Source organism: Wolffia australiana, chromosome 4, assembly GCF_029677425.1.
Source record: "Wolffia australiana isolate 7733 chromosome 4, ASM2967742v1".
Taxonomy (NCBI): domain Eukaryota; kingdom Viridiplantae; phylum Streptophyta; class Magnoliopsida; order Alismatales; family Araceae; genus Wolffia; species Wolffia australiana.
In genome coordinates, this window is record NC_135838.1 from 5,093,499 (window position 1) to 5,199,340 (window position 105,842).

At 41.5% G+C, this 105,842-nt stretch overlaps 5 protein-coding genes, 1 long non-coding RNA gene and 1 pseudogene across 8 annotated transcripts; 1 reads left to right on the forward strand and 6 right to left on the reverse strand.

Moving 5' to 3' along the window:
* Window positions 1–10,721: 10,721 nt before the first annotated feature.
* LOC144701685 (uncharacterized) lies at window positions 10,722–13,322 on the reverse strand. 2 transcript variants are annotated; one of them, XR_013581080.1, is made up of 2 exons: window positions 11,399–13,322; window positions 10,722–11,315 (listed from the first exon to the last, which is right to left on the reverse strand). It is a non-coding gene; the product is annotated as an uncharacterized LOC144701685 (long non-coding RNA). The 2 variants fall into 2 exon arrangements; XR_013581079.1 differs by having other exon boundaries at window positions 10,722–11,319.
* Window positions 13,323–15,958: 2,636 nt separating this feature from the next.
* Window positions 15,959–30,894, reverse strand: LOC144701684 (DNA (cytosine-5)-methyltransferase CMT3-like). 2 transcript variants are annotated; one of them, XM_078573421.1, is made up of 21 exons: window positions 30,480–30,894; window positions 30,371–30,393; window positions 30,191–30,281; window positions 29,701–29,808; window positions 29,511–29,630; window positions 29,330–29,429; window positions 29,015–29,226; window positions 19,514–19,579; window positions 18,475–18,741; window positions 18,328–18,386; window positions 18,173–18,260; window positions 17,774–18,103; window positions 17,617–17,685; window positions 17,457–17,543; window positions 17,289–17,376; window positions 17,039–17,115; window positions 16,858–16,962; window positions 16,726–16,769; window positions 16,583–16,652; window positions 16,389–16,492; window positions 15,959–16,298 (listed from the first exon to the last, which is right to left on the reverse strand). In XM_078573421.1, exons 1-21 carry the CDS (start codon window positions 30,816–30,818, stop codon window positions 16,151–16,153), a joined length of 2,595 nt encoding a protein of 864 aa, XP_078429547.1. In that variant the 5' UTR covers window positions 30,819–30,894; the 3' UTR covers window positions 15,959–16,150. The 2 variants fall into 2 exon arrangements, with proteins under 2 accessions (XP_078429547.1, XP_078429548.1); XM_078573422.1 differs by having other exon boundaries at window positions 18,194–18,260; window positions 30,480–30,893.
* An 18,143-nt stretch (window positions 30,895–49,037) lies between these two features.
* Window positions 49,038–49,728, forward strand: LOC144701687 (uncharacterized). Its single transcript, XM_078573425.1, has one exon. The coding sequence runs from the start codon at window positions 49,052–49,054 to the stop codon at window positions 49,664–49,666; it is 615 nt and encodes a 204-aa protein (XP_078429551.1). The 5' UTR covers window positions 49,038–49,051; the 3' UTR covers window positions 49,667–49,728.
* Window positions 49,729–49,900: 172 nt separating this feature from the next.
* Window positions 49,901–72,471, reverse strand: LOC144701686 (putative sugar phosphate/phosphate translocator At3g17430). The gene is made up of 10 exons (XM_078573424.1): window positions 72,324–72,471; window positions 57,196–57,347; window positions 52,560–52,667; window positions 52,040–52,071; window positions 51,899–51,949; window positions 51,745–51,806; window positions 51,392–51,653; window positions 50,350–50,615; window positions 50,180–50,277; window positions 49,901–50,117 (listed from the first exon to the last, which is right to left on the reverse strand). Exons 2-10 carry the CDS (start codon window positions 57,280–57,282, stop codon window positions 50,007–50,009), a joined length of 1,077 nt encoding a protein of 358 aa, XP_078429550.1. The 5' UTR covers window positions 57,283–57,347; window positions 72,324–72,471; the 3' UTR covers window positions 49,901–50,006.
* LOC144702064 (putative mitochondrial protein AtMg00860 pseudogene) lies at window positions 63,458–64,031 on the reverse strand (annotated as a pseudogene).
* LOC144702065 (uncharacterized) lies at window positions 64,098–65,934 on the reverse strand. Its single transcript, XM_078573935.1, has 3 exons — window positions 65,616–65,934; window positions 64,948–65,558; window positions 64,098–64,883 (listed from the first exon to the last, which is right to left on the reverse strand). Exons 1-3 carry the CDS (start codon window positions 65,932–65,934, stop codon window positions 64,098–64,100), a joined length of 1,716 nt encoding a protein of 571 aa, XP_078430061.1.
* Window positions 72,472–92,085: 19,614 nt separating the features above from the next.
* On the reverse strand, window positions 92,086–100,003 carry WOL (CHASE domain containing histidine kinase protein). Its single transcript, XM_078573426.1, has 11 exons — window positions 99,174–100,003; window positions 98,802–99,105; window positions 98,212–98,445; window positions 97,946–98,115; window positions 97,080–97,298; window positions 96,326–96,512; window positions 96,190–96,241; window positions 95,279–95,499; window positions 95,086–95,184; window positions 93,457–94,457; window positions 92,086–92,544 (listed from the first exon to the last, which is right to left on the reverse strand). Exons 2-11 carry the CDS (start codon window positions 99,087–99,089, stop codon window positions 92,277–92,279), a joined length of 2,739 nt encoding a protein of 912 aa, XP_078429552.1. The 5' UTR covers window positions 99,090–99,105; window positions 99,174–100,003; the 3' UTR covers window positions 92,086–92,276.
* Between the last annotated feature and the right edge of the window lie 5,839 nt (window positions 100,004–105,842).

Here is a 105,842-nt window from a genome sequence, read left to right on the forward strand (position 1 = left end):
GGGTTGCCACAACGGATGCGGGCGGCAACGGCGGCCGCTAGCGGCTGTCGTGGCGCCTATTATGCGGGCGGCTGCGCTGGCCCCTTGTGCTGTTGTGTCCGCGGCCATGGGCACGGCTGCGGCCGTGGACACGGTTGCGGCAACCGTAAGCGCTACTGAGCGGTCGTGGGTTGCTGCAGCGGATGCGGGCACAGTGGCGCACGGTTGAGGCTGCCGGCGGTGCTGGTGGCCTCCGGAGGCGTTGGGCGGCCGGGAGAGGTTGTGGCCAGAGCTCTAGTGAAGGCGTCAGTGGCGGTGGTGAACGCTAGGGTTTTCTCTCTCCTAAATTTGTAGTGGCATTTTTTTAAACATAAAAAAACTAAAAAACACTATAAAACAGGAAAATCCCTAAAAAATATCATTTTATTATCTTTCTTCTCTCCTCTTCCTATGGGCGGGTCCCACCTTTTATTGGGGCGAATATGGGCCTCCCCCTTAGAAATAAAGGGGGAGAAGGCCCAAATGAAAGTAATTAGGCCCCAATATCAGGAGAGAGAGGCACACAAACACAACCACACATGCGCTAACACACTCGCAAACGTGTAGGTCCATACGGCGGTCAAAACACATGCGAATAAACAAAAAGAAACACATACGCGGCCGACATACAAGTTCTACTAAACAAAGAAAATATAAGAAAAGATAACGTCAAACCTTTGTGGCCCGTTGACGAGGCCCGGTACTCTAAAGGGCTGGTTCTCGCGCATGAGCCCTCACTCAACGAACTGGTTCGATGGTGCCTGCGAAGCTGGTTGGTCCCGCATCACCCCCTTATGGATATCCCTAGGGCCAATTAATTCCCACTTTATTAGGGAAGAGTGGGCCCTAGGAGAACTCAGCCCATGCGTTATCGATTTAGTTGTTCTTGTGTTTTTGCTTGGTCTCACGAGGAAAAGATAAAGGAAAAGAAGAGGTGAGGAAAGAGAAGAACAAGGAGAAGAGGATTGGGAGAAGAGAAGGGGAGGCGAATCCCTTGGCATACGAAAACACCCACACATCGGCTGTTCTAGCTGCCTGGTTCTCTCCATTCACTCTCTCCCTTCCTTTTTTTCTTGCACTGGATTGATCGACCAAAGGGACTGGTGGATCTTTGTTCTCATCCCCCATATGGGCATTAGCCCCTTACCGCCAGCGAATGGGGAAACACCAATCAATGGTTCTCCCTGTGAGGCATACCGAATTGGCGGAACATTACGGGTTTCTCACAACTCGAACGCACCGCGCCGCCCACCAACTGAAAGACACGTATCCTGGTGAGAGCGCCGCTGATCTAGAAACCTGTGTGGTCAATGACACGACTGACGACGCCTTTCTTCTGTTGTGCCCACCATCAAGGGTGATCCTTGGCCATTGTGCTACGGCCCGAGTCATCAAAAGAGTGTCCTAGTGGCCTAAATTCAGAAGGCTCGCTGACGTCCAATGACCCACCTCAATGTCTTGGCACCCTCGTTGTCAAGGCCTGGATCTGTGTCGTGAGCGCATGTTGGATTCCATCGTACATGGAGGTCATTGGTTATCCGACGATTGGGGTGACCCCGCCGACAACAAGGATGCCCTCCGGCATTATTGGCGGCCGTGTTGCCTGCAACTCGCAAGTGATTATCGGTCAGACGACATCCAACTTCACTATCTAGGTATCCGAGCATCGTCTCTGTACCAACCGGATGACGTCCTAGACGACGTCTGGCATCACTATCGCGCCACTGGATAGATTTACTTCTCTTCCATTCGTAGCAGGGATTTGGGGCTCAATCATGGAGTATACTGGAACCAATGAAATGAGATCTGCAAGGATGTGCTTGGTACTTACCCTGATTAGTACAATTTACCTAGAGGATAATGGGTGTCCATCACCTATGGTGGCAATGTTTATTGTTTTTGTGTCATTGTCATGGTCATTGTCAGTTTCAAAATCTGAGCTGACAATGATAAGAGTAGACTCCTAGGTTTACTTTGCCAGTCTCAGCTAGAGAAGTCATACACTCTTGCGTAATATGCGTCGAGGTTGAGCTTTCGCTTCCTCTAGTGATTTCATGCCGCCATCAACATTAGGTGAGACCTGAAGACTGACTGTAGCATAATCCATGCTACTTGCTTTTACATAATTGACGTTCATGTATGAAAGAAACAATGTTCCAAATAATGATCAATGATAACATGCATTTTAAGTACCTTATATGATCATATTTACCTATTTATCTGCATTTAATTACTTATATTTGCATGTTATCAATCTTAAAATGATTAAATCTGTTCTTAGAATGATTTGTTGATTTTACTGCATTTGTATGGATTTTCTAACAATATATTCTAAAAGAATACTATTTTTGAGATAGAAAATGATTTTTCTAGAATTTTTTGACATTTTATTTGGAAAGATATGATTTTTTTGAGTCAAAAATATATATATATACGTATTTTTTGGGCTTTTATTTTATTTAATATGAATTTTTAAATGTTTTTGGTTTTTTTTTGGCGCCGGGTGACGTGGCACACTCACAGCCACTCGTTTAAAAGAAAGAAAAAGAAGAAAGAAGAAGGTGACGTGGCGCGCTGTCGCGCCGCCACGTCTCCCTCCGAAAACAAAACGTGTTTTGCTTCTTTTTTCTTCTTCTTTGCTTTGTTTTCTTTGACTTTTCTTCAGGTACACGTGGACTTCGAAAAGCGCACGCGCAGAAGACGAAAAGCATGGAATGCGGAGCGCTTTGACTTCTCAACGGGCACGGAAAACGACGCCGATGACGAGGAGAGAGAAAATATCAATGGCTAGGATTTCTTCAAATTGAAACGGCCATAACTTTTGATCTACAACTCCAATTTAGCTGAAATTTTCAGCGTTGCTTCGTCTCCCCCTCCTCTTTCTATCCATACCCTCAGATCTATAAATAGAGGCCTGGATCATTGTAAAAATCATCTTGGACTTTATTCCTACTTGTGTAGGCTGATTGAAAGATAGTGAGTTTTGAGATCCATCAAGAGTGTTCTTGGTGTCCAGAGTGTGTGGGAAGAAGCGTTGGAGAAGAGGAGGGGCTTACCGGCACTCGTAAATCGCCGTGATCCTGGCGGAACATAAGGATCTAAGGTAAGTGTCCTCGCCTTACGTTGTCTCTTTCCCTTCACTATAGTTAACATAATTAGAATTTATCATCATACTTGCACTCTCATTTCACTCGTGTTTCTCGTCTCTCCATCCGTGCCATCATACCCAACCATTATCCTCATTTATACTTTCGTTCATCTTCGTGTCCGTCACAATCATTTACTCTTTATTTTAGTTGAAATAACATATACATTTAGTACTTCTTAATCAATATCACTAGCTCATATCCTTGAATCGTGCTTTTGTCAATCTTCTCATAAGAACATCATGAGTTAAGAAAGTAATTCCTTAATCTTCGTTCCCTGTGGAGACGATCCGTACTCATCCCTAACTAAATATTTTTAAGTACGGTTAAATATATTTATTGAATAATCTCAATCACCAACGACAAATTTTAACCCTAAAAGTGAGATTATCAATCAACATCTGTTAAATGAAAATTTATATCTTAAAAAGAAAATACCCAAATGTCATGTATACCAAATGTTATCAAGAGTTTGCCATAAAATGGGTACTGTTTTCAAGCGCCATATCAGCCTTCTAGGGAGATCATGATAAAATATTTCTCTACTTGATGTCCCTTTCGTATTTGACAACTAACCCTTGTCGTACCTGCTAACACAATGAAAATAAAGTAATCAATGTGTGAAATATTGTATTATAAAGAAATTTAAAAAATGGATGTTAAAAATTAGTTTTACCGAGATATTTTGGTCTATCATCCTTCTTGTGGAGTTTTGTCATCATAGTCTCCTTCCGCCAATTCGAGCTCTTCAATGTCGAGCAAAAACTCAGCCATTATGCTTATGGATATTGTTTCCTCAAGCAACATTTTTATGTCATCATTATGGATATGTACTAAGCCGAAAGACTTGAATGTTTGTATCAACAGATTCCACCACCAGTAGCAAGAATATTTCGAAAGGTGCACTAGAAAGTTAGGGGATATCTTGCATCCTTTGCCTTGCCACCATAACAGAGAATCATTCAACATATGAGTCATTTGTAGGTAAATATGTAACTCATCTTTGAATGTTGGTTGGCACAATCTTGACATGGGAACACAAGTACAAACCTTGACTTGATAGACGATGCATACCTTTCATCCATCTGGCCATCCTCGTAATCACCCATGCATTGATTTTAGGACTAAAAACTACATGCAACATTTTATGTGTGGAGTTGCATCTAGTCTTCACATCCAACACCAACTTTCTACTATTCGATGTCTTTATTTTTGCACACCAATAGAAGTAGCTACTTTGTGTATCATCTGATGAACAAATTGCGGCACCTATTTGACATACCCTTGTAACTAAGCCTAGTGGCGTAGATGACCATGCCTTATCATCCGATGCGGCACCACCACTGCAAGAGGAGATCACCCATTCCATGACACATCGCCATCCCCAACCTTGGACCCATGATCGAAATTTTATTTATTAATAGATTTGATTTCTAGTTTTTTTGGAATTTCTAGTTATTTTGTCTTTCCTCCAAAGGCCTATAAATAGGCCATTACTGTAATGGATCATTGGTATTTTTGGAATTGAACTTTTCTTATGAGAATTACTCTGGTTTCTTCACAAAATTTCAAATAATTGAATTTCAAATATATTTTAAAATAATTATTTTAGGTGTTTTTATGCATTTTTTAGTATTTATAAATTGGAAAATTAATGAAATAAATGAAAACTAGTCAAAACTATTTCAAAGAAATGAAATACAAATTCCTTTTGTTTAGATAAGTTCTAATAAGTAAATTTCATTTTTGCATAATTTTTAGGGAAGTAAATAATATTTAACATTGAAGAAAACCTTTGAGCGCAATTTGTCAGCGGCGGAGCTCCACTGGGCGAGTAGTAATCTGAAAAGACTATAACTTTTGCTACAACATGAGGAATTTTTTAGTGTTGTTTGATGCATTGAAAAGCTTACAGTCTAGGATATCATATGTAATGTTTACTTATAAAAAATGGTGATAAAATTCTAATCTAACAATCAGGAGATCACACAAATCTTGTTGTCACTTCCCCCAAGTGTCAAGTTGTGATTATTCTCCAAGAATCTTGATCACCCTTATACTCTCTCTCCCACAATCTTGTAGTAAAATAATGGAACAAATAAAACAGATGCTCTAGGCCTGCAACAACAAGTTGGGAGCAGAAATTCAAGATGAGATGCAAAGATGGCAGAGAATAGAAAAAATAGAAGTATCCTAACTCTCCCAGCCATTGGATTTACTTCCACGGGTTTGGAGAGCTAGGGTTTCTTGATTTCCAGCCTCGACCCAAGTGCCCTCCTTATATTTGAAAATAGACCTTTCAAATTGAGATTGTGAGTTAGTTCCACAATTATTGCCTTTAGTTGACTCGGTCTTTAAGGAGGTTTGAATGGGCTTCTAGAGTGGGCTTCTTGTATATTGGGCCTATTCTTATAAACTATTTGATTTCTACTTTACTCCCCTTTGTATCTCAAATTCACCATGGTATTTACCTAAGTCCTGTTTATCTCATAAAACTCCATAACTATGTGAGAAATCTACTTGAGACTAAAGAGTCAAGTGGGGTTAGTCTTAAAAATCAATAAAATATACAAAAATACAGCTTAGGAAAATGAATCATAAATTTCTCATTTTATCCTTAAATGGTGAATAATATTAGCGAAAATCTAAAAATATGTGGTAAAAAATAAGTATAAAAGCATGATTTTATTGATCTAATTTTACTTTATCAGATACTATTGTTCACTATATTATGGTCTTATCGTAATTCACTCAGTATCTAAGTATTTCATTAAGAAGAATATGGCAGTGGCAAAGATTCAAGCCAACCATGCCCAAAGCTCACATCATAATGTGCCTATTTTTTAATCAATGGAGTTAATATCAGTCATCCTATATTCTTAAGTGGGATCAGAAAGTGAGATTTACATACAAAATATACTCACCTTTATTTCATTTTTCAGGCCACCTGACAAACCAATCAGAGGTAAGACACTAACAATGCAATTAAGACACGATGCCAAAGAGAGAAAAAATATGAAGATTCGTGCTAGCACAAAAGAGAAGAGAACAAGAAGCACATAAAGGTTAGGGGGCAGCGATCAGCAATCAATCCCCTATTCTTCATATTAAGGCAGAAATACTAGATTCTTAAGTTGATTTGGATGAAATTTATGACTTCTTCATTCACATATATTTGAATTTGATTTGATTCAAAGTTTGAAATTTGATGTCATAGTATTTTACTAGATCAGCATCTTTGAGGCATTTCATCAAACATGGATCAGGCATCTAGGAATTTTCCCAAGTTATCCTATTTTCCTCTCAATTTTATCTTTAAAATAATACTAAAAATACTTTTAAAATATTTATGTCTATGTTAGCTGTATGATATAATTATAATCTAAATTAACCACAGTGCCCTATATTCCCTATTATCTTTTATTATTATCTCATCACTTTTTTATTTATTCACCTCTTCTAAAATTTAATGAAATCTATTCACTCGCCGTCCCATTAATCGTAAACTCTTATTATTGATAAATATTTTAATTCATTAATATGAATATAATAAAATAACTTATTTCCCCTTTTATGATAATTCTTATACACATTTCTCTCCATTATCCCTCTCTTATTAATATCAATATTCCTTTACATACTTTCCATCTCTAATATCTATAAAAAATTATTAATATCATTAGTTTTTTATATAAGTATGAGCCTCCTCACCTAAATAAACCCTGTTATCGCTCCATCATCATCATTACGCTATCCTAATTGCATTTGAAGAAGAGAGAAGAGGGGAGAAACACCTAACAGTTTTGGTATGGGTGACATACTTAAATCCATGAATGTAGTTTTGTGACTCTAAAGGTAACATGTTGTCTATATGATGGAATTTGCATAAATAATTCTTGCTATGTGATCACTAAATTCTATTTCATGCATCAAATTCCACATTAGGTAATTTTCTTATTTCTAATGAATTTGGAATGATTATTATGTTGAATATGACCTGATGAGTAAATTGTTGATAAAGTAAAAAGAAATAATATAAAAAATATATAAATAAATAAATAAAAAAGTTGTGGCTACAGCTGCAGCCACAGCCCGAGCACTAAGGGCTCCACAGCTGCAAGCCGCAAGTGCAGCCATAGCTGTAATAGACTACACGGGGACCCTAAGGTATGCGCACATGCACGTGTGAGGGTCCCTTGATTGTTTTCTTTTTAATTCAAATCTAAAAGAGTTTCAAATTTTATATACTTTTGAGAGATTCTAAATCTTTCCGTATGGGATTAACAAATTAGAATTTTCAGAAAGGATCAGGCTGGGCCAGGGGTAGAAATAATGAAGGTGTTGGCACACCCACGGACTGCTGTAATACTAATTCATAGAGGAAGCCAATACTGGGCTCAACTTTGACCCAGCCAGATTCCTGAGTCATAATGGGTTTTTCTTATAACAAACGATTTTATCCTGACCGGCAATCTTCTCTAAGAAGATTGAATGGTCAGATTAAATTGACCTCTTTTTAATAGATTTATTTTTACCGGCGCCAAATTAATGGCTGACGTAGGCCAATGAAGAGATGCCATCTAGAGGAGATGTTGACCGTGCGTGGACTACTGAGATATAAGAGGGATCACGGCTATGATTTAAGTGTAGCTGTTGAACCCTCTAGGATGTGGATCGAAAAGTAAAGGAAGGAAACGGTCTACTTCAACCTCTCACCATCATCGTTGTCCCCGGAAATCTCATTCCGGCGACAAGAAGGCAAATCTCCGCCAAATTTCCATCGTAAAAGAGGGAGGACTGTCCCATATCAATCAAAAAGGTTCTGGGATCGACTCTCACCTATTAAACAGGCATTAGCCAACACGAAAAAGGGGTGGAGTCACTAGTGTTAAAATCAAATTTTAGAACCAATTGGGGAGTAAAAGATCCCTCAAATTATTCTGATTCTTCTTGCAACTCTTAGTTAAGAAAAGTGACATTTTTTCAACCTGAAAGGAGAAGACAATAAGCTGAGAATCGAGGACAGAAGATGGAAACTTACGTAAAAGAATTCTCGGCCAGAAGAGGATCATAAGCTGTCGGCGACCCCAGATGAAAGAGTGTTCTGTTTAGTTGTCAAATTTCAGACATTAATAGTTCAAAATCTATAAGTTTTAAACCCATTTAGAAGCTTCATACACAATACAACAACCCAATATTTTACAATTTAAGTAAAATATTTCTTGTAAGCATTTACTCAAATGGCAAAACCTTACTTATTCATAAAGAATTTTAATCAAATTTTCTTTATAGTTCTAATCCAATTAATTTTTAAAAATACCTTTAAACTCTATTGATTTTCTAGATATAAAATACATAAAAATCCTCTGTGTTTCTTATAGAAGCATCATATAACTATTTTCATTCTTTCAGGCATTTCATCAAATCCATCATGTTCACAGTCTTTTAGAAAAGTTTACTCTGAATTTTCTACTATAAATCAATTTCTAAAATTTAAATAAAAATTACCTAAACTCTCTAAATATACTATCATAATACAAATTTTGTACTACAACTAAAATCAGTAGGGGAAATTCTCTTCATAAAAACATTTATAAACGCCCTCTCTCCCATAGAAATTTCTACAAACCCGTAGTGGTATTATTTCATTTTCCTCAATTAATGCTCTGTATTATTTGTTTCTCACTGATCTTCATTTTCCTAGAGACCTCTTCATATTCTTTTACATTCTCCTATCTTGGATTGAAATATCAATAATCATTAAAATTCTTATTAGATTTACTATTCTAGAATCCCTTGTCCCTGACTTCCAATCCTCAGTTAATTCTAAATCTAAGAGTCAATCCCTGTGGAGATAACCTTACTCGTGCTATACAGCTTTGAGTAAGATTCAAAATTCATAAATATTATTTGATAGAAGTGAAAGCAATAACAATGACATTAATACACCTATTTTCACTTTACCAATGGGTGAGTTTTATTCAAGACCTTACCTTTATTATACTGAGTGGGAATTATTTATCAAAACCCCTAAACTTAACATATATCTTTTGACATCCAAAAGATCATTTGTGTATGACACCCTAGGCCCATTTATTAATTTAATTAAAGACTTGAGTGGTATTATTACCATTATTGGTCTTCCAAATTAATTATATATATCATCATATTGATTAATTAATCACATATCAATTTAACCCAAAAGATAGGTTGAGTTTCTAGCTCATGCAAATGATGCTTTGGCATAAAGAATCCCAAATAAACAAGATCAATACTTTTTTAAAGATACAAGGAGGTATTGACAAATCTCATACAAGTTTTTTTATTTTATTTGAGCCTTGTCCCTTTCTTAGGCTTGCCATTATTTAGCATGCTCGTTTCAAGCGTGAGTCTATTTTGGATGAGTACATATTAGTCATGCTAAACCAAAAAAAACTCATGTTATAACTTTTTCTCTAATTAATAAATAATTATATGCAAGGAAGCAATGGAAGGTGGTCACGAGGAAATGTGATTACCTGTTGAAAAAGAAATAATGTTATAGAATAAATGGCAATTTAAGAAAAATAGTGCATTTGAGACAAGTTAATAAAGAAATATGGTGTAATAATAATTCTTAATGTATGACACTTGAAGATGAAAGATAATTTAAATTATAATCTAGGGTTTATCTAAGTTTTTTTAAAAGTAATTTTAAAACCATAAATAATATTATGAAAATACTTTTCTTACCCATCATAACCATGTTGGACAAGACACCTTTTAAGAAATACATCTTTGCCTTAGTTTTCAAGACAAAGATGTATTTCTTAAAAGGTATATTCTACATGATGACAAAAACTATAGTGTAGCAGATTTTTTGTGTTATGTGGCAGATTTGTTACATGTTACCAACATAAATCTTCAATACTTTATACTGATGCACTACTCCAACCTTTCATACTAAAAATAAAATGCTAGGACAAAACAATGGATAATATCAAAGGGTACTCAAAATATCAGTTTATGGCTCGATTATGCTCATTTTTTACAGCATCAGAAAATACAGCTATTGCATAGAAGTACAAGACCCATTTGTCCTCAGCCAATTATAGAGACATTTTCAAAAGAAATATTTGAACTTCATGGTATTCAGAAGTGTATTGTATCAGATGAAGCCTCTTTATTATCCATTTTTGGAAGGAGTATCATTGCCTTAAAGGCACCAAACTGAAGATGAGCACTTCCTACCATCTAGAGGCAAATTTTGCAGTCTGATGTCAAAATTTGAAGACGTTTAACATCTGGAAACCCCAAGTTATGAAGTAGATACATTTGGCTTGATATTACTATATACATCCTATCATAACTCCATCGTCTCCATTTAAAGTTTTACACATCGTAGAAGCTCTATCTCTTACCGATATAGCTCCTCCCCCGCTCCCAAGAGACTAGATTGTGTGGAATGAACTCCTTAAAACACAATTAGAGAAAACCAGACGAAAATTTATTGTCCTACTCAACCCTTCTCCAAGCTTTTCACATGTCTACCTTTAAAATTGCAATCAGAGATCCATCTATGTTTTAACCTGTACCATTATTTTGAACAGAATAATTCAATGATCAGAGGCCTTGGTCAAGTAGATCAAAACCGCTTGAAAAACCTATCAAATCTCTCATACATCAGCATTTTCGTTCTTCCCTTATTTTTTGCCAAGGGAACACTAATGTTGTCCCCCACTAATTTCTTTAAGTTTCTTGTCTCAGTAGGATATACAAAGGCAATCTGTGTCTTCTTGATGTCAGACATTGTTGGGGACGTCGTCCGGTCGGCACTGAATATGATGGTTCGGTGCAGATAAAGGATGATGGTATCGAACGTCAACGGTGTCGTCATCCGATGGATATCCTTAACAGGTCGTTGTAACTACGATGCGCGAATGAATGTCATACGTGTCGTATGTGCAGACTCTGACTCAAGGAAGGCGCTGAGCTCCAAGCTTGGACGGAGTTGTCGGGTGACGGCGACAGTGGCCTCTTGAACCTCGTCGGAGCGACGAAGGCGTCTACGGCCGAACAGACTCAGTCCGTAGGGCTCGCACGTAACGGACGTACTCGTCTGTAGCGGTAAGATACTCAAATGTCGTAGTTCTCTCAATTCTTCTCTCTCACCTACCTAGCCCGAGCGCAGTGGAGTCAAGACGAAAATATACTACAAAAGGTAAATAAACGAGCGACGGGAGAGGACGGGGTACCTCGTCAGCGTGGCTCGCAGTGTAGGATTTCGTCGACATCGGCGGCGGTCGAAGCGGGGGTGGCAGAGAGTCGCCGGAGAGATCACGGCGGCGCGACGAGCAGCTCTATGAGGAGGAGGCGAGCAGTGGGGCAGCACGACGAGCACTCACGGAGGCAATGACAGGGTTTGGTAATGACGCTCCTTGGGTCTGAGCGTCACCGTGAAATTGGCACTGGGAAGTGGCGCTTCCTGTCCGGATTAGTCTTCACTGTGCAACGTTCGCTCAGCTAATGCAGTGTCACCAGGAAGGCGATGTTGGGGATGAAAACAATGTGCGGCTTCCACGTCTGTTCTTGCGGAGGTCGACCTGCGGCAGTCGAGGCGTCTGAGTCGTGGTCGTTCGCGGGATCGGGGTGGCTAATTGATCCACCGAGGAATGCAGAGACAAGGAGGATAAGGGAATCAGTGATTCACCGTTCAATTCGCCCCCAATTAATTCTTCTTCCATCGTTGGTCGCATGAATTTGGCCTGCAATGGTCAATGCGTCCGAGTCGTGGATGATCGCCGGTTTTTGGCGGCGATTTGTTCCACCAAGGGATGCAGAGGAAGGATGAAGGAGCGGGGAATCTTCCCCTCCTGTCCTCAGTTCAATGTGCTCCCGATCAGTTCTTCTTCCACCGGTAGTCGCAGAAATCGTCTTGCGACGGTCGTTGCATCTGATGTCGCAGTCGATCATCGGATCAGGGCGGTAAATTGAACCGCCGGTGAACGCAGAGGAAGGAAGGAGAGGAGAGAAGTCGAGGATTCACCCGATCTCTGATCGATTCTTCTTCCGGTCTTTGATCACTGTTGTTTCCAACAATTTCTTCTTCCGCCGGTCGCGACGTCCAATTCCGTGGATGATCGTGAGGTTCTCGGCTGCAAATTTAAACACAAGGAAGAGGGAGAGGAATGTACTCGATGGTCCACCCCAACTTCCTGGTCAAATTATCCTCCCGATCCACAGCTTCGCCCTCCCTCTCCTCCCCTCTAGTTCTTTCTCTCAAAGAGGGGGGAGACTAGACTAGAACAGAACGCAACAAATCAACTTCTATTCTTCCTGCTCTGAAACTGTGGCTTCAACGGGGACGGGGACGGAACTGCAACAATTCCAAAATCCAGATCTAAACAAGACGTGGGCCTACCTGGCCATATATAGGGTCATGATGGGTCCAACAAGGATAGAATAGGGTCCATTAAGGGGCCCTTATATCATGGGCCCCATTACACATGAAGGGAAATTTAGAGATTAAAAAGAGAAAGGGGATAGGACTAGAAGACCCCTTCCCACGACGATGAAAACACGGATACGGGACGTGTCGCAGTGCGACGAAAACAGGACGACGAATGCGTAAAACACAAAACACGACAAACAAATGACGAAAATGAAGATACGATACTCGAGCATCTTCACCCGGCTTTCGATGAGAGTGGCCGGTAGCACAGACGGCGTCGTCGATGATCCTTGATGGTGTGCGCCATCACTTCTTTTAGTAAATGCTCATATGTCTGATCAAAATTGGCTATTCTATAATGTCTATTTAAAAGATCTCCCCCTAAGCCGAGCAAACATTCAAATATCTGTCCAACATTCATTCATGAGGGTACTCCTAAAGGGTGAAGACCATATCAACAGGAGTTCCATCTTGTGAATAGGGCATGTCTTGCCTAGGCAAAATTTAGAAATAATACCCTCATTTCCATGTCTTCCTGCTACTTTATCACCCACTTTCATTTCACGATTCTGTGAAATATATACACGAATCATTTCAAGGTTATTACTGGAACCCTCTTTTTTCTGGATCCATCTCATATCAATTACTCGACACCTTCTGCCTATAGGTAGTTTTGGAGAAGTCTACTTTGCAGTGGAAACCTGAATACCAAGTATGGCTCGTAATAATCTATCCTCTGGTGCATAAGACGATTCATTCACTATCTGAGGCGTTAATTTACCTACCAATCATGAAAGGAAAGGGTTCCTTATTTGTACAAATGGTACTTCGAATTTGGAACGAGCATAAAGAAATAATTTTCTTTGTCCTTTTTCATAATAAAAAACCAGGGCTGATCTGGTACTTTTCCTGCCTTTCTGGATGACATTTAATTTCTGAACAAATTATTTTGAATAAAATTCAATTCAATTTGAATTGGAGTTTGATTTCATCGAGATTTCATAGTGTTGTCTCTTTGAGACATTCTGTCAAATACCTATCAGGCACCTATGAGTTTATTTGATCTAATTCCAATTTTATCTTATAAAAACATCTTGAATAATACTCATTAAATATCTATTCTTTTATAAATCCTATTTTTATCACTATAAGCCACTCATAAATATACAATAATATAAATAGTTATCTCTTAATGACTCATATCCTCCTATTACTGTCCCCCCCCTATATCTAATTAATTAAACCCCTTAAAAAACTAAAGAAACTATATTCATTCCCTATCCCTATTAAGCTTTAGATCATATATACATGTCTTTCTCTACCTCATTAATATATATAATTCAATTATATCTCCCCCTATCTACCCTAGTTTTATCCCCTTTCTTATTCTTCTATTCATCTTAAATCTTACTAAATAAAAGTCCCTATTCATGACCTAGCTAAATAATCATGTAGATATTCCAGTAAACTCAGTAACTATTTTCTTTTATAAGATCCAGACTTTCTAAATTCAAGGCCAAGCTTTGAAACTATTCCTGCCTTTCGGTTGCATCAGAAAGAATTCTTAGATTCCAGCCTTCATGAAAAGCAGAAAGTCCAGGATGGAAGAATTGATAACTTCTAACAGACCTCCATCTCAACTGGAGGAAGAAAGACGGGACGATGAGGCTGATGAGGGCATGCACACAGAGGCTGCCAAAATACTTATAACAAGTGTGCAGGAAATTATAAATACTGGAAGATCTAAGGTCCAGACTTCCTAGAGAAGGTGGCTGTGAGTGGCTGAATACTGGGAAGTGGTAGAGGCTCCACAGACCAGGAGGGGGAGTCCTGACTTCTCCATGCTCAAGTAGTTCTTCATCCATCTCTACCCTCTACATTTAATTTGTTTTCCCCTCTCCATCTGGGTTCTGTTACTATTTTTCTTTCTTTTTTTGAAATTTGGAATTGTGATCACATGCCCATGCTGTGGTCACCAACAAGGACTTCCCAGGTGGTCACCAATAAGTTCTCTTATTGGGAGAGAATCATGAATATAATTTCTTTTAAGAAAAGCAAAAGAATATGGTTTCCTTGACAAATGTGTAACCACACCTTTGGTGGGGGAAGGCCAAACAAGTAGCATAAATGAAGTACAATCCCTCGTCTCCTCGTCCCGATGTCTCTGTTCCTCGGATCCTCCACAACCCCTTCTCTTGAGATTATTTCTACTTCGCCGCGTCCCTAGGCAGCTCGATAAATGGCTGGTCCCTTCCTCATTTGGTGTTATCTAGTTTTCCCTTATTGGAATGTAGTAAAATTCATGTCACTATCATTTACTGATTTATTTTTCAAGAGCAGGATTCCAATATTCCAAACACAAATGAGGGTTTCTACAGTACATGTTGCTCAAAAACCCCCAAATCTGAAATTGAGTTTAATAAAACACATATCCTAATGCAGATAACATATCCATAGAACCCTCGGTCATAGGATCCAAGAAAAGGTAGAAATGAGCCAATACCTTTTAGACAGCATTTATTGCATTGCACTTGACTGGGTAAAACATATAGAAAAGACAGGTAGTTTATATTATTTTTTGTTATATTAATACAAGTTACCCCAACTCAGTAAAACATTTCCTTGGTGATGAACATTGGTATCAGTCCGTGGACCAAAGATCAAGGAGGCTCCACAGAGGTTGGTGCCAAGCAAACCATAAATCATGTGAGCTAAAACTCACTAAGGTTTTGGAGAAGGAATCTACAAATGACTATGATAAGAACCTTGATCTAGGTATCAGGAGGGAAGTAGTGACCGAGGCAACCGGAACCTGAATGATCATAGAGGAGATCGAACTGATGAGGCAGGGATCGACCAGGGAGGAGCAGCCTGACGACGCAGTGAAGGGTTGATGGTCGCCGGGACGGGGATTGTCGGAGACTAGAAGAGAACCAAACGGCAAGGGTTGGGATCGGAGTGGAGGGGAGCCAGTTGAAGATCCGGTGAGACGATCATGGGGACAGGGGATCATTGGACGATCAAGGGGACAGAGCCAAGAGGCTGATCTCCCCTTAAGTCTTACCTGCCCTCCTCAAGGGAGGGCTACAAATTTTTATTGGAAAAGGGAAGCAGTAAACCCTAAACATTCAGTTGACTAAAGTGCCCCTAATGGGCTAAAATGCCTAAGATACCCTTGGGGGGTAGAGGATTGTATCCAGCAATAGATCTTAGCAGCTCAACCTTTAAAATCCCAGCAACAAAGTTCCAGCAGAGCAAGGCTTTCTCATTTAACATTGGCAAATGTGATAAAGACTAAGAGATAGGCATGATGCAGCAGCAAGAATTGAACACAAGAACGTTTCAAACTAAATTAAACCATGGATGACAAAGGGAAGAATGAATGTAATATCAATGATTGAATGACAAGGAAAATGACAATGATGTCATCATCGTCATAATCTTTGATGTCCCTACAATGGAAAATGTGTTCTCTATAAGACATTCAAGTACGCATCCAAAATTTGAAATAAGAGGCTTTGGGGTTAATTAATCACCGTTAGATTCGTTCTCAATCTCAGACAGCGTCCAGCCGTTGGAACTTGCCTGGGAGTTGTAGAAGGCTCTCTTTGTCTCCGCAGTCGATGCCAAGAAACGCCAGGCCAAGCGCATAGCCCAGAGCCCGTGCAACGGGGACCGCTACAGCATTCCCAACTTGGGTATACCTGGTAAATACAAAATTTTGGCCTGCTCGTATCCCTAATTTCTTTTTTTTGCATTAATTTATATTCTGGTGCTAATAAGAGAAAGAATACCTCTCTTTGACAGGCCCGCAGAGCTTGTAGTGGTCTGGGAAACCTTGAAGCCTTGCGTTTTCTCTTATGGTTAGAACCCGATTCTGCTCAGGGTGTAAAATTGCCTGAAATGAAGCGCCAAAGAATAATAATCCTCTTGAGATAAGTTATATATCAGCTAGAAATAAGTAAATAGTTAAAATCTTTCGTTGGACCTGGTTATGGGGCTCAGCCCGTGTGACGACCGTGGGAACCGTCTCATCCCACCAAAGCCGACCAAAGGGCCTGACGACGGTGATGGTTAAAATGATTTTTTTTTTTAAAAGGATAAAATAAATAAAGATATAATATTGCCCACCTGCAGGATTTCCCTCCGACGAAGTTCATTGCATAGTCTGGCACCTGCGTGAAAGATCAAACAAAACAAAATCCCCGAAAGATCAGAGCCGTACATCTCTGATTTCACGATGGACAGCGTAGTTTAAAATACCAGCGGTTTCCCTGAGGGAAGATAAACCCTTGCCACGTCATGGTCCCATTCTACAGAATTGTCTTCGCGGACTCGCACGCCCGGCAGGTTTCTAAAATTTGCCCCCTGATTTTACGGCAAATATTAACTTATCAAACGAGAAGAGAAGAAATTGATGGAAAAACGGGGGTTGGGAATCGACCTTTTTCTTGGGGATCATCCGCACTCTCTCATAATCATCTTCGTTTAATTTAAGCGGCCGGTGATCATAGACTTTACCTGCGGTCCCCGGAACGGTCGAGTAAATTTTTTGGAGTTAAATAAATCTCGATAATTTGGAGTAAAACATTTGGAGTAAATTATCTGGAGTAAATTATTTGGAGTTAAATCTCGATAACTTGGAGTAAATTTTTTGGAGTTATATCTCGATAATTTATTTATTCATCGCTAACCTGGCATTGCGGCTCGTATGAGCTTTTGAAAAACGGTTCTTGGGGGCCGCTTGTATGGCATTTCGTCCCTTTCTTCATCATTTTCCACCTGGCAAATAAATAATATTATCGCTCATACGAACTGTTTTTCTTCTCGTTAAAAAAAATGATTTTACAGTAATATTTCACCGGAGGAAGGTCGGCGATGGCGTCTTTGAGCACTAGTGCATCCTCGAGATGACACGGTTGGCTTTCATCATACGCCACTACGCAGCTCTGCAGATTATTACGAGTAAATATTTTTATTTGGTACGTTTAGGAACAAGCTTTGACTTTATGTTCTAAATACCTCAAACTCGGTGGGTACGCTTCCCCGGACGATGACGTTATGTGTGGGGAGAGGAAACCGAGGGAGGGACTGCATTAGAAAAATAAATATGGAATGAGTACTTTTATCTGTTAGCTTTTTTTTTGAAAAATTAAATAAAGAAATAAATTAATCTGACCTCGCTAGGGAGCGCACCCCAAAGGAAAGCCCTCATTCTGAACTGGGGCAATCCGTAGCAACCAGCCGCCATCATTCCAAGCCGAGCTTGGTAATTCATGGAAACTAGCCTCGCCATTGCATATCTTCCTAAATAACCCCCCGCAAATTTAAGGATATCGACTACATTTTCCATTAATACGAATCTTGGCTTTAAATGCTCCACAATATCCATAAATATCTGCATTTGCAGGTTTTTGGGGTCGTCCAGAGGCGCGCTGAAATTCCTAAATCGATTAAACCCGCTGATTCCCTGGCAGGGGGGCCCCCCGCAGATAACATCCACATGCCCCTAATAATACCAGCGGACTTAGGAAAATTATTTTTTCTTGATCATTATAAAAGAGATTTTAAAATATACCTTTGGAAGATCAGAACGTACCGGGAGAGGTAGAATCTTGGACTTATATCCGCGGTTAACAAAATCTTTAATTCGGTCAGGGCAGTTCCTGAGAAGCGGTTTCGGGTCATGAGATAATGAAAAAAACGGACAGTTTAATTTTTTATATTACGTACCTTAGACTTTCTATTGGTTCCCATGTATCTTCGCTGGGAGTGTATCCCTTCCAGCGGACCTAGTGTATCCATTGGGGGAAAAAAGAATTTAAAAATATTACATTAGTTTGTAACATAATAGAGAATTTTGTTTGAACGAAATTTTACCTTGAACTTTAGGCCAAATTTTCCTGTATTTCCAGGGTCGCCGTAACATATTCCCACAATAGAAACTACTTCATATTCATCAGGCGAGACGGAAGAATCTTCCTCAGTAGCATCATCATCATCATCATCATCAGTGTCCTGATCTTCAACAGAAGAATCTCTATCTTCGAGTGAGGAATTATCGCCGCCTATTACAGAGTACTTCTGACATAGTTTTTCCCACTCCCTCAGAAGGGCCAAGAAATCTTCGGCCTTCTCATTCCGCACCTGACACAGGCAGATTTAAATACTTCAACTGATTTTGGCATTATGAAAAATAAGAAGAAACTCCTAGACACAACTGTCTGAAGAACCCCCCCCACAAACATGACGAAATTGTCAAGGGTCGAATATCAAGATGAAAAATCCTAGATTTATCTAAATTCTTCCGTTATCCGTCTATCACGATTAAAGCTGGGAAGATCGGGTGTTCCTAGTATATCACTGATGAATCACTCAGGATGATAAGAGAATTTTATATTACTAATAACAAGAGGGAAATCCCAGAGCTGTGACAAACAACATCCAAAATAGCTGACGATGAAGAAATTGTCTAAGCCGCCCCTGGATGACGCCATTGTCTTCCAACCTTGATTAATGTTTAACGGTTACATTATGGACATGCAAATATATGGTTGATATACCTTTTGACAAGCTATGAAGGGGCACTGAAACTGTTTAGTGTTTGAAACAGTCCAATTTAAACTAATAACAATGGCCCGTTTAGGGGCAGTTGAGGGATATCACTCAAGTAGATTGAGTTTATGGGTCACAGAAAAATGTCCCCACTTGAAGATGTGGGATATCTAAAGCTTTATTTGAGAAGTGAGAATTTTCCCTATCTAAGAAAGGTTGTCAAATTAGTTTTATTAATTTACCATTCCTCACACAATCCAGATCTTCTCTATCTTCTGCATAATATTGCCTCTAGAGAAATATTGAAATATTGAAGAATTGTATTAATTTCAAAAGAAAATTGTAAAATGATAAATGAAAGTACCTCAACATTGGGATGATTTCGCTTCACACTTTCACATGCATATTCATTGAAGTCAACAGCCCATCTCTGAAGAAGAAACAAGCATGATATTTGAGAGTTCTTGAGCGAGAAGTTTGAACAATAACAAAGAACGTATCTTTTTCAGTTATGCGAACTCCCAATCATACACAATGTTTCCCTCTTTTAGAGAGGGTGACGATCGACCGTTGGAGGGATATGACCGTTGGAATTGAAGACAAGAAGAAAGAACAATTCTTAATTCCCAAACAAAGAGATTACAAGGGTTTTATAGGGAGCCCTAATGGGCTAATAATAGAAAGGGCCCTTAATGGGCTAATAATAGAAAGGAGCTAATAATAGAAAGAAGAAAAGAAAAAGGAAAGGAGACAATAATGTCAACACTCCCCCTTAAGCTGGAGCGTGGATGTTTTCCACACCCAGCTTGGAACAGAGCTCCTCAAACCGAGGGGCATGAAGCCCTTTGGTGAAGATGTCTGCAAGCTGTTCAGCTGACGGAACATATGGCGTGTAGAAATTTCCCGACTCAAGCTTCTCTTTAATGAAATGTCGATCGATCTCAATATGTTTTGTACGATCATGCTGGACGGGATCATGAGCAATGCTGATAGCCGATTTGTTGTCACAGAACAGCTGAACAGGGGAAGAAACCGGACACCTTAGTTCACGAAGCAGTTGGGTAATCCAAAGTGCTTCACAAAGACCATACGCAAGGGCACGGAACTCTGCTTCAGCACTTGATCGAGAGACCACTTTCTGTTTCTTACTCCTCCAAGTAATAAGATTGCCTCCCAAGAAGGTGCAGTACCCAGAGGTCGACCGATGATCAACCACAGATCCTGCTTAATCGGCATCAGTGTAGACTTCTAGACGCAGACCACTGTGACGACGAAACATTAATCCACGGCCAATGGTGCCCTTCAAGAAACGGAGGAGGCGATGGGCAGCATGAAGATGACTCATTCGAGGGTTCTGCATAAACTGACTTAGAACACCCACTGTATATGCAATGTCGGGACGGGTGTGGGTGAGATAGAGCAGTTTGCCCACAAGTCTTCGATATTGTCCGGGCTCAGCCGGATCTTCATTCTCATCCGCACCAAGTCGATGACTCACATCAATCGGTGTCAAAATAGGCTTGGAGTCTTCCTTTCCCAGCTCGCAAAGAAGATCCACTGTATATTTCCGCTGACAGATGAAAATCCCACTCGAAGAATAAGCCACCTCAATACCAAGAAAATATCGTAATGGGCCAAGATGACGTATGGCAAAGTCCGACGACAGATACATAGCCAGCTGAGTAATGGACTCCGTATCATCACCCGTGATGATAATGTGATCCACGTACACGAGAAGAATAGCCACTCCCCCGGACGTGGAATGACGGTAGAAAAGCGTGTGATCTCCATTACACTGACAGTATCCCCGGTTCTTCATGGTCATGGTGAAACGGCCAAACCAAGCACGAGGAAATTGCTTCAAACCGTACAGCGCTTTCTTCAGGCGACAAACAACTGAACTCAGAGTAGACGGCACTAAGGAGGCATATCCAGGAGGTAAGGCCATATAGATCTCCTCAGTCAAATCACCATGAAGAAAAGCATTCTTGACATCATATTGCTGCAATATCCAGCCCCGATCGGCGGCAAGAGCCAAGAGAATCCGGACAGTGTTCATCTTGGCCACAGGGGCAAATGTTTCCTGATAATCAATGCCATACTGTTGGGTGAACCCTTGCGCCACAACACGTGCCTTGTGCCCTTCAATAGAGCCGTCGGAATTGTGCTTTACAGCATAAACCCAACGACTGCCAACCAAGTGCTTGCCCGGCGGTAGTGGAACCAGATCCCATGTGTCATTTAGGGCAAGTGCTCGTAGCTCCTCCTCCATTGCCCGACGCCAATGAGGAAGAGAGAGGGCTACGTCCACCGTCTTTGGAAGGGAGATAGTGTCAAGGGAGGTGAGAAGAGCGTGGTAGGATGGGGAAAGACGATGAGATGAGATGGATGCGGCTAATGGATACAATGGAGAAGGATGAGGGCAAGACACAAGTGCTAATGAAGGATTTTCAAGAGTGGATGAGGAGGATGAGGGAACTTCAAGGGTAGGAGGAACACGAGGCTTGCGACGAGCAAGAGTGATACCATAGCGTTTTTCTGGCGGGCAATGGCATATAGGTAAAGGGGCACAACATAGTGGGATAGAGGGATCCGATGGGGACTCTGCAGGAGGGTTCGATGAAGCAGAGGATGGATCTTTAGTAAGGACAGGTGGATTTGGGATTGGTGCAGGCAGAGGATCAGAGGACAAGGTGTTCATGGGAATATCAGATGGAGGCTCTTCGAGAGGAACAGGCAAGGAAGGACTTGGGACAGGTGACGAGGGAGATGAGTTAGGAAGAATAAGAAATTTAAGGGGATCTGATTGAGGTGGTAAAGAAGGAGAAGGTGGAGAAGAAGAGGGGTAATACAGAGTAAATTCGTCAAAGGTAGCATCCTTGGTGACAATAAATCGACGAGAGGGTGGATGATAACATCGATAACCCTTTTGAGTAGAAGCATAGCCGACGAAGACACATTGGATGGCCCGAGGATCAAGCTTGTCACGACCAAGATGGTGGTTAGGAGCAAAGCAAACGCACCCAAAGACACGAGGGGTAAGATTGGTTCGGAGAGAAATGTTGGGGAAGGAATGCTGGAGACAATCAATGGGAGTAGAGTAGTTAAGTACGCGAGACGGAAGACGGTTGAGAAGATGAATGGCAATTAGGACAGCTTCAGCCCAAAAATACTTTGGCACATGCATGTGAAATAAGAGGCTCCGAGCCATTTAAAAAATGTGACGAAATTTTTGTTCTGCGACTCCATTTTGCTGGGGGGTGTAAGGACATGTGGTTTCATGGATGATGCCTTTTTCTTGGAAGAAAGTACTTAACGTGGAATTGACATAGTCTCGAGCATTGTTGGAGCGGAAGCAACGAATAGAAGTGCAGAATTGAGTTTGAATGAGAGAGTAGAACTGAGGAATAACAAGGGAGATCTCTAATTTATTTTTCAAGAGATAGGCCCACGTGAAACGAGTAGCGTCATCAATGAATATACATAACCACCGAGCACCGGACGTGCTATGAACAGGGAAGGGTCCCCACACGTCGGTGTGAACGAGAGCAAAACGAGTCGTCAAATGGGAAGAAGAAATAGGATATGTAGTACGATGATGTTTAGCAAATTCGACAAGCATCACAAACAAAGCGGTCCACAGAGTGGCCTTGGAAAAATTTTGGAAATAAACGATAAAGAGTAGCAAAGGATGGATGGCCGAGGCGTCGATGGAGAAGCCACAAACGCTCATGAGACGCCGAAAGGGGAACTGCAGCGGCAGCAACAGCGAGGGGAGACAAGGGAGATCGAACAAGATAGAGACCCTCATGCTCCTCAGCAATGGAAATCGTCCTCCCTGACACCTTATCACGATAAAAACAGGTATTAGGAGTGAATGTAAGATCTTGGTTCAGATCACGAACAAGGCGGGATAAAGAAAGAAGATGATGAGCAAGCCGTGGAACATGAAGGACTTTAGTGAGGTTCATCGAAGGAGAGAGAGACACGACCAATCCCAACCACAGTGAGAAGATCACCGGAAGCTATTTTAACTTTGGAGGAGCCGGAAACGGGTTCATAGGTCACAAAAGCTCTAGGATTGGGTGTCATGTGGGCAGTGGCACCAGAGTCAAGAAGCCAAGTGGATGATGGTGACGACGGAGATGGTGAAGGAGGAGAAGGAATGGTGGACATACCCGCGTTAGCTAGAGAGCACGAGCCCACGACTGGAGGGTCAAGCAATCGCCGAAGACGTTCCACTTCTTCAGGTGTAAAGCCGGGAAGAGAAGCACTCGCCGAAGACGCTCCACTAGGAAGAAGACCATAGGACAGAGGCACTTGACCAGGCATTGGTACTTGGTTGACAGAAGGTGCAACCGTAGCGAGATTGCTCTGTTGTGTTCGCTTCCGTTGAAGCTTAAAGCATGTCTCCTTGGAGTGACCCCGCTTTTTGCAGTAATTGCAGAAAAGGGAAGGATCACCTTTGGAGGATTCCTCAGTCCAAGTAGATGGACCACGAGACGAAGCTCCTGCTCCAGTCGATGTGGTCGTCATCGAGGAGCGCGTGGAGGAAGACGAATGTGCTACAAGTGCAGAAGCCGGGGTCTGGGACTGCTGAAAGCGAGATTCTTCAATTCTCGCGATGCGAAGCGCATCCTTGAAGGAAAGCTCTTTCTCCCGGTGTATAAGCTGAGCCCGTACCGCTTCATATTCCGGGTTAAGTACTATAAGGAACTAAAAAACCCGAAGTTGAAGAGTGTACTTGCGATCCACCGAGTGAGGGTCCGGAGGCATGTAGTGATCAATCTCATTCCACAGAGAAATGAGTTATGTGTTGTACTCCATGATCGTCCTGTCTCCTTGACGCAGATTGGCGGCCCGATGCACTAGCTCATAAAGTGTGGCAATATTATTTTTCTTGGAGTGGCTGTCAAGGGCCGCTTCCCACACGGCCCGGGCAGACTCAAGAGACAGAAATTCACCCTTGATACTCGGTGAAATACTATCCAAAAGCCATCGATGGACCACCCCTTCAATGTCTATCCAGTCATAGTACTTGGAGTCTGTCTTGGAAGGCCCTTCTTCAAGTAAATGACGCATCAGTCGTTCCTTGAGAGTAATCTGGACATATTGCTGCCACTGAAGAAGGTTAAAGCCGGTGAACATCCCATCTGGAGGCATCCGAGGCAGAGAAAACGGTCTAGGTGAAGCCGACCAATTCCCCGACTCAAGAGGTGCCTCCGAAGCATTTGACGTTTTACCCACACTGGGTGGCGTCGATGCTGGCGTCGATGCTGGCGTCACACCGGAAACCGATACAGGCTCCGTCATCTTGATCACAGAATGAAGTGTCGCACGAGGAGCACACGGCTGCAGGAACGCCCGCGGCTATTGGCTGCGTGCGCGGCTGAAGAGTCGAGAGGAGCGCGCGCGACCGAGAGGAGAGCGCGCGGTTGAGAGGAAGCGTCGCTGCCGAGAGAAGCACAACCGAGGAGGGAGCGCGGTGCGGGAAGCCGGAAATGTGGCCGGAAAGAAGCTGCACCGCCAGGAGCAGGTAGCCAACCGGAAGGAGAAGGAGCTCAAGATCGTGGCGAATGTAGAAACGCCAGAGATCGGAGCTACGGTCGAGCCCAGGAACCCGGATCAGGGTTAAGGTTAGGGCTCTGATACCATGAAGACAAGAAGAAAGAACAATTCTTAATTCCCAAACAAAGAGATTACAAGGGTTTTATAGGGAGCCCTAATGGGCTAATAATAGAAAGGGCCCTTAATGGGCTAATAATAGAAAGGAGCTAATAATAGAAAGAAGAAAAGAAAAAGGAAAGGAGACAATAATGTCAACAGGAATCAACGGTCATATTTCACCATGAGCGGGCCCATTTATAGAACATGGGCCCGTTAATACAAGAGTACATGACTATTGGGCCGTATGATCTAACACCCCCCCTCAAGTTGGGTATAGATGTTGATCATGCCCAACTTGGACACCAATGCTTGGAACTGTGGACCCGGAAGCCCTTTGGTGAGAATATCCGCAATCTGCTCCAGAGAAGGAATGTAGTGAGGTATAATGAACCCCTCGTCGATGCTTTGTTTGATGTAGTGCCGAGCCACTCTTGCATGCTTCGTTCTTTCGTGTTGAACTGGGTTTTTTGCCATAGCAATTGCTGATTTGCTATCGGAGTACAGAGTCATTCCTCTCTCTGGAAAAACTTTCAAATCCTGCAAGATACCCTTAAGCCACATGCCTTCACATACTCCCTTCTTCAGTGCTCGGAGTTCGGCTTCTGCGCTGGATAAAGAGACCTCCTTTTGTTTCTTACTACGCCACGTGACAAGATTCCCTCCTAGGAAACTGCAATAACCAGATGTAGACCGGCTGTCCTCAAATGATCCTGCATAGTCAGAATCCGTGTAGAGAACTACACTTGGCTCGCTTCCTCTGTTAAATAGTAGGCCAAGTCCAATTGACCCCTTCAGGTAGGCTAGGATGCGATCTGCTGCACGTTGATGTGATTCTCGGGGATCATTCATGAATTGACTGAGAGAGTTGACTGCAAAAGCAATATCCGGCCGAGTATGGTTGAGATAAAGTAGCTTACCAATAAGACGTTGAAATGAAGTTTTGTTTACTGGTGTGTCTTTCTCGCTTTGTTCGGCTTTTAACGTAACATTACCATCCACTGGTGTAGCTGCTGGTCGACAATCCAGCTTCCCTGTTTCCTTTAACAAATCAAGGATATACTTATGCTGAGAAAGTACGATCCCTGCCCGAGAGTAGGCCACTTCAATTCCTAGGAAATATGTCATTAGACCGAGTGCCTTTATGTCAAAGGATAGTGAAAGATGTTTCTCCAAATTCTGAATTTCAGTGTAGTCATCTCCAGTAATGATGATATTGTCAACATACACAATTAAAATTGCAATTTTCCCATCCTTGCCATATTTTATATACACTGTATGGTCGCCCTCACTTTGGAAGAATCCCACTGCCAACATTACTGCTGAAAATCTTCCAAACCATGCTCTCGGCGATTGTTTTAGTCCATATAAGGACTTTTTAAGATGACACACATCCCCTGAATTTTGGCTCAAACAATATCCGAGAGGAGGTGCCATATACACTTCTTCTTTCAATTCTCCATGTAAGAAGGCATTCTTCACATCATATTGATGGAGCTTCCAATAGAATATTGCTGCAAGTGCTATTAAGACCCGAACCGTGTTTGGTTTTGCAACTGGAGCAAAGGATTCGTTGTAGTCAATGCCATAAGATTGAGTATATCCTTGTGCCACCAAACGAGCTTTGTGTCTGGCCACTGATCTGTCTGAGTGATATTTTAAAGTGAATACCCATCAACTTCCTACTAGTTTCTTCCCGAGTGGGAGTGGGCCCATCTCCCAAGTACCATTTCGCTTCAGTGCTGCCATTTCTTCTTCCATAGCTATCTTCCATTCTGCAGATGACATTGCTTCAGTTACATTCTTCAGAATAGATACGGTCATCAGGGCTTGAATTACTTGAGTATACTCTGGAGAGAGCCGGGAGTACGATAAATAATTTCTGACTGGATAGAGTTTCGTCTTCGTGCAGTTTCGAACTCCCTTACTTATGGCAATGGACCAACCAGCATTTCCGGAGTCTTCTTCTTCTGCCGGCAGTCTTGTTGTAATTGAGTCGTCACGTAGTCTATAAGGCTCCTCCTCCTCCTCAAGGGGACTTGGAAAAGTACTTATAGCCACGTCCTGATCATAAGTTTCTGATGCTGAGGAGAGGTGTCGCTGCATACTACCATTTACTTGCTCTGAAGATTCTAGATACGCTTCTGACCGTTCCGAATGAACATGAAACATTTGGGCTTCGTCAAACTTTACGTCTGCGGTAATGAAGATCTTCCTGGAACTTGGATGATAACATTTATAACCTTTCTGGGTTGACGAATATCCCAGAAACACACATCTCAGGGCTCGATGGTCCAACTTTCCTGCATGATGAGCTTGAACATATACAACACAGCCAAACACCTTGGCTGGGAGGTTAGTTCTTAAAGATAAATGTGAAAATTCAGCAGATAAAAGATCAATAGGAGCATGATAATTTAATGTCTTTGAGGCCGTCCTATTTATAAGATGAGTAGCTGTTGCGACTGCTTCAGCATCCTTAGAGTGGTCTTCTGATGCTGAGTTGACGATGTGGCTGCATTATGCATGTTGGGCCTTGGTTCCCCTTTCTTGGCCAAGTGTGCTACTGAGACGGGGGTAGACGCCTCACCATCCTTAGAGTGAAGTTTCTTCCTCCGCTCTGCCCCTTGCAATTCAGAGATGGCTTCTGCTACAGTAGGGAACCTCTCTCTGTGCAGCAATTGACTTCTAAGATTCTCATATTCTGAGTTCAACCCCATCAAAAAGGTGAGGGTTCTGAATTTGGTTTCTCTGAGATAGGATGGAGAATTCTTGTCGCCTGTGGGCCAGAGAAGGTCAAGTTCCCTCCATATAGCTTTTAATTTTGCAGAATAAGAAGAAATTGATAGATTTCCCTGCTTCAATGCTTTTTCTTGTTCACGAAGATCATAGACACGATAATCACTGTGTGTTTCTGCGCATGACCTCTGAATTTCTTGCCATAAGTCTCGTACACAGTCGATGAGTAGATAGTCGTCTGCCTGATCCGGTTCCATATTTTTGATCATCCAGTTTGTGATTAAGGCTTCTTCAGATTCCCAAATTACCCTTTCGAGTTTGGGAGCGTCTTCCGAAGGAGCATCTTCGGTTAGGTGATTCCCCAGGTAGATAGCTTTAAGAGATCTCTGGACTAGCGTTATCCATATCTGTCCATTAATGCCATTATATTTGATATCCAAATCTGGTAAGAACAATCTTGGCTGAGCAGGTGTCTCAGCTGTTTTAACGACAGTTGAGGAGGTGACCTCGGATTCCTTCTCAGCTATCCTGGACTTTCCCATCTAGAGATAAATAGTCGGAGCACAAAAATAGACAAAGCTTGAGTTTTGCCGTATGAAGCTTCAAGAGCAGAAACAGGAGCAAGTCTTCACTGGAGAAGGACTTCCCCTAAAATAAGCACAAAGGCTGAAAGGGTAATTCCGCCGTATGAGACTTCAAGAGGAAATCGAGCTTCCCCCAGGGCGTAGCTTCAAGAGTAAGGGTAATTCCTCTCTTCGTCTTCACAGGGCGTGGCTTCACCAAGTCAGACTGAATAGATACTGCCGGAGGCGGGAGCTCGTGAAATCGTGAAATCACGAGGCCGCACTGTCTTCTGAGATCGCCGGGCTCGCCGAGTCCGCCAAGGACGGCTGAGCTCGCCGGGTTCGCCGGTAGAGAAAAAATAGGGGTAGTTGATGCCGAAATCGCCGAGTAAGGAGTCACGGCCGAACTCGCAAGGATGAAATCGAGCTTGTCGCCGCCGCCATACTCGCAAGGACGAAATAGAGCATCGAGGAAGAAATCGCCGCCGTACTCGCAAGAGCTTCTCGCCGAGGTCGCCGAAGCCGAGAAAAATAGAATTTATACGAAGAAGAAAGTTGTCACCTTTTGGTGTGCCCACGATCGTCGCTCTGATACCATGAGAGTTCTTGAGCGAGAAGTTTGAACAATAACAAAGAACGTATCTTTTTCAGTTACGCGAACTCCCAATCATACACACTGTTTCCCTCTTTTAGAGAGGGTGACGATCGACCATTGGAGGGATATGACCGTTGGAATCAGCGGTCATATTTCACCATGAGCGGGCCCATTTATAGAACATGGGCCCGTTAATACAAGAGTACATGACTATTGGGCCGTATGATCTAACAATATTAATTCAAACAAAATAATTACGACAGTAAATGAAAAAAGTACTAACAATAAAGAAGTTTATCCTTACAGATTCAACGCGCAAGCCGGCCAATTCTGCTCCAAGACATAATCCCGTAGACATAGCTCCGCAGCCTGAGTATAAGTCAAGAAGAGATGCGGCAGCTTTTTTACTAGTATCACAAGGGGAGCACGGCGCCCATTTGTGATTTCTACTGTTGACAGAATTTTCTTCAGAGGAAAGAGTGGATGATGAGCCATCACTGGAACTTGTCGCTGCCGCTGGTTGCCATTTAAGTGGAACGTAAAAATTGAAAACGGTAATTAAATTTCTACAACTTCAGATTGTGGAAAATAGAAAATATTCTAGGATATCCTTTCTTACAGGCAGGAACATTTGCAAATGTAGCATAAGAAGGATCGTATTTCATGTCGTAGTAATAACCAGACGAAGGGATATTTCGCTTCTTGGTCTTCTGATCAACCTAGAGATTTTCATTTGGGACGATTATAAGGTAATGAACACATTTCTGAAAATTATTTTAAAAGCAGGGGCCGTCACTTACATTGGGTGCAACCTGAACGACTTTCGCTTTTGAAACAATGCAGCCCAAAAGATTATCATTTTTCTTATCGGACAAGAACATGCGTCTCTCGTGAAGGACATCGCCATGTTCCTTCAAAATCTTTTATCGTGGAAGGTTATCTTCAGATCCAACAAAAGCAATTGATGAAACATAAATAGAACCGCCTTACAGTGTCCGTAGCTCGGAAAAACCATTGGCAAGTAAAATAGAGTTCATTATCTTTCGACTCAAACAATTCTACAATGCGCCCAATGTAATGTGGCACTCCCTCTCCAGCCTGAGAACGCCCAAAAAAGCCATTAGTAGAGATCATCAAACAAAATTAACAGGATGACATAATTTGCTCTTGGAGACCACGCCACAAGTTAGGATTATTTTTGTTTATCCAAAGTTTATGAACGTTAAGATCATCCCAAAAATATGTTATCAAGAGAATTAAGATTTCAGTTGGATAATTGGGAATGAGACTAAAGGGTTGGAATCATGATTTGTTAAATGCACCTATAATTTCTACGAAGGATAGTAAGTTTTATGTGAACAGATGCCAAAAGAGTGCGTGGAGAGAATGAACACTGAACAAAGCCAAGAAAAATCAAGCTAAAATCTTATTTTTTTAGTTTTTTACGTAAATGCGGCAGAATTATCATAATGTAACGCACCTTCATATAAACATCGTCATATAATTCGTATGTGCAGCGATCGACTATTGCCTTGCGGTAGTGGCATTTCGCCTTAGCCTCTCCGACATCCCTAACCGCAGATCCATTCTCCATCAGATTTCATTCAAAGCGTAAAGAAAAGTGAAATTCAGGGAAGAAAATCGTACTACTGACGCTGACCTGTCGGCCAAGGGTGCATCTTCCTGTATGTCACGCATAGCACGAATCAAGGAACGGATTCCAAACAAAAAGCTTTCGGGATGGAGAAAGGTTAGGGTACAGCATTCACCTGATATCGATGGGGCCATCTCTCTCTCGCCTCTTTCCGACCAAATGGGGGGCCGACGAACCGAAGTAAATCGCGTTCTTCCCTGGTACCCATTCTCGCCTGCTGCGCTCTCTCTCTTCCTCTACCGGCTGGCTCCTCCTCCGCCTCATTCTCGACTTCAAAAACCTCCACCTCCCTCGATCTTTTCCTCAACGATGACAACCTCGCCACGGAGCACGCAGAAGCTTCGGATCTTCTTTCGCCGTCTCCTACAACCTTCGTCGCCGAGGATCTCACCTTTGATGCTGAAGATCTAGTCTCCGGCCTGCGCTTAGCCGCGGAAGAAGCTTCGGACGCCATGGCGATCTCGGAGCAAGATCGTCACTCCGAACTCTGCCACTCCAAACTCTGAAATCTCTGCTTTTGCAGAAATACCTCCTGCTCCTGGTTCTTCGAAAGGGGTATTTATTGAGAGATGGCGGGTCATTTGAAATTCCTTGTTTTTGGCGGGAAACTAAGACTATGGTCTCTTCCTTGGGATGACGGATGACGGAAATTGGTGCCGGATGACGGGTAATTTGTAATAGATGACGGGTAATTGGGAATGGCTGATGGATAATTCATAATGGCTGACGGATGGTAAAGGCAAACGGATAATAGGGAATGGATGACGAGTAATTAGGAATGGCCGACGGATAATTGGTAAAGGCTGATGGATAATTGGTAATGGATGATGGATAGTTGGTAATGTATGACACATAATTGATAATGGTAGACAGGTAATCCGTAATGGCTGACGGATAATTGGTAATGGCTGATAAGTAATTGGTAATGGTTGATGGATAATTGGTAATGGATGATGGATAATTGGTCATGGATGAAAGATAATTGGTAATGGCTGATGAATCATTGGTAATGAATGACCGCTAATGGAATACGGATGCCGAATGGGAGATGGCGGTGATAACATGCATTTTTAGTATTCTATATGATCTTATTTACATGTTTATTTTCATTAAATTACTTATTATTGCATGTTATCAAACTTAAAATGATTAAATATTTTCTTAAAATGATTTTCTGAATTTTTTGCATTTTTATGCATGTTTGGAGATTTTTTCTAACAATAGATTCTAAAAGAATATAATTTTTGAGATGGAATATGATTTTTTGGAATTTTTTGACATTAAATTTGGAAATGTATGATTTTTATAAGTCAAAATATATATTTATTTATATTTTTTGGGCTTGTATTTTTTTTAAAACAAATTTTAGAATATTTTCTAGCGTTTATTTTATGTCGTGCCGCCACGTGTCGCAATTCGATTCGTGGAAAGAAGAGAAATCATAGCTATCACTGATGATTGGCAACAGCCAATCATTACCTTAGTTAATGACTGGTGTCAGCCAATCATTTAGCCAGGCAATCATGGCTTCACGATCCGCGAAGCCATGATTGCATTTATGACTAACACATAGATTTTCAAATTTTTCTGACGCAGGTCGACGTGGACCAATCAAAAAATAGGATTAGTTTTTTTTTGCAATAAATGCCACGTGGACTGAGGCAGAAAAGACAAAAATCCTCTTTACTATTCTTCTTCTCTTTCCTTCGAATGGTCAACGAAGGCGCTTGGCTACATGGCCACACGACACGGCGCCATGTGTACACATGGCACGCGCGTGTGCATCTGGCACATAGTTGTCCACCTTTGATTAGATTAAAAAAAGATATGTGCTGTCATGGCAGGCGTTGACGCGACACTACGCCAGCTGAGAAGAACATTAAAATATATATTCTTTTTTAAATAGTCTATTCAATCTCTCTTTTGTCTTTTTTTGCCTTTTACAAGTACATGTGGCAAGGAAGATGAGAAGTCTGAGCACAGAAGATGAGAAGTCCAAGTGCCGAAGACAAGGAGACACAAATTTTGAACCATGTGACTGTTTAATCAAAAAACAGAAAATGAGGAAGCGGATGACAATGAGAGAGAAAAAATCAAGGGCTAGGATTGCGCCTATTTCAAACAACCATATCTTATTATCTACAACTCCGATTGAGTTGAAATTTTCAGCACTGCTTTGTCTTTCCCTCCTCTGATCCATAAATAGAGTCCTAGATCACTGTGAAATTCATCTTGAACTTGCTTCCTACTTGTGTGGGCTGATTGAAAGATAACGAGTTTTGAGATCCATCAAGTGTGTTCTTGGTGTCTTGGGTGCGCAGAAAGAAGCACTAGAAAAGAGGGGGATCTTACTAGCATTTGTAAATCACCGTGATCCTACCAAAATGTTAGGATCTAAGGTAAGTGTCCTTACTTTACATTCTTTCTCTCCAGACATCATCGTTATCATAATCATAGTTTGTTATCATCTTTTCATTTATCATTTCACTTACTTACATCGCCATTATCTCATCTCTATCTTTACCATTATACCATTTGTGCATTCGATCACTGTCGTATGCTTCACATCCTCTACCTTATTCTCATACGCCTTCACGTAATTCTACTTATATTTTATCGATATCACTATCTCGCCTATTCTATTCTAGTATTTATCTCTTCTCGTAACGATAACCACAATAGTGAGAAAACTAATTCCTTTATCATCTTTCCCTGTGGAGACAATCTGCACTTATCAGTAACTTAATATTCTTAAGTAAGTATGGTTAAATATATTTTTATTGAATAATCTCAGTTATCAACGACGAAGTAAAACCCCTACACTCTAGATTATCAGGCGACTGGAAGATATGGGACTGAATGCCCATCAGTTCAGTCATCCATTCGGAGGATTTGTTGTCGTCTTGGTCGTCATTTGTCCATATTTTGTCATTGTCTATGTTCAGTCATTTGTATATGACAAAGGGCAGAATTAGGGAAGGGTAAAAATGTTTTATTAGTTTGATAACATGAAAATCTTTGCATAGGAACACGAACAAAGAAAAATAATGACAATAGTGTTCACAAATCAGAATAACAGCTCAGGGGAACTATAAGACGAAAATTTTCACTTGTCCTCGACCATTTTAATTTTAATTATTATTCTTCTGATCTTCTAGGATAGGTACTTAGGGTTTTCTATAGAATTGAGTTTAATTTGTAGGACTTTCACCAGGAGCTATTTCTAGGATTTATGTGGAGGAAATGGTATTTTGAGTAATATTTTTCTCTACATGGTTATAATGGATTATTTAAAAGGAAGAAAAGAAGGTTATTGTGAAACTATGTTAATTTCAACACCAATGTAGGTAACTAAAGTTTTGCATACACTGCTGTTATCACAATAAAATCATGATTTTATCACAATAGACTCATCCCAATTCTGTGTTAGTAGTCAAGGAGGAGAAGCAATCAGTCGTTGATGTCTATATCTAGTAAGGTTTATAACGTTGACATTAAAAATAATTTTAAAAATAATTAATGCTCAATCCAATAAGATTTGTATCATAAACATAAAAATGATTTAAATATAATGATATCCAATAAAGTTTATAACATCAACGTTAGAATTATCTAAAAATAGATATTTATAACTATCTAAAATATGAAAAATAGAATTACCAAAAGTAATTGATAGCCGCTATCAACAAACTTAGATTTTTCATAGATAAAAAAGTGTTCCATACATTCTTCATATTGACCAAATAGTGGTCCATTTGTGAAGGTCATAAACGAATCAAACACTAAGAAATTTTTTTTGGCTTTTTGTTCATCCAATGATGAATACTGAACTTCTCATCCCCAAACAGAATGGATGAGAAAATCAGAATGATGGTCGTAGCGTGTACCACCTGTAGGAAAAAATGGAGGTCTGATATTAAACTTGGAACGATTCTATCAATCTTTTATTCTGATCGCATTTAAGGATTTTCGTGTTGATGGGTTGAATCCATCGTGTCATCTATTTATTAATTAATTTAAATAGTTGTTTTACCTAGTTTACTGAATTTGATAAAGTTAACATTGAATTCATTTATGGAAAAAAATGAAGAAAATGATATTTAGTTGAGTTAAAATATGCTTGAATTTTTCTTAAACAACTAAATGCGTGGGAGAAATAAGTTTAGAGTCTCCTAGGAACTTGTTTGAAGGAGGGCTAGATTAAGAGAGAGTTTAGATGGATGGAGACCTAAATTGACACATCCTTTTGACGAGGATACAAACTGAGAGATACATCAAATGAGATAAAAAAAAGAAAAGGAAAAAATAGAATGTTTGTTTATGATAGATTGAAATGTGTACATGGAGAGAGAGAGAGAATACTCTATCAATAAAGAGAGATAGATGGATTTCCAGATACGTCTTGAGGTGTAGAGATTCAGTTTGGAACATGTATTTGGAACTTTATTTTGTAAAAGAAATGTCAATCAATAAAACACCTACTAGAGAAGCAGATATGGATTTTATGTCATGTTTAAAATTAAAAAATGTTTATTTCAAACTTTTGTCTAAATTTCATTATCTTTTAATAATGAGGAGAATTCATATCGTCAGGAAAAATTTCTATTTTTTCAGTTAGTCCTTGCAAGGCTGATATATGTATCCTGTGATTGGCCGATAGACCATACAATATTATATGTTATGCAGTGTCTACTGTTTAAAAATATCATATTTCAGATCATGCTTTCAATAAGACAAATCATAGAATTTATGTTTAAGAGAAACTCATTATCTCTGGATATTAGGAAGAGTTGCAATGTCTAGGAGCTAAGAATGCATATGCACATGAGTGGTGTTCCCTTTTCTAAATACAAAAAATCATCAAAGTTAACTATGAATCGGGTTGATTAAAATAATACAAATGGTTTTGTTATGGAAAGTAGTATTATTTCCTAAAAACCACTTGAATAATAAAAATGATGATGAGTAATTTGAAGTGATTGACTACTTCAAGCTTATCTGTGAGACCCAACTTATGATTACTATCTATTTCTAAAGTATATTTGTTTTCTTCAAAAACTCAATTAATCGGTTTCTTCTTGAATGAAAAATAAATAGTTTGATTACAAATTGATATTACAAACATGATTTATTCATTTTATGGTAGATGTTGTAGTTCTAAAGGTTTCTTAAATATTTTCAAAATATTATCCAACATGTTTTTTAAGGCCACAAAACTAGGGATAGAGATAAATGGAAGTAAAATATTTATTAAAAAATACGTGAAATCATATTTTTGTTTGTTCAAGTTGGAAACCTCTTGATATGATTGAAGGCAATCAAAAGTTGAACCTTTTGAATGGTCTTCTTTATTTAAAAAAGGGATCTCAAAAAAAAGTGATGAATCCTTGGCACAAGAACAATGTAGGAACGTGACTTGAATCCACAAGCCTTGCTCTACTTGGAGCAGCCAAGTCTCGAATTCACAAAACTAGCATCTCCAATCCTTGAGTCCACAAGGGGGTTGTGCTCGAGTCCACGAGCACTGTAACAATATCTAAAATGAGAATACTTAAAAGGGAGAAACATGTTTCTCAACAAACATATACTTCAATAATCCCCCTTCAAAATTACGGTATAAGGATTCAGGGTTTTGCATTATGATCTTGTCCTTCAAAAGATAACATAAAATTGGGAAAAACAACATTGACAAGACATGCGCAGCTGAGACAGGTCCTTGTGTCATCGGGATATTTATGCTCGCCCCACGCCTTTAAATTCTTAAAAATACTTAATCTCTACACATATAAAACCCCCTCTATGGCATCCATGCTACGTCTGGATCAATCTCCGAGCACAGCCCCTAGGTTGGTTGTACCGGAACTGTGTTTTCGCCATTAAAAAAAAAACATTAGGAAGATGAAGCACATGATCATAAGCTTGATACGCCTGAACATAGATTTTTGCAGTTTCTAGGGCTTCTAGAATCTATCAAAAGATATTGTGTGGCTCACAAAGATTATCACAAGACAAAATACAAGATCTTCACCTCTAAAGATGTGTAGCAGAAATATTACGCAGGAAGAAGAATAATATTTTATAGGATTCTATCAAAGAAAATGTGTTAGAGGATCTTATGGATTTGTAGGCACTATTTGGACAAATCTTGTGAGCCTCTAGAAGAAATAGGGATGGGAAATTCCCTGTATGGCGTCGAACAAACACTGTTCGGGTTTTTCATGAACGAACACGAATGCTACGCTTTTTAGAAACAATAAAAAAATTATGATCAGAGAGATAAAGAGAGAGAGAGAGAGAGAGAGAGAGAGAGAGAGAGAGAGTGGAGCATGGGAGAGGGGATAGAGCAAGAGAGAGAGAGAGAGAAAGGGTGGGCAGGGAAGAGGGGAGCGAAGAGAGAGATATAGATTGATAGATAGATAGAGAGATAGATAGATTGATAGATAGAGAGATAAAGAGAGAGATAGAGGGCACGGGAGAAAGGGTTTCAGGGAGAGGGAGGGAGACACGAGAGAGTGAGTGAGAGAGAGGAGGGAGGGAGGGAGCGGAGAGGTGGGGAACGAGAGGGGAGGGGCACAAGAGGCGAGAGAGGACGGTGGAGAGAGAGAGAGAGATCACTGTTCTTGATGGGGGACCATCGGGACGATGCCAGGACGGGAAGAGTCCAACCACACCGGGATGCTCGCACCAACGCTCGCCACCCTGCGTTCAAGTATCCCGCATAAGTAGCATTTCATTTCGCGCCTAATTTTGGTTTTATTTTCGTTTTATTGAACTTACGGACCGGGACGTTGTGTTTAGGCCTTGTACACATTATTTTTCAATTCTTAGTTGTAACTGTGACTAGAGGATGGACCATGTCTCACGACGGTTCCTCCTCTAGAGACGTCACTTGGCACCTATCCTCCCTATATAAGGGGATAGCATGCCCCAAGTGAAGAAGGCGTTTTGAAGATTGAAAATTGTGTTCTTCTTTTCTACCTTAGTGCTTAGAGAGAATTAGATAGGAGTTAGATAGTCGTGGGAACGTGGTTTCCCTTGCCCCTCCTCACATCGAGACTACTCCGTGAGCCGTCGCCAACAACGACCTCATTGAGATTACTCGTTGAGACCTTGTTGAGGCCGCTTCGACGCTGCCGGGATGACCTGCGCCTGTTCTGATAGATTTCTTGAAGATTCAAGCTTTGTAGTTTCGGGGAGTCATCATCGTCATCGTCTCCTCATTGAGATCACTCCGAGGACGCGTCGACGTCACCTCCCATCATCAGCAACTCAGTCGCTTGGAGCCGCCCGTTCTTGCCGACAAGAAGATCCAAGAATCAAGATTGGCCTACCCATTCTTGGCGATCTTGCGGCCATCAGCCCTGCCGGATAACCAGGGGACACCCAACCTCTCTCCACCCTCGCTCACATCCGCACGCGCGCACCCACACCCCACGCTGCCCGTGCTGGAGCCGGCGTCCCGTGCCGTCCTGCGCCCGCACCGGCCTCCAGCTTGGCCCCGCGCTCGCGGTCACGCTTCTGCACACCCCTGCACGCAGGTAGCCCTCGCCTTTGCCTGCGGCCGCGAGTCCTGGTCCCTTCCCAAGTGCCCTCGCGCGCGTACCGGCATCAGCGTCGCCGACCTTCACGCCAGCAGTCCACCCACGCGCTACCGCGCGCCAGCAGACCTCGCCCCGCCCCAGCCGCACGCCTACGACCCTCCTTTTGCGCGCTCGCCCTTGCGCGCCTACACCGGTGCCGTCCTGCCTCCGCGCCTACGGCCAGCCTTTGCGCTACCACGTGCCATGGTCAACCTTTGACGCGTGCCTCATCGCGCCCGTGACCCTGATCCCTCGTGTGCTGCGTCGTCGTCACCAAATTCAATCGATCCTGATTTCCTGCCAACGGACTCGCATTGCTCAGGTATCTTCTCACTTCCCTCCCCATTACATTTTAGTATTATTACTCAATGCAGTGCAGTCTTCCCCTATCAGTTCCTCTGTCTAGGACGAAGACGATAATTGAAATAGGTTAGCCACTTGTCGTGAGTTAGGGATTCATTGAGGTAGAAGACTACTCGTTGGTTTTTAGAATTGGAACAACCGAGGGCCATCAAACGCCCCTTACGCCGTAGTCACCTTAATTAGTCTTGAGGGTCACTGGGAGTCTGACCTGATTACTCTCTCTCTTAGTGGAATTCATTGATCGTTCACTCGAGTTAAATGATGTCGTATATTGCTCATTCAGAGTTTCTCTCTATTTACACGACATCTAAATAGACCTTAAACAATTCACCATTTTGTATTGTGTTGTAATACGAACCGTCAATCCTGGTGCAGTCGTATTACATCAGTTCTCCCTCTCTCTGTCTAATAGAGTAAAAAATAACTATTTATATTGCAAATAACATTACCTTGGGAATGCCACCTGTTTGTGAACAATTCACAAACATGTTTGTGTCCAATTTTGACCGTTCGTGTTCATGTTCCTTCGTGTTCATTTGCATGTTGGCGAATGAACAAAAATATTTTCCCCATCCCTAAGAAGTTTCAATATTTTAGGAACCACTTGCTATTGAACCTCAAAAAATGGACTTCTGGTTTACATCACAAACTCAACTGCATTTTGAAACACATTATAACATACATCACATTTTTATTTGATATGAATTTGCAAAACATTCCCATTCATTTCAAGTAATTCGATGTCACATATGCATACTAATGACATGGCACATTACTTATTGAATACACCATTCGTCACTACAAAAGACAATCAAGCCTGGATTTTTTTATTTCCATATATTTTCCCTTGATGCATGATTCCTAATTCAAGCTCTTCCACAACCTTTGACGAAATAAAGTAATAACTTGTAGCTTTATTAATAAAGAGTTCATGTAACATTCATGAAAGATGATTCATGAAGTATAATAAAATGAATAAAAATGGAATGCTAAAATTAATATAAAAAATACTGATAAACGATGAATGCAAGTTCGGCCCAAGAGTATGTTGTTGATATTTGAGTCAATCAATAAAATTTATAAGACCTTCACTTGTAAACGAAAATCGACCTGCTAGTGATGGTGAAGGGTTGTCTCTATAGGGAATGGATATTTGGAATTTAATCCATTTTTAAATATTAATTAGGGGATGATTAAAAATATGATGAGATGAGAAAATGTTGAAGTTAAATATACATAATCATTAATTAATATACATAATTAAAAGAGGGAATAATGAATAATGATGATGAGTAGATGGATACTATGTTAATATGATATGGACAAGATTAATATATGTGAGATGAGTGTTGATAAGAATAAATTGATCTGAGTGTACGGAGACTCACACAACCTTAACCAATAAACAATGTAGAACCATGACTTGAAGGCACAAGCCCTGGTCTATCTGAACCTACCAATTATTCAGTACATAGAACTGGCCAGCCTCTTCAATACTTAAGTCCCTTTTGGGTTTTTGGTTTCTTGAATATGCATTGGAGAACTCTCTGACAAGGAGAATGATATAACTCTAATTATTAGTAAATATCAATATATCTATATGTTTATTTATATTAAATTGATTATTCATGTGTGTTTTTTATTCAAAAATGACTACTTTTATTTTCTAGTGATATTCTGATTTTTTATAGTTTTGGTCTTTTTCTTAAAAAATTCACATCTTCTTAAAAAATAATCTATCGAGTATGAAATATAGTTTTTATAATTTTATGGCCTGACACTAATGGATATATTATTTTTCAAAGTCAAACTATATATCTTATATTTTTCTAAAGTATATTACATATTTTAGCAATTAATAAATGGTTTTGTGCCTTATCTTTCTTCCTTGGCACATCTTGCCATTCAATTTGATCTCATGATGACAAAACACCACTTTTAAAAAATGATTATTGCACTTAATAATTTTTAAAATACTTCATTATGGAATTACTTTTGGGTTGATGTTGACCAATAAAAAATGGAAAAATTATGATTGTAGGCAATGCGATTGTACAAAACCAAAATGTAATGAATGCCTTAAAAAATTAAAAAATAGTTGTGTGCTTGGATTGCGTGATTTCAGTGGTGGATAATTGCAAGTCACATCACATGGTGCAACCAAACTGCATCGCTACATTATGCCATTACTACTTCAATAATTCATTTGCAGAATTTTTGCGACGACAATGACATGTGGCCATGCAATGTTGGACTAAATTTAATTAATTGAGACGTAGTGTGCAGATTGATGGAAACATATTTAGTTGGAAAGCCAATCACACATTCCATTGTCATTCCATGTTCATTAATAGAACATATTTCTTATAGTGCATGTGTCGTTCATATGATAAGTATTGTCATTCCCATGGCCATTTGTGTGGAGACTTTAAAGATAAATAGTGGGTCCTCTTTAGTGGAAAGAGTTCCCTGAATTGATCCGTACAAATCCCTAACGGTAATATACTAAACTGTCGATCATGTTGGTTCATGTCACGATTGTGTAAGTGCTCTTTATACCAGAGACACTTAAGATGTCTTGTGGACTGACAATTGTACTTTGACTAAGACCTATGAGTCCCTAATCATGAGATTGTAAACAGTCTTATTTTGTGTGCGTCAAGAAGTTCACGAAGATGATTGGGCGATTTAGATGGGATTCTCCACCCTTGGAAAAAGATGTGACAAATCTTATGTTCATCGGAGAAGGGAGAAGGGAAAGGCCCTTGAACAATTCTAGCTTGGGTGAATTTCATTTGTATGTCATTTGAAGAACTCATCCCTTTTGTTTAAAGATTATGCAATGAAGTCCTTTGCCAAGGTAGTAAAATATCAGAGAAGAGTTCTCCGATGATTTTTGAATGCATTAGTACTGACTCAGATGAACGGTTAGGGTTTGACAGGTGACCATACCATAAGTCATCCTAGGAGTGTCAAGATGATGAGGGACTATACGTGCACGATAACTGTTGGTGAACAGGTTCCACAAGTGAGTTGATATACACTGCTTTGTATCTTCTAGCGCACGAGATGCAGCTTGGCACACCACGTGTTAGAGACTCAACCTATCGATTGGGTTAAATCTATCAGACATTAATTAATCTATACAATGATGTGGGTAATTAATTTGGAAGGCCGCTTGAGTCGTTAACTAGACTGATACATGAACCTAGAGGGTCAGACACAAATGGTCTTTTGGACATCGGAAGATATACTAAATTTTTTGGGGTTTTCTAAAAAATACCCACTAAGTAAAAATAGGAGAAAGCCCTGAACAAAATTTACTTATGCAAGAATTTTTCGTAGGTCTTTCCCTTCTTCTCTCTTCTCCCCATGGCTCCTCTCTATTCCTAATGGGATCGGGACAACGTAACAACATTAACAGGGGTTGAATGTAGCTCATCAATGTGAAGGAGATTCAATGTGCTGAGGACCGTGTGGATACTTCTAGAGGCTGCACACATAAGCAGCTCCACGTGACTCGTTCGAGAATCAAAGAAATCATGGATGCGATTTGTGGTGAGGTGATTCATTTCATCATTTTGTCATTGCCATTATGATTCGTTAAATTCTTCCACTATGGATCGTTTTGGGTTGTTCATCTAAATCAAGGCATGTAGAAACTAACACATATAAGCGTCACCATGTCACATATTCATTAATTTTTTAATTGTAGTCCTTATGTATCTTTTTATGTAGGGCCACATGGTATTTTTGTTGGTTCTAGAGGCCTAGATCTGGATGAACAAATCAAAACGATTCTCAACAGAAGTCTTGAACGAATCGAACGTTATCAACAAAACAATTGAAACAAAGTACCTTTGCATGGATCGCATCAATGATTACTTGGATCTCGGAGTGAGATGAGTCAAGCTGCTCATGTGTACAGCCTCTAGACGTATCCACGCAATCCTTAGCACGTCAAATCTCCTCCTCCTTGACGAGCCCCATTCTATCTACACCATCGTCGTTACACCACTCTGATCGCATCGGGCATGGAGAGGGGTGTGGAGAGAATGGAGAAGAAGGGGAAGGCCCCTGAATAATTCTAACCTGGTTAAATTTCGTTCAGGGCCTTCCCCTATTTATACAAAATGGATATTTTTCATAGTTAACGACTCCAGCTGCCCAATAACCTTTATTGGTCTTCCAAATTAATCAACTATATCATCATATTGATTAATTAATGTCGGATCAGTTTAACCCAATCGATAGGTCGAGTCTCCAACACGTGGGGTGCCAAGTTACACCTCGTGTTCTAGAAGATACAAAGGAGTGTGTATCGACTCACTTATGGAACCTGTTCATCATCAGTTACCATGTATGTATAGTTCCTTATCCACTTGACGGTCCTTGGATGACTTAGGGTGTGATCAAATGTCAAACCCTAATCAGTCATCCGAGTTAGTACTAATGCATTCATAAATCATTGAAGAACTCTTCTCCAATATTTGTCTGCCTTGGCTAGGGACTTCATCGCATCATCTTCCTTGAGCTATCACATCCTATATTGAGAGTGGACGATCCCATCTTGACCACTCAATCGTCTTCGTGAACTTCTTGATGTACCCGAACTAAGACCATTTAGAATCCCATGATTAGAGACTCGTTGGCCATAGTCAAAGTACAACTGTCCGCCCACAAGATGTCTTTGATGTATCATGTCTAAGGACCACTTTCAGAACCATGATGTGAATCAACCTGATTGAAAGTTTGGTATAATACCATTTAGGGATTCATACGGATCAATTCAGTGAACTCTTTTCACTAAAGAGCACCCACTATCTATCCTTAGTGTCTCCACACTAATGGCTACGGGACTGACCATACTCATCATATGAGTGGGGCTAAATAGAGCTATTCTATCAGATACTTTGATGTCCTTCTCGCGTATCCTTTAAATAGAAATATTTAAAACATATGCTTAAAGACTAGTAATCTCCGTATTACGATATCATCATAATTCACTAAGTCTGATCATGTATTCATTATAAGCATCACATGTGCACTATAATGAATATGTTCTATTAATGAACATGGAACGAGATGTGGAATGTGTGATTGGCTTGCCGGCCACATATATTTCCATCAATTTTCTGATTTCTAGATCTTGATATAATGGATAAAATTGGAGCCAATCATTGTTTTGAATATTGGAGAATTAATGATACAAACCCAAGAGGTGATGCGTTGGTGATGAGGAGAAAGAAGATTTTGGATCAAATCAATGCCCAATACGGATCCAACTTCAAATCCAGATATCTACAAGATGAGACACCGATAATTTAAAAAAAAACATATTAAAACTTGCTTCCTAAATTTATGGCATGATTGAAAGAGAGTGAGTTTAATGATCCATCAAATGTTCATCTTAGTGTCGTGGGTGATTTATGAAATGGAACATAGAAGTGAAGGAACACACCAGAAAACATAAATTTCCATGGTCCTAGTGGAATATAAGGACCTAGGGTAAGTCTTCTTGCCATATATTGCTTCATCTTTGACGCCATTTTAGAGTAGATCCATCTCATTATACCATCTCATCATGCCTTGTTAATTTCATCACATATACTCCCTTCCAATCACCGGCTTGCATCATCATCTTGTGCAATCCCACTTGCATAAACATTTATATCCTCACTCATCTCTCTATCTGCCTCCTTATCTCATCATCCTCACTTCATCATGCCCTCTCTCTTTCTCATTATCGCCCTCTCTCTTTCTCATTCTCTCCCTCTCCTCTCACTATCTCCTATCCATTATCCTTTTTATGAATCATGCTAGATATCTCTCTACCTCATATTGTATAAATACCCTTCCTCATATTTTAATCACCATTTAAATACTATATATAAACTTACTAATCACCATTCACTGTGGAGAAAATCCTTCCTCATCACTAACAAGTCGGATTGTTGTTGAGTAAATATTTTTATAAATTTATTGCTTAAACTCAAAAGCCAACAACAGAAATTAATTACACACATGATTTTGATAAATTAGGGATCAAAATCGAAGGGGATAAACATGTTTATCAATAAAAATAATATTTTAATAATGCACATTAAGGTTACAATGGGGGCAGTATATATGCCACTAAAGATCTATGGTCATCCATAATGATAATACCTTTGAAAATACAAAAATGAACATTGAGACTTCAATAGTGTCGTGAAATGTTACAAGGGGGGACTGACATGAGCCACCAAAAACTCTTAGGTTGTCCATAATGATAGTACCCTTAAAAGGGAACTTAAAACATTAAAAAAATTCTCGTATGATAAGATTTTCAAGCCCTAATTTCTCATTCTAGTTACTATTAATGTGTAAAAAATCATTGGAGAATAAATTCTCCTAGATTTCCACTACACTATCTAGGGAATCAATTGTTTCTCCTTCCTGGAGTGAATCTCATCTATATTGATGATGGATGATCCTACATTGACCGTCTAATTACCCTTGTGAACTTATTTTTGTATCTAAGATAATATCTTTTCTATGTTTCATATATTAGGCTTACTTAACCAACTTGATTCAGATTTAAATTTTATACAGCTCAGGAATTGGTATTGATCAACTCATTGAACTCTCTCCCTAAAGAGTGCATGACATCCATCCCTCTACACGAATTGACACAAGATCATCCATGTTCCTCATAAATATTATTTGATAGAGTTATTATATATGGATATTTTTAATGTCCATCTGGAGGTTCCTTTGAATAAAAAAAATTAGAATATAAATTTTAAAACCATGATTTTAAATTTAAGATATCATCACAATTCATTTTAAATGCCTCTCTTACGCATCTCATATATCTTGAACGCCACATAATATATATCAAGGACGCCCAAGAAGAGAGGGAGAAGGAGGCACCCAAAGAAAATAAGCATGGATGTATTTAATTTGGGGCTTTATGTCTTCCAATATTTTACTAAAAGTTTTCATCAATATATTATTTTGACATACAACAAATCTTACTTGTGTGACCCTTGATTACCATGTATAATATATTTAACAATTCCATAGTCCTAATAACTCTTTATTTGTTAACTTCGTCATCTCATTGAATGGATAATATAAAATTATTTGATTGTAGACTTATTTAATCTAATTGATATGTCAAGTCACCAACATGTTATGCGCTAATCTATATAATATGTGTGACAACTCCTTATTATGAAATCTCTCATCCACTGCAGTGTGGTCAACTGTTAACCCTAATAAATCATCATAATTGATACTTCGACATATGGAAAATCATATAAAAACCTTTATGATGTTATTACAACGTTGGTCAAGGGTTTCATCATATTGTCTCTCTTGAGTTGTCTCCTCATATTGAGGGTAGACAATCTCATCTTGACCACCCAATCATCTTTACATACGTATTGCTGATGGATACAATGTGCCCATCAAGCCAATAACACTTCCATTATATAAGTTCTTATTAATTATTATATTGAAGCCCCTGAATATGTGCAACGACTTATTGAATTACTATGAGATCACAATGCATCGATCATAAGTCTCTAAACATGTATTTTAAATATTTTTATTTGATGGATACTCAAGATATATACCAATATTAATGGCATACAAACTTGGACAACCCTCCGTCTTCATTTCTTCTCATTCCACTCATTCCACTCATTCCACTAGTGAGACTTGATGGTGATAAGGCTTACTGGATCTCCAAGAAGATTTGGAGAAGAAGAAGAGATCCATCATCACATCAATGGTGTGGACACATATGGAGGTCAAACATATTAACGACTTGCAGAAACTCTTCAATAGAGTTTTCTGCAATCAATCAAAGCCTGAAAAACCCAGCAGTAACTACGTAAGAGCTAATGGTGTTCAAAATCCTATGATTAAAGACTCTTCGGTTGTAGTGAAAAATAACCTTCTACCCACGTAACTTCTTGAGTGTCTCAAGTTCAAGAACAGCTTATACATTCATGATATGAATAAATTTTGTTAACATTTTGGTATAGAACCATCCAAAATTTATGTGGATCAATACAAAAAACTTTTCCTCCAAATAACACCATCTATCCTTAGTGCCTCCACACAAATGGTTTGAAGATCAACCATCCTTATCATATGAGCATGAGTAAATAGTGTTATCTGATAGTCTTTTTAGATACCTCATCATACAATGTATATGGTAAGAGTTCAACGGAACATCATTTAGGGTAATCATGATTTACTATCATTGCACATGTCTGTATTTCATCACATGCATAATTTGTATCAATGGATATGATTTATATTAATAAAATTTGAACATAATGTCGGATGTATGATAAGCTATATAATTCCATCGTTTGGATTTAAAAGTGATTTTAAATAGTTTTATCCAATCTAAACATAGTTACTTCCAACCATAAGGTAGAACTTAAAGCTAAATCCAAAGCTTATTATCATAACACTTGACATAACCTCAATGCAGGAACATGTGTAAAACTTAGGTCTTGAATCCTCAAAGCCTACATATTCGGGAAGAAGTTGTGTCCCAAGTCTACATAACCACCACTACAGCCCTTAAATCTATAAGGTTGGATAATAGGGAGGTGTGTCTCAATCAACAATCACCATTGTATAATAAGCAAGTAGGGCGTGGTGCCTTGTATAGGGTGCAATAATTCAAGAAGATATGGTGCTTTGTGAAAGAAAATAACCTGCTTTATTAACTTTCTTATGGTGAAGATACCAAATCAAGAAACACATAATGTTGAAATGTTTATAAACTAAGCATGAAACAGAATAACGAGTAATTATTACCAAAGCTGTATATTTGCTAGCTTTTCTTCATGCCTATTGGGCCAATCACAGTAAAGACCAATAGGCCTAAAAAAGCTTTAGAGGCTTCCGGGCTACATCAATCAACATCTCTAAAACTATATAATATGGTGTATATAAGGAGCCGACCTGCATTATTTTCTTTTGTGAAAGAAACCAACCTGCAATATTAACCTTCTTCTGGTAGACATACCAAATCAAGAAACACATAATGTTGAGCGGTTTATAATTTAAGCATGAAGCACAATAATATGGGTAATTATTAACAAAGCTGTATTATTTGCTAGCGTTTCTGTATGCCTATCGGGCCAATCAAAGTAAAGCCGAATAGGCCTCAACATCTATAAAACTATATAATATAGTGTAGATAAGGAACCAACCAGCAGTATTTTTTTTGCGAAAGAAACCAACCTGGAATATTAACCTTCTTCTGGTGAACATACCAAATCCAGAAACACATAATGTTGAAGGGTCTATAAATTAAGCATGACGCACAATAACATGGGTAGTTATTACTAAAGCTATATTATTTGCTAGCTCTTATTTGTGCCTACTGGGCCATTCACACTAAAGCCCAATAGGACTCTAAATCAACATATCTAAAACTATATAATATAATGTATACAAGCAATTCAGGAACCAACCTGCAATATTAACCTTCTTCTGATGAACATACTAAATAAAGAAATGCAGAATGTTTCAAGGGTTCATAAACTAAGGGTGAAGTACAACAACATGAGTAATTATTTCTAAAGCTGTACTCTTTGCTAGCTTTTATTCATACCTATTGGGCGACAGGACTTAAAATTAGCACATCTAAAACTATATATTTATAGTTCCGGATCGTCTGGGATGTGGACAAAGGACGGGATGGGACGAAGGTCGTCCCGTCCGACTTCTAGAATCAGTGCAGGGACGCGGATGGGACGTATCTTTTGTCCAGGACCTCCAGACGGGACGGTTTTTCATCAGAGTGGACGAAAACGGTTTTTTCATCCCGTCCATTCGTCTCGGGATAAATTTCCGTCCCGCTTGGGTCCAACCTTGCGGACGAAAACCGGGAGGGAAATTCAGGAATATATATAATATAAGGTATATAGGCAAATGCAGGAACCAACCTGCAACATTAACCTTCCTCTGATGAACATATCAAATAAAGAAACGAACAATGTTGAAGGGTTTTTTTTTATATGACAAGAATGAAGCACAGTTCCATGAGAAAACTCGAGATGTACTACCATTTAACTAGATTTTATTAATTAATGTTTTTTTCTCTTGTAAGTATGTAGTAGGGAACAGCACGTCCGGGACGTGACGCCCCGGATGTGACAGGACAGATGACGATCCGTGATGGACGGTTCGTGACGAAAGTTTCGTCACGCCATGATCCCATCACACGTCCGAGGATTTCAGAAAAATCCGTCACGTTTGCGTCACGGTCATGATTTGTGGCATCCTTGTCACGTCCTCCTCACCGGATGGCGTCACAGTCACATGTGACAGGAAAAACAACCGTGCGGAGGAGAGAGAATCGGAGGGGCATATCTCCAATTATCTTTGGACGGCATCCTTTTGTGCGCGCGAATTACTGCAGGGACCTTTCTGCAAAATGCCAAAAAATCGAGCAAGCGACATCACGTGGCGAAATCTCTGCCGTTGAAAAGCTTAAATCTAATGATGTTTAAGCCTTTCTGGTCATTTTTAAAAATCCGTCACGGCCGTCCCGTCGCGTCACTCGTCCGAGGCCTCCGTCACCGTCACACCCAATTCGGCATCCGTCATCCGTCACTGGCCCCTAATTTCGTCACCGTCACTATCACGTCATCCCGATGACGGTTGCCGTTCCCCTATATAAGAATGCGAGGGGGAAGATCACCTTCAGATCGATCGAGTTCTGGCGATGGCGTCGCTGGTGGCGATGGCGACGTCGATCACGGGGAGCCGCTACGCGGACGGGCTCGTGGTGGTAGGGATCTCGCTTTGCACGGCGATTCTCTGCGAGATCATCTCCTGGATCTTGATCTACCGCACGTCCTCGTACAAGAGCCTCCGATCCTCCATCGACAAGGCCTCGAAGAAGCTGGAGACGATGAAGACCTCGACCTCCTCTGCCGCCGGAACTGCGTCGATCGCCGCCAAGAAAACCTCCAAGAACAAGAAGATGGATCGCGTTGAATCCAGCCTCAAGGAGTCCACTCGAGATCTGTCCCTCTTCAAGTTCAAATCCGGTGCGGTTGTTGCTGTCGTTCTCTTTGTGATTTTCGGGCTCCTCAATTCGCTTTTCGATGGCAAGCCGGTGGCGAAGCTTCCGTTCGCGCCGGTGTCTCTAGTCTACAAGATGAGCCACCGGGGGCTCCCTGGCAACGATCCGACGGATTGCTCCATGGCCTTCTTGTACCTGCTCTGCTCCATCAGCATCAGGACGAATCTGCAGAAATTCCTAGGGTTTGCTCCGCCGAGGGGAGCCGCCGGTGCCGGTCTGTTCCCCATGCCCGATCCTTCTAAGACTAGCTGATGATGGCTTGAACCAATTGAAGATCTTCCATCAATTCTAGGGTTTTGCTCTATTTTCTTCAACATCGTTTTCAGGAGTTTTTTTGCTTAATTTCTTCGTCATTTTGCTGTTCTATGTGAGTCAACGTCGTTTTTTATTCAAACGATGAACTGCTAAAGAATCAAAATTTATCATTTCGAGTTTCTTCCTCTTTGGCCATTACAAGATCAAGCTTGCGGGATGACGTCTGACTCATTTCTTTGGATGACTAATTTCTTTGCACAAACCAAGTTCATAAAGTCTTTGCCGTATAAGAAAAGAAGGAAATACATGCCTGAATGAGAAATACACTTGGGCCATGTTATGGAAATACACTTCGGCCACTGTGCAGGACCCGATCTGTGGAAATAAGAGGGGCCTCTTCATCTTCAGCTCTGAACAAGTCCGAAGACCTCTTATCAAGCTTCCAGTCCTGAAACAGCAAATCAGAGTCTTCGCATTGAAAACAGAAATGCTAAACTTTCAGAGGGTTACCTTGCTAGCCTTTTCGACAAGATTCTCATCCAGAGTTTGAGGTGGAGTCCGGACATTTTTCATCTTCAAGTAATTGTATAAGACGACGCCAGACAGAGCTGCAAGTAGAAGAAGGTTTGTGAAGATTGCGGAAGAGGTTTAGGGTTTTGGGTTTAGGGTTTTTCGGGTACCGATGGCATAGCCGATGATGTTGAGCCCAGTGATGGCGGATTCTGGAAATAGGACTGTGGAGAGGGCGATGAGAATCCAGTCCTTGAGAACTCCGGCAACACGAATGGTGACGGCCCCGGTTCTTCCAATCACCAGAAATATGGAGAAGTTCAACGCCAGTGCACAAAGCGCGTTGGAGAAGAATGTCCAGAACTTGAACTGAAACTGGGAGAATTCCATTGCAGGCTTCTCCAATACATACCATGGAGCAAACAGGAAAAGAAAACTGCACACAGAAAGAGACAGAGCATGTGGGTTGGGGTCAGCATATTGAGGCGGCTCCTTCGATTAGCACTAAAGGGAATTGATGTTATAGAAGTCAGTCGGGCGTTACTGTTTTTTTTTGTTTCTTGCAGATGGGATTGTTTCTGCCCATGAGGGAGATTAAGACACATACCATGGAACAGACATGAAAATTTACACAGCATGTGGGTTGGAGTCAGTATATTGAAACCACTCCTTCGACTATCACCGAATGAAACGGAAAGCTACAAGAGATGAGATGGGCATCATCATTTCCAAACATATATATTTTTTCTATAGGTAGAATAAGTTGCAAAGAGCTTGTTTTTCCTGATTTACTTGTTGTTTTTGTGGATGGGAACTCAAACAGAGTAGCTTTATCTGGTTTGAGCATGCTTTACTTCGGCACATTATCATTTTCCAATATACCTGGCTGCATCCTTATGAGATTGTCTTCATTGGGAGGACAGCATCAATGGATGGATGGCATCACTCACTAAATGGAAGTTTTTGTTTCATGCTGGTTTAGAAGGTTGTGAATGATTGGGGCGTTATTCACAAATTGGAGGGTTTTGTTTCTGGCGGGTTTAAAATAAGTGTTTTGGAGGGGGGGACGAGTTTGGTCCTTGGTCTGATTCTCATTTAGATTTGATATAGTATTGGATTAATCACTGATCTCAGGTGATCTTCCTTATCCATTTACTGAGATGGAAAAATGAAAAGCAAAACAAGATCATGAAACAGAGAGGCAAGTATTACCTGCAAGGGGCTATGTAGTACAAGCTGGTCACTGGGTTCAGGCTCAGGCCCTTCTTCTGGAGGAGGACTTGGGTCAGGACAAGTCTAAGAGCTTCCGCGAAAATCCCCGAGACCTGGAAAAGCGTTCCGATCACATTGAAGTGGATCTCGCCGTAGGACGAGACCACCACTCCGACGCTGATGAGCAGCATGTTCAGGAAAATATCACACCTTAGCCTGTCTGTGCCCCACAACACTGCAACTAGGAATGTGGCCACCGGCACTGCTCAAACACAGACTATAGTTGTGATCCAAACATTTTTTACATACTAGATGAGTGTGGTGGAAATCGCGGGTGTTCTAGGAGAACATACTCAGGGCTTTGAGCATCTGGATGAAGGCGACCGAGATATGCAAGTACGCCGTGTTCCCAAACCTACCAAGTAGAAATGCCATACAATTCATGAAATGTGATGATTCAGGGTTTAAAGATTTAAGCCATGGGTGATAATTGCCAGAACTTCTTACCAAAGGCTGGATGCAAAGAATGCACTAATCGGGATCACGCAAGTCGCGTATCTGCAAGTTAAGAAGGGTCAGTTCAGAGGGGAGCGGTCTCATCAACTGGAGAAGAAGAAGAGGAAAGTTGCTTGTGGCGTCATTTCTCACATCTGAAGAGTCATATTCACTGGTGGCACCACCTGTCAGTGCAAAGAACATCAATAAATCTCAGTGCAAAATCTTTTATTAACAATCATCTTCATACATTGGTTGGGGTTAACCCTCGTGGATAACGAACCAATTTTTTTGCGATGAAGTTTCATAGTTCATCCATGCAGAGGTAATCATGCTTGTTAAATACTGAATTTTGAACTTTGAAAAATTATGAATTATCTTCCGTGAAAAGCATTTAATCCCTATTTACTATCATAGTATCGAGATTGGAAGAGGAATGGAAAAGAGTTGACCGGACAGGGACAAACTCATTAAAAAGGGCAACATAAACGATATTATTTCCCCCTATAAAATTTCGACCTAAGCTTCCAAACAATTTAAGCATCATTTATACTGATGTTCACTATCTACTATGCTGCGACTTTTCAACTTTAGATTTTGTCAGTTATTTGAAAATAATGAAAGATATGCGAAAGGGAAGAAGCAAAGTTTTTTCATGTGAGGAAGGCCATACCTTGAACACTCGAACCAAAAGGAAAGCCACTAGACCGGAAAATCCCATGTGGATCATGGTAAGCGTGATTGGAAGTGGAAAATTAAAATAATTTGGCGATAGCACCCACTGCAAAATGCCCATTTAGATCATAGTGTCAGTTATTTGATAACTGCAAAATGCCCAGTTAAGTGGAAATTATTTGATGATGAGACACCCCCAAGGGTACCCAGAGCCGCATTCTAAAAAATTATTGAGCAAAACTGAAGACTAAGGTCGAAAATTAGTAAAGATAAGTTTAAAAAACTGAAGTTAACAACTAAAGCAGAGGGATACTATCAACAGAATAGTCTCCTGAATTGTAAACTTCTGATGCATAATTAACCAGCCAAGTCGGGTTTAACAGATGGGCCATCTAGAAGTGATACAGAGGTTGCATACTGGAAGAATAATTAAGTAATGCTAAATATTCTATTTGTTTAGTGATGCAAAGCATGAAAAAGAATGAACAGTGTCTTTAAAAAAAGATTAAGAGCAGACAATTTCTTCAAAAATCATGAATCAAGGTAAGATCGGCCTCTTGGCTCACTGTCTTGATCCTCTCCGACTCCCCCTTGCCCGCTCAACCGGCCCGCGATACTCCACCCCCATGATTGCCTCACCCGATCTTCAGTCAACTCAACCCCTACCCCTTGTCGATCGGTTCACTGCAACGATCCTCGTCCCTGTGATCATCAACCCGTCACTGCTTCTTCAGGTGGCTCGTTTCGGGTCAATCGCTGCCTCACCCTTTGAACTCCCCTCTGGCCATTCCTCTATCCCCCTAGGGATTGGAAGTTCGTCGTCTGGGGCCGAACGAACAGCCAAAAATTTCCGTTCACGTTCGTGTTCAGTTTGTTCACAACCAAGTTCAAACGAACGTGATATGATACCAGACTGTTGTTACACCAAACGTCAGAGTCCCATACCGTGTCAATATCCTTCTACCAGTCCAAAGAAGATCAGACCTCCAACCGTATAAATACAACCGGGCAGGAATTGATCTCACTGTAAGCCCCTCACTCTCTCTCCTCTCTACTTCTCTCTCTCTCCTTCATTCCCTCTTTCTAGCATTCTCCAATTCTGACCTCGTCTCTTGTGGATGATGTGCCCCAGGGACATCAGCGGTGACTCTCTGTCATTCCTTCATCCACCTCTATCACTGTTTGAGCAATTCTTGAAGACTCTCATTCAATCAACATCCACAATTACATTACAGTTGATCATTGACAACAGGAACATTTCAAGAAACGTATCAGAATGCCATCCATCCACGTGCTGCATTGGATTAGGGAGTGGAGGGTTTGTTGATGGCGGCAAATTTGGCAGTGGCGGCAGCGGGCTCTGCGGCTGCGCTGGCAGAAGTTTTGGCGGTGGAGGCAGTGGGCTTGGCAGTTGTGGCAGCGCTGGTAATGGATTTAGAGGTGGTTGTACCGGCGCCAAAATGAATTTACCATAAGTGTCATGATTGAACTCAATTCCAAATCAAATCAAGAATGTCCAAGAATGCTTTGATGAATCCGTTTTCAGGGAGAGATGAAAAGAAAAGAAAGGAAATGGACTGCCCTTGACAGATGAGTTCCCCTCCGGCCACGGATGGATCCTCTGCTGCTCCGGCCTCTGGTGCTCTGCCACTTCTTCCCAATTTCCGGTTAGACTTCCAAGAAAAAATGTTCATCTTCCCCCTGTTGTTCTTCCTTTTAAAGTGGTTCACACGTGTGAACACTTGAACGTATGTTCTCGTTGGGTTTCCTCTTATTAAAATGCCGAAAATATGTTGTTATGAAGAATGCATCATGATTACATTGATATAGTGGTCAGGTATATTCATGATCCAGTTGTTTTTTTTTAAGGGAGGCAGTAAGACTGGGTGAAGACTGCGGGATTCAATGTATGGCATTGATTAAAGTGGCATTTAATTGAAGATGAGATACCACGGTCCGGTTGGATACAGCATGAAGTTCCCTGAAATGCCTCCCATTCCTGATTAAGGTCCGAATCTCGGGAATTGGAGACCCATCATGGTAGTACATCTGGGTCAGCCGTTAGTAAATATATGTCTTTGTTCAAAATGACCTTCAAATTTATCATACTGTGTTTACTGTAGAACCATTCCAAGGATTACAGCTACTGGACTCCCAAAATAATCTCCATGTTACTCAGCAAAATGGAAATTAAATCCTGAATGATCTGGAGACCTTGCAGATATATGAGAACGCCAAACAAAGGACCCCAGATTGTTGAGGAACGCCATTTGCCAAAGTACATGAGCTGGCGGCCTTGAAAGACCTGAATTGATAAGACAGAAATGAAGTTCGAATGGACAAAATTGTGGGTGGCACCCCCATCGACAAGGATACGGACTGGCTGACATTTTACACTGTCCCATTTTTTGACTAGCACATAGAGAGAAGAGCACTGAGAAAAAGGAAAAGAGATTTGAATTCTCATCAGTCTTTGTATAATCTTCAATGTCGTCATGTATTTGAGGATCTTGATCACCATTGAACACCATAATGAGATTTAAATCCCTCCTGCAGTAATGTCACGGGGTAAACAATCATCGTAATAAAAGCAAAGACCCTTCGATTTACACTTTTGGAGTCCAACTTCTGACAGTTTGATATTTTGATGTTTATTGTGCCAATCTTGCAGTGGAAGTGGGGGTGTCTGAACAGGTTGTGCCAGTAGCGGTTGGGCACCCCTCTGAGGTGGTGGTGGGCAACTTGTGGAAGGAACGCCAGAATATGGATGATAAGGGTGCACTGGTCAGCTGATATCCTCACTGGTATCGGCCGATCAGGGTATCAATATAATAACCAAATGCCCTTCCTGAGAGTCAATGCCCGGAATCCGCACAGGAGAGAATTAGATGCACGGAAAATGAGCAGTGATAGTCAATGGATGAATATAGATGGAAGATCGATACAAATGAACAGTGGAAACAGCTCCCTCTCCCCTTCTGGTTGCGGAAGACTCCCGCACTCCAGCCTCAGCTTCTGCTGCCAATTTTGGAAATTCTTGGCCCCTCTTGCCTATCTGGTCTTTTATTTATAGTCAAGTTGCACATGCGACTTGACTTAACGCGGTCGCTTGGAGGCGTGTCGACAATACATCCTTGAGAAGAACGTATCATCAGCCCGAGGAATTGTTTGGTGGCTGTAGATATGGGTATGATGGAGGACTTTGGCACACTTACCATAAGATGTCAAGATCAATTTCGACTAGGATAGACAGATCCATAATTTATTTGAGACCCAGAGGACAATATCGGCAAAACTCTGTTCCGATCTCAGGCTTTAAATCGCATAGGTAAGCATTCTCTTTAATATCCACAGTTAATTTCGGTAGCTGAGCAAATATATGCCCAAATTTGGCTTTGTTTTCATGAAGATCCTACTGTTGAACTTCAAATTGTTCGTAATACAGCCTGATAGAGGAAATTCAATATCGGCTGGCAAACTGTCATTTAAAATCTTCCCAAGTTAGAAATCCAACTTCCTTGTAGGTATGTACTGTTAAAGACAACTGTTTTCTAATGTTATGCCTTCACTTGTATAATGGGCCCATTACGCCTTTCTCTCTTTTCCCTACTGAATATAACCCTAATGAATCAAGAGAGATGAGGTTAAGCTTCTTTCCCGTTGAGTCCATCTTCTCCAGAATACACGCTTCTTCATGTATAAACCCAAGTATGGGTAGAGTCGTCAAAATTTAGAGATGCAAGGTGTAATTTTTCTTGATCAGCCATAGGATGTAGGCAGAAATCAATCCCTATAATACTGGGTATGCTTTCCTCCCTGTGTTCGTCAGCCATCTGTCCTATTTGGAGTTTGACACGGCCCTAGAGTGAAACACCAAAAGGTCTATTCTCTTATTGCCTTCACCTGAGATATATGCTGCCTTACACAGAGCGGGCCAGGGCCCGTGTAGTTAAAGTGGGTCTTGGCCTGTCTAGAGGCAAACATCTAAAATTGGAAATTGTAGGCCACTTATAACCAAAGAAAAGCATAAAAACTAAAAGGAAACAATGCAAACTAACAAAACTTCGTGCTTCTTCCTTCTCAAGTATGTTGGGAGGGGAGTTATATCAGGTCCCAAATGACTTTCATAAAATTTTAAACAACCATAGTCCAAACTAAGCAATGATATAAAAGCAAAATCAATGACTGAAAATTACTTCAAGAGAGAAACTTATGCAGAATCATTTGCTAATCTTGTACAAGAACAATGATTTTCTAAGGTTAGAGGGCTAAGTTATTTCACTCATATGAAAGAACATTTTTCTACTTGTACGAAAGGATTATTCTGTACCAAAATGGAGGTTTTGGTTGCCTATTTCAGCAAAACTCTCAAATGTTAACATTTACGCCATAAACGTCTAAAATTCAAGCATAGAAGATGAAACTTGCGCACAAAAACTAAATTTCACGAATGGCCCTACTTCTAAATGATGAGATTAGTGGCCTTCTCAATGAAACAAGCTCTTTCAGTAAATATAAAAAATAAAGCATATATAAATCAAACATCTGTGCTACCTGAGGTCATTATGAAGAAAACCATTGTGGATTTTATAAAAAATTTAAAAATCAAGAGGGTTAGTACCAGATCATTTTACCTTGTTATATAAAATGACTCCAGAAGAGAGCACCACATAAACCAGGAGATACAAGTAAGTCAGCATGTGCTGATTGTTGACCTTCATGTCTATATAGTCAGTCTCTCCCAATGCTGCTGCCTTCCAATTGACAGTACAGTCACTAGCTGCAGCTGTAAACCACGTAACGTATAATAATAAAGATATTTTTTTGTACCAAGAATAAGTAAAGGTATGACAGACCTTCAAATAGGCAACAAAAAGGCGAAAGAAGCAGAACAGAATTTTATATGGTGGCGTGAACTTCATGGTAGACATTTTATACCATTATTGTTTTTCTTTCAAAAAAACTTATTGTTGTTCATTGGAAATATAAAGCCAGAATTAGTGAACAATTTTTCGGTCCAAGGGTAACATTACGTGGAAAAAGTAAATCCATCTGAATTACTCCAGCTCAAGATATACTTAGAAATTGAGAAAATTTCTACCGTTGCATAACAAAAAACTGCAAGCTAGCCGTGGGTATGAACAAATATTATAATGGTAAGAAAGCCAACGGTCTTTGTAGCCATATAACTCAGCGAGATTGAGCGTGGGTGGCCCATTTTGCCCCGTAAATAAAATAAAAAGAAAGTCTGGGTGGAAAAACTTCAAGCCAACTATTAAATTTATAAGCATAAAAAGAACTAAGATTCATCCTTGTATGGTTAGCGACCGCCTATTGGTTTCATTGCTAAAGTCATTAAGTTGACTTTGTTAAACCTACTGAGTTGGTAATCACTGGATTGGTTTTTTTTCATTTCACAATATGTGAAGAAAGTGATATACAGCTAATATAAGAGGATGAAAGCGAGATGTGGAACTACAAGGCAGGGGTGAATGCAGGTCAGAATTGGGATCAAGCAAAGGCTAACCCTAACGGCATAGACAAGTACAAAAGGTCGTCACATGAGGCAACACTTGATGACTGAGCAATAAAAGGGCCGAGACAGGCCCATTAAGAAAGGGGGGTAGAAAAGCACATTAAGGAATAAGGGGGTCCAGAAGGAGGATATAAGAGAACAGTGTGAAAGGATCAGGGGGCGTTCGGACAGTGATTTGAGAATTGGGAAGGTTGTTGGTTTCTCTCAGGATGGGGCTGCATCCAGCCAGGACTTGAGAAGGGGGACTGGTGTTCTGGAATTCAGGATCTCCACCAGAGTGCAAGGTCATCGAGGAGGTGATACAATCCTCATCCTATCTAGGGTTAGTCTCATCTTGTTAGCACAAGGGCATTTTAGTCATTTAGCAGTTATGCATTTTGTTCAATGTACGGGCATAATAAGCCCAAAAATATTGTAAAAATGTGTCGGGTCTAAAATAAAGACCCATTTTGTAATATCGGGTCCATACGGCCCATTACCCGATTTGTTATTACAAATCGGGTAAGTGATAATGGCTAGTTAAAAAATACCCGTTATAACTAGCAGTTAGTCGTTACTAACGGCTAGTTATTACCCTATAAAAAGGGTTGCGATTTGTACTGTTTTTTAAATCTGAATATATTTTTCTATTTTTCTCTTCTCTCTCTCTCTCTCTCTCTCTGAGCTTTAGAAGAATCGTCATGGTATCAGAGCAGGCTTTGTGATCGCCTGTGATTGTTGGAAACTGAAGCTCAAAGCCCGCTGCTAGGGAGAAGTTCATCCCATGGGAGGATCTTCTTCTAGATTGTCGGAGCTAAAGTCCACATTATAAGAAGTTTTTTTCGCTGGTTTTATGGCAGACGAAGCCGCAAAGATTTCTTCTCAGGTGGTGTCATCAGGCCATCAGATTCTGTTCGCCAATAGATGGCTCACTCAATTTCCAGTGATTGCCAAATGCAATATATTCAACGGAAACAATCTCCTGTTATGGGAGAGGAATATCCAGGCAGTCTTGAAGCCCAGGAAACTCACTCATCATCTCACAGAAGATCGCCCGTGTGAGACTCATCCAAGTTATCCAAAATGGATAACAGAGGAGGAGTTTATTTTTGCAAGGATGCTAGATTCTATAGCATCCGAGCAGTTAACCAGTCTCTCTTCTTATGGAACAGGAAAGTCATTGTGGGAAGCAATCCATCGAAGCCATTCTAAAAGGAATGACAAGACAAAGATCATTGAGCTTATTGTAAAAGCCTACACTCTCAAGCAAGGAGATATGGATGTCCTAACGTACTCAAACAAGCTGAGGGATATCCATAATGAGTTGGATTACTGCAGACCACCATCTACAGACCCAGTTGCCAGAGCCCATGAAGCAACAAATCGACTGTGCCAGTTTTTACAAGGGCTCAGACCTGAGTTCGAGATAATCAGGAGTCAATTATACAACAGGGAGGAAGCGCCCACGTTTGACCAGGCAGTGTCCAAGGTCATGCAAGAAGAGAGTCGTCTGAATGCAACTCGTGGAGTCATTGAGAATACAGCCTATGTTACAAGAAACCAGCATTCTGCTGGCACTACTGTTACCGAAAAAGTCAACCGAGATGAATTGGTGTGCAACTACTGCAAGAAAAAGGGCCATATCAAAGATAAATGCTGGAAGCTCCATGGAAAGCCTCCACACATTGCCAGAGCCCACCTAGCCCAACAAGGAGCAACCAATTCAGATAATCTTCCTTCAGCCCAGGACCTCCATAAGATGATCCAGGAATTCCAGACTTTGAAGTCAATCATCTCTGGTGGTGCTGTCATTGGATCAACATCCATGGCTAATACTGGTAAAGGGGAAATACTTACTCATATTACTTTGTTTACTAGGAATCCAGAAAAGCCTGGATCCTAGACTCAGGAGCAACAGACCATATGTCATCATGAAGAGAAATCTTTATAACATATGAGAAGATTGCTCCTGGCAAACATGTTCAAACTGCTGATGGCACACTACTTCCAGTAGTTGGCATTGGTAGTCTGAACATCCAACCCATTGGTGAAATAACTAATGTGTTACATGTCCCAAAATTATTTGTAAGCCTAGTTTCTCTACAACAGCTTGCAAAGATGAGGGAGTATAATATACTATTTGATAATTTGGATGCCTATTTATGTCATAAGGACCTCGGGTGGAAGATTGGACTAGCTAAAGTTCAACAAGGACTCTACTATCTACCTTGTACGTTGCCTAGCACCCTGATAATCGATGAAACCAAGGTGGCAGCAATATCATCTCAAGCCTCTATTACGGAGATCCATCAAAGAATGGGTGATCCTTCATTTCATCTTCTGAAACACATGTACTGTTAGTGAGAGACTAGCTACTATGGGCTAATGGGCCCTATTCTATAAGCCCATTAGCCCATCTATCCTTCTCTCTCTTAGGGTATACATACCCACCTATGTACTCAGTTGTGTGTATGTCATTATCTTCCTCTTCCCTTCCACAACATGTACCCATACCTGTTTAAGGATATTTTGGTGGAACATATTATTTGTGAAGCTTGTCAATTAGGAAAATTCAAAAGGGTTTCCTATCCACCAAGTAACACCAGAATGACCAGACCATTCCAAAACATCCATTGTGATGTATGGGGACCATCCCCTCAACTAGACATACTAGGACAACGATATTTCCTAGTATGTACAGATGATTACAGTTGATACAGTTGGGTATTCTTACTCAAAAATAAGACTGAAGTTACTAAGAACTTGAAAAGACTGTGCAATCTTATCAGAACACAATTTGGTGACCCAGTCCAAGGATTTAGAACTGACAATGCCAAGGATTTCCTTAACAATGAGCTTATGGAATTCTTCAGATCTAAGGGAATAAGACATGAAACCTCATGTCCTTATACACCACAACAAAATGGTCTTGCTGAAAGAAAATTAGGGGATATTGTTGACAAGGGGAGAACTCTCCTCATACATGGAAACGTCCCTGCAAACCTATGGGGATTTGCAGTAATGACAGCCACTCATCCTTTAAATAGACTACCATCTAGAGTTTTAGCATTCAAAAGCCCTTTAGAATTGCTAGAAACACACTACCTAACTGTGAAATTGAAAACTGGTTTACCTGTCAAAATATTTGGATGTGTTGGATATGTATACAACCATACATGTAAACAAAATAAATGGTCTACAAAAGGCCTGAAGTGTGGCTTTGTTGGATATTCTGTTACTCAAAAGGGATACTGATACGTCCCTGCTCGGGCGTATCGTGTAACCCTTGTACTTCCGACCAAACAACGATACGAGTTGCAATATTCAACATCACAGAGTTCAACTGAGAGGAGGGGTAGAGAGGAGGTGGGAGTTCCCGGGGTGGAGAGAGGGATAGAGACGGGAACGGCTGGAGGGGGCTGTCGGCTCCGCGGCAAGGAGGGCGCGTCGACCTACAACCACGAGAGGGAGGGAGTGAGGAAACCCGGTGAGGGAGGTAAGGGAAGAGGAGGGCTGCTTACTTCTGATTGCCTACCTCCCCCCGTCCTTGGGGAGGTGCTTAAGTAGGCTCGGGGGCAGTGTGGGTCTGTTCGAGCGTGACGGGCTTGGTCTTCCCCATCCGTCTCGCGTAGACCCGTCGTCGGATCATATCAATACTCCCCCCTATTTTGAGCAGCTTGTCCTCAAGCTGGAAGGATGGAAAACAATCCCTGATGTCGGAAGCCAGCTCCCACGTCGCTTCTGACGACGGAAGTTCTGCCCAGTGAGTGAGGACCTGGCAGCCTTCCGGGGACGGGCGAAAAGCTGTGATCTTGGAGGGAGTGACGTGCCACGTGAGATCTTCCGTGAGGAGAGGCGGAAGCGGTTGAGGAGCCACGGTGCTGGGTGTGGTGCGCTTGAGTTGGGAGACATGGAAGACGGGGTGAATGCGTGCCGTGTCCGGAAGGGCGAGGCGATAGGCCACCGGTCCCACACGCTGGAGAATGGAGTAGGGCCCGAAGTAGCATGGGGCAAGCTTCTCGAAGGGCCGTTTGGCGAGGGACTGCAGGTGGTAGGGACGGAGCTTGAGGTAGACCTGCTCGCCTACTTGGTACTCCACTGGCCGGCGATGCTGGTCGGCACATGCCTTCATGGTGGCCTTGGCACGGTCCAAATGTTGGTGCAGGAGGTCGAGGTGAGCATCGCGGTCGCGGAGGAGGTGATCGACCTCGTCATTCGGGGAAGGCGACGACCCGTAGCGGAGGAGGGCGGGAGGCGGTCGCCCGTAGACGGCTTCAAAGGGGGACATGTGGATGGCCGAGTGATGCGAAGTATTGTAGCTGAAATCGGCCCAACGTAACCACGTGCTCCAGCGACGCGGGTCGTCTCCTGAAAAACAACGGAGGTAAGTCTCCAAGCTCCGGTTGACCACCTCAGTTTGCCCATCCGTCTCCGGGTGATAAGCTGAGCTGTGGCGGAGGTGGGTGCCTTGGAGAGCATGCAGCTCGCGCCAGAACCCACTCAGGAAGACGCAACGCCGATCGGAAACGATGGAGGACGGCGTCCCGTGCAGTTTGATGATCTCCTTGGTGAACTTGTCCGCTACCTCTTTGGCCGAGAACGGGTGGCGGAGGCCGAGGAAGTGGGCATAGTTGCTGAGGCGGTCCACGACGACCAGTATGGTGTCAAGGCCCTTGGACTTGGGCAGGCCTTCCACGAAGTCCACAGAGATGTCTTCCCAAATGCGCACTGGAGTAGGTAGCGGTTGGAGGAGTCCTGCTGGGGCGAGGTGGGATGCCTTGTTCTGTTGACAAATGTGGCAGCCATTGATGTACCGCTTGATGTCTCCCTTCATCCCTTGCCAAAACAATTGGGGAAGGATGCGCTTGTACGTCTTAAGGAAGCCCCCATGGCCTCCGGTGGCTGTGGAGTGAAATTCTCGTAGGATAGTTTCCACAAGGCTCGAAGATCTGGGTAGGACCACCCTGCCATCATAGAACAGCGTATCATTGGCGATGGTAAAGTGTGGCGGGGGTGCATGACCTGTCTTAAGGGCCGTGACGATGGCGGCTAGCTTGGGGTCGTCCAGAACTTCTTGGCGGATTGTTGGTAGGTCTTCCCAATGGGACCACGAAATGGCCCCGACAGCGAGGTCTTCGCGGGGAGGAAGATGGGACAGGGCATCCGCCGTGGCATTGGAGCGACCCGCCTTGTACTGGATAGAGAAGTTGTACCCCAGCAGCTTGGAGAGCCAGTGGTTGTAGTCGCCTTGAACTTCGCGTTGTTCCAACAAATGCTTGAGACTTTGCTGGTCTGTACAGATGATGAAGGGTTGGAAGAGCAGATAGTGGCGCCACTTGCGAACCGCGAGCACGATGGCCATGAGTTCCCTTTGTGTTGCATCAGCACGGCGCCCACTCCGGTGCTCGAGGTATCTGTTTCCAACACAAATTCACACGTGAAGTCAGGTAGAACGAGGACGGGTGCCGTGGAGAGGGCGTGCTTGAGCCGGTCGAACGCGGCTTGGGCATCGGCTGACCACGCGAACATTCCCTTCTTGAGCAGACGGGTCAACGGCCACGCAATCGTGGCGAAGCCAGCGACAAACCGCTGGTAGTAGCCCGCTAGGCCGAGGAATCCCCGCAAGTCCCTGAGGGTGAGGGGAGTGGGCCATTCCCGAACGGCGCGGACCTTGGCCGCGTCTGTGGCCACGCCCTCCGAAGAAACCCAATGGCCCAAATACTCGAGCCGGGTTTGAAGGAAGAAGCATTTTTTGGCGTTGATGTGGAGGGCGTGGTCATCCAGTAGCTGTAAGACCTCGGCTAGGTGGGCCATATGCTCCTCTTGGCTGCGGCTGTAAATTAAAATATCGTCAAAGAAAACCAGTACGAACCTTCGGAGGAGTGGAGGGAAGACGAGGTTCATCAAGGCTTGGAACGTGGCCGGGGCGTTCGAGAGACCGAACGGCATGACCATGTATTCATAGTGTCCCAAGTGAGTCTTGAAAGCCGTCTTTTGGATATCGCCTTCATGCATTCGGATTTAGTGATAACCCGATTTAAGGTCCAGCTTGGAGAAATGCGACATGCCATGCAGCTCCGCGAGCAGCTCGTCAACCACCGGAATGGGAAACCGGTTGGGAACGGTGATCTTGTTTAGCGCGCAATAGTCGACGCAGAAGCGCCACTGGTTGTCTTTCTTGCGGACCAAGAGGGCCGGGCTCGAGTATGGGCTGTGCGAGGGTCGGATAAGACCCGCCTTCAGTTGTTCCCGAACCAACCGCTCCAACTCGTTTTTCTGGCAATGAGAGTAGCGGTAAGGACGAGAATTGACTGGGCCCGTACCTGGTAGCAGCGTGATGCGGTGGTCCAATGCACGCCTCGGCGGCAAGTCGCCTTTGTGGTGAAACACTCGTGGGAAGCGGTGCTCGAAAAGGGTCCGGGCGTCCGTGGAAGCAGGAGCTTGCCGAGGGGAGCTTGTCGGCGAGATGTACCGGGCGTTGAGAGCGCCTGTCACACGGGGCTGCGGATGGCGAGCTTCCAACGAACTGGCCTTGGTGGGGTCCCCTTCCAAGGTATGCCACACCCCGTCAACTCGGAACTTCAACAAGAACAAATCCCAACGTGCTTGGGTCCATCCCAGCGTGCGCAACCAAGGATAACCCAAGATGACGTCGGTGCTGAGGTTGGGGACGGGAAGAAGAGTGACCACGGCAGTGTAACCTTGAAGGTTCACAGAAACTGCGGCTGCTTGGACGTTCCCCGTCGTGACGGTGCTATTGCCGTACCGGATTTGGTATGGCGGTGCACTGTTGAGCGGGAGCCCTAGCTGACGCGCGAGACGAACGGCAGATGAAGTTATCCGTGGCTCCCATGTCAATTAGGACCCTCACCGCGTGTCCCCGTATAGCTCCCTGGATTTGAAGAGCATGAGGGGACGTGGAGCCCCGAGCGGGCCGGGATTCCACTCGAACGACGTTGAGTTGTTCATCGCCAAGGGGACCCTCCTCTTCCGAATCCGATTCATTGGCCTCTTCAAGGGGGACCCCGGCTGCCTCCGGATGGTCGGTGACGATGTGGATGCGGAGATCCCGCCGGCATCGGTGACCCGGGGTAAACTGCTCATTGCATTGGAAGCAAAGGCCCTGACCGCACTTCCGAAGGAGTTCCTCTTGTGTGAGGTTCATCCGACGGGCCCGGACGGGACCCTCGCGCCCACCATTTTGTACTCCCGGTGGCGCCGCTGGGGGGCGAGGGGGTGCTGCCTCCGGCGCTCGGTACAGATGTACCCCCCCTCGGTCCTCGGTCTCGGTCAACTCGGCCAGCGTCGCTTCAGCTTCAAGGGCACACTCTATCAGCTCCGCCGTGGTGCAGGGTCGGAGCTGCCGCACTTCGGCCCGTATGGTGGGGCGGAGGGCGGAGTGGAGCGCCAACATGGCTGAGTCGTCACCCAAGGAGGGTAGGTAGCCGACTAGCTCCATGAATGACGCCACCAGCTCGTCCACTGTTCCAGTCTATTGGAGGCTAATGAGGCAGCGGTGTGCGACATGAGGTTGGAGACCGAAACGACGGCTGAGTTGTCTCTTGAAGTCGCCCCAGTCTTGGAATCCCACGCGGTCGTCCAGGTAGCAAAACCACGCCGCAGCCTTCCCGTCCATGTAGGACGACGCGATGTGCAGGCGTTCGGCGTCATCGGTGGGGATGGAGCGGAAGTATTGTTCGAGATGGCACAGCCAACGGTCTGGATCCACTTCTGAGAATACGGGCGGCTCGGCCACGCGGGGGCGGGGCCGACCCCTGTCGCGGTAGCCGTCAAAGATGTCCTGACGATCATGGCGACCCCAGTGAGGTGGAGGGTGGCCCCACGCATCTTCGGTCATGTCGAGTTCGACGGCGTCTTCCCTCCACGTCGGGACTGGCGGCTCATCGTGGCGAGGAAGTACGGCCGGTAGGCGGCGTCATGGTGCCCTGGGCTGGTTCTGGTCCCACCCTTCAATGCGGGGCCCGAACGGGCCCAAAAGGTCCTGGGGTGGGCTCTCCTTGGGCCCAGGGGGGTGGACTTGAGCGGGCCACCCGGTCGGATGGGCCACGCTCAGCCCGCCAGGGGGAGGGCCCAACTCGTCCCACATTGGCGGGTCCTACCCCCGTAACGGGTAGGCCCGCCCCAGTGGAAGTGAGGGGCCAGACGCCCAGGCCCGGGAAGGTTGGCCAGGGTCAGGCGGCCCCTTCCCCTTGGCCGCTACCCAGTTAGGGTTTGCGGTCGGGGGAAAGCTTGCGGGTGCGGGGGGCCGATCGCCGGAGACGACGGCGGCGCCCCACGGCTCCAGCGGGGTTCCCGTGCCCTCCCGACCCGCCCGACCCGTGGGTGCACGGCCGTAGGGCACGAGGTCGCCGTTGCGGACCTGCGACGGGGGCTCGCCGGTGGTGGTGGGTTGTCGGCGGCAAGGCGGCGGCGGGGGCGGCACCAGCAAGCCGTAGTCCTCGTCCGAGAACGAGTCCGACACCACGAGATCCCTGGGGTCCAGTGGGCCGGGGTATCTGCCCGGTGTGGCGTCGTCGTCACACTGGGGTCCCTCGTGGTACCAGTGAAGCCGGCGGCGGCCAGGGCCGCCGAGAAGTGGGCGGCTTGGCACTGCTGATCCACCCGGAGCTCCTGGAGCTGCGCCTAGAGGGACGCCAGAGCGTCCGCAATGGCCTTCGTGTTTGGGTCGTCGTTGGGCGCAGGGGAGCCGTGTTCCGACTGGGACGCCATAGCGGGAGGGCGGAGAGCAGAGGCGGCGTGGCGGTTCTGGCTCTGATACCAATGATACGTCCCTGCTCGGGCGTATTGTGTAACCCTTGTACTTCCGACCAAACAACGATACGAGTTGCAATATTCAACGTCACAGAGTTCAACTGAGAGGAGGGGTAGAGAGGAGGTGGGAGTTCCCGGGGTGGAGAGAGGGATAGAGACGGGAACGGCCGGAGGGGGCTGTCGGCTCCGCGGCAAGGAGGGCGCGTCGACCTACAACCACGAGTGGGAGGGAGTGAGGAAACCCGGTGAGGGAGGCAAGGGAAGAGGAGGGCTGCTTACTTCTGATTGCCTACCTCCCCCCGTCCTTGGGGAGGTGCTTAAGTAGGCTCGGGGGCAGTGTGGGTCTGTTCGAGCGTGACGGGCTAGGTCTGCCCCTTCCGTCTCACGTAGACCCGTCGCCGGATCATATCAGATACAAGATTTATCACCCTATTACTCGAAAATATATGGTCACCAAGGATGTAGTATTTGATGAACAATTGTTTTACTACAAACCCAGAGGTACTGAGAGTCATAAAGAGATATCTCATTTACTTACTAGTGAGAATGATGATCTCACTACCGAAGATAATGTTTCTGAACATGGACCAGATACTAACCTATACCTATTCCTTTGGTCGAGCTACATACGGAAGAAAATGAAAACACCAGTGATGACTTAGGCATCTCCAGTTGAACAGATGATACAATGGAAAACTCAGAAGTTTTACATCGAATATCCCCATACCCAAAATACTATCAGAGAAAAAGAAAAGAAAGGAATAAAGAAGTCACGGACTTGGGTGAAGGGGGAGAAGTTTCTAATAAAGGGGGAGTGATCTCTGGAGATGAAGAAAGAGTCACTGATAATGGAGGAAATGATTGGCCGATTGCACTAAGGGAACTAGAAATTGTGTGAAACCAATGCCTTACCCAATGGTTAATTATCTAAACTACCAGAAGGTGTCACCTAGATACAAGGTTTTTCTTACCAAAATCCAAGACATTCCTATCCCAAAATCTCCACAGGAAGCTATGAAAGATGTCAGATGGAAAGAAGCAATGGACGAGGAAATGAAGGCACTAGTACAGAACAATACCTGGGAACTTGTGGAACGACCCAATGATAAAAGAACTGTAGGTTGTAGATGGGTATTTACACTCAAATGTAGGTCAGACGGTAGTCTAGAAAGATATAAGAGTCGCCTTGTAGCTAGAGGGTACACTCAAACTTATGGAATTGACTATCAGGAGACATTTGCTCCAGTAGCAAAGATCAACACCATCAGAATCTTACTATCATTGGCAGTCAACCTGGATTGGCCTCTAAACCAGTATGATATAAAAAATGCTTTTCTTCGTGGCGACTTAAAAGAAGAGATCTACATGGATGTTCCACCAGGCTATGAAGAAAAAATAAATCAAGGAAAGGTATGCAGACTTCAAAAAGCTTTGTATGGATTAAAGCAATCACCTAGAGCATGGTTTGGAAGATTCACCCAAACCATGAAGAATCTTGGATACAAACATTGTAATGGTGAACACACTATGTTTTTTAAAGAGATGGCTCAAGGACTAATAACAATTTTGATAGTATATGTAGATGATATTATAATTACAGGAAATAATCTAGAAGAAATTAAAAGTCTCGAACAACACTTAGATAAGAATTTTCGAGTCAAACAATTGGGGCCTCTAAAGTATTTCTTAGGAATAGAATTTGCACGCTCAAGTGAAGGAATTTTAATGACACAGCAAAAATATATCTTGGAACTTCTAGAAGAAACAAAGCATATAAATTGCAATACAAATGAAACACCGATTGAAGTTAATCATATTTATGATTAACTTCAATGAGGATGAACCTAGGGTAGATATGAACTCATATAAAAGTATTGTTGGAAAACTCTTATATCTGTCACATGCCAGACCAGATATTTGTTATGCAGTCAACGTTTTAAGTCAATTTATGCACTCACCCAGAAACTCTCATTTTCAAGCTGTTAACAGAATTCTCAGGTACCTAAAGGGAACTCCAGGACTGGGCATCGCATACCGGAAAACAGGTAAACTTGACCTTACTTTATATACTGATTCTGACTATGCTGGGTCTCGTCTTGACTACAGGTCAACTACTGGGTATTGTACAATACTGGGAGGAAACTTAGTGGCTTGGAGAAGCAAGAAGCAAAGTGTCGTCTCCAAGTCCAGTACGGAGGCTGAATTCCGAGCTATGTCCAAAGGAATTGATGAAGTAATGTGGATTAAACATGTGCTAGATGATCTGAAGATTAAGTATATAAGTCCAATTGTCATCCGCTGCGACAACAAATCTGCTATCAGCATAGCACATGATCCAGTTGATCACGACAAGATGAAGCATGTCAACAACGACCGGTTCTGCATTCAAGATCATTTGGAGCAAGGAATTTTGAAGACAGAACATGTCAAATCTGAAGAACAATGTGCAGACATCTTCACCAAGGGCTTACCTACCAAGAGCTTACAACATTTGATATCCAAGCTTGGAATGGCAAATATACATTCCTGCACTTGAGGGGGAGTGTTGAATGTACAGGCATAATAAGCCCAAAAATATTGTAAAAATGCATCGGGTCTAAAATAAAGACCCATTTTGTAATATCGGGTCCATATGGCCCATTACCCGATTTGTTATTACAAATCGGGTAAGTGATAATGGCTTGTTAAAAACTACTCGTTATAACTAGCCATTACTAACGGCTAGTTATTACCCTATAAAAAGGGTTGCGATTTGTACTGTTTTTAAATCTGAATATATTTTTCTATTTTTCTCTTCTCTCTCTCTCTCTCTCAGCTTTAGAAGAATCGTCACATTTCCTTCAAATAGGGCAGCTCTCCTAAAGCCAAGAAGAAGGAAGTAAGGTCGCTTGCCTCTCTCTCACTGTGGTTCCCGTCCCTCATGATCATCTCTACCTCACCGTATCTTCAGGCCACCCATCCCCAGCGGATCCCTCCCTCGTCCGTTCGACCTCTCCTCGAATCATCCCATTTCTACTCTCCAACCCTGGGAATATCTACACCTTCTCATCCAGGCCCCTTCCTTGATGCGAGCCTACATCAAGGTTCATATCATACAAGTCATACCTGGTCTGCAGCAGCAAGGGAGAACAGTGACATACCACTACCAGGGAAACTAGGCAAAACAGGTGCATTTTTTTCTTGGGATTGATGCCATACTAGTTTACATCCATATCAAACAGATGAAGACTAAGGGGCATGAGAAGAGGAGAATCACAAAAGAAGACAAAGTTAGTCAGCACATGCAATAACGAGTGCTGATTATGAATGCAAACTTTAGGTAAGAATTTGGTGTTTGAAAGAAAGAGGTATAAAAGGGAGATAATCAAGGAGAAAAGAGAATTAAGAGGATAACTGATTTCTGGGAGGAAAACACACTTGCTGACTTGGGATCTCTTCATGATGTGATCCTCCAGGAGCAGGAGGCTGCATTCTGTCAGGCGACAAGCAGGAGCTACATTCTTGGCAAAGAACTGTATCAATGAGAGGGAATTCTCTATCTCCCATCAGATGAGTGATGTATTGAGACAGATGGATTGTCACAGCAGATAGATTTTGATTCTTCACTGAGTGAACTCTAACGTCAGAGGTGTGGGAGGCGTAACAACTCTCATTCACTTTCGTCACTAGATCATAGTTAGAAATCCAAAGAATGAAAATGCAGCATAGAATTTTGAAAATCAGATGCTCAGTTCAGACCAACATAATCATTTAACAACATGATAGATGCCTCATTGGATTTCTATCAAGAATCAAGAAAAAGAGAGAGAAAAAACTAGATGAGAATGCCCAAAGCCTAAAAAATTATTGAATACGAAAACTCTTGCCCTCACGATCGCTGAATACAGGTAACTTGTACCCAGAAGAAACATCAAATGATCATTCAACTGATGTGTCTGGTGAGACCTGTCAGCTAAAAATCTTTCCCCCCAAAATTTCAAATGGGCCCTTATGGACCTTTTTGGGCCTCATTCGATCAGTCCTTCATTGAATTATCACAACAATATCCCACTAATACATCTTCTCATTCACTTTCATCGTCGGATCATAGTTAGCATCCAAAGAATAAAAAGGTAGCACAATTTTTCAAACCAGATGCTTTGTTCAGACTAATTTTTTTCTGAAAAATGTTCGGACGAATATAATCACCTTTATCCTTCACACTAACCGCTTGAGAAATACCTGATTGTGTACGATAGTGATACATTCTTTTCAAGAACGTACCAGAGGTGAACCAAGAAAAGGGAGAGATCCATGTCAGCACGGGGAGAGTGAAGCAGGAAACACGTTCCTATAAATAGAGAGGGCACCAGAGACAGAAGGACATCTTTATTTCTAAGCTGTTTCAAGCATTGCAGTTGTGGAGCAACAACACGTCTGCTCTGCAGGGCCGACCAGAAGGGTGATCTTCATCAGGATATCTCCATTATCCTACCTCTCATTCTCTTTCCAGTTAGGCAATCTCTCACCAGATCTCTCAATCTGGATGTTCTTGAATGGTTACATGTTTCTTGAAATGGAATTGGCATTTGCATCGTAATCAAATCACTATGTCAGAGAAAAATCAGGCAAGGTTCATCTGTACCTTTCATCTCCCTCATTGAAGGTACAAGTGATAAATGATGATAATTTAAAGTCAAGATGACAATACAGAGATGCCACAAAAGAAAGTTCTGGTTCTTTATCTTATTTCAAGAGAAAATGGTTCATAAGAAAACCAATCTGGCTATGGGCCATCTGGCTGCATTGTACTGATATTTTTTTCAAGGGGAGCACAGCTTTGATGGACGGCATCAATCACGAAGTGGGCGGTATGGTTTCATGCAGGTTTAGAAGGACATGAATGGTAGGGGATCATTTTGGTCTTCCCTGTAACTCTTGTTTCGAAATAAGATAGATCATTTTGATCAATCTCTGTAGTATCGGGTTGATCACAGATTTCGAGTATTCATCCTTTTTTCGAAAAAAAAGGAAATATAGATGACCACTATAGTGCGTCGAAACAAATGCACCAAGGTACATAATCGGCATTGGCGAATCACTTAGAAAAAGATAGAGCGAAAACCATACAGAATGTCCCCAGCTGAATGTCAATCTCTTGATTGAGAGAATCAAAATACAATTTTTTGGCAGTCCTAGTCAATGCGGAAAAGTTGTGCAAAAGATATGAAAATCAATCAGCGGCAAACTCCAAGCGCACAGACAAATCCTAAAAAATGACAGCGAAATTCAGCAAACGGTTCTCTCTTCAACGTCAGGTATCCAGCGTCCCGACAGAAATGCCCGATCCAGGCACCTCGACGCGCAAAGAGAAGACGAAGAATGCAAAAAGACAGATTTAAGGAATTCGATCCAATTGACAATGGTGATTATAGGCAGAACACCAAAATACTGCAAATTAGAGAACGTTAACGAGCAAAACAAAGATCGCTAAACCTGACGTCAAAGAATACGACGCAGCACAAGCATCTGAGATAGAAGACGCTGCAATCAAACGCCAGATCTATGCTGAATAGATCGTCACTATCCCTGTTCTTGCCTGCTCACGCGGAAGCAGGTTGGCGGGGGAGTTGTACACAAGATGGCCCTTCCACTGTATATCGTTCGTGGACGGATGACGAGTAGACACTGTTCACTCGAACTCGTCATCCATCCTTCATCCATCAATTTATAGTTCCGGATCGGTCGGGTCGTGGACGATGGACGGAACGGACGAATATCGTCCCGTCCGACGTCCGGATATTTCTATTTCGTTCTAACCGTCCCGTCCAGGATTCGTCCATTGAAGAAAAACATCGTCCCGTGATGGCGCACGCCATCGAGGATCGTCATCGATGTCATCCGCGCCCTGCGCCCGCGACGTTGAAGACCGGGTGATTTTGCTCTGGTTATCTTTCCCGCTTTTCGTCTATCTTTCTTTCGTGTTTTGCTTTTATCACGTTCTCATTCGTCATTTCGTCATGTTTCGTCGCACCCGCGACGTTCTTCTTTTCGTTGATTTGTCGTGGGGGGGATGGGTCTCTCTCTATTCCCCCTCTTCCCCTTATTCCCCATCATTCTCGTCTTGTTTTGTAAAGCATCCTTCCCCCCGCCTTATAAGGGAAAGGGTGGGCGCCTTAATGTTCTTAGTCCAGATTTTTTTCATTGAGGCAATTCATCGAACACTCGTCTGGTCTCCTTCCTCGTTTGAGAAGAACAGAAAGAGAAGAAGAGGAAGAAAGGGAGAAAGAGGGAAGGGAGGAAAAGAGAAAGCCGCCGGCCACTGCCGCCGCTCGGACCGCCACCCGTCTCGCCGGCCAACCGCTGTCGCCCGCTGACAGGCGCCGCCGCAGTGCCACCGACCACGGCTAACGCCGCCGCGCCTGCGCCGTCCGCACCTGCGCCGCCCGCGCCCGTGCCGCCCCGTCCGCACCCACGCCGCTGCGTCCGCGCCGCCGCGCCCGTGCCGTCCGCGCCGGGCCATGCTCGCGCGACTGCTGCCGCCGCACCGCCGCCGACCGCGGCAGTTGCCCTGCCGCGCTCGCACGCTGCCCGCGCCTCGCGCCCTCGCCCGTCCCGCGCCCGCGCCTCCGGCATTCATACGCGCCTTACCGCGCGCCACCTGCGACCAGCCGCGCCGCGCCACCTGCGACCAGCCACGCCGCTCTGCGCGCTTCGCCTGCGCGCCAACCACCCGAACTTGCCGCTGCCTGCGCAGCCACTTCATGCGCTCCCGCGACGTTACCACGCACGCTCGGGACGCAAGAGGCGGCCGCCGTCGCCTACCGTTGCTGCGCGGAGACGTTCTTGCCGCCGCGCCCGCGTGCAACAATGCCGGGCCGCACGGAGCGTCCCCTACGACCGAGTCCTCTACAATCAATCTATACGAAGCGCTCCGGCACCATCCGCTGCACGTCGAGCGGCCGTAACCTCTCCGGCGGCCGTCATCAAACCCGCTCCGACAGCAGACAGTCGACAAATCACCGCACTACGAGCCACTTCATCAAGGTACGCCGTCCTCCCGTCGCTCGTTTATTTATTCCTTGCAGTGTATTTTTGTTTCGACTCCACCGCGCTCGGGCTAGGTAGGTGAGTGAGGTTAAACGAGAGAAAACTATGTATTTGAGTGTCTTACTGGTACAGACAAGTACGTCCGTTACGTGCAAGCCCAACGGATTGAGTCTGTTTGGCCGTAGACGTCCTAGTCGCTCCGACGAGGTTCGAGTGGCCCCCGTCGCCGTTAGGGTACTGTCAGACGACGACACCGCCGTATTCCGATACTTTTATCATTTGTCGTCACCGAGCCATCATACCCGGTGACGACTGGATGACGTCCATGACGCCGTCCTGCATTAGCCTGACTTTGCCAGTTTCGCCCCGTCCGAAGTAAAACTGTCCCGTCCCTCGGCCCGGACAAAAAAAATTCACATTTAAAAATTTTAATACTTTTCTAAGTTGTTTAGGGAAATATGGAGGAGAGAGAAAGTGGAATGGCATATGTGCAATTACTTTTAGGCAGCATCAGTTTGAGCACGTGAAAAAAAAGCATGGACTTTGATACAAAATTTCAAGGAATTGATTCAGTGATGCCACGTAGCAATATCTCGAATGTCGGAAGCAAATCTGACAGATTTTGTCCATCCCTTACCGTCCATTGTCCGAGACCTCTGGACGGGAAAAATTTTCGTCCCGGTTTTCCCCCAATCTTGTAGACCGGAAGATTTTTTTGTCCTGGGATGAAGAAACTGTCCCGTCTGCATCCCTGCCCTATATCCATCATTCATCCCTTTTAAGGTGACGTTGACGTTGACTATTGAATAACGAAAAATAATCGATGGGGTCTATATGGTTGTCAAGATCAAACTGTTATTGGAACAAAATAGTGTCAACGTCACCATTAATCTCGGTGTAGATAGTGTCATCCACTATCAACATATGATATTGTATAACCTTAATTAATATACTTTTCATCCTAATCTAAAAAATTCTACAAGGGGTTAATTTATGATTAAATTCCCAAAAATAGCTTTTTTGACCTTCTGCTTCGGAATATCAACATGTAGTAATCACGCTGCCTTGAATCCATCGTGCCACGATTTCTGCGATGGTTGCCACTTCTCTATTAAGTCAACTATGTTGTGACTATATACTAAATATGTGATTTCCACCTAGACTCTATAGTAACTTTGTTGTCAACTCTGCCACTGCATTCGTACTACACATGATGGATATTATGTGGTCATCAATCCAATCGCACCTTCAATGTTTTTATTTAAGTTCACTGAAATTATTCTTTATTATTCATGTGTGATATTTAAAATCAAGTCCATGAATATGTGCAATTAGGCTTTGACATTTTGAGCCGGGGACTGGTCGGACCGGACCGAACCGGGACCGAACAAGACCGCACCGGAACTGGACCGAACTTCAGGTAAGGTTTAGGTCCATGGCAAAAAACTGGACCTGTCCCGTGCACTACCCATCCCCCTCCCCGGCGCCCTTCCCATCACCTGCCCCAAGCGCTCATCGCCATTGCTCCGCTCGCACAACGCCTCCGCCACCCTCCATACCCGACCGGACCGGGACCGAACAAGACCGGACCGAACTTCAGGTAAGGTTTAGGTCCATGCCAGTAAACCGGACCGGGCCGGGACCGTCAAACCCTAGTTTCTGTCAACACTGGAGGCGAGCTTCAAGAGGACCGCCGCGTGGAGCTCCTTCCATGCGTCCACGTTGACCAGGTAGGCCACCGTGCTAGCTGGGACCCATTAATCTTTAAACAATCATTATACAAAGATGGACAATCATCAGTACTAACATACATCAATACTAACAGGATGACATATTAGTGTTTGATAATTAGCTATACCCTAAGTCATTTGAGTCTCATGAAAACAAAGGATCATACAATATGCTAAACGATGATGGTAAAGGTTCCAAGAGAGGTCAAACACAAACAGATAACATATTCAGGATGAAAAAGGATAACAACAACGAATGGAGTTAAGAAAATAACAATATCAGATACTGATATCTTTAAGCTGGATAATGATATCAATTACGAAACAGTAAAGATTTTGATAAACAATAATGTTAAGCCTCTGTCTCTCTTGTTCTCCCTCCCTCTCTTTCTCTCAGAATCTCTGCCTCTCTTTATGGCTCATTCTCCCTCCCTCTTACTCTCTCTTAGTCTCTCTCACTCTCCTTCACGCTCTCTTGCTCGCCGTCATGCTGCTCTCTCTCCCTCTCACTCTCTTTCCCGCCCTATTGCTCTGTCACTCTCGTTATCGTTCTCTCTCCCACTCATGCTCCAGCTCTCTCTCTCTCTCTATATATCTCTCTCTATCTCTTTCACACACACACACACACACTCATTCTCACACACTCATTCTCACACGCTCTTCTCTCTCGCTCACTATCTTTGCCTCCCTCTCTCAGGTGCTCTCCTTTTGGCTTTCCCTTCCTCTCTCTCTCTCTCTCTCACACACGCGTGCTCACACACTCTTGCTATTGTTCTCTCCCATGCCCTCACTATCACTCTCTCTCTCAGGCATCCTCCCTCTCACTCATCGTCACACGCTTTCTTCTCCCACTCACTATCTCTATGTGCCTCTCTGTGACTCTCTACTTCTAGCTCTCCCTCCCCCCCTCTCTCTCCTGCTCACCTGTGTGTCTCTAACTGTCTCGCTTTCTCTGTTCTCTTTCCCTCTCTCGTGATCTATAAACATATACATTTATGTATTCATTATCCAACATCCATTTACATATTCGTTATTTGAATGGTCTAATCGGCAGCTTCCCACATAGACCCATGTGCAATTCCCAATGGACATTGGGCACGATCGTTGACAACTGTGGCAACTACCAGTGGCTTTCAGCAATTGCCCGTGCAAGGTGGGCGTGCATGTGTTGGGTGGCCACCTAGTGGCCTACTATCCGGTCAGACCCAATCTGATCTTGGTGGCCACTAAATGGCACCCACAGTCCTGGTTTGAGCTAATCCATTTTGGACAAGGGGGCTCACAACCAGGTTTACCTCATACAATCAGATTGGTTCCAGGTCGGTCAGAGCGACCGGGTTGAATTTTAATCAATCAGGTCTAATCACTTAAAGAATTAATGGTGAGAGCCAGGATTTTAACCTGGATTCCACACTTCCAAAGGTGGGGGAACACTACCACTACACCATCCCTATAATATTTAATAACTTTCTTTGTGATTTATTACATTAAATAATTTAGAAATAAACTATTTAAGGGCAAAATAAATAGCAGATACATTATGAAATTTTAGGGATAATATATAATAGTTTTCTGACTCAAAAAATAAAAACAAAATTATTTGAGGTATATTTTTATGGATTTATTGAATGGAATAATTTAAGAGTTAATAAAATTTCATAAATGGTTTTATATTCCATAGATACTTTTTTGTTGAATTTTCAAGCATGAATTAAACTTGTTATTTAATTTCATTTGTGATAAGACTATGTGGTGTGATGAATGCATGGTGAAATTAAAACATATTTGGACTTAACGCAGGTCCCCCTAAGTTAGTCAACCAATGAGATTGGAAGGTGGAGTTGATTATGTAACATAGACAACACACACACACTCTAATATACCACACATAGGTTAAGGCGTGTGTCAATATAGGATATGGTGCATACCTCATCAAATAGGCCATGTATAATCCCTCTATTAAAATCTGAGCCAAAACATGAAAGCGATGAACTCAAGCATGGTCCTGCTATCTGATAAGCCTATAAATGATGTGTAAATACGTCGTTGATTGCGCTTTTAGACTTATGCAATAAAATTTATAAATACCCTTAATCACTAAATACATTATATAGATCAAGCAAGGGGTCGAACCATAGGGAGGCAACGAACAAGAATTTTTATCCAATTTTTAATAAATTAATTCAAGAATAAATTAATTTTGTAACTAATAAATCTTAATTATATTTAATTATGTTTTTAAATAATCAAAATGAAGTAAAAACTTAATTTTGATTTTAAATATCTTCGGTCAAAACACTCAAAATAGTTCGATTTTAATTATCAGATCAGATTAATTTGATTTATGAATTTCCCAATTATTATAAAATTTTAAGACAATTTTTATAAATTAAAATTGGGAATTAATCTTCAAGAAGGGATTTTTGAAATTGGACTTCAAGATGGATGAATTTTTGGATGAAATTTTATATTTAGGTTTTTTATATTTTGAATTGTATTTCTAAACAATCAATTTTGAAATCTAGAAAGATAAAATAGAAGAATTAACTTAGAGACAGAAAGTGAAGAATTTGGGGGAAAAGGGAAACCCGACCCTAATTGAAAAATCTAAAATTGCAGAAATGTTCCAAATATATTTAAAACTAAAGATTACAAATCAGATATCAAATCAGACTCAAATTTCAATGCTAATTTCATTCAAAACCACTTCTAGGGCATGTACATTTTGCCCATGCCAAGGCGTTTTAGAATCTCTCAAGAAGAAGTTCAAAATACAAATCAGAAACTTAACAACATTGAATGCAGAATCAAGATCTGTTGACTTCGAAAACAACTCCTATGCCCTTCCTGGCCAAATCCTTAGGGAGAGCTTCAGAAAGTGAATTTTACATTTTTCCATACCTCTATTTAAAAATCCAACTGTAGGGATCGTAGACGGGTAAAAGAAAAACATGCCCTCAAAATTTCAGCCCAATCAGACGTCTGGATCTCAAGATATCAATATTTTAATGAGGATTAATCCTAGTTGTTAGATTAATTTATCTCTCCTCCAAGAAGCTAGGAAATGGCATTTTCTGATTGGTTGTCGCATTTTTTCTCATTTACCCCCTTCTCGAATCGTGTTTTGACATGTCGTTGTCGGCATCCACAGCGCACAATCATTGGATAATTGATGCCCTATTTAAATGATTAAGAAGCAGCCACGTTGCCCTTTTCGCCTTTTTAAAATTAAAAAAAATATATTAAAATGGTGAGCTTACCGCAAGTTTTTAATACACGCAGCGTTGATTTTCGCGTGCATTTAATGCACGCAGAAAATCGACTGCTGCATGCACTAAATAACACACATGGGGTGTCGATTGCTGCGTGCATTAAATGCACGCAGCTAACCGACTAAGCGTACGAGGTATCTTTCTCTCCTTTTTCTTTAATGCACGCGATGTTGGCTGCCGCTTGCAATCAATGCACGCGGCGAATCGACGCGATACAAATCATTTGAGCCAATAGTTTTTTCGTTATGGCGCATCCAATCATTCGCTCAAATTTTCGGGCGAATGACGTGGACCCCATAAATAATAATTAAAAAACATATTTTAAATACTAGATAAATAAAATATATTCTTTAAATTTGTAAAAATCATTTCTTGGCTATAGAATGGTCAAAAAATTATATAAAAATATGGAGAATTTCCAAAAAAATCAGGAAAGCCCTTACCAACCTTTAGCCAAGTATTTGAGGCCCTGTAAAAAATATTTCTTCATTGAAATGAGGTTAAATACCATAAACATAATTAAAAAATTAGAAACAATAATAAAATAAAAGTGTAAGTCATTTATCTTCATTTATATATGATAACATGCAAATATGGTCAGTAAAACACATAAATATAATGTAAAATTCATCAATTAACCATGTTTATTTGCAAGTTATCACTCTGTTCTCGGCTTAGGATCCAATTTTGCTTTTAAGATAGGTTGGTGAAGTCTACTCCAGGCCCACTTATTTGGGAGGAGGAACTAAAAACTGGTGTACGACACAAGGTTAAGATAGAGGAATCATGTAGTTTTATGGGGGTTATGCTCTTGGATTTTCAAGTAATGTGGGTATTGAAGACCAAACTCAATGGTTGGTGGGGATATACTCCCCACTGCATGAGATTCGGGACCAAAATATGATCTGATATTGTAATGAGTTGCAAGTCCCATAAGATAGGCGTTCAATAATGTGTATTATGATTGGTGGGGGTATACTCCTAGGCTTCCGTACACTTGAGGGTTGTATGGAATGATTAATTTTATTATGAGCCAATTTTTAAAATAAACTTAGGATTTTATTGAATTAGTAATTAATTAGAAAAATATCACATGTGGGAAAATATGTTGTTCAATAACCTGATATATGGCATTTGATTGGCTCAAACTTTACTAATTGGCTCAGAAACTTAAAGATTATTCTTAAGTCTGAGCACGTTTCCAATGTCTTAGAGAGTTGATCTTGCATCGGATGCAATTGAGAGATGATTAAATATTGGGAAATATTGGAGTATCAGAAATGGAAAGATGATTCCTCCATGGTCTAGTGCCACATGCTATGCTATGAGTTACATAGGCAACATGAAAATATGGGTCCAATGGCCATGCTACTTCATTTAATGGAATTATTTGCTGAACAGATCAAGACTAAGAGATATGAGATGTCAAATAGTTTATTTAGGACTCGCATGGTCAAGTCATCTTCGGTCCAAAGTCATGTATTGAAGACAATTAAGTAGATAGAAAGGTTGGTATGAACATGCGAATGAGATGAACATGGCAAAAAATTCAAGAAAGTATGCAAAGGTTGGAGACCTAGTTAGACGCATTTCAAAGAATCCTACAACAAAGTAAGAAAATCAGCAAAGGCATGTGTATGAGAAATGAAAAGAATGACTTCCAAAAGTTGTCTGAAAAAAGGTCTCTGCAGAAAAAGTGAAATAACCAAAACAAAGGCTATGATGCACAAAAAAGTTAATGCAGCAAAACTCAGCTGAACTTTAATGAAATTGGAGGATATCTCTCTTTCCCAATAAAGTTCAATGCTAACCCTCCTCAATGACACTTCCTTGGACACCGAGTCACTAGCCCAAGAAATATACCATGGCTGAATTTGTTGCAGAATCTGTGTTATTGAGGAGATGGTCATTTTCTACTACTATGGGTTGACCTCAACATTGCCTCCAAGTCAAGGCCTATAAGATTATATGAGCATAATGGATGAAGGTAATATAATTTGAATTGTCTGATAGTCACAATCTTGAAAACTGATAACATAGACTAAATGGTATTTCAAATTGATTGATAAAAATGATTTTCATCGCCATTCTATGAAATAATAGCTCTCATTTTGGTCCTAACATCTATCCAAGTTTTACTTGAGATGCGCATGTGTGTTTTATTGTTTCAACAAAGAAGGTTGATGATGAAGCACGAAAGAGCATCTTTTCATCACAACTGGTCCAAGTGAAGGAAACGATAGAAAGAAGAGAGGGATGGAGAAAAAAATCCAGCCCTGCATACGAGACAATCAATCAAAGCCGCAAAGAAACATCTGGTGGTGCAAACAGACCGACATGATGCGTGCAAGAAAAATTCACTGATGGAGATCAATGGTAGTAAATATTATCCTACAAGACATCAACTAGAAACAATGGAGCATCGACCAAGAAATCAACAATGCCTCACATCAATGCTTGTCAACAGCTCAAAGATCTTGAAGTCACATGTTCACCGGAACTAAAATTCTCACACAAATGGTGTTTGCCCAAAGGGCACCTAAAAAAATGTACTTGAACTTTCACATCAATAAATATTTCTTTTAAAAATAGTAGATAGAAAGGTTGGTAGTGCCAGGAGTTGAAATCCTCAATGTGATGAGCACATATTCAATTCTCTAGCCCCTAACAGGCTCATTATCCAAATTCATTTTTGACTTTAACATGAAAAAATTGTAGAACACTCTATCAGAGCTCCTCAGCATGCTTACCACTACCAAAATCAACCTTTAGATGGACAAGCCCCAAGTGATCTTTGTTGGTAGGACCAACAAGAAGAGAAAGACAATGTTTACTTCAAGGGGAGACAAGAGGAATAAGAAATTGAAAGTGACACTAACAAACAAGGACAAAAACAAGAAGAGCATTTGCTTCCACCACGAGATGAAGGGTCACTAAAAGAGGAAATCCAAGGAGTACGTCAATGAGATAGCTCAAAAAAAATATGAAGATGCTTCAGGTATCTATGTGATAGACAATTGTCTTGTAGATATTCTACATCGCAGGTATTGGGTATTTTGTGTCCTTCTCATATAAGCATCAACTTGCAGGTGCTAACAAGTAAAACAAAGTTAAACAAAGACGTGGTGGAGCTGAGGGTGGATAATGGCATAAGAGCGGGTGATATTAGTGTGGGGACAGTGAACCTAAAGCTTCCATACAAAGATTTCTTATCTTTAGAAAACTGCTATTATGTTTCTATTTTTTGTTTGTATAGAGTTGGGTACACAGTGACCATATTGAACAAATATGGTTTCATTTATTTTAAGGATAAATTTGTATGATAGAGTTAGATACTTTGATATTGATCTCCACTTCTAGGGCAATCTCAAGAAGATAAAATGGGTTTTAATGAAAAATAATAAATCAGAATTGAGAATTAGATCTTTCTAATTTTTTAAGGATTTAATTATGATAGGTGATAAACTGAATTTTTGAGTGATTAAGATGCCTTAATCATTGTCATTGTGCAATTCAGATTATGCAATTAAATTTATAAATTTAACCCAATACTTATATGTATAGTGTGAATATCACGGATCATCCAAGAGAGGCTTAGTAGGTAATGAGATGTTCAAACTGATTAGTGGATTTTGAGCTGAATTTGGGAGAGGAATATATAGGAGATAATAAGATTTCTTGATCTTGTCAAGAAGATTAAGAACCTCAGGATAGGGAAAAAGAAAATAGGATTGTATTTGTGAGAAATCTATTTAGGCTTCTTGATCTTGAAATCAAGATCAAGAAATCATAAATAGAGTAGGGACTAAGCTAATGTAAGTGGGAATGATAATCTATATAGGAGCTGATTCAATTTTATCAAGGGTTTTTAGGAGCTGTCTAATTTTTAAACTAGAAGTAAATGAAATCTATCTAATTTTTAGTTCATTTTTTTTTCAGGGCTCAAGATTCATCTCAAGCAAAATCAGATTCGATTCCTAAAAAGGGCCAGAACATTTTGCCCAAGCCAAGGCGATTTGGAAGAATACAATCTAGAAATGAAGACCAGAAAATGCAATGAAATAAACTCAGAACCTTGTTTGATCCAAAAACTTCCTCCTCTGTCTGCTCAGCTGTGGATGGAAGACTCCAGAATGGATGGAGAGAAAAGAAAAAAGGGTTTAATTACCTTGGGTGAAAGGGTAAAGTCACTTCCCCATTTGCCCTTGGTTGTCCCTTCATTACAACAGTTCTAGAGATTTTCTGGAAATTTCCACCGTTGGATTGAAAGTAGATGAAGTTCAAAACTCGCAATGAAAGTTTGAGCGTGATCCAATGGTGGAGTTGCGAGATATGAGTGTTTGACGTGGGCTGTCTCCCCATTTTACCATTTTCTCTCTCCTCCACCTCCTCGTGTTATGTGCTCATTTTGGCTCTTCTTTCTCCAAATGTTTCCCTCCAAAATCGTCCAATCTCCTGCTGAAACCTATCATCTAAAATATTTTGACTCAAATAATCCTTTTGATAAATGTATAAATATATTCTAATAACAAAAAAGCCCTGGAAGAATACCCAAAGAAAATCAGAAAAATCATATACTCACCAAATTAACGTCATTTTGATTTAGTGCTCAATAAGTGGTTCTAATGCAGATAAATGACAATTCCATATGAGAATATGCATTTAAATCACTTTAATACCCCCAGATAACACATATTTATATCATTTTACAACTGAATTTGTGTGTTATCAATAGGTTTACCATAAATGATCTCTCCTAGAGCTTGAATAGTTTCCCATGCTTGGCATTTTGGAAACAAACAAGAAGAGAATCAATGAAGGAGAAACTCACCAAATCAACCTAAGAACCAAACAATTTTTTTTTATATCAACAGCTTGAAGGGTTGAGTCAACTTTGAATGAGTTTTTTCCCTTCCCATCTCTCCCCAATTAAAAATACCAAACATATCCATTAAATGAAAAGTCTTTTCATTATGGATGACCGTCAAAACCATAATCAGTTGAAATAGAGAGTAGATCTGAATGTTTGATGGACAAAACATCAAACATATCCCATACTTCTCGCTCCCACCAGCTAGCAGATGCAAATGGACCAACAACAAGAGATATTCATGTTACTTCATCTGCAATTGTTTGTGCATTAATTCATGGTTTATAGAATATAATAAGTAAATTATGAGCCACTTCAAATCTTCATGAGTTACTTTGCTCCGTCTAGTGTTGCGTCCTTCATCTACTTGCGTCTTATGCTCTGTCACTTCTTCACTCCACTCGTCATGTCGTGCCTTCACTTGCTTCTTATTGAAGCGAATATGTTTGAAGTTACTGATAAACTAGAATCTTTCAATATCTTGATTCTCATTTTTTATATGGTTGATCTACTCAGCAAATATAGATCGAAACTCAAACCCATGTATAGGTATGAAATTTAAGAACGATGAAATTCAAACTTGTGCCTTTTACGAGTATTAGGGTCCCATTATTGATCCAAATAGTTTGTAGATGAAGGAAAGAAAGATGGAATTACCCCTCTAAATTTCAGTATTAACCTCTTTTTGGATCATTAGGTATGATAGTTCAAATTTGGAGCAATCTCAACCACTTGGTTTTCTCTCTCCTCCTATTTTTTGCCGGATTGCCAGCATGACACATAATTCTAGGAGTAGAAATGTCAAAAGGTTCATTTAAATATTTTAAAAAATTCAATTTTATATTTTATTTTCTTTATGAATTCCATAAAACTTTATTTTCTTTATGAATTCCATAAAACTTTATTTTCTTTATGTATTCCATAAAAATTTTACAAGAAAACTGGAAAATCCATAAAATGAGAATATTTTTTTCTACGCACACACATCTCGTTACATCTCATCTAGGTAACCGAGCACCCTCCCACCTACCCCACACTCTATACAGATATCTGTTGTAAATACATAAATCTTTCTGTATCCCCATTTTTTGAATACATGTGAACTTAAAAATCTCACCATTTTCTATGAAACATATAATCCATGAGATGCCATTCAATATGATACACCATTCATGATTATCTTCTACACAGTCAATATTTTTTTTTTCCATTTCAGCATTGGCCCTTGGATATTGATAAGATGAGCATGATGATAAGTAAGATGTTTCCATCAACCAAGTTCCTCTACTTTTATTGTGTTTTATGTTCAAGTACGATATATTATGAGGTGAATGGCTATAAATGAAATAAAAGGTGTAATCATGGTTTTCATAATTTGAACAATCATGATTGTATGAATTCCTTGTTCTCTTGTTTTCCTTTTGAACTCCTTGATGTATGCCTGATTTGCTCATTCATATTTTTCAGCCTTTTACTGTCTAACTGATATTCTATTACAAACTCCAGAAGTGGGTCATTAAAATTATCATTAGAAGGAGCATAATGGCAGGAATGTAGTCTAGAAAAGGGGAAATAACTTGAGTATCATTAGAATGATAAATTGAATAGGTTTTGACTTCCACCAAGATCTTCAGAAGTGCCTATGTTTTTCATGAAAATAATTTACATTTGGATGATAAGATTCATGAGCATAATTATCATCACAAGTATCATATTATCTCATAATATTGTAATTTTGAGAATTTTGACAACTGAGGATTAAAGTATGACATAAATCTTATGAATATTCCAAATTTGAGGGCCAAAAAACAATACATTCTACTATTATTATTGAAAGAATATTCAGTATATGATAAATTCTCATGGTTTTTAATTTTAGATCAAACATCATGATGAGGATATTTGATGTTATAATATGAATGATGATATTGTCAAAATTCATTTCTAGAATTGTCATGAAAATTGATGTTCTCATCTTCATAAATATTTCATGATACAGGTGAAGATGTTGATATTTTTCTTATTACTAGGCATGATCCTTTCATGCACGCAAATTTTATTATTTATATTTTTATTGAAATATAAGAGATGAAATAAAATGCAAAAATATTCAAATATATAAGTAAAGACTTCACCTAGTTGGTGCTTCCTTCCCCTTATTTTTAAAAAAATTATTCACCTTCCATGTTAGCTAACAAAATGACAAAAAATAAATATGAAATGAGATAATGTTAATCTCAGAAGATTATGATTACAGTGCTTCCCTGACAGCCACAGTAAGTCCCATGTCTAGTTCCTTTTTTCTTTCATTTTATCTATTTGACTTCTAAACATGTTCCTCTTACTTTTTCCGTTTTCATTCTCTCCTATCTCAACCACCTTCTTTGACTATTCTCACCTGGCCATTCACTCTGTTCTTTGGTTATCCTTTTTTCTCTCTCCTACAGCAAGCATTTTCTTTTGAATTCTCTATCTCTCCTAATATGAAGCCTCATGTATTGAATGTTTCTCTCTACAATACAAATGTCCATAACCTCTTTTTCCACATTCTTCTTCTCTTCATCAAAAACTCGTATCCCGTTCTGTGCAACTGTCACTTTATTTTCTTTAAAAGGCAAGGAGTTATCTCATATAATTGGATGAATGTTGAGTATGTAGTTAATGGTTCTTGAAGAAGGTGATTCTTACTTTGGAAATAACCGTTGTGAAAGTGCAGCGACATACCTTGGTATCTTCAGCGATCAACATGGGGTATCTTCAGCAGTACTACTTCACCATCTTCTCTCTTTCTCAGCATAAATTTTCAGGTGCAATTATATGTCATTTCCCTCTCGTCTCTCCCATTTGCTTTGTACCTTGATGTATCGTTTCTTCCATTTATCTCCCTGTGAATATTAAGTCATTTCTCCTTTCCTAAATCATTCCGCCATATCCTGTATTTCTCCTCCTACCGTCCATCCCTCTCCAAACCTTCCTAAACCCTTGGTATCATTGATTACCCTTCCTTTCCTTATTCTCATAAATTACTTCACCACCATATTCCACCTGTGTTTCTACTTGCCTATCCATCTCCCTTCTGTGAATCCTCTCACCCTCATCACCTCAAATAGTACTCATTCTTATTTATTCCGTTGCCAGCATATTCCTCAAGCAGATTTCTGATCAACCGTAAATGGACTATGCAACACTGATTTCAATCAAGATTTTGGTCATATCACTAAGTCACCTTGTGACACCTTAAATTTGAGACAATCATTGCATATTTATTTTCTCTAGGTGGTTGTATGATCACATGTTTACTGCTGTTCTGAAACTTTATTAGTTAGTCATGAACCACAGAATATCATGAAATTAGGGACATCTGAATCATTCCCTTGTTTTGTCATTTCCAAATTCCTAGCTCATAGTATCAGGTCCCACTTGACAGGATTAATTAAACTCATTCAGATCACTCTATTAATTAAACTCGTATAGTATTATTAATTAATTAATAATCTTGTGACTCCCCATGTTTCTTTCACATCAAAGAGAGAGAAATGGAGAAGAAAGACGATGGAGGAAGTCGGAGAAAAAGAAGTGATAAAAATATTTGTGGTCGACAAGCCAATCATAAATTTCATGTCTCGTTAAATATATAATGTATTCATTATAGTGCATGTGTGAGGCTTATAATGAATTCTAGGAGTACATGGTCCGACTTAGTGAATTATGATGTAATCATACTAAGATGACTGTCTCAACACGTGTTCCAAATACTCATATGCCATGTATACTCGAGAAGGACATCAAAGTATCTGGATAGAATAACAGTATCTACTCGTACTCATATGATGTGTATGGTCAATCCCTATACCATTAGTGTGGAAACACTAAGGATGTATAGTGGGTGCTCCTTTGCATTAAAGTTCACCAAAAAGATTTTTAAGAGTTCCTAAATAGTATTATATCAAACTATCGATCAGATTGATTCTGGTCATGGTTGTGTAGGTGTTCCTTAGGCATAAGATACCAAGGACGTCTTGCGGAGTTTTACAAGAACTTCAAGAAGAGTTGGAGAAGAAGTGGATATCCATGAGCAACTTGATCGTGTGGATACGTCTACAGTCCGGACGCATGAATGGTTTCCAAACAATCTCCATGGGAGAAATTCAAGGATGGAAAAAGTTCCCCATAAGGTACATAATATATCTGATATTTTAGAGAACATTTTTTAATCGATCACAACTTCTATTGCATATAAAATAGTTTTTTACCCTCCAATTAAGGCACTACAACCCAACATATAAAATAGTTTTTTAGTCTTGGGGTGTAGATTTATTAACTATTCTGATACATGGGTTAAAGGATCACACACAAATGGTCTTCTGGACATAAGAAGATATATTAATGTTTGGAGGTTTTATGAAATATTTGCACTAATTATAATAGGGTAAGAACCTAAAAAAATTAACCCATGCCAGAATTTTTCAGGGCTCTTCCCCTTCCTCTCCCTTCTCTCCTTATCTCCTTTGCATTCCTGATGCAATTGGGACGATGTAACAATGACGATTGAGAGTAAGTAGGTTCTTCAAGGTGAAGAAGGAGATTCAATGTGCCAGAGATTGAGTGGATTCATCGAGACATCGCATATTTGAACATCTCCACACATCTCACTCGAAGATCCAAGAAACCATGGATGAGATCCATGCCCAAATGATCTGATTATGTTGTGTAGACATCATGTTGATTGTGTTTCAAGTCTTCTGCTGCAGGAATCCCTTTGGTTTCATCCAAATCAAGGCCATAGAATCCAACAGGAAGGAGGAAAGAGAGGGAGATGGTGATGGAGAACAAGGGAGAGAAACAGATTGAGGGAGAGGGAGATAAAGATGGAAGTGCAGAATGAATGGGGGCCATTTTTTGTCCCACATTCACATCAAGCTCACTTTCAATGTCATTGACCCTCATCAACAATGAAAAAATTGTGATATATATGAACTTTGGTATGGTAGGTAATGACATTGATGATAATGAGTTTTACCCTCATTCACATCAAGGTCACCACCAATATCATTCACCCTCATTGACGATGGAAAAATATTGATACTAATCAATATTTGTGTGGGTGGTAATTAGATGGGCATCCTTATATGTTAATGAGTGTGGTTGGTAATTAGATGGGCATCCTTATATGTTAATGAATGTGGTTGGTTATTAGATGGGCATCCTGCCTGTTAATGAGTGTGGTTGGTAAGTAGATGGGCATCCTTGCCTGTTAATGAGTGTGGTTGGTAAGTAGATGGGCATCCTTTCCTGTTAATAAGTGTGGTAGCCATCCTTGCATATTAATGAGTGTGGTTGAAGGATGGATAAAAGTTTATCATCCATTTCATCCCAACCCGTCATTGTGGTCCTTCATACGGGTGGATGGATGACTGATGATAAAAAATGGTGGACAAACGATGGAGAGTTATAAAGGGAAACAGACTAGTGAATGAACAGGGCTGATGACAGAATAGAAATGATGACTTAATGTGGATAGATGATGATCATGATGACAATGGGTCCTCTGGAGGGATGACTGAATGCACATATCTGCAGTTCTATCATGTATATCCATAACCAGCATTCATCACCGTACCCCATCCTAAGACTGTTTTCCATCCATTTGGTCCAAACTCATAAAAGATAATGTAAAAGTGGGGAAATAAAAAAAATCATTTGGATAAATATTCTTCAAAGATTTATATTCTATGGTGTATTTAATATAAAAAATATAAACTTAGGTCCTGTACAATTAATGTCTTACAACACTGATTATCACCGTGACAATGTCTCCAATGGGGACAACTGTCTCTGAGGAGGACAATGAACATAGAAGTGGAGGATAATCATTCTCTAGGAGAATTGTCATGGACTAGGATGATGACACTTGTTGACTAGGATGGCAATTTCCCTGGACGATGAATTTCTGCAGACGATGATGAGTGTCAGTACGAAAGTGACGTCAATGGAAGAGTCTTTGGTGTTCACAACTATATTTACAATGTTGTGGGAACATTGTCAAATGCATTGTCAACAATGATGATCAATGTCAATGATGAGGATGGTGATTGTTGATGATGAGGATGATGACCTTTGATGACATTGATGATGATGTCATATGTTGTTGATGTTCATTATGATTGTTGTCATCAATGGGACAATGAATGATAAGGACAACTACTGTCATTGTTGATAATGATGATGATGAAGACGATGCTTGTGGATGGAAACATCAGAGCAATTCTACGTCAACATCATGTGTCAATGTCAATTGTAAGTGGTTGTTCAGTCTCATCCCGTTCATCCAACATGTAACATGGAGCTGGACCTCTACAAAGTAGAGATAACCATCAAGAAGGAATTCATTAGCATTATCAGGCCATTCAAAACCAGCTTATGCCCTCTCTCTTCCCCCCCTTTCCCTCTCACTCTCTCCCCCCTCTTACACACTCTCTCTCCCTCTCCCTCTCTCTCACTCTCATTATTGCTCTTTCACACTCTCTCTACATATCTCACCTTCACTCTCTCTCTCTCTCTCTCTCTCTCTCTCTCTCTCTCTCTCTTTCTCTCTCTTTGTTGAAGGAAATCCCAAGATGTTAAATTAAATGCATCAAACACCGATCAATAAAAATTTATGTGCGGTAACAATAGATGGTAGGCATGCACTTGTTGTATGCTACAACAGGGAAACTCCTCATAGATCCCCCACAACAAGGGAGTAATCCCAAGGGAATTACCAAAAAGAAGATAATTAGGGGAAAGAGAGTGAGAGATTTAAGAAGACTTAAGGAATGAGCAAAGAAGATGAAATTTCACAAGAGTGATAGAAGTTCGGACGACTGTAGTTTGCATTAGGGTTGACCAGGGGATAAAACTCTCCTTTTTAGGGGTTGACAAGTCAAACTCCCCCTTTCCCCATTCCAGATAAGGGGCTGGCAAAATGCCAACAATCTCTCTCACTCTCTCACTCCCCTCTCCCTCTCTCTATCTTTTTCTCTCTCTAGAATTCTCTGTCTCTCTTCTGGAGCCCATCTCTCTCTCTCTCTCTCTCTCTCTCTCTCTCTCTCTCTCTCTCTCTCTCTCTCTCTCTCTCCCTCTCTCTCTCTCTCTCTCTCTCTCTCTCTCTCTCTCTCTCTCTCTCTCTCTCTCTCTCTCTCTCTCTCTCTCTCTCTCTCTCTCTCTCTCTCTCTCTCTCTCTCTCTCTCTCTCTCTCTCTCCCTATCTCTCTCTCTGTGTCTAGTTCTTCATCCATAATCCGCCATCACGTACAAATGATGGAACAGGAATGATGATGGAATGGTGTGGATGAAAAACTTGGACTGATGACAATCAAGACAAAAATGAACCCCGTGAATGGATAACTGAATGGACAGCTGTTAAGTCTTGTCCCCTCCTTCCAAATCCATCATCTGTCCAATGATCCTACTTCATCCCTACCACTGCTGATGATGTCCCATTTATTTTGCACAACTATACCCATATTTTTTCATTTTGTTTACGACTATCAAACTATTGGTTTATGTAGTCAGCTGACATGCAATGGACATTTACATCCTCTTAATGGGCCTTTGATATTTATTGCTGGACCGATTGCACTGGGAAAACTCATCCAGAGATTAAATAAAGTAGGAATGGATAAATAACACATAAATTGAGGGCTATGCGGATCCTTGGACATATATGAAATGGAACAAAGATGGACCAAGCTACTTATGGATGTCACCACAATTAACATCACTACGTTTGGGCTATCAAACACGTGTAATTTGAGTGAGATTGTCATGGCGCAAAAGCAGATATGGTTTGATATTCCCTTGTTGCTACCTATATATGTAAACAACCATTATTGACTGAGCCTAACTTGAGAGTGGATAGGAACCTAAGTGGAACTATTACTTTTGTAGGCCAAATGAGGACATGTTTGTCACTAACCCTAGGATGACAGCCTAACATCATGTTGGACATTAATGTATTGGAAAAGGTAGAAAGTTGTTAGGCTATCTTCTCTTTCTTGGGCCTGTATGCATTTGTCTAGAGTTGCAGTTCTGGGCTCCAACATTTTTTCATCCCTCATTCTTCCATAAATCAACAATTTGAGCCTATCAAATTGTATTGCACTTCAATCCTTAGAGAGATGAGGAGAGCATGTGAGATGAAAAACCCAAAACTGAGAGAGAGGGAGAGGCTTTGTGAGTTGGGCATTGTATTCAACAAACCCAAAACAGGGTCCTATTCAATGAAGCAAACAAATTCAAACACACTAAATCCTATGAGGTAAGAGACAGAAGAGATACAGCAAGATATCATAACTATGCAAGAAGCTGAAAATTCCATTTCTATTAAACCAGGCAAAAACCCAAAAAATTTCCATCCATTGGAGAGAGAGAGAGAGAGAGGTGGACAGGACCAGTCCTCTTCCTTCTCAGCCTGACATTCTGGGCTATCACTTTCCGATTAGCAGTTTCCAGAGAAGAGACATGGGCATATACAGAGAGAATCAACCTCAGTCATAGGAAGAAGAAGATGAAGAAGAAGAAGTCGGAGACGTGGACGAGTCGGACGAGCGTACGAAGAACTTGGCAACCGCCTGATAGAGCTGCTTCTCCTCAAAGGGCTTGGACACGTACCCGTCCATGCCACTTTTCATGCACTCTTCGTACGTGGCTTGTATCACGTCCGCCGTCATCGCCAGCACCGGCAGATGCCACTCCCTCCCCCCCTCCTCTCTTGCTTCGTTCTCCATCTGCCTTATCCTCCTCGTCGCCTCGAACCTGCAATATCACAGAGAGAGATCACTGATCAATAGAAACATTGGGGAGAGAATAGGTAGATGAATGAATTTCCAGATAAATGGAGAGATTAGCTAGATAAATGGGAGAAAATAGATAGATAAATGAATAGAAACAAGCAACAGGTAGAGAGAGAACAGTAGATAATAGAATAAGAGCGGAGAAGGAGAGATAAATCTGCAGAAGTAGGAACGACAGAGAGATACAGGTGGAGGTAAATGTGCAGGAACAGCAAATGCAACACAAAAAAGAGTGAGAGGGACGCATAGAAGAGGCATAGGGAGATATAAATAAGTAGAAAGATAGAAAGATATGAATTTATCTGTATTTCTCTACATGAATAATATATGTACAGAAACACGGATCAAAAGTTATAGAGAGAGAGAGAGGAAGAGAAGCAAAGAACAGGAGTCTAGATATAAAGATAGATGGACAGAGAAACAAGGATCAAATGATGCACAGGGAGAGGGAGAACTATACATAGGTAAATGGATAGAGGATGGATGGATGGATTAGATAGATATTGAAAGAGAGATTTGATAGATAAAGCAATAATTTAGATAAGACAGACAAACCGAAAGATGGAGAAATAAGAATCAAAAGATGTCGACACATAAATACACTGATATATAGACATAAAGAAAGATAGATAGAGAAACAAGAATCAATTGAGCCCAAGATGTGGAGAGAGAATCAAGGATACAGAGGTCAAGAGAGATAAACAAGGATAGAAAGACAGGGGGATAAACAAGAGTAGAATGGCGTGGAGAGAAACAAGAATCAAAAAGGAGTGGAGAGAGAAAATTTGAGCCCAAGATGTGGAGAGAGAATCAAGGATACAGAGGTCAAGAGAGATAAACAAGGATAGAAAGACAGAGGGAGAGAGAAACGTACCCGTCCATCTCGGGCATCTGGACGTCCATGAAGCAGGCATCAAAGTTGTGGGGGATTCTGAGGAGAGTGATGGCATCCTTTCCGCTGTTGGCGCACTCCACCACCGCGCCGTGCTTGCTCAGGGCCGCCGCAGCAATCCTCCTGTTCACACTGTTATCATCCACCACCAGAATTCTCTTCCCCACCAACACACCCCTCAGCACACCCCCCTGTCCCGGCCCCTCCCCCCTCTTCCTCCCTCCAACCACCTTCTCCAACCCCGCCGCCACGGTGCTTGCTCTCAACGGCTTCCCTATCGTCGAGTCCGACGCCACCCCCACGCCGCCGCTTCCCACCACCACCACCGGAACCCCCTCCTGACCCACCCCTTCCCGCCACGAATCCTTCTCCACAACCACCACGTCGACTTGACGTCCCTCGTCCTCCACCACCTCCACGCCCAGCCGCCTCAAGTGGTACGCTGCCACCGCCCTTCGCACCCGCAGCCCGTCAACCACGGCCGCCCGCGTGCCCCGGAAGCTTGGGACGGCATCGGTGCCATTGTCGCTGCAAAGCTTGAAGACGGCGGTAAAGGTGAAGGTGCTGCCGACGCGGGGGCGGCTGATGAAGGAGATGTGACCGCCCATGAGCTCGACGAGACACTTGGTAATGCTCAGGCCAATGCCGGTGCCACCGTAGTGGCGGGAGGTGGAGCTGTCCACCTGCATGAAAGGCGTGAAGACTCGGTCCTGGGCGTGTATGGGGATGCCGATGCCCGTGTCCTCCACGCTCACCATCACCGCCACGTCGTCCCCGCCGTGTGCTGCTGCCGCCTCGTCATCTGCCAGCAGGCGTTCAAACCTGGCCCACCCGTTCCCCCCGTCTGCCGTCTCCAAGCCGCTCAGAGTCCCAAACGAGTCCGCTGCCCTTCCGTCCCTCTCCTCGCTGACTTCAGCTGCCACGGCACCTGGCCCACGGCCAGCCAGATGGACTTGGATGAATATGTGGCCTCTCTCTGTGAACTGTGGAAAACAACTTTCAATTATGTAAATAATTAAAAAATTAGCCATACAAGAAAAATCTTTGGTACCACCATTTGTTCAAGACGCGGAGGATTTGTATAAAATAATTTCTAAATCTTTGGTATCAAGAGGTTTTGAAATTTTGAGCAACAAAGTTAGTCCAATGCGCGGATGATTAATCACGGGATTTTTTTTGAAGAAACGATTAATCATGAGATATTCACAAACATAAGTAATCATGAGATAACTACATAAAATAATTCCAAAACTAGCTGAATCAAAGGGTTAGAGCATTAAGGCATCAAAATTAGTTTGAGGCATGGATGATTAATTATGAGAAATCTTAAACAACAAGAATTAAAAAAGTTGGCATGGAATAAGTACCTGGAAAACAATTAACGAGGATCAAAATTCGTCAAACATAAAAAATCCCAAGCAAAACCGAATCAGCAAATTAGAAATTTCTGGTACAAAAATTAGCCAAACGATCAGCATAAAAATTAGTCATAACTTCCCGGGATAAAATTTTGTAAAGAAAAGTTGACAACCGGGCAGAATAAATGGTGATCTGGTTCTCATTCTAACAGGAGAGAGAAAACAACACTCGACGATGCATTAGTTTTTTTACCTTAATAGAGTTGCCAACAAGGTTAGTGATGATCTGCCGGAACCTCCCTGGGTCGCCCATGAGGATTTCAGGGACCTTGTCGGACACAAACACGGCGAGCTGCAGATTTCATGTGATAATTAAGGAGAGATAAAGAGAGAGAGCGAGGTTAGGTTAGAGAGACAAATTATGCAGGCAGGCAATAGCAGCTCACCTCGATGCCCGACTTGGCTGAGAAAAGGGAGATGACGTCATCCAGAATGGATCGGATGTCAAAGGGCACGGCTTCAATCTCCAGCTTGCCAGCTTCAATCTTCGCTCTGTCAAGGACTTCGTTTATGAGCGAGATCAGGGCCTTGCCACAGACCTGCGCAGTCTGAGCATAATCCTTCTGTGTTGAGCTCAGCTCCGTGTCCAGTAGCATGTCCAGCATTCCTGCTCGTAAACCCACAAAAAGTTTTCAAAGCCGGCCACTACAACTCAAACATGGTTTTGATGCACAAGGACATAACGGATTCTATCTAGATTCTACTTTTTCGAAACCAATTTAACAATTTATTCGACAAACAAAATGGTCAACAGGTACAGTTTTAGCATAGGTTTAATTCACACTATGGAATAATTCGCACTTTATCTTTTGATGAGCATTTACCACCTGAATGGAGGAAAAACATAGGCTTCACTCATTACTAAGTAATTACTTAAGAGTTGGTACTCATCACATAATGCTTTAGTACAAATTTTACCATTTTATTCTGCCAAAAAAAGACATCATCCACAGATCCAACTATACCACAGGTTCGATTCACACTCCCTCTTTTGATAAATATTTAACCAAAAAGAGGAAAAACTAATTTCTCGTCCATTTTCTCAGTATTTCCTTACGAGTTAATATCTATCATAATATAAAGTCATTAATAATTCCACAAGTTTCGACGAATAAAATCTTCGTCCGCAGATGCAATTAAAACATGGGTTTGGTTCACAATTCATCTTCTAACGAATATCTTCGTCTATTTTAAAGTGCTTCATTAAGTAATAATAGTAATGCAGAGTAATTCGTGGCTCATTTACTACTTTATTCGCTCCAAAAAAAATGTGAATGGCCTCGAGGGGATATATTACCTAAGACGCCGTGCATTGGAGTCCGAATCTCATGGGAGACAGTCGCCAAGAACTGCAGGAAAGCAAGAGAGATGGATTGAGTGGGAGATTGTCAACGTTGAACCACACAAACGAATGTAGGCCGAGTCAAACATGCCTGGGATTTGGCCACGTCTGCAGCCTCAGCCTGGACTTTGAGCTCTTCCATCTTGCGGCAGTCCTCGACGACAGTGGCGTAGCGGTTGTAGGCTGTGAAGATGATGTACCCAATCAGCATCACGATCACAAACACGCCAGTGGGCGTGTAGATAGCTGACCAAGGGATCGGTGGCTTCTGGCTAAATCTGGCAGTTGATGAAGAGAGGGACAGTAAGCAATAGAACATCGAGAGATAGAGATTGAGAGAAGGAATTTGAGAGGACTAACGCTGAAAGAGAAACAATATTATGCCCAATATGCGAGAAGATAAAGAGAAGAAATTCAAGAGAACTGGGGGAACTTTGAAAGCGAAGCGAGATTATGCCTGATTGAAGACATGAAAAAGTAGAGAGAAAATTAATTTATGAGAGCTGGTGAAAAAGTAGGAGAAGAAAATGTTGTAGAGAGATAGGGAGAGGCGGGGTTTTCCAGATATCCCCTATGCATATCATTAACATTCGAGAGCAGAGGATGAGAGTAGTGTGAGTGAGAGAGAGAGAGAGATAGAGAGAGAAAAGGGAGTCAATGCAACTGGGGAAAACGCTGAAAGAGAAGCAGGACTTTGCATGAAATGAGAGAACAAAGGAATTATGGTTGTCAACAGAGGGCTGAAGGGACACAGTAGGTAGAGATGGAGAGAGAAATAGATACAGGGAGATAGAGAGAGAAAGAGAAGAGGGAAGTGAAAGAGCAAGGGTTTCTATTTTTAGCACCTGCACACCATCTGGTGCTTGCGAAACGGGTCCCCAAACTCGAGCATGCTGAAGTGGGAGAGAGCGCTATAGCCGACCATATCCTCGGGACCATACATGATCAAGGGCATCGATGTATTGGTGACATCATAGACATTGACCACGATCTCTGTGTTGCCAGCGAGTTGCTTCAGCAGGGTCTCCACCAGCGTCTCAACGTCGAAGCCACCACCGAGATATCTGTTTGTCCAAATCAAGTCTTCACCCAAGAAACAAAACTAACCCATAATTCTTTCTTCTTATAATTCGCTCCAGTGAATAGCTTCAGAAACATTCATTAAATCTTGAAAAGAGATGTGGATTATTCAAGAATAGAAGTCAATTTTCCTTTGTTAAAAAAAAAAAGAAGGTATCAGTATACTTCTAGGAAATGGTTTCAGGGGATTCAGCCAATTGTCTCGAATGTGGGATATGATTGAGAAATAGGAAATCTTTTCAGAAAGAAACATTAGAGAAATAGGAAGTCGTTGGTTTCAATTTAAAATAATAATGAATCGAGAACAAAGGTGTGGATTACTCAAGTATCGAAGTCGATTTTGCTTCGTAATAATATGGTATCTATGAAATTCTATGAAATGGTTTCACAGGATTCAGACAGTTGTCTCGAATGTGGAATATCACTGAGGAATAGGAAGAAGCGAGTTTAAATTTAAAACAGCCATCGAATCGAGAACAGAGATGAGGATTACTCAAGAATCAAAGTCGATTATATTTTGTAAAAAGATGGTATCGATGAACTTCCATGAAATGGTTTCACGGGATTCAGCCAACTGAGAAATAGGAATCCACGTCGTTCAATTCAAAACATTAGAGAGAGGGGTTCTCACCCGGCAGTAACTTCCTCCCGTTCTTCAACAGAGGCGGTTTGAGAGAGATGCCTTCCATACACTGGAAAGGTGAAAACAACTCCCAGATGATTGGACTCCAGCAGCCTGAACGGACAGGTAAGAACAGCTTTGCCAGTGGCCCTAGCCCGCAAAATATTCTCTCGATCCTCCTGCAATCCCAGAAAAAAAAAATCAAGAATTTCCACCTGAATAAACACAATTCGCAAACTCCCAAGAGTAATCAATCAAGGGTTAAGCGAATTCACCTCCCCAGACATCATATCAAGACCCTTTAAATAAGAAATCGTTTCCTGAGCGAAGATCACCGGTGCGTACTCGTCCTGCTCCGGCGAAGGCTCGCGCTTGATTGTCCTGATCGCCCAGCCATGTTGTTCCTCGAACTTGAATCTCTCCGATCGCATCACTCTCTGCGCGTACGCCACACCGCCGAACAGCGGCCTCTCGAACGCCGTCATCGCCGTGTACTCGGCGAATGTCTCCTGCGAAGAAGAATCAGAGGGAATAAGAGAGAGGGGTTTGGAGATTTTTCGATTACCTGATCAATGGCAGATGGGTTTTTGTGGAGGTGGAAGGTCTCCTGGAATGGAGAATCAGAGGGAAGAAGAGAGAGGAGTTTGGAGATTTTTCGATTACTTGATCGAAGATGGCAGATGGGTTTTTGTGGAGGTGGAAGGTCTCCTGGAATGGAGAATCAGAGGGAAGAAGAGAGAAGAGTTTGGAGATTTTTCGATTACTTGATCATCGATGGCAGATGGGTTTTTGTGGAGGTGGAAGGTCTCCTGGAATGGAGAATCAGAGGGAGGAAGAGAGAGGGGTTTAGAGATTTTTCGATTACCTGATCGATGGCAGATGGGTTTTTGTGGAGGTGGAAGGTGGAGACGAGAATGGCGAGGGCGTGGACGTGATTCACGCTGACGGCGAACTGGTCTTGCAGCATCCTCGCCCTGTCCTCGCACATACTCTGAAGAAGTTTATCGGCGTTCTCCATGTTGTAGCGGATCATGCCGAGATGAACTACAGTACTGATTGCCATTGAAGCGATCACCCATACCACCGCCTGAGCGCTCTTGTTCTTGGCCAATCTCGCCGCCCGATTGCCCCGTCCCGTCGAAATCCCCATCATTCTCAGCTTCGTTTCCCTATCGTGCAGATTCAATCGTCAACAAATTTCAGGAGCAGGCCTGTGATTTCAGAAATTTTAGTTTACCTGTATGAACAGTAAGAATCTTGGTGATTCTCGGTGTTTGTTTGTTCTCCTGTATCAGTGGGGTTGCGATGCCGTTCCTCTTTATCAGAACAAGCCAGACCAAACTCTGGATTCAACCGAGCGCGCCATTAATGAACGACGCAGTTTTTGGCAAACACCTTCGTAGCGGCCGCTCCAGTCTTCATCATCATCATCATAATCTTTTTCTTCTTGGGTTTCCTTCCACTACAGCATCCGCCTCCCCTTCGAATTCTACAAACTCATACTCTTCGCGGCCTTGATTTCAGCTCAGGTATAGGAATATCGAACCGCCGCCTCCCCGATCCACCTTCCATGCGCCAAATCAGCACACAACTTCCTCCCGTCCTCATTCCCTGAGCTCGCCGATCAGCACATCCAACGAAAATCTCCAAGGATCGCGATCAAAAACACCGATAAATCAGCCTAAATCGCCTCTTCTTTCACCGAAGTTCTTCTGCGATCCTCCAAAAAATCGCAAAAACGGGGCGAGATCCCGACCAAAACCTGATAAATCACCCGAAAATGCCTCTGTTTTCACCGACGTTCTTCTGCGATCCTTTGCAAATCGCAAAATCGCGGCCAGATCCCGACCAAAACCCTGGTAAATCAGCCGAACTCGATGCCGTTTGAACTGCCGTTTCTCTCGATCAGAACAAGGAACAGATCAGGATCGAAATCTCAAGAACATCGATCGACAATCACCAAAAACTATCGAAGATCCCGCCGCCGGAAGAAGAAATTCCTCCGCGCCAAGCTCGAATGAGAGAAGTAAATGTGAAATACTCCCCAACTCTCGATCGACTGCTTCCCTTCTGCCGAGGGCACGTGACAAATATCGGATATTCCAATTATTTAAAAATTCCGCTCATCTTTATGCATGCGGACGGACAGGATTATCCTGTCCCCGATCAACGGCTACGGTTATCCGGAATGGCCTTGGTGGGACCCACGATGGAGCAGTTGAACAGCGCTCTGGGTGGTCCCAGAACAGTCTGCCACTGTCATTTTCATGCAATGACATTTATACCCTTTCTACTTTATTGAAATTACCGCGGGTACCATGACTCTGATTGGAATATCTCAACGGCTCGGCGAGCTGCCGCACTTTCCAGATTGGTAGCGCTGTCGGCGGCGTCTGGCCGTCCGATCTTGCGGTCGTGAGTGCTCATCGACGGTCAGGATCGAGCCAGCGCAACGGCTCGCTTTTCCCGTCGCCGAGAAATTAAAAGAAATCACGTCATGTGAAAATAATTAATTCCGATTGTTATCTCAATTGCTGGGCTTAAATGGGCCGACACGTGGCGGCACTTTAAATGGGCCTTCTTAATACTGTTTAATATATATATTATTTTTTATTTTATTTTTTTGAAGTTCGGGAACTTTAACGAGCACGGCGGCGGTCAGAAGAGAGAGGTGGCGGTGATGATTTGGCATGACGGCGGCGCTGGCGGCGTTGGCGGCGCTGGCGGCAGAGCAGGTTAATGAGAGGGCGACACGTGGCGGCACGGGGATCATGCTCTTACCACGTAGGCCCTGTGGCCATTTAACTCGCCGACAGCGACCTGTGAACCAGAGAAGACAAAAAGTGGAGAAATATCAAATAACTCTGGTTTATTTCATAGAATCTTATTTAGTTCTATGGGAATTAATATCCGGATGCTCCGAAATAAGTATTTGACAAAAATAAAATAAAATTTCGTCCGAACAGGGGAAAAAAGAATCTAACTTTGGTTTGATGGGAATCAATATCCAGATGCCGAAATACGTATTTGACCGAAAAAAAAAGAAATTTTGCCAGAATAGGGGAAAATTTTGAGGTGAAAAGTTAATTAGGGTGAATTTAGGATTTAAATTTCAAAGCTTATTACATTGAAAAGTAGGCAACCTCATCTGTCATGTCACACATCACGGGGACGGCAGTGTGATGGTGATGGTGACGAAATTCTTGGCCTGTGACAGTGATGGTGATGTGACTGTGGCGGAGGTCCTCGGGTATGTGATGTGATGGGATGGACGTCAGGGATGACATCGGTGACGGATTTTTACAAATATTAAAAATTTGCAAAAAAACCTTAAAATTGTCCACTTTAGAGAGAGAGAGAGAGATTAGCTATGAATTTTCGTCACCTGTGACGGTGACGCCATCCAGTGACGGGATGACACATGCGGTGACGCTCGACAGGAATGTGATGAATTTTTTCAAAAACCTGGGACGTGTAATGGGAGACGGACGTGACAAAATACTGTTTGTCACCGTTCGTCATCCATCCCGTCATGTGCGGGCCGTTGTGTCCCAGACGCGCAGTTCCCTATTGAAAAGATTCATCTGAAGATTATGTTTTTTTTGCAATTTTAGGGAAAGGGAAGGTGTCCTCCAGTATGACCCTTTTAGTTATGGCTTAATTATCCTACAAGTGTTCCCATAAAATCCTCCCACGTCTTCAGAGTTGTACTATTTTGTGTTATACATAGACCAAGAAAAAATGCATCGCTTTAATGTACTCAAGTTTCATTAAACTTATGCAGAATTATTTTGATGTGTTCTTTAATGTGCAAAACCTATACACAATTTCGAGTTTCTCAAATATCTTTCCTATTATATACTCAATTAAAGCTTACTTATATGTTTAATTTTGCTTGGACCTGTTTAGTAAATAATTATTATAAAGATTTTGTAAAGCCCTCATATTTGTTGTTTCTAATTAGATCGATTAGATACGAGTGATATTTGTATCTGGTAAGGTTCAGTCCAGGTACAAATTTCTCTAAAGTGTTTACTTGCAAACTTTGATGATTTTGTGACGCATTAGTACTAACCTGAATGACTGAGAAGGGGTTTACAATTAGGCTTACCCAAAGTTTTTTTGGAGTCTCCCAAGAATAAGGGTTTATACATAAACATAACCAATTTTGATTAAGGTTCCCTAATAGAGTTGATGTACTCCTTTTTTATCTTTTGGGCACGAGGTGTAGCTTAGTATCTGTCACATTACATTGATCTTAGATTAATTAATATATATGACTTGTAGTCAAGTAATCAAGTTGTCCCAATAAATGTTATTATGTTATTAGATGTATGCATTAGACTTATACATGCGCCTAGGGGGCCACACAGGACTTTTTTATTTATTTTGGATATACTATGTTTGGGGAGCTTATTGTATGTTCGAAGAGTTTAAAACTTTCCCTTAGATTTTTATGAAAATTTCTCCATATCGTAGAAATAGAGGGGGGCACCCTCATTTAATAGCATGCATGTTTATTTGATTATCCCCCTTTCTTCTCTTAATCTTCCCAGTAGGAGTTTTCTAGTGAGATGGGATGAAGTAGACATCAGTTTCAAGGCAGTAAGGTTTGATAAAAAGCAGAAGAGATTCAACACTCTAAAGATCACATGGATATGTCTAGAGGCCAAACATCTGAACAGCATAAAGATGCTCACTCAAAGAACCAATAAATCATGGATTCAAACTATGAAAATGTGATATTTTTTGGTGGTTCTATGTTTGGGTTTCAGATCGATAATTGATTCAATATTCCGTTGTGGAATAGGCGTCGTGTGAATCGAGGTCAAAAACCCCAATACAAACTTCATTGAATCTTCTTCCATGAGTTGTCTTGTCTTTTTTTCAATGGCTATTAGAGTTAATTAACTAGACCAATACATGGGCCTAAAGATCACAACCAACCGATATATTGGATGTTGCATATAAACATAAAGTGCAAGGTTTTTATGAAAATTCATGTAAAAGTAAAAATAGCAGAAAGGTCTGAATGAAATTTCCCATGTAGGTCTTCCTTGGGTGCCCATCCTTTTTATCTCCTCTTATTGGACAGCTTCCCTTCACAATAAACATGGAATGATGATATCCTTCTTATATCAATTTTAGCCCCTATGTAGAAGAAGGTGATGGGATTTTTAGTTTTTATGGCTTTGGTTGATTACTCAGATTAATATTTTATGCAAAATAATAAGGAAATTATTTCATAGTTAATCAAATAAACCATATGCAATCACATCACCTTATGTGGAACTGATTCCTCTCACTTTGATCCTTGGAGGGCTTCTTAACGTCATTCAAGTGTTCAACCCCTCCTCTCTAAATTTTATAACTCTCATTCAAGAATTTGTAAATCTTCTCACCATCTAGATCATTAAAAGGGGCATTTAAAATGGGGAGAGGAATAGGGTGCCCTAGATCTGGTTCCATGTGCACCTAAATGGGTACCCTGATTTATTTATACTTAATTTATGACTATTCACAAAAGCACTCGTAATTAAGTGTATCTACCAACATTCATAGATCTTATGCATGGTGACCCTCAAGTTAAGAACTCTAAGGGCCCATTAATATTTATTGTCCAACCGTATTTATTAATAATTTTGACATATAGATACATTAATATCGGATTGATTAAACCCTTTCAATAGGTTAATCCATGTATCGTGCTCTAGAAGATACATTGTAGTGTTTAGACTAGTTCATAAAATCTCTACCATCATTGGCTACAAAACACATATAAATTATTCATCCATGTGAGACTCCTAAATAACTTGCATGGTAGACTGCCAAACCATAAGTTGCCATTCTAGCTAGTTCTCTTGTGTAACATGAATCATTAAAAGAATGCTTTTTCTAATATATTTACTACCCTGACAAAGATATTTAATGAGTATTATTCCTTGAGTCAACTTCCTCTTGTGTCGAGCGCGGAGAATCCAAAATTGACTACATAATCACCCAAGTACACTTGTTATATATGAGTTAAGACTAACTTGAATCGTGTGATTATGGATTCTTAAGTCGTAGTTAATAAAAGGTTTTCCATTCATAGGATATTTTTGGTGTCTCAAGTCATATGATGACATGCGCGACCGTGGCATCAAACAAACTGATTGGAATTTTCAGGCATAATAACACCCAGGGATTTATAAATATCAATTCAGTGAAATATTTTCCTAAAGAGCATCCACCATTTGTCCTCAGTGTCTCGACACTAATTCTCACAAGATCAGCCATATTTATCGTATAGGTTGGATTTGACAGTGTTACTCTTTCTAGATATTTCGATGTCCATATCAAGTATAATTTCAAAATAAATATTTAGAAATACATGTCTAACGACTAGTGATCGATGTATTATAATCACATCATAGCTCAATAATTAATTTCATGTGTTGAGGGAATTTAATATAAATGTCACCCAAGAATCATAATACATGAACCTTTATTTAAGTTAACTTAAACATGGCATAGATGTGTAATTAGCTTGATGCCCACATAATATCTATTAGAGATCTGGCATGCTTAGGGCTGCATGTATGCATCCATAGGGAAGAAATAAATGACAGCAGGTTCTATGTTTATCATGGTGATTTGATCATATTTTTTTATTTTTCGAGGTTTGTACTATTCCATTATTATTTCCGTTACACAAATCATCTTATGATTAAATAATAATTGATCCATGATTCAAGTGATCCATGATCACTTGAATCCAACAACATCAGATCTGAATCATTGGTGCTAAATCTCATAGTAGCATTCCCATTTTCATGCACAGACTCTTATGTTCCCCATAATTAACAAAAGTGACAATATCATTAAAAGGAATAATTTTTGAGTTGACATATTTCATCACAATCATCTTCTTAGTTAAAAGAAATGATTTACGTTTAGTACTTATCAAACACAATTATTGAATACCAACCCAAATGATCCATGATTCAAATAATAAACAGGATGATGGAAGCATATTGGATAAAAGACCTTTCCACAACTCTCAACCCTAAGCACGTGAGTTCATGTGCTTAATGTCTAAAAAGTGTGCCAATTGAGTGATTGTTCTTGATGAGACAAGACATTGTCACCTACAAGAAGATGAGGTTCATGAAAAATTCACAGATATGCTTATAACTATGAATCCATGTTTTTCCAAGGCAAATGGTTTGGATAATTATGGATCTGATTGTAAGAAATCAACCATTAGCCTTTGCCAATAATTCACATGACTTAATTTGATTTTTTACTTGGACATTGAATTGGGAGAAAGGAACCTAGAGAGAGGGCCTCTATATTTTCTTGATCATTAGTTTTGATAGAACAGTAATTTTGTGACCTTCATTTATGACGTACTCTACATCTGTAAGTTTTGACTTTGACATTTTATGAGTCCCTATGTGTACTGCCGTGGACAATAGTAGGCAATGAATTAGCACTGGCCTGAAGAGGACCTTGGATCAATCATGGAGTGACCCAAACATATGTCCTCAAAATAAATCAACTTCGATTAACTAGTTAAATTTCTAATTACTGATTAAAGGTGGGACTTTTATTTCAAATTTATGGACAATTTATCTTGCATTAGCTGGCTGAAGAGAGAATTCCAAAATAAGCTGGCTTCCTTGTTAACTATTTTAGTTTTTTAAGAAATAAATAATTAAATATATGAATGCCAGTAAAGTTCATTTTATTCTTTCTGGGAAATCGGTTGGGGTGAGATCAGTTATTGTAGGCTTTATTCTTTTGTGCAAAACTGCCTGTGTATTCTCCCTTTATCTTCTGTTCATATCTTTGTGTCATTCTTCACCTTTGGATATCTCACAATTTTATTACATGTTCCTAGACATTCTTTATTTGCTTTCAT

Excerpts from the sequence above, each read along its gene's own strand:
- LOC144701684 (XM_078573421.1), bottom strand. The coding sequence starts at position 30,818 with ATGGCGTCCGAAGCTTCTTCCGCGGCTAAGCGCAGGCCGGAGACTAGA. Across the intron at positions 29,430-29,510 it reads TCGTTCAGGTTGCACCCAAT|GTTGATCAGAAGACCAAGAA; the intron begins GTAAGTGACGGC and ends GAAAATCTCTAG. Across the intron at positions 18,387-18,474 it reads AATTTGGCCTAAAGTTCAAG|GTCCGCTGGAAGGGATACAC; the intron begins GTAAAATTTCGT and ends TGGATACACTAG.
- LOC144701687 (XM_078573425.1), top strand. The coding sequence starts at position 49,052 with ATGGCGTCGCTGGTGGCGATGGCGACGTCGATCACGGGGAGCCGCTAC.
- LOC144701686 (XM_078573424.1), bottom strand. The coding sequence starts at position 57,282 with ATGAAGGTCAACAATCAGCACATGCTGACTTACTTGTATCTCCTGGTT. Across the intron at positions 52,668-57,195 it reads GAGTCATTTTATATAACAAG|TGGGTGCTATCGCCAAATTA; the intron begins GTAAAATGATCT and ends GGCATTTTGCAG. Across the intron at positions 50,118-50,179 it reads TTGTCGAAAAGGCTAGCAAG|GACTGGAAGCTTGATAAGAG; the intron begins GTAACCCTCTGA and ends TTGCTGTTTCAG.
- LOC144702065 (XM_078573935.1), bottom strand. The coding sequence starts at position 65,934 with ATGACCGAAGATGCGTGGGGCCACCCTCCACCTCACTGGGGTCGCCAT. Across the intron at positions 65,559-65,615 it reads ACAACTCAGCCGTCGTTTCG|TGGACGAGCTGGTGGCGTCA; the intron begins GTCTCCAACCTC and ends AGACTGGAACAG. Across the intron at positions 64,884-64,947 it reads GAGCTATACGGGGACACGCG|CTAGGGCTCCCGCTCAACAG; the intron begins GTGAGGGTCCTA and ends CTCGCGCGTCAG.
- WOL (XM_078573426.1), bottom strand. The coding sequence starts at position 99,089 with ATGATGGGGATTTCGACGGGACGGGGCAATCGGGCGGCGAGATTGGCC. Across the intron at positions 98,116-98,211 it reads TTGATATGATGTCTGGGGAG|GAGGATCGAGAGAATATTTT; the intron begins GTGAATTCGCTT and ends CTGGGATTGCAG. Across the intron at positions 96,513-97,079 it reads AAGCACCAGATGGTGTGCAG|ATTTAGCCAGAAGCCACCGA; the intron begins GTGCTAAAAATA and ends ATCAACTGCCAG.